The sequence below is a fragment of the Netta rufina genome, assembly GCF_964035555.1.
Source record: "Netta rufina genome assembly, chromosome: 4".
NCBI classification, from domain to species: Eukaryota; Metazoa; Chordata; class Aves; order Anseriformes; family Anatidae; genus Netta; species Netta rufina.
In genome coordinates, this window is record NC_140127.1 from 61,513,939 (window position 1) to 61,640,277 (window position 126,339).

The 126,339-nt window shown below is 40.3% G+C and overlaps 3 protein-coding genes across 3 annotated transcripts; all 3 read left to right on the forward strand.

The window, feature by feature from the left end:
- Positions 1–29,855: 29,855 nt before the first annotated feature.
- Positions 29,856–81,328, forward strand: PROM1 (prominin 1; the record flags this gene model as incomplete). The annotated part of the gene is made up of 26 exons (XM_084285720.1): positions 29,856–30,078; positions 44,989–45,047; positions 48,604–48,630; positions 50,237–50,442; positions 56,649–56,769; positions 59,185–59,248; positions 61,951–62,040; positions 63,377–63,594; positions 64,005–64,079; positions 65,241–65,304; positions 67,115–67,274; positions 68,306–68,458; positions 69,379–69,502; positions 69,932–70,035; positions 70,457–70,541; positions 71,174–71,320; positions 71,576–71,647; positions 75,336–75,428; positions 76,158–76,175; positions 76,602–76,655; positions 77,748–77,828; positions 77,907–77,975; positions 78,507–78,599; positions 80,060–80,175; positions 80,864–80,887; positions 81,256–81,328. 26 exons carry the CDS (start codon positions 29,856–29,858, stop codon positions 81,326–81,328), a joined length of 2,613 nt encoding a protein of 870 aa, XP_084141846.1.
- Positions 81,329–87,359: 6,031 nt separating this feature from the next.
- FGFBP2 (fibroblast growth factor binding protein 2) lies at positions 87,360–87,986 on the forward strand (the record flags this gene model as incomplete). The annotated part of the gene is made up of 1 exon (XM_084285780.1): positions 87,360–87,986. One exon carries the CDS (start codon positions 87,360–87,362, stop codon positions 87,984–87,986), a length of 627 nt encoding a protein of 208 aa, XP_084141906.1.
- A 20,790-nt stretch (positions 87,987–108,776) lies between these two features.
- On the forward strand, positions 108,777–109,528 carry FGFBP1 (fibroblast growth factor binding protein 1; the record flags this gene model as incomplete). The annotated part of the gene is made up of 1 exon (XM_084285760.1): positions 108,777–109,528. Exon 1 carries the CDS (start codon positions 108,812–108,814, stop codon positions 109,526–109,528), a length of 717 nt encoding a protein of 238 aa, XP_084141886.1. The 5' UTR covers positions 108,777–108,811.
- Between the last annotated feature and the right edge of the window lie 16,811 nt (positions 109,529–126,339).

Genomic DNA, 126,339 nt, shown 5'->3' on the forward strand with positions numbered 1-126,339 from the left:
TCCAGCTGGTGCCTTCTCATGGGGCCGAGTTGAGCCAGAGGATTTCATCAGCCAGCTTTTGGTTACTGAATCCTGGGATGGGATTTACTTCATGAAAACAGACAGCGTGCTGCTTTGGACCTAGGAGAATCTGAATGCACTGCAAGATCTATGTACTTTTTATGGAACTGCTTAAGTTGTTCCCAAACTTGGGCTTGCAGTGTTGTGTAGTGATGCCAAAATGTAAAATCCTGTGTTAGAGCTGCTTCAGGGTATTTTTTTTCCCTACCATCTCTTTGTACTTTGTTAAGTTTGCTTTGAATTCCAGTCCTTTATCCCTTCCTTTAGTTTTTCTGGCACCAGCATACTACTACTGGTTAAAAATACTGAATGGCAATAGGCCATGACCAGACTTCCTGAGAATCTTACTTTTGTTGTGGTAAAAGAGCATCAAAAACCTCATGAAAGTCAACGTGTGTGGCATGTGCTGCTTCTTACCCTACGGTGTATTGCACTGTTGAAGGGAAATGCACTGATTTGAAATGATTTGACAAATTTATGGTTTTCCAGTCACCGTGTTACTTTTCAAGTACTAGAAAGAACAAAACCTAATCTGATTACTTGCCTAGAAAAATTCTGGATGACTGTAGTTGGTTTGATCTATCGTTTCCTTTCTCCCTGCTCAAAAGATTGCTCTTCTAAATCCCAGTGCCTAATGACTCTGTTAGCTGCTTCTTGGGGGGATTTTTGTTTGTTTCCGTGCCCAGGATTGGATCTAAGATGAATGAAAACATCTCATACTGATGTGGCAGGATCCCTATGAGTCCCCATGAAACTGCTGGTATGTTTGGAAGAATGGCTGGTGTGTACTGCGGTGTTTAGCCTGCTTGATGTTCCCACAAAGAGGGTCAATATGAATCTGGTAAGAATCTCTCATGATTCATTGTGCAAAGTTGTACCATGTGGAAAGAAATTAGATAAACCCCTGAAGTGTCTTGTGGTGTCCCGATGTCCAGTGATGAGATATGAGAAAGCAAATTCCTGTCAAAATCAGCAGGGCAAGGTCATGTCCCGTAGTGACCTTCAACATGGGATGAGGGTGGCAACTGCTTCTCTGTCCCCATCCTTCACCTGCTTGGAGGCCTTCTTTGCCTCAGTCTTTAGCGGCAATACTGGTTGTTCTCTGGATACTCAGTACCCTGAGCTGGTGGAAGGGGATGGGGAGCAGGATGTGGCCCTCATTATCCATGAAGAACTGGTTGGTGACCTGCTACGGCACTTAGATGTGCACAAGTCGATGGGGCCGGATGGGATCCACCCAAGGGTACTGAGGGAACTGGCAGAGGAGCTGGCCAAGCCACTGTCCATCATTTATCAACAGTCCTGGCTATCAGGGGAGGTTCCAATCGACTGGCGGCTAGCAAACGTGACGCCCATCTACAAGAAGGGCCGGAGGGCAGACCCGGGAAACTACAGGCCTGTCAGTTTGACCTCAGTGCCAGGAAAGCTCATGGAGCAGATCCTCCTGAGAGTCATCATGCAGCACTTGCAGGGGAAGCAGGCGATCAGGCCCAGTCAGCATGGCTTTATGAAAGGCAGGTCATGCCTGACGAACCTGATCTCCTTCTATGACAGAGTGACGCGCTGGGTGGATGAGGGAAAGGCTGTGGATGTGGTCTACCTTGACTTCAGCAAGGCTTTTGACACCGTCTCCCACAGCATTCTCCTCAAGAAACTGGCTGCTCTTGGCTTGGACTGGCGCACGCTTCGCTGGGTTAGAAACTGGCTGGATAGCCAGGCCCAAAGAGTCGTGGTGAATGGAGCCAAGTCCAGTTGGAGGCCAGTCACTAGTGGCGTCCCCCAGGGCTCGGTGCTGGGGCCGGTCCTCTTTAATATCTTCATCGATGATCTGGACGAGGGCATCGAGTGCACCCTCAGTAAGTTCGCAGATGACACCAAGTTAGGTGCGTGTGTCGATCTGCTCGAGGGTAGGAAAGCTCTGCAGGAGGATCTGGATAGGCTGCACCGATGGGCTGAGGTCAACTGCATGAAGTTCAACAAGGCCAAGTGCCGGGTCCTGCACCTGGGGCGCAATAACCCCAAGCAGAGCTACAGGCTGGGAGAGGAATGGTTGGAGAGCTGCCACGCAGAGAAGGACCTGGGAGTGATGGTGGATAGTCGGCTGAATATGAGCCAGCAGTGCGCTCAGGTGGCCAAGAAGGCCAACGGCATCCTGGCTTGTATCAGGAACAGCGTGACCAGCAGGGCTAGGGAGGTGATCGTCCCCCTGTACTCAGCTCTGGTGAGGCCGCACCTCGAGTACTGCATTCAGTTTTGGGCCCCTCGCTACAAGAAGGACATCGAGGTGCTTGAGCGGGTGCAGAGAAGGGCGACGAAGCTGGTGAGGGGCCTGGAGAACAAGTCCTACGAGGAGCTGCTGAGGGAGCTGGGCTTGTTCAGCCTGGAGAAGAGGAGGCTCAGGGGTGACCTTATCGCTCTTTTTAGGTACCTCAAGGGAGGCTGTAGCGAGGTGGGGGTTGGTCTGTTCTCCCACGTGCCTGGTGACAGGACGAGGGGGAATGGGCTTAAGTTGAGCCAGGGGAGTTTTAGGTTAGATGTTAGGAAGAACTTCTTCACTGAAAGGGTTGTTAGACATTGGAACAGGCTGCCCAGGGAAGTGGTGGAGTCACCATCCCTGGAAGTCTTCAAAAGACGTTTAGATGTAGAGCTTAGGGATATGGTTTAGTGGAGGGCTGTTAGCGTTAGGTTGGAGGTTGGACTCGATGACCTTGAGGTCTCTTCCAACCTAGAAATTCTGTGATTCTGTGAGACAGGGAGCAGCACACAGCTGAGGCAGTATATGTGGATATCTTCCTCCTTAACACCAACACCGTCCACCTTTGACGCTTGGGTGCCCAAAGGATAACCCCATCTCCTGGGTAGGAGCCCTTCTGTCACACGGAGATGAAATTCACTGATTTCTTCTGTTTTTCCTAGTAGTGGTGACTCTGAAACTTAGTTTTCAGGTGAGTCACTTGTCATTTCCTGGACCTCACTTGAGTAAAACCTCACTTGCCACTAGGATATTGGATCATCAGTTTAAAATATCTTTTATTCGATGGCTACATGTTAAGAACAAAAGTAGAGGAAGCCTGCAACATGCTAATTTCCTTTTTGCCTAACCCTAGAAGATAAGGAGCACGGTGAATCACTTTCTTCATAGCAACATTTTAGTGGAATTGACAAAAATAACAATTTTAGTGGAAGGCTGGTATTGCCTGTTCTTGATCATCTTGACTGTTGTAATTTTTCTGCGTCTTTGAAGTGTTGTCCCCCAAAGTGAAGGCAGTTCTCCTAATGAGGCTTCACTGGTAACAAAAACAACTGAATAATTATTTCCCTTCCATGCGATGCTCCTATTAATGTACCTTATGGTTGACAAAGCAAATCTTTCATTTAGTTGTCTTTGTCAGCGTGAACTTTGGACACTTCCCATGTAGTGGCATGGCCAACTGCACTGTGTCTGGGCTAGACTTTAAAAGGATTTAAATTCTAATGGATTTTATTTAAGCTGTTGAATACTCTTAGGAAATAGATCTCTTTCATAGTCTGTAGAGGTTGTCACTTTTTTTTACTGAGGTGCTAATAGCCATAAATATCACTTAATGGTTTTTGCTTTGGGACCCTGAGGCTTTGATTATAGATAATCAAAAGTCACTTTTTTCAAGACCTGCAGCAGGCAAATTAAGATTCAATATCAGCTCCACTTACAAAGTCACTATCTTGATATGAAATCCTAGATGTAGTGCTGTGAAGGAGAGATGAAAGGCACAACCTATGCTTGATTTCCATTGCACTTCAATAATCTTTACATTTGCACTTCCAGTGAGATTTCAAAGATTTGGATGTTATACTTTTGGATGAATATTGAAATAAAATACTTCAGGCAAGGAGTTAAGTCTCTGAGCCTCTGCTCTCAGTGGAATATGAGCAGACCACAAAGAATCAGAAACATATTTCACCCTGACAGGTTTCCTGTGCAACGAATGTATTGTATGTGGTGCTAACTTAGTGTAAAGAACCCACTTTTGTCAATAACATCTAATGAAAAAATAATAAAGTTGAATAATTTCTTTAAAATAAATAAATAAAAAACACTAAAACAACACACACCAAAAAAACCCAGCACATTTCTAAGGCAAATCATAGCAATTTCCAGGGCACTGCAATCCACAAGAATCTTTAAAATGATGTGGGACAGCTCCTCAGTTCTAGCTGACTTTTTCTAATTAAAACAAATTCAATTAGTAATTCCTAGGTTGTAAGTTGAAAGCACCGATATAACTTGCCCTTCAATGCAGTAGCATTTAAAGATACCTTTAATCTGAAGTAATTAATTAGGAAATATACTGTAGTTCCCCCTAGGCAATTTCCCTAGCAAACAACCAGCACTACTTAAAAGCTTGTCTGCCTGAAAGTGATACGCATATTAAAACATACCCCAAAATCTATAATAGCTTTCACTCAAGCCTTTCTGCTTTCTGAAATGTGCAATAAATCCCTGTACAAATACAATACTATGCTTTCACATTTCAGCCAATAATCTTGAAAATAATAAATCTCAATTAAGCTTCACAGCAGCACTTTTTCCCGCAGTGGGACACAGAAGACTGTTTCCGCTTAAGAAATTCTTGAAACGAAGTACAGAGAATGTAGCTCACTGACCCAAAATCTGCCTTGGAGTAAGGAACAAGGCCAAGAAGACCAATACAGCTGGGCCTTCCTTCAGGAAAGCACGTCCCTGCTTTTTTGGCTTGGGGTAAGGAAGCAATTTGCTTTACTGTCATCATGTTTGACTTCATCAGGGGAATGTGCAAGCATGGCTCAAGCCCAGGCTTTGGTATTAGCCACCCTTCAGCCCATCTCCCGTGCCCAGAATCTCTGAGCAGGTTCCAGCCCTCTCTGAAGCACCATGATCAATACACACCATGAGACTCAAAAACTAACAAATTCGGGCTTCCATTTTCTTTTCCTGGATCTCCAAGACGTGATTTTATTATTTTTTTTTAATTTTTGGAAGCTTTTGTCTGTAACCTCAAGAGGTGTAGGTTTATTCTTTGAATTAAATACATAAATTGTAGATTTTCATGCAATTAGAAGAGTCCAGGAGTTCACGCCTTAGGAAATTGAGTACATGCAAGTGTTGTGAGACTGGCAGGGCTGTGGTGAAAAAATAAGGCTTGCCACTTTAACCAAATGTTTTCTCCCAGGGTGAAATCCTCCTCTATTGCAGAGAACCCACAGAAGTAGTTTCGCATAGTATTACCATGTAATTATATCAGCTTATTAAAAGCAATCGTAGCAAGAACTGAAAAACTCCTAATTCCCATCTCTGTCATGAGCACACTAGTGAGTGTTGCCCCAGCTATGCATGCAGCTTCGTTCTGAGACAGCAATTAGAACAGAGCCTTTTATGATAAGGTTAGCTGACATTTGCTTGCAGAACAATTTTTTTTGACTGAAAAGTTGTCACAAGTTGAGTTTACAGCTCTATACAGCTCTCTGCAGCTAATCATAATCTGATAATACAATGAACACTTTTCTAAAATGGCTTTTATTTTGCAGTTCTGCATTTCTCTGTCCCTATATGCCTGGGCTTTGTTGGTGAGCATTGACTGGCCAGTGCAGCATTTCTATGCATCAGCTTCTGTTGCCACGAGATGATGGGGCATTTAGGTGGGGTACTTTTAAGTCCTATTCTTTCAGGATGATTCTGGCACAATATCCTTTATTTAGCACTGCTTTCTAAGATGCATTAATATTTTATTCTTCTTTATATTTTAATTAAAGCATACTCTTTCCTTCTGTAATGTATATCCAGGAATTCTTAAATCTAAGTCTTTTCCCTTGAAGATTGTCTTACTCTTTCCTCACCTTATGATTTCTACATCATCCTTGAATGATACAGTTAGGGGTAAGAAAGCAGATCTGCTCCAGATCTTATGTACCACTGCACCAAATTTAGCATATAGAAGTGATGTAATGTTTAGTAACATTGCTTGAGATGAATGTTGTTTCTCAAATATTCCTCCAAGCGAGCAAACTGAACATTTCATTAATTTCAGACAGCTTTATTAGGACACACTCTTAAGAGAGTATGAAAGCAGAGCAGTGCTCATCCCCATGGTTTTGTTTAAGATAATGCAATGTCAAGCCCTGGAATAGCAAAGGCCATTGCGAAAAGTTCATGTGGGAATTATTTAGCAGCTTTATGGGTTTCACTCTGGATTGTTGCACAATTCAGCCAAGACAGTGAAGAATCAGAAAGGTCTTCCCAAGTGTTATAACTACAGGAGAAAAAAACAACAGCTGTGGTACTGAGCATTGATCATTAGAGAAAAGTACAGCGCCTGAGCATACCAAGCAGCAGCAGCATTTCAGAAGACCCCGTTTCCACTGCCAGTAGTGAAGGGATGGGGATAAATGTGAATTAGTGCCCAGGCATGGTTCTCAAGAACTTCTTGTTTCCAGTTGCTCAGGACTGTTTTTTTTTTTTTTTTTCCAGAACACCTGGCGTTGATATTAATAATCTCTCACTCTTTGATCTTCTCATTTTTTTACTGCTGGTTTTTCTCTGACACAATTACTGCAAGTTGTTTGTGCCTTTTTACGGCCACCATATGTTGGAAACCTGAACTCTGCAGGGAGAATCAGCCGGCACTGCACAAGCTGTTGCAGTGCTAGAATGAAGCTGCTGGAATTCTGCCAGGGGAGATTGCTTTGGACCCAGCCTTCTGGATTTGTCTGTGTTCGTTTCTCAGGCCCTGTAATATTCCTGATAGCTCTAATGCTCAGGGAAGACACTTGCACACACGCAAGCAAGAGGTAGCTCACGTAATCCCCACAGATTTTCAATGACAGAAATATGGAGCTGGGATTTGACTACTCATGAAGGACTCCAGGGAGAAATCTTCCAGGTTTATATGGTATCCTATCCAGTTGTTTTTTGATGTCCAGCTCAAAATACAAAACACTACTGTTGCCAGAAAAAGTTCTGAGAGTTACTTCTGGCAGGATTTTCTCTGAGGTTTCTATTTTTAAAATAGGTAAGTGCTGATGAATAAAGGTAGCCCAATGTGGCTGTCCAATAGTGATGCAGGCATCATGCCATTTAATTATCTTTGCTTAGAGATGTCATTATTTCCTTTTTTGGCTATTAGCATGAGTAAGCTTGAGGGGTCTGGCACCACTGTATAAAAGGATGTGTAAAACAGCTGTATAAAAATAAAATGTTGCCTTGATTTTGAGAGCATCAAGGACAGTGTTTGCCCTAAACTGTGACTTGGAGAAAACAGAACAGGTATACCCATCTCTTGATTAAAATGAAATTCAGATAGTCCCTTGGAAAGGGATTTAGATGGATCCACAGGGATACTAAGCCCACAAAATAGAATATAGTAGAATATGGAAGGCCAGCTAACCCACAAAGGCATGTTCACAACTCAATACAGATATATCACCTCTAATATCATTACACCCAGACAGACCCTGAGCTCAGGGAAATAATTGATCACTTATGCTCCAGTTTGCCTTTCTGAAGGAAAATGAGACAGAAGAGGAGGACAGATTGTGGAAGGTCTTGGGAAAATAAACCTGACCCTTCACCATAAAGGTATGTAAAACTGTATCCATCTTTGAACAGAATAGAGACAAGCCATGGAATATAAAAACTTACCTGAAGATTTCCTCTCTTTTGGAAAGCCAATACTTGGTAGAAGGAAGAAAAGAAGACATATGAATAATCAGAAGAGAGTATATGGCATGTGGCCCTAAATAAAGTAGTACTTGGCTGTCCGAAGAGACACTAAGAAGTCCTTTGTGGATTCACAGAATCACAGAATCGTCTAGGTTGGAAGAGACCTCCAAGATCAGCTAGTCCAACCTCTAACCTAACACTAAGAAGTCCTCCACTAAACCATATCACTAAGCTCTACATCTAAACGTCCTTTAAAGACCTCCAGGGATGGTGACTCCACCACTTCCCTGGGCAGCCCATTCCAATGCCTCACAACCCTTTCGTTAAAGAAGTTCTTCCTAATATCCAACCTAAACCTCCCTGGTGCAACTTTAGCCCGTTCCCCTTGTCCTGTCACCAGACACATGGTAGAATAGACCAATCCCCACCTCGCTACAGCCTCCTTTAAAGTACCAATGGACAGACCTCTAGAGTAGGCCAAATGTGGGCTTCTTCCAATGTACTGGGTCTGGCTGCCCAGCATGGTAAAACCACCACATCCGAACGAAGAGTTGCTGCTGATTTCCTAGTTACAGCTGCAGCGTAGCAGAAAGGGAAGACGGCTTGCTGACAGTGACAAGCTATCTTTTCCAGAGGCAAAGCTGTTCAAACCTGTAATTTCTGTTATGATCAAATGGATATAGATGGAAATAGGTGGATGAGTTATTAGTAGCTCCCATAGGCCTGAGGCTCTGTGCCAAGCATCTTTGCTGTAGGAGGACAAGAGGCAGGCTTATGCCACAAGTCCATGCTGTCTTCCAGAATGGATTCACAGAAGTAGAAGCTCTTTCTGATGAGTAAATGGCATAAGAAAGGCATTATTCACCCTTTATAGGTAACCGAGGGATGTTGAGTGGAGAGGGCACATATGACATGGACTACCATGTTGAATGGATGCTTCACACGAGTGCAAATAAAACTCAAATCTCTCCACTGAGCCACAGAAGATAGACACACAGGATGAGATGACTCATAGCCCATTTATTTATTTATTTATTTATTTATGGCATAGTGTAACTGTGCACCTCAAAAATACCAAGAGATTGCTCCAGGTTGATCAAAAAGATTTCTGTTTCAGTGCAACAGGAAACTAAAATAACTCATTTTTTGTGTGTGTGTGTGTGCCTTCAGGGTGCATCTTGCTCGAAAACACAGAAAGGAGTATGTCACCTTCCCCTTTAAGCTGGTTAGACTGGACTGTGAACACCATGAACACTGAAAGCAAGACTCTTGCAGCAGGTAGACCAAGGATGGACATTTTTTTCTTCATGTTCTGCAGCATCGTCATTTTCCTGGGAAAGACGAAATTCTTCCTGCAGGGGAAGAATTCTTGTGGAATTGCATGGGTGACATTTATCCATTTTTTTCTTTTAAACATTGTTATTTCTGTGAATTTAAGCTGCTTTGCGCTGTGAATTGGATCTGTTTTGAAACCCAGAGACTAGGTTTTGTATGAATATCAGTTATGGAACCTGAAACTTTAAACCTTATCAGCAAAACTCAAATCCCATTAGTATTGCATTCTGCAGAAAATATTCAAATGAATTATATATATTTTCAGGGCAAAGAAGGAATATACTAGTAAATGAAAAAAAGAAAAAGGGGGGTGGGGGGGAGGGAATGTTATGTAGGAAAGTATGGCCAGAAGTGTGTCTCTGAGGCTTGGGAAGTTACGCATAATGAATAGGCAAGTGTACTGTTGAATTTGGATATTTTTTTGTAGCTGGATGACGGAAATTGCACAGAAGTGATGTGTAAATAATGCACATATACTTAGTAACTCTGACCCATTGCTTCTGAAACAGAGGAAAACGTACCAGAAAGTGCCTGACAACAGCTCTCAAAACAGGTCTCTAAGCCACATGAGCACATACAGGTCCCAGAAGCCATTAAAAAGTCAGGCTGGCAATGTGGGAATTTTATTTTGATGATTCCTTCTCCCTTCCTGCCCTCATTCATCATGAGAGTTTTTCTGTGGCTGTATGGGTGGGGGCTTCCAGTGCTTGATGTTTGAACACTGACCTCCGGTTGCTAGAAGGTAAATTCATATAAAATGTGTGCCCTCTTTGTGTACTGCTGAAAACATGGTCTAATTTGTTCATAAAATCTCAGAGATGGACATGTGCTGCAGAGGAATCTAAAAGAACAGCTGGCTCCAGCTAGACTCTGCAGACTGCAAATACTAATTAATGTTTTTCTAAAGGCTATATCTCATACTGCAATTCACCCCAGGACTAGGAAAAAAAAAAAAAAAGAAAAAGAAAAAAAGAAAAAAAAAAGATATTCACAGCAAGAGAGCGAGCATTTTAAGTATTTGTATGCTACTGAAATCTCCACTCAAAAGCAGCACAAATTTACCCTGATTTCTTCATCTTCATACTTGTAAATGGCTTTGCAGTAGCTCACAATGTTTGTATTTATCACAAAACGATTGAAAATACAGGAGGCATTAGGCAGGTAGTTTTCTCTGTATCGCTGTCCTTCTACTACCTTTCTACTGTGCTAACTGCAGTGGTCTGGCTGATGGAGGAAGCCTCAGATAACCCTTGCCCAGCAGGAGCACGAAGAGCTGGTCCTTCTCAAAACAGAGCCACACAGCTGGGAATCTTCCTGCAGCCCCCACTCCTTCAATGTTTCGGTAAGTGAAAGGAATCAAGTCTTGCAAATTCCAGAGAAAATAACTCCTTTGAATACTCTTCCAGTTGGAGAGGGCCAGAAAGCCCCATTCACCCTGCCTTTGAGCTCCACGGTTAGCTTGGGGTGCTTATTTGTAGGCTTGTGCCTTCCTTTGGCTGACACCAGTGTTCAGGTCTCTGTTTGAGCCTGTGCCATCACGTCTTCTGCCACCACAAATAAAATAACACTGTGGCTTTGGTAGCCTCCCCTTAGGTTTTTTACTGCCTCACTGGCAAAGGCTGGCCCTCTCTTAACTCCCTCCCAGATTTGCTGTTTGTTGAGAGAGCCTCAACAGACTTTCTCTAACTGCACGTTGGTAAGACCTACAGAAGATACAGAAGATGCAGAAGTGCAGAAGCCCTGTCCCTTTCTGGAAAGCTGTCTAAGAGTTGATGAAGGGGTTAAATCTTTCAGCAAGCATCTTGAGTGGAAGTGATACATGTTTGGAGGTGATGAACATTTTGCTCTGGATGTGGAAAGCTAGCTCTCGTCCAGTGCCTTGCCTTCAGAATGGATAAACAAGTTGTCAAATGCAACTTGAGTGGTGAAAAAGACTGCGTGGATGACAGAATGAGGATAAATGCATCTAATAAGAAATCTTGTTATATATGGGTGCATAGACTGCATGTCTCATAAACAATAGCATAATTTATAACTATTTTTAAGATTATTTTTTTGTTGCACCAATTGTGCTCAAATGAGAACTCAACAGACAGTGTGGAAACCTCTCCCTCCTCTGTTAGTGTATTAGTACGTGGGCAAAACAGGCAGTTGCTAAAGATGGAAGCCTGGGAGGGACAGCAAAAACCCTACAAGAGTCATGGACTGCAAGAGTGGGAATCGCTGTCATTAGGAAGGGTTTCAGCTGCACCGGGGGGGGGGGGGGGGGGGGGGGGAGCAGCCCCAGCAGCAGCAGCAGCTCTGCCCCATCTTTCGGTGGGAGCTGGTGGTGCCAGCTCTCCCCAGCTTTATCTGAGCGATGTTCACAGCTGGGGAGCAAACATTCAGTTTTGGCTACTCTGTTAAGAAGACCTGCCTTGTTCTCATCCCATCTCGACCCACGTGAAGTTGGATCCCTGTGCCTTTGTAACCGCGATGCTCTGATCCCAGCTGAGCTTCTCTTCTGGTGTGGCAGGGGGAGTAGCTGGAAGCCTGAAATGGTGGCTAATCCCTATTTCTAGGCTTCTGCCCTCCTGTTGATGGCAATGGTAGCTGTGCAGTGCCCTGCTGCAAGCAGGCTCTCTGTCAATCAGAACAACAAGGAAAAAAAGCTGGATGATGCTGATGCTGTAATTTCATTTCTAATGGGTATTCTACTATCTGAAACAAAAGCTTAGGACTGCCAGAGGACTCCTACATGATTATGTCTCATGACTAATACAGTATTCAAGAGCGACTCTTCCTTTGCAAGCCGGTCTCACAGTGTATTTACCTAAGCCATTCTCTTTTGGGGGTAACTAGATTTAGTCATGCATGCTCGAGTCATAGTCTGGTGTTACTTAATTTAGTACAGGCCATTAAATATTTTTACTGCTGTATTAGGGTCAGGACAGGAGAACTAATCAAGCGAGATTCAGCGAGGCTTTATCCGTCATACAAAGTACACAGGCTAATCTTCCACAGGGAAACTTGCATCCCACCACACGTGACTGGCACAGAAACACACAGGGATCAAATTATCCGTGTATGTACACAGATATTTCCTTGATAATATGGTGAGACTAGCGTGAATGTGTGCCAGGGTAATGTTAAACATAAAGCAGTCTTTGTGCAGAAGCAAATACTTTCAAGGTGAGACTAGAGGCGTTCAAGGTGATGGCCAGGGCAGAGGCACAAAGTCTCCAGCCTGGCCTGATCTGGAGATGCTTTGCTGCTGCAGATAGCCGTGGATGCATTGCAGCGTGGCTACCTTAGTGCAGGGTATGTTTGTCAGGGTTTCAAAGCGCCGGGTTTATTAATGTACTAACAGACAATTACACTGGTGGAAATATCTGTGCTGCACAGAGGCCCGAAGTAAAAAGGCACATGTGGCACAATCATTTTAGAAATCTTAATCTATTTAGCCTCTTTAGTATTCATCTTGTTAAACATGTACAGCACTAAATAAATTGGTGCAACTTAAATATTTATCAGATGTCTCCCTGTGTGTTTAAACAGCAAGCAGGCAACCAGGCAGAAACATCAACTTTTCTTCCCCCCGTCCCTCCAGGATCATCTACATCCCTTCTTCCCTCCTCAAAGGCTCAGCAGCGCAGTCACTGCGGGTAGGGGCAGGGTCTGCCAGCCACTTCCCTGCCACCAGGCTGCTCCCGCTGGTCCAGGATGCTGGAGCAGAGCCTGGGACCCCCATCAGGGACACAACCCACACCCCTGGATGCAGGGTCAGCTCTCACTTCGGCTGTTTCACGCTGTTACCCAGCTCTGGTCGCAGCCCCGAGCAGGCATTTTGGCACATTTTTACTTGGAACAAGTTCTGTTTACCTCCGAGACTCCAAATCTTGCTGGAGCTTCAAGCTGTTGTATTATTATAACCTTTTGCTGCAAATAAGCTTTAAAAAAAGCCAAAACCACTTTTGCATCGTTGCCAGGAATTTCAAAAGGGAAAAAGTCAAGAGTTTTAATATGCACTGCAGAAACATAGCAACAGCCATTTACACAGACTCATCCCACATCCCGTTCCTGCTGGTGACCATGGCACGTTTTAATGGTCCCAAAGCTTGTGCCAGGTACACACGGAGCAGTGTAATTAGAATTCGCTTCCAGCCGTGTTTCACGCCGTGCTGGTGCCATCCGAACAGAAACATGCTCCCTGCTGCCGAGAACCGGGAGAGGAAATGGAAACAAAGGGACCTGACAAGAGGACAGCACGCTGCAGATCCAGGTTGGGACACCACGAGTGTCAATCCTACAATGACTCTGCTGGACTTGGTGACTTTAGCTTTCTGAACTGCCTGCTTCAGCTAGCCTAAGTGATGAGAGGGCCAGAAACACAGGCATTTCTCTAGCAGAAGTGATGATACACAAGCATTTCTATTTTGCACTTCAATAGCATCTTCTCCCCAAGGAGCCATGTGCTTCGCAAACATCTTCGTTTCCCTTTTGCAGACCAAAAAATAAATAAATGAAGAGAGATTACAATAACTTTGTATGATATGCATTCCAAGTTGGTGACAAAATCAACCCCAAACCCCCAACACTCTGACTCCTAAGTCACTAAAGAGCACACTAAGAAGCATTGTAAGTGTGGTTTGTGGAGTCCTCAGGTTGTTCCCCTCAGGAGGGGTGTCCTCAGCTGGCCACACGTTTGCACAAGTGAGCTACATGTTTACTGGACACCCTAGAGTTGGAGGGAGGTCAGGAGAGATAAATGAGAACCAGACTTTTAGGGTAATTCTGAAGGAACTGGGTTTTGATCCAGAAAGCAGAAGAGCAGGAGAAGGACATGGGAACATGTTCCAGCACACGTTCTAGTATTTCAGCATGATAAAAACAATGACAACCAATTATTCTCCATGTCCGCTGGGGGTAGGATGAGAAGAACAGAACCCAATTTGCAGAAAAGAATTTTTAGGTTAGATATTAGGAAAACTTTCTAATTATGAGCATCATTAAGCATTGGACCAGGCTGCTTGAGGGACTCATGCATCTGCCCTCACGGGAGGTGCAGGGCTGAAGGTTGGACAAGTGCCTCACAGTGCTCTGGGCATGCTTACTTTGCAGGGGCAGATGGAGCTGTGGACCCTTCCTTCTCTGTTTCTGTGACGATGTATTTCTGAAATGTAATATTCCTGACACTGCTAACTGTCTTAACTTGTAGCAGCTTCTAGGGAGAAAAAGAGAGGCAAAAAATTTTCTCCAACTGGTTAAGCAACTCGATATAAGACTGATATAAAAGTGCTCCAGATAAATGTTGGTGGGTTTTTTGTTCTCTTTTTTTTTGGTCACAGATGAGTTCAGAATGACTTCATAGCACGATCAAAGCACTGCTAAATCTGGACTAAACCTTTTCCAGCCCACTGAGAAGAAATGACGTTCTGCAGATTTGAAATACAGCAACTGAGGCAGCCTGGATACAAAGGTTAGCCTAGACAGATTAATATGAGCTTGTATAAATCTCTTAATGCTATTCCAAATGCTAATAGTGACTGACATTATAGGGTTTCCTGGAACTGATTTAGACAGATGAGAACTGTTTGCAATAAAAAAACCCCACACTGTTTATCTAATAAGAAGAGCAAAAATTCCTTCATTACCAGGCAATTTAACCAATTATGATCTCATTTAATAGACAAGTCATTTTTAAATACAGCATACAAGTCTGATTTCCCAAGACGTTTCACTGCACTGTACAGGGCTTTTCAAACAGGGCTCCACTCCAGAGGCACTGCAGAAATATATGCTAACAAAACTCTGTGATAAAGGCAAGTTTTATTGTACCCTCTTTGTAAACTGGTTAACCGAAGTGAAGCAAGTGAAGGCTTTTTCTCAAGGGTAGGGAGAAGGAGGCAGATAGGTCATAGGAGAGGCTTTAGCCTTGTTTCAAGCCTTGCGACAGACAGCTCCTGGTTAAGCAGTAAGTGAAACTCAGCTTTTCAGCACATAGGTTTTCCACGAAGATGAATTTGAAGCTTTTCAGCCCTGGACACACTCCTCCTTTTTATTTCTTTTTAGAGAAATAACAAATGTGAGACCATTGTGAATCTGGCAAAGGCATAACTCGAGTTTTGAGAGCCTGGGGAAGCTGAGCCATTTCACGGAGAGGAATTGTAGCTCCCAAACATCACAGCAGTCCCTGGTAGCAGTGCAAATCCTGCTTCGGCAGCAAAGAATGTTGTAGAAGAGTTTGTCCCTCTCTAAAATTGGTGAGAAAATGTATACTTAAAATCTGTAAGCATCCAGTTATAAAAACTCCTCCATCACAGAGGAACTTCAGTTTTAAAAAAGAAACTTGTCTTTTGGTTTTGATTGAGAAGCCAACATATTCAATCTACTGTCTTTTAGATGTTGCAAAGTGGCTGCAGAAAATACATAGGGAGGTGGTTATATTATAAACTATCTTCTGCTGGAAATTGAAGTGGAATGATTTTTCAAGTGTACGTGGTATGCTGTGTCAGCAGGTACAAACTAGTATCATGTGATGTCCAGCAGAATTCAGATTAGGCTGACAGCTACACAGCATATCTCCCTTGGTTGGGTGTGATGTAAAGCACATTCTCATCCCATGGCAGGTTTCTGTTTTGTAGTCTTTCTGAGATTTTTTTTTTTATAGTCTTTTGTAGTCTTTCTGGGAATTTTCACAGATTTCACATAGGCAGGAAATATTTTTCATGTGATTTCTCTGTTCTTGGTTTGGCAACTGTTAGGTACAATTACCAAGCACACCTTTTCACGGTGTTTTTCTTGGTTTTGCTCAGTGTATTGAGATACTCTGCAAGCTACTTGAATTATACAATTATAAAACCAGCCTGCAATGTGCATGTTTGGTAATATGAAACAGCTGCTAAAGAAAGCTCAAAATACGTCTGATGTGCACTTTATAATTGCCTGCTTGCACTTCATCAACCCTCAGAAAGCTCATATAGAATATATAAACTAATAAGTCTTACTAGAGTGCATTGTGGCTTACTTTTTACAGACTGATTACTTCTTCAACTGAAATATGATTTGGGGAGTTCTTTCTTTTCCTTACTACAAATAGCAGAGGGTAACCACTACAAATCTACAAAAGCAAATATTTAAGCCTGTACAGAGGCAAAGGCTGTGCATGGTGCAACGGGAAGTGAAATCTGGTAGCCTTGAGAAACTTTTCCTTAAATGTAGTGAAAAATTCTATAATTTGGACATGCAAAGTTAGATACAACAAAGCAACATAAAGTCAGCTTATGGGAATTATCTGCCTGGCAGGTAGATGGCCTTGATCATCCTGCAAGGCCTTTCTATGATAGGCAGGGTGAAATGCAGAGTTAAATGAGTGAGAGGAGTGGGAAAGAGTGTTTGCAACCCCAGCTCAGTCTATTAGCCCTCCAACTCTTCAAATGTCATAACTCAATGTTCAGGGAATTAAAGAACAGAAAGACTGCCATAACATGAGTCGGGTTCAGATTTATGGAAAAAGTATTAGAGTAATAAACAGCAGCTACCAGATTTCTCGAAAGACATTTTCCACCTCAGCCGCAGTGTAGGCTTGGTAGGCTTTACATGTTGAAGAGAATACTGCTACTTTCTAGCTGGAATCCGCCCTGTTGACAAAGCTCCCTCGCTCCTTCCTTTGTATCTCATGTCCACAGTAGACCACTGCCTCTTCCAAGCATGGAATCTCCTTTTCTACAGTGGATGCTTGCACCATATTTGATGGCAGCGAGAGCCAACAATATCCAAACACAGGCACCCATTTAATTAAGTGGCTAGGCAATACCAGTGCCATTGGGTATTAAGATATATTCTGTAATGTGTTTCTGTCTAATACTTAATTCACCAAAGGACAGAAAAACATCAAAGTTCTGCTCTGCAAAATGTCTTTGAGAATCTTGCTGCTCTATCATAACAGCTTTAATTTGCTCATAGGAAAGACTAAAATAATTTCATAAAGGTTGAGAGGCACCAAGAAGATCTGAACCAAGATGTGAAGGGTAGACTTTAAGACAAGCATCACCACTGAATGGTACCACACCTCTGGTATTACTCAGTACTATGTTGTTCATCACTATTATGAGGCTGTTCAAGAGTAAGAACAAAACTGGAGGCTGATCCTAGACAACTGAGATGATGGCTAAAATTTTGTTTGTTAGTAATGAGAATAAAAGGCCATTCTGACAGTTCTTATTCCAACAAAGTTCTACTGTTGGCTGAAACTGAGGTACCTCTCTCCAGAAGTCTTCCATGTCTGATGAGCTTGATGTTGAAAACAGTATGAGAGTTCTCACGACTTCCCATACGCATGCAAAGTGATCAGAACAGCTGCCTCTGACTTAAAAAAATAATAATAAATAAATACAAACTATGAATCAAGGAGCTCATGAAATTACACTTGCTTATTCCTTTTTTCACCAGATAGTGCAAACCATAGAATGCATGACTTGCTGCAGTCCTTTTTATGAAAGCAGGTGATGACTAAGTACCATGATGAAAGTTTGGCGTTGTTTCTCTCAGACTGTGTGCAATGTCCCTCTTTTCTGTGCCTGCATGGGCTTCCATCCCCAGGGCAAAGGGTGCAGCCTGCAGGACGTGCTCAAGCAAACGATGTCCTGCCTGGCACCGGAGGCTTCACTGTCCCTTGGACTGTGCCAGTCTGGGGACGATGTGTGAACTAATACACACACAGCCAGAGACTGGAAACCTGAGCAGAGAGCAAACAGCATGACAGTGATCTCAAGCACAGAGGGAGGGAAGCTGTAGCCTGCATCAGGGCAGATCCAAGAGGCACACCATGGCACCTGGAGCACAAGGCTGATGCTTGCTGTGCTGTCTGCACCAATACAGCTATGTGCTGCCTCTTGCTCAGGTTAGATTTTAAGACCACAATTCAGCTTTTGGGCAGCAAACCTCAGGTGTCCTCCAATGCTATAAATGTTTCCTGTCCCCAAATGTTTTATGTTGCCATGAAATACCTCTAATATGGAAAATCATTTGACATTCTGACTGGCATAAAGGCAAAGGAGCAGAGTTAAAGGTCAGCTTCTCCTTTTTGTGTGTCTTGCTTGCTTGACCAGTGGGAATGCTTTTCCTTTTCTTGGTCTCTCATACTTTAATCAGCAGGGAAGTTGAATACAGGAAATAGTGAATTAACGAGAATGTTAGTTAAAAATTCCCATCTTCTCCACAAAATTCTGAAAGCACCTTCCTTAATAAAAATAAAAATACAGAATCTTTCACATTATAGTGGAGAAAATGGCATTTATGCTCGGAGCAAGTTGTAATCCAGGCTGCAATCTTCTTTTGCTCAGCCCAAATCAGGATTTTTGTGCCAACCCTGAGAAGACTGAGGAGGGAGCTGTGAGGTGGCAAAGAGAAGAAGCTGCACATCTGTTTTGCATGATAACAGCTTGTGGATAGTAGGCTGCCTTCCCAACCACTCAGTGGAAAATGGGGCCTCGGGATGGGGAGGGACAGAAATGCTGCTTCTTTTCAGTGTGCAATTTAACATGAGAGAGGGAGGAAGAAGCTCACCACCTAGACCAGAAGCCTGGACGAGATAAATTGTTCCCCAGTCCATACAAAACCTAATGATCAGATACCCAACATGCCTCTGTAAAGGACGTATAAAACTCAGGCCTCTTATTAATAAATTTTCAGCTGAGATAGTCTGTGTAAGATAAATGTCTCACATAGTTCATCTGAGGAGACTTGCACTAGTTGTAAAGTTAATAATAGAAACTAGAGCGAAGGGGCCTTGTCAGGTTAATCCTGTGATGTGTGTTGTTTATGCTCTCCCTGCAAGATGTTGTAGGTGGTGGTGTCATCCTCCCTGAAAACATAATGAATCGGTGCCTCCCTTTCTTGTACTTTCTTTCGGTACAGATATTCCATACTGATATTAAAAATAACCTTCTCCCAATCTTCTTTACTTATGTCAGGCAGAATTTACTCCAGAGCAGACAGACAAAAGAAGGTCACTGCAGCAGCTAAGCTCATAAGGTAGGATTACGTTTTGTGGGAAGCACGGGATACCCATCCCGCTTGAGGGACTTCTGTTTATCACAGGGTCACACACAGAGATGAAAACTGATCTTCTCATTCCTGACAACTGTCTACTGAGATCAATGACTTTGCTTCTGTGCTAGCTTTCATGAGTGCACTTGGTTTGGCTGATTAATTATTTCTGTAGTGGTTTGCTCTTGCTGACACACAGTTACTCTCTTAGATGAACAGCTTGTCTACAGCGTATATTGCAGCCTCTCTTGCCTCTCGGACTGCGTGGGTCCTAGCTCTCCTGGCCGCATCCTCCCTCAGACTGCTGGTTACATGCAGCTCCTGCAATGAGAGGTCCTGCGAGCTGCGATCCCAGCCCTCTGTGTCACCAGGGGAGGACAACGTGCTGGAGGAAGAACCCAGATATGCTGTAGCAGTTGACCATTTCTCCCCAGTCTTCTGCCAGACAACACCAGAACCAAGCCATGCTCCTTTTGTTCCAGGGCCAAAAGGAGATGTGCCTTCTTCATTTTAATTTCAAGCATTCCTGACATACTAATTTATCAGAATGCCACGCGTCAAAGCTTGCAAGCAAAAATAAAACATGGAGATGATGGCAAGACAGGCTGGGAGGAGCTCATAAAAGAAGCGACAAGCTCAGAGCACATGCATCATGTAATCCCTGTCATTTCCTATCTTCGTTTAGCTCTGAAACCTGATGGAGCAACTAGTGGAGATTTCCCTCAAATGAAGAGAAATGAATGCAATTTTTAGGTTGCTTGACGAGTTGTCATGCAGATCTACCACAGTTTGAGAGGGGGCACAGCAGAGTGTAATGGCAAGACGTGTAGCTGACAAAGCATCGACTCTGAAGGCATCGTAAAGTGATATACAGCGGGATAAATCTTCCCTTCGGATGAAGGCGAGCCTCACTGAGATAATATCATAAACTGTCATGAATCAAAGGTCTACGATGAAATGTCATGCTATTTTCTAAATCTGAGAATGAATGTGGATAAGACCGTCCGTTTCCTTTTTTTACTTTCCCTCAGGAGCAAGAAATTAAGCAAATACATGGCAGGCTATAGCACACACCAATTGTGCTCTGTTTCCCACCATTTTCAAGGATCCTAATCCTTCTTTCAAGATTTCTGCGGTTGATGACTAATAGAGTAATGTATTTGTCCTCTGACATTTCCCTGCCTTCTGTCACCCCAGTCCCCTGTTTTCCCAGCGTCGGCAGAGTCCGGACTGCAAACTCACACAGACTGTAATCCTTTAAGCCTCACATCCCGCAGGAGAATTAAGGACAGGGAGGGATGCAACTGGGGATGTCAGAAAGGGAGATACAAGGGGGACAGGGAGATGAGCAGGAGGAGGGAGAGGGAGATGTGGGCAGCTGTGAAGTGCTGCCAGGGCAGCATCAGAGAATTGTGAGGGTTGGCAGAAGATGAAGGGCTAAGCCAGAAATGAAGGGAGCCATGGCATCGGGCAGCAGGAGGGAGGGCAGAGCTGGGCAGAAAGCATGGTGGGGAGGACAGGGAAGGACTTGGAGGTTATAACCCACGGAAAGCCAGGCAAGGTGGTGAGTGGGATAGGTAGACTGGTTTCATCTGGGGATGTTGGCAGAATTCACTCCCAGGCAGGCTCTTGGCAAAGGGCATAAATCACTTTTCTCCACAGTGCCAGTGCAGGGAAGGTGCACTGCTTCTCTCCCCACATCCACACACACATTTCCCTCTGAACAAGCACTCAGGGAACAGCCTTATATTGTGACTAAACACAATATTGTGACTAAACACAATATTGTGCCCTTTTTAACCTCAATCTTTTTCTTCTGGGGAGCAGAGAAGGTCGGGATTCTGATTTTAGCTCTCTTCAGGCACTACTCTACGTAGCACAACCCCAACTAATGAAAAAGGTTATTTATCTAATAGACCTTTAATCACGAGCTCTACTTAAAAATCAATTACATGATACAGCTTATAGTTAAGCTCTAAATCTGGTGTATCTTCCTGTTATCTGAGGATTTTCCTCTGAGATAACAGAGATGATTGATATGCAGCCAGATTTTCAAATGCTCAGCACCAGCAAGTACAGGGCAGGTCTTCTTTCACACAGCTGTTCCTGTTTTGGATGTGTATAAGCAGGTTTTTAACGGCCTTAGCACCTACTGTGCTGTGGTTTGACAGACTTCCTCACCAATGTCAGCAATTAGGGCTTTGGCCGTCCTGGGAATTTGAGCACGGTTCTGAATGCTGAGATCATTTTAAAGTTTTGGCCATGAAGAATCATCCTAGAGGGCAGCCTGATGATTTTTAGTCCCATTGCACTGAGACACAAAGGACCACAGGAAAAAAAAAATAAATTATGCAGTCCCTGGAAAACAAGTATTCTTGACGGTTTTTGAACCTGCTAACACTGTGTACAGTTTTTACATGTTCCACTTCTCTAATGTGACGGCGTTACAGCGTGCATGCAAATCTTATAAAAGCAAGTAGTTCGCAGTGCCCCCAGCCAAATGTCAAGCAGGTAAATGTGCAGCCAACCAAGTGGTTCCCACTGTGATTTGGATGGCAGGGAGCAAAGGCAAGGACCACACACTGGTGCAGTATTTCCCGCTTTACAGTTGTCCACCTCTCCCTGACACGCAGTTAGCACGGAAGGAACATCAAGGAAAGGTCAGCAGCTGCTCAGAGCACTTTCAGGCCAGACGTACACTTGGGTTTGCCAGCAACACAATGGGAGGCAGCTGAAGAGGTCACGCTTTGATGTACCATCGCACAGTGATGAGCTCAGGCATGTTAACCAGGTGCTATTCAGAAAACACATTTCCAGTACCTAATACGATATAAATTATCACTTCCAGAGACCTGAGACAAACTCATTGTCTCAGTCTGGATACCAATACTACAAAGAAACTCAGATTATAAAAGACCTGGAAAGCTTTAGGTCTCTTATATCAACAGCCCTAACCACAAAAAAGTGGGACAGCTAGTACAAACAGATAATGCTCATCAGGAAATTGGTGTTGGCTTAGTCTGCTGAAGAAATGCCTCCATCAACAGAGTTAGTCTTGATTTAGCTTAGTTTGAAATCTTCTGTGAAAGCCAGCATCTTTTTCCTGTAACTCTAGCTGCATGTCCTTGTCTATGCAAACTACAGCCATTTCTCACTTACAAATCCTGTGGTAGCTACCATTAACCTGGAGTGAACCTTTTACTCATATTAATTAGTAATCCAAAAGAAAACCTTAATATCTTTGCCTTTTACTACCATTAACCTGTGGTAAACCTAGTACTTGTATTAATTAGTAATCCAAAAATAAATCTTAGTGTCCTTGGCTCCAGAAGGTCTTGATATCCTCACCTTTCATTCCATGGTCTTCTCTTCCACATTGTCTTCAAGTCCTGCATACTCTTCCACTCTTGCTGATATTTACTGTCATAGCTATATGCCTTCTTTCTGCAATTTTAAATCAGTCAAGTGGCAACGAGTCTTGGCTTTTCTGTTCTAACACTGTACAAGAGCAAGGAATCAAATCCACCAGCTCATCAGATTAATAGTTTGGGTGCACACGGCTCATTATTGGGAAGGAATATTCTCTTGTATTTAGAACAATTTTCATCTAGAGTTTAAAAAAGGAGCTGTACTTCTGGATTTGAAGACAAACTGGCTAATTTAACACACTTGTCCTTTTGTCAAGATGTTCCGTGTCTTTCCAAAACTACACCATTTCCACTCTTTGACACGCTGCTTGGGGTGTATATGAAGACTACAGGAAGACCTGAGCCAAGAGTCTGTTGCTGAGCTTTGTGCTGTTCTGTCCCCTTTGGGGTTGTACCGCTATGTATCCTCCTGCTGAACAAATCCAGAATTTGCCCTGGTCTGAACAGTTGTGTGTTCTGCACACAGCCAACGTGGCAACTTGTTCTCTGATGGGCAGTGCTGGCAAATGTCCCGAGTTGAGCTGTAGGTAAAAATCAACAATGTTGAATAGGACTCCTAGGGAAATTGTTCAAGAGTTGGCCAAACTTGCCTTAGCAAGACAGACTCCTGCCACAGCAGAAACCTCCTTTTCTTTCTACCTGCCAGTGCATAAAGCCAAATGGGAGAATAACTGCCTTCTCCTTCAGCGTTTTAAGTCTCTCCAAGGAGCCCGTATGATCCTGGACCTCCAGTCCAGCTGCTTGCTTTGCCTCAATTCATGATGGAGAGCCTAGTAAGAGACGTGGGAATCGTTTTCATATCTTACAATCTGAAAGGGTTGTGAGGCATTGGAACAGGCTGCCCAGGGAAGTGGTTGAGTCACCATCCCTGGAGGTCCTTAAAAGACGTTTAGATGTAGAGCTTAGGGATATGGTTTAGTGAAGGACTTGTTAATGCTAGGTCAGAGGCTGGACTCGGTGATCTTGGAGGTCTCTTCCAACCTAGATGGCTCTGTGATTTGATATTGCAATGGGGAGGGCAGCACTGAAACATCCAGGCTGCAAATAAAATCACAGAGGACAAATGAGGAAAGTGTGTGTGTTACTGTAGGAAAAGAGCTTCTTGTTACTTGTAGAAGAGCTTCTTGTCTTACCAATAAATCGCTGGGCTGAGAAACGAAGTCACTTAGGAACATGGCCACGGTCCCAAAAGACACGATAACCTTGTCAGGAAATAAGGGCATCCCCGGGAGGGGTGAACCGAGACGCTCTTACAGCAGCTAACGAGGGAAGTAACCTTAAGGGATGGAATTGATAGGAAGCGCAAAACAGCCTGAACTCCAAAAAAAAAAAGGGGGGGGGGGGGGGGGATCCTAAGAGACATCGCTGCAGAGCCCGGGCAGCAGCAACAGGTCTGGGGGCCGGCCAGACCCCCGGGGTGCCCTCGGCGGCGGCACGGCGAAGCCCCCTCCGCCTCCCCCCGGCTCTCCCCTGGGGGCCAAGCCCCTCACGCTCCTCCTCTTCCTCCTCTTCCTCCCCTCTCCTCCCGCAGCCCGCCGGGGTGGTCCCGCAGCCCCGGCGCGGGGCAGAGCCCGCCCCCGCCATCCATGGGCGGCACCGGCACCGCCGCCACCACCTCAGGAAGGCGGAGCCGCGCCGTGCCCCGGTCGCCTCCATCTCCCCGGCCCCGCTCCGCCCGGTGAGTGCCCGGCGAGCCTGAGGAGGGGGCTCCGGGCAGCGCTGTCCCCCCCCACCCCCAGGGGCAGGTGGGGCGAGGCAGGGGTCCCCCGGTGCGGGTCGCTGCCCTTCCCTGCTAGGGGACGGAGAGCGGCGGGCAGGGAGAGCCCCTTGCCCCGGGAGGGCGGTGGGGACCGTGGGGGGGGGGCTGCGCTCATGGAGAGGCTGCGGGGGGCTCCGCGGCGGGGAGGCTCGGCGGGGAAATGGTGGCTGCGAGCGGGCGGAGGGGCTCGCCCGTCCCCGCCGCCGGCTCTGGGGGTCGGCTTGGGGAAGGGGGGAGCGCTGCGGTGAGGGCCTGGGCCTGCCGGGGCTGCCCTTTGGGTTACAGGGGCTGCGCCCCCTCCTCCCCGTACCCCGGCAGCGGGGGAGCCGCCGGAGCGGGCGGCGGAGCGCGAGGTGCCCGCGGTGCGGGGCGGTTGCGGCTCCCGGGGCTGAGCGGCGGGGCGGGGAGGAGGGCACTGCGGTGAGAAGCCGTGGGGAGGGCCGGGGGGAAACTTGGGCTCGAGCATAAGCTGGGGCTGCGGTGCGAGCGTGGTGCTGGTAGGGCGCGAGGTGAGCCCTCGGTGGTCTTTATAGGGCGCGAAGTGAGCCCTCGATGGTCTTTATAGGGCGCGAAGTGAGCCCTCGATGGTCTTTATAGGGCGCGAGGTGAGCCCTCGGTGGTCTTTATAGGGCGAGAGGTGAGCCCTCGGTGGTCTTTATAGGGCGCGTACTGAGCCCTCGGTGGTCCCAGGGGGGCAGACTGAGCCCTCGGTGGTCTCTATAGGGCACAGACTGAGCCCTCGTTCACTTCAGCTCTGCCGAAGAGCTGCCTCTCTGGGATGGCTGCGTGGTGTTTCAGCATCTCCTACGAGATGCCGGGGAGCGCTCGCACACGGGAACGCTTGAGGAATGCTAGTGCAAATGCACCACTGGAAACCACGCTGTGTGTTTTTGATGGTGTTCGGTCCATGCAAACAACGCACGTGTAGGCGGTCGGCTAAAAATCAGAGCTGCAGATCTTCTGGGGGAGATAACTCGCTTGGGATTTTATTTTTATGCATCTCTTTCTGTTGTCTGTAAACCTCTGTGGCTTGTAAAAGTGGCGGGGTGTGGGATTTGGCTTTTAATTAATTAATTAATTTTGATGTGTATTTATTTCAGACTATGAAGTAGGTAGCTGCTCAAAGCCAATCTGGGTCCCGAATGTCCTTTTCTTTCTGACCTGAACACTTTTTGTTTTGAGCATCCCACAATCATGTTGGATGCCTCCTGAGGTGTAGATTTTGTTTGGTTTTTATTGGTGCTGCCGGACTCTGTTCTGCAGCCTCTGGTGTTTACTAAGCTTGTTTGCTTTTTACTCTTCCTATGGCAACAGGTTGTAATCCTTGGAAGGCTTTGGAGAGATTTTGTAACAGAAAACTGCACCATTTTACCTTGACAGCAGCCAGCTTGGCTTGCTGTGTTATGCCTTGTTTGTGTGTTGTTGTTTGTTTTTTTTTTTTTAATACACACCTTGGGGTCGAAGGCCAGCTGTAGCTACCTGCTGTGTGACTGCCTTACTTCAGGTCTTCTGGTGGCTGCTTTCACAGGAACCCTGAAGGGGATTATGGACATGGCTTTCCAAATGACTAATGAAATGTAAGAAATACAGCCTTGGGGTGGGCTTCCTGCAGACAACTCCTGCTTCCACTGTCCCAGCCCGGGTCAGTGCCAGGAGGCTCCCACGTTGAGTTTCAGCAATCGAGCCTCTGCTTGATTGAGTTTCACTTCGCAGAGTTAATCGTAGTTCGCATCACTGCACTGCAGCGTTGTATGTGCATGGGTTGCAATGTTAAATAGGAGGAGGCCGGTGCCGTTGAAACAAAGAGCTGGACATCTTGCTGCTTCCCAGTTCAGTTCCTTGGAGTTGATGGATCGCTGAGGCACATAGTGAACTTCTGCATCTCTTGGTTCGTCTCCTCTTCACATCTTAGACTTGCACTGGCATTGCGGAAGCTTTATTGGTTTTGCAAAATACTGCTTTTTTTTTTTTTTAATACCAAGCAAGATATATTGGAGATGTGATAATACTGCAGCGTCCTTGGTAAAGCAGTGATGGTGTCGTCCACAGGTAGTGCTTTAAAAAAGCAGGAATTAAGTTTAGGGACTTGTGCGTGGAGAATGCTTAAGTGACAGCTGCAGAATAAAAAGCAACAGCTCCAGTCTTCTAAAGATGGATGCTTGCAAACCACGCAGAAAATAAATGAAAGTTTTCATTGCTATGTATCCTAAGTAGTTAGCAGGTATATATGTGTATATATTCTATAGTCAAAACTAATGAAATGAACATGAAATGAACGCCTTGTTCATTTCACACACCTTGACAGTTCAGTAATGGAAACACTTGAAAGGTTGACACAGCTTCTTGTCACTCGCTGTTTACTTGAACTTGGGGAGCTGGGCAGGCGTTACTACAGCTCAGTCTGCAGTGATGTCTCGCTGTTCTGGAGGAAATGAGATGGCCACATGCTGCAAGGAAGATTACCATAAGCTGCTATCCACTTCTCTTCATACATTTCTGGCTTGTGTGTATGTCATGCTTGCAGTTCTCACAAATGCAAACTTCATGGACTGATTTTCATTTTCTATGCTGTTTGTCTAGCATATTTAACTACTAAGATGCTCCCAGCTAAGCTATGTGTTTGTTTCAGATCTCAAGATGAGGATACCTGCTGGGAGGTTTTTATACCTGACTTATTTTTAGGTAGGTTGAATACCTGAATGCTCACAGGTATTCTGAGTTATAGGTTTAATAGTGTTTCTGCAACTTTCTGTTCATTATTAATGTAACCTTTACGTAGTTTAGAGAAGACTTGGTGTCAGCCTAGAGAAATTGTTCAATAAGACTGTCTGTACCAAGTGTATTGTGATTTATTTGCCAATAAAGGGAGAAAGCCTGGTAAGAATTCTGCAGATTCTTCCTTACAAGACACCTTCTTGATTTCTGAAGAATCTTGAACTTTATGAAGGCTTAACTGAAAATTATGTAGAATTGGAGATTTCTGTGGTGTGTTTGTGGTAGGAAGGTGGCTGTCTGTCTCCGTTCAGCAGGATATTGTTTGTCTCTGCAGTACAGGTAGTGTCCTTGCAAGTTTAGTGGTGTCCTTGTCTTAAACCTGCCAGGATTCTGTATCAGCTAATGTCTGACTTTACACTTCTGCCAGGCATGGTGATGATATTCCTGAATGGGAAGGGCATTTTGACAGTGCTTTGTTTGACAACTATTTGTACAGTTAGGTCCGATTTAAATTGTTATTAAAAATATAATAATCATATTTTAAGTTAAAGGAAGTTGTATATAGTTTTTCTTCTACCACTATTTCTCTGGTATAACAGAAGACACTACAGAAAATGTGCAGTCTTCTAGCTTTGCCTTAAGACATCAGTTATGTTAGGTCAACTTCCCTTCCAATTTTACCTTTTGTATACACATCTAACAAACGTTTCCGTGTGGTGTCTTCTGTACAGTTTTGTATCGTTTTCCTTGACTTTTGCGGTCAAGGCTCAGTTACTTTGTGTGAGCTTCAGGCTTGCTGGGATATTGGAGTGGTTCTTTAGGAATTTCCAGAACGCTCAACTTGGCTCAGAAAGCATCCAAATTCTTAGGAAAAACAAGTTGAGCTTTATCTTATTAAGCTTGTACAACTGCCACTGATCTGTCATTAAGAGGAAAATCTTTTGCACTTAGTTCTGGTCGTTTCTGCTGAAAAATGTATTCTAGGCTGAAAAAGTCTAATAACAAGAAAAGATTAAAGGAAGAAAAATAATATGTTGGAGCTGGTTATTTCTTTCATTATTATTTAACTTAACATTCTCTTTCTGATAAGAAATCCTCATGGTTTAATGACTAAGTTTTTACATTTCTGTGTTCATATACATATGGTTGCTAACATCGGCTTTTTCAATAAGGTTTGGTAACTCTGATATTCATAGGATTATTAGTGTTTTTCTTGGTTTTCACTAGCCATAGGGGGAAAAAATAGCTGTGAGGTTTTGTTTTTAGCTAGACTGGGCTTCAGGGAAACGAAACTGTCTCTCAGTCTTCGATCCGGCCTTGCATTCCTGAGGCCCTTATCTTTGCTGATGCTGCTCTATCTTGTGCATGCAGGACAGAGCAGAGAACGAATCCTCCACATTGTTCGTTCTAGCAAGTCGTTACAGTTTTTGGAAAGGCAGCTTTTGTTGTTACAGAGACTGTAAGGTGTGGGAGGGACCAAATCTCACCTTGCTACCAACTTGTGGAAGTGTTTCTGTCTTCAGACCCTTTGACCTGGGAGCACCTCGCAAGTGAGGATGTTGGCATGAGTTTGGGCTGGCTGAGGCCAAAGGTGTTTGCATTGCTTTGCCATCGTTTCTGCAAGTGAGTGATCTGAACAACATTTCCATCGGGCAGCGCTGCTGGAACTGGCAGCAGAGGCTTGTTGAGCAGAGGCAGCTTGTGCTGGGGGCTCCCCGGTTTGAAGTAGGGATCTTGTCAGGGGCAGTGTGTCCCCAGGCGTCCCCACTGGTGGCGTTCTGGTCCAGATGTTTTGTTGGAAACCTGAGGGGTTCCTGTTTACTTTTCTTAAGAAGCACTTGATGAAACTGCTGTGATTTTGCCGATTCAACAACATTCTTAAAGATGCGTAAGCAGCCAAAGTCACCTTAGTGCACTCAGCTTTAGCAAGCAATTAATAACAACTGTTGACTGCTCGAGCTCCTAAGGAGAACCTTTCAGTGTTTTGAGTTAAGAGAAAGTAACGGCTGACACACACAGTTATCTTCTGGGAGGGTGATGGATTTTATTGTATTTTTAAATTATTTTTTTTACCCGTTTTCAGTGATGAAAAGTTATGGTTAAAAGAATGGGGGCTTAAACTGAGATAGTCTCTGGCTTTAGTTGTGAAACAGGTGTCACAGAGATGCCCTCTTCTAGGTCGTGCATGGGGAGGAAAATGGGAGTCCTACAAACTGAAAAGTTACAGATTAAAGAACCCAAAGGATATAGCCAATAATTGCCATCAACTGGAGTAACAGCAGATGGTGGTTAATCACACATTGCAGTTACTGTCGCATGGCATACTGTGTTTAGTCAGAGCTACAATTCGTATGTTTGTACCTTTAATTGTGTTTGTTTCTCTTGGAGCTGTCCCAACGCTCTGCTTTGTTTTTGAAAACTCATTGACCTGGAACTATGCATAATTGTACTTATCCCTCTTTCAAGTACAGTGTGTGCAGTAGACCATTTGATTCACAAACTTCAGTCCTTTTTTTTTTTTTTTTTTTTCCTCTTTTCTGTCCTACCAAGCTTGGTTTTACACCCGATGATATGTTCAACTTATGCAGAAAATTGCAGGTATCTTGCACTTTCTTATTTGTGTGTTCACACCTTAACAAGCTGTTTTGTGTTTTTTTTCCAGAGATGGTGCGCTGAGTCATTTCCATGAGAGGCTTCTATACCACTCCAGGACAAGAAGACATTAAAGAATAAAAGGTGTGAGGACACCAGCATTTTACTGCCTAGAAAGCTAACCCCCGAGTGAATGTACTGAAGATTTCTAGGTTTGGTGGGACAAATACCTCTACCTCAAATTTTATGAATACTGCTAGCCATGGCTGTGGAACTCTGTCTGCTGCTGCTGCTGTTGTTTTGTGGAAGTACTGTTTCAGAGGTGCAGCCTATATACAAACCGCCTCCCGGGACTTTGGATTTTGGATTTGTACCTGCCAAGACGTATGATACAGGTGCATACCACGAACCTGGGCCAATAGGAATTTTGTTTAAAATAGTCCACGCTTTCCTGTATTTAGTGCAGCCCAATCCTTTTCCTCAAGGTAAGTCGATAAACTTGGTAATTTTATGTTCAGATTTGTTACCGATACCAAGACCATAATTTGGAAGCATGTGATAGCAAGGGCTTGATTAGTAGCATATGATGTGACCTGGGAATGTGTACAGTTCCTTATAAAACAACACGTTTTTCTGCTGTGCATAGTTGGAGGCTATTAATGAAAATGAAATGTTAATGAAATTTCACAGTACTTTTCTCTCATATCTCAAAGCTGTCATTTATGTATTTGAGCCTATTTTTCCTGACTGTTTTTTTACTTATTTATGCTCAGAAGCATGGGGTGGGAGTAAAGCATAACTTGTTTTCTGTTTAATATGAAATTCTTAAAAGGCAGGTCTCTGGGATTTTCATACTGTGGCAAGCTTTATTTATTTATTTATTTATTTATTTAGCACAGTATTATTGATGTAGCCTAGGAAGGATCATAGAAACTTAGCAACTTGAAATAAACTTCATTTGTTTCCATATTTGCATCAACAGTCAACTTTCATATAAGGGCAGTTCCTTTACACAGGCATGCAATTTCTTGTTCCTTTGTGAGCCGAAGTGAAAACTGGAACTGCATTTATGTTCCCAGCACCCGTTCCTTTCTTACTAAATTGTCTCTTCTGAAGGGAATGTTGGGATATCAGAAGAGTGTGTGCTTATCGAGGTTGCATTGCTTGAAACGTGCTTTTGGGATCTGTGTGTTTGTGGATTTTATAGTTGCAGTAATGTAAATTTTCAGCATGCTTTTTGTTTCATTTAGCTGTTAAAAGAAAATGCTAATGTGTTTGTATAATACTGGCTTTTAAAATTATACTGAGGTGAAATTTTAATAACCTAAGAATGGCTTTGGCTTGTTACTGATTCCTTTTGGTGTTTTAGCTGTAACTGTGTATAAAAGAAGCTTAAATTACTTTCTAGTGTATAAAATTATGTTAAGATTTTAAATTACTAAAGGATTTAAAAGCAACTTCATTGGTTAAAGACCTGTATGATGCTCGTCAACTATTATTTGCTGGTATTTTTGCCATTTCTTCGATAGCTATGGAAGAAGTCAAATGAACTTGAATGAATTGCTTGTGTTTAGACAAACTCCTGGAGTCCCAGATGTTAACCCAAAGAGTGAAAGCCTGGTCTGCTCCCTGCAAAACTTGTCTTCTGGGCAGGTCTTACACGAGGTGCAGCGAGGCCAGTTGCATGCGGCTGATGGGGTGTCACCTTCTGGAGGAGCTGTTTCCAGGTGCCTCTGCTTTTGTGGCCTCTTTCCTTCCATTCAATATGCAGACGAACTGTTTGCCTCCCCGTGAGACCCCATACGCTAGGGTTGGTGTCTGCATTCAGCTCTCTGAAAAAGGCCTCTGTGGGGTCTGAAGGCCTGCTTGAATATTTTGCTGTCTCTTGATTATGGAAACTTGAAGTCAGTGAGATATTTATGGTGTCTTTATAGTAATGGGAATTTGATCTATAGTCTTGTGTGTCAGATTTAATATTATGTGGCGTAAAAATATAAATAATTGAGTATGCGGTTTGCTATCAAGATTACAGTCACATGGGACTGCTTGTGATAAGTTCTGCATCACGTAAGTAGGTGTTTGTGAAATCCAGCATTAAAGAGAAGGGAGGCATCCGAAAGTAAATCACTTCTGCTTTCCTTGTAAGTTTTGAGCGTCTCGCACATCTCATTCCTGCTGGTGTCCTGGCAGACTCTCTTAACCACAGCAGTTATTTTTAGAAGTTTGGCTTTCAGTGTTTTCCTTAGGTGAAGTCCTTTTCCCATGCCCCTGCACACCTCGCTGCAAAATGCAGATTTGGCGGATCATGTCAGTTTGAGTCATACCATTTAATTGGTTAATCCCTTTAATCTCTTTTGCCATATGCTGTTCTATTTTCACGTTCATGTATTAATGGTGTAGTCACATACTTGAAATGTTGGATTTTTTCAACTGCCAACTTGAAATAGAGTTAGTTCTGATTCAGAGATGAAAATAAACATAATCACAAGTGTGCACAGAAAGCCTTTTCAATGCTTCTAATTCCAAATGTTGTTATCCCACTTGGTCTGGTGCTTCAGAAGAGTTAGTTCCAGGTTGATGCCCCAGAATATTGCATGTGACTAAGATAGAGGAGGAACGTGATTCATAGGCAGGACTCTGCATCGCTCACTTCTAACTTTGATCTTAGTAGTCTTATATATTTTCCCTAGTACTTGGAAGTACTTAATGTTTGGTTTTCCAATCTACTCTTAGTACGCTTAGCTAGGAGGAAAAAGAAAAAAGTGACAGGTTTGTCTAACTGCATGTAGATATTCCTGCCTTTGCAAGTCATTTTTGTGCTTGCAGTAGCACTCTGATGTTACAGTATAACATCTACAGTCCTTCAGTACCAAGTAAGCCTTTAGGAAAAAAAACTAGCATGAGCTTTATAGCTTGTGGTTAAAGCAAAACATGAAGTACATGAGAGTCTCTGGGAAAAATTGTTCTTAAGTTGTTCATTTGCCTGCTATTAAGTCTTAAAAATTATTTAAATGTTCTTATTAGTTACTTTAAATAGAGCAATCACTTTCAAATTTTAAAACAAAATAGTTGATTTTTTTGTATTTGTTAATTAAATCTGAGTAATTATTTGATAAACAGCTTCTAATTAAGCATGTTGCTCATGCCATGAGGTTTGCAGACATACAGCTTAATCTAAGTTCAGATTTAATGGGTAAGTTATTAATAGGATTAAACGTAGGGCCTGAGTAAAGCACACTAACAGAGCCTGGGCGAGGAACTGGAGCTCTTTTGGTTTGTTTCAGATGCTGGATCTTTAAGAACAGTGCTGTGCTCCTTGGGTATGGCAGGAAACGAGTTTAAAAAATGAACAAGGATATCTGCCTGCAATGCTTCAGTGCCTGTGAATGGATTCTGCTTTCAACTCCATCAGTCAAATACTTTGGCTCTCGCTGGATGATGTGCTGGTGTAAATGGGAGTCACTTACTCTGCAGCATAAGCTGTTAAGAAGGGAGGCAGCCTCCTCTATGAGTTGCTGATACACTGGAGTGGAAGGGACTGTTTGGTAACTGGGTTGCTACGTGATGCTCATACAGGAGGTCTCTTCAGCCTCGCTGTGCCTTGCTTTCTCTGTTTCTGTTGTTGAAGACGGTGCAGGATAGAGCATCGTTATTCTTTACTGTTAACAGCATCGCTCACAGTACATAGATAATAGGAAAACTGCAGGTTGCTTGCATCACCCAGCTAGGAGGACATCTACACAAACAAGCCTCTGTCCTACTTAGAATCTGTTGCACAGCGAAGCATTAAGTTATTAGCAGAGTTAAGTTGACTGATGGTTGTGACGTGGTGCGTGTCATCTGTTGGGCTGGAGACCTTCAGGTGGGAACTTAGCGTGGAAAGGGCATGGGTCTGGCTGCTCTGAATATCTTAGCGTGGCTTTGTCTTTGTTCCCCTGGAAACTGGTTGTTAGTTGCCGTTAAGACGATTTTAATCCGAGATTCCACTTGCCAGCAGGACGTGCACAACAAATCTTCACTTTCACAGCTTGTGTCCTGTAACTAAAGCGTGAAGAGTTCACAAAAGAAACAAGCTGGGAATAAAGTTCCTTCTCTTTTTAGATGAAATAAGGCAAAAACTTAAAGGCATGTTTACCTTGTTGTATTGTATCTGAGCGTATTGCTGGACTCTTGTGCCACTTGCTTTAAATTACAACTGCTTTGTTCCAGCTTCTGCTTTTTAGTCTGGATTGCTCTGTTCCTGCTGAAGTGGGAGGAAAGCTTTCATGTAAACCTGAGTGCATCTACTTCCTGGGCAAAGCATACCATTAAGTGTGCTGTTTATCTGTGGGGAAGAAGAACAGCAAGCTGTGTTGAGACCTGGACTACATCCCTCAATTCTTTCTGTCTGCAGAGTCTCACCTGTTGAGCAGTTTGAGGATCTGACTGAAGAGCAGCGCTGGTCTGTTTTAGTGCGAGTCCTGGCTCCGACCCCCGTTGTTCTTCCCTTTTCCTCGCCTGGTCAGTCTTTTAAAGCAGCTGCAAATCAAGTTTAGCAAGTTAGTCTTGTGTTCCTTATCTCTGAAACTGGTATCCCACACGAGTGTATTCAGCAAGTGTAATATATTTGACGTTAAAAAAAAACACACACAATTTTATGTGAAAATAAACTGTGTCTAGCTAGTGTAGCTGTAATAGAAAAATCATAAGTAAAACCCTCTTGGAGGTAGGTTGGATGAACACTGAGGATATTGTGGGGATTTTAATACATCAGATGTGTTAGAGTTGAGGTTCTAAAGCAAACCATCAAAAGGCTTTATCACCCCCCACAGATAAAACTCAAAATTTTTATTTTTCGTATAAAATAAACTTTTTTTTTTTTTGCAAAGAAGTTTACTTCTTGCTTGTCCAGTTCCACTTTGCTTTTGTGTCCTGTTACTAATAAGTCTTCCACAGTTCCTGTATGAAAAAAAGCATCTGTGCAAAGGAGAAAGGATAAACCATCTGTGGTTTTCCAATTAGTATCTGAACAGAACAGGTTTAGGAAGCCTTTCCTTTTTTGGCAGTTTCAGTTTAATAGTAGACTAAATATGATACTTGACACTAACACCCTTGCCTCATCTGCACAAGCATCTCAGCACTGCCTGCATGAGATGCACGCGTGTCTGGGTGTTGCAGCACTGGAGCTAAACACAGCCGTGCATGGCTAGTGATGTCCTTCTGGTTTGAGGTCTGAGACTCTGGAGGTGCTGGCCATGTCCAAGAACTGCATTCAGGCTCTGGCTTATGTGCAGATGCTGCAGCTCATCAGCATAGTATGGTGCTCAGGTTTCCAAAACAATTACAACCTTTTGTAAAAATGTAAAACCTTTTTCCAGTTGTGCAAAATTGTTCTCAGTATTATTTCAGACGCAGAACCATGCTGATGTGATGTACTGCTTTTCTGAGCTACTGTTTGACAGCTACCCCCTGTGCTCCTGGGTTGGTTTTCTTAACACTTGCCTCCTGGAGCTGGACTGGGAGCACAGATGCAATTGCTGGTGCAGGAGGCAAGCAGGAAAGAGAGCAAGACCTGCCTTAGAGTAAGGTAGCTGTTAAATTGGCTAAGCTGGGTTGTGAAATGACAGCTTCAGTGAGATGTAGTCACTGCCTTCACCACGTCCTGGTACTGTTCTTCTTAGTGCTGTGGCTAGAAGTGTGACACAAATTTAAGGTGGTAGCCAAAGCGTGTTTATCAAAAATGCAGGTTTCGGTGGTAGGGGCTGTATACAGCAAGTAGCAGTGGTAGTGGTTTGGGTAGAACTGGAATAAGTGGGGGGATTTACAGAGCGCCTTTATTTAGTCTTGTGGGGTATACGTTGAAAGAGATGCCTTGTGTCTAAGGTTAGAAATACTGTGGAATACTGAACAGCAGGAAGATACAAGATAAATTAGCATCTTCTTTTCTCTGCCCACTCACATACGCTTAAGGAAAGAGCGTTTAAAAGATCGTTGCTCATTTCATGCTGGGAAGTCAAGAGATGCTCCACTTGATGATACACATATGTAAACAAGGAATAATACTGAAATACTTTCTGAGAAGGAAAAAAAAAAAAGCATACTTAAAGTATGCTTTTTATGTTAGGAGCATAGTTCTTTTTTTCCACAAACTACTCCAAAACTGTAGACTACCTAACAGATTGCTTGTGTAAAGGATGTTTTGTGGATGGGGAGGAGAGAGGTTCTGGGGAGGCTTAAACAGATCATCTGCTGGGAGCCACCATAGAAAAATGTGGTTGCAGACACTAACAGTTCTTTTAGACACAGGTAGTAGGTAGACAATATGCAAGTCAGTTTTAACCACTGTAGCACCTATGATTAGTGCAAGATTTTCAGATTTACGAACACCTGGAATCCTTTCTCCACAGTATCCTGAGTGTTTTCCCTGATCTGATTTAATGCTACATGCCAGCTGTGCCTGGGACAAATCCATGCTTCTACAGTAATTGAAAAATGACAATTCAGCTTCACAATTTAGAATCATGCAATGGTTTGGGTTGGAAGGGACCTTAAAGATCATCCAATCCCAATGTTCCTGCCATGGGCAGGGATACTTCCCACTAGACCGGGTTGCTCAAAGCCCCATCTAGCCCGGCCTTATAACTTCAATAATATTAAGACAGAAGTGAGAAATTAATGAAAATGAACCCTGAGTGGAGCTTGAGGGAGTTGCGTTATTTTCCATGGGGAGGCTGCTCAGAAGTGGCCGATGAAGCAGCGATCCCTGCAGCAGTGCAAGGGCTGAGGGCTGAGTGCAGCCCGATCCAGTGGCTGTGGCTGCAAGGAGGGGAGGAGTGCAAGGTACAGGATGGTATCATCATAGGCACTCACTTTGCCATTTGCTTATCATTCTAGGTAAAAATGAAGTGGTGTGTTTTCTTATTTGTTTGCTTGTTTTTGGAAAAAGGTACCATCTCCTAAAAATGCATGTATTGAGACAGGCAGTACTACTGTGTGCAGTGTGTACGAGCAGGTAGCACTATTTCTGTTGAATGTAGTGTGGAGTCTATGCACCAGCAATTACAGTAAAACACTGAATTAAACTCTTTAAATTCTCTGTGCATTCATTTTTTCTTTGCATCTCTAAAAGGTTGGCCAACCATGTAGTATTTCATGGCAAAGAGGTAAGCATGTTGAGCATCAGCCCAAGTTTTCCCTTTCAGAGGCCAGTGTGCAGTTGCAGTCTGAGAACGCACCACATGAAGAGAGGAGTAGTTTGTGTCCCTCCCTCTGGTAACAAACTTGTAGTCAGGAAATCTGAAACACTGAAGTATGAAACCTTGTTTGAGACTTCCAGAGCATACCTGCCAACATCTCATATGGTGAGAATCCGGACGGAATAGGTTTTGGGTCAGCCGATTCTCTGGTAACGTGTATCATGTGTGAACCTCCTTGAAAGTTTTCCTTGATTGCAGACATCAGGTGGGTTTTCAGGCCATTCAGCCAAGACTCCATGTTTTTCCTGGCCCCACAGTGGCACTTACTCTGTTGCCCATCCTGCCCCTCCATTTTATTTGTATAAGCTTTTCTATCAACAAAGTGTTGAACCTCATTCTCTCTTCTAACTTGCAGTTTGTGAAATGTATAGGGAGAGAGGAGGTCATAGAATCATAAAGGTTGGAAAAGACCTCCAAGAACATCTGGTCCAACCATCCCTCTACTGAACTTACTGGAGTAATGTTCTCAAAAGCCTGTGAGGAGTCTTAATTCCTTCGTCATCTTTATAAAGCAATTTGAAGTAATGTGAGATACTGTATGGATGCTGCCTGCTGTTGGAAGAGCAGGCATTTGACTTTGCTTTCCTTTGTTATGGGCCTTCATAATTACACAACATTAGCCTAGCCCTTTCATTTTTTTTCTTCTCTGACAATTTGCTTAGATTGTCTTTTCCAGGGCAACAAACTCTTCTTATCAGTCACCAAAAAAAAAACAAACAAACAACAATATCCAAATCCTGCTTTGCTTTTTTTTTTTTTAATATGCAGATATATTTCTTCTCATCTAAAAAGAGTTAATTTTAATTGCTTTGGGTGTTTAACGCAGCTGAAGAATGCTCAGGTACAAAAGATGAAAGCTGACACCTGTATTTGTACAAAGCTGAAGCCTTTCTTCAAAGTAGCAACTTTGATTTTTTTTGAGTGAAGGGGTGATCTCTTATAGTGTTTTGAACCATTGTGTGTGCCACCATTATCAAACGTGTGGAAGACTCTGGTCCTTGCAGAAATGGAAAAACAAAGACAGGAAATGCTGAGAAATCACAGTAAAGCTGCAGAAAGCCACTTACTGAGGTAAGTAAAAGCTGGTACCAGCAGGGTGCCAGCGTGTCACTCCCAATTATCTGCACTCATATTTCCAACAATTCAGGTTACGCAATACAGAGACAGGATTTTCTGTGCTTCCATCAGTTTGTGGGAACTTCTGAGAGAAGTGAAGAGTAGGAAAACCACAATTGTTCTATAATGAAGGTATTTACTATTTTGATAAAAATTACAAGTCCAATATGTTACACAACTCTTGAACTATCAAGAAATTGCTCTGCAGTATGCTCAAACAGACAAGCATATACAGTGTACCAAGTTAAATCTTTTCCTGTAATCTGTTGTAAATCCTTGCCAGATGGTGGCCTAGAGAGAACTTTAGGTAGCTACTACAAACAAAATTAATGGCAAAAAATAGCTGCAGTGGCACAAACAATGCTCTACAGAAGTTTCATTGTGTTCAGAAAATGAGACGATGCACTTTCTGTGCAGATACTTCTTCAAAGCTTTATACTTGACTTTCTGTCTGCATGATATATGCAAATTTATTGCAAACTCCTAAGCAGAGATTTTTCTAAAGGCTTCTCTCTTTTTGTTCTTTTTCCAAAACTTCAGCAAGAACAGAACTTTCTTTGTAGCAAAGAACTGCTAAAAAGTCCCTGCAAAGGTTATTTTCAAAGGAGAAATTTTTCATTTTAGAGATGTAGTATAACAGTCAATACTGTGGCTGTGGCTTTTTTTATATATATATATATACATATACATATATATATATATATATTAACTTTAAATTTATTTTCTGGCCAGGCTCTTTAACATCGTCCGCATATGTTCGTGAAAAGCACTGAAAAAAAAAAAGGGGGGGGTGGTCGTGGTAAATTCAGCCTGGGGTAGCTGTAAGGTCTGAGAACGTTTTTGTGGAAGACAAAATTACTTGGTTGGTCTTCCTGAGTAATAACAACCTTGAGGAAGCTAAATTTATAGAACTCCTGTCGTTTCATCCATGCTTTGAGGAAATTAGGGAACTTTTTCTGTGAATGAATGAAATTCATACTGTCACTTATCTAATCCACTACTGTGTAATTTCTTCCATATAACAATTGTTTTCTGTCAGTAGGGTGTAAAGAGAGTCCCGGATATTTCACATCCTTGTTGTTGCAGGATGCGTGCTTGGCAGCTGTTGGCTGCCCTGCAGTTCCACATCTCCAGCAATTGCACTGCACCTGGTCCTACCTGCGCTCTGATTAAAACTCACCCAGATTAGACCACTCCTACAGTTTTGATGCTGCTCACAGCTGTTCATCCGTCTCTTCAGCCATTTCATATTGCAGCCTGACCCCTCTCACATCACCCCTCACTGTATAAGCTAAGCCTCATTTCTAGGCATTCTGTTCTTTCAGCCATGATTACTTACTACATGCACTTACTACATATTTGCTTTCTGTCTCATTTTGTGCATTGCTGGATTTTGATACATATTCAGAGTAGTCCAGGATAAGCTGGGAATGTAGCATCTTTCTCTTGCTTTTGATCACCATGCAATTAAAGTGAGGGAATGAGAATGGGAGATAATGGTGTTGGTGAGAGGAAGCAGCATACTGAAGGCAGAAGAGGGTGAAAAGTCAAACTTGCATTGCAGATGAAATGAGAAATTAAAATAATTAGGCAATTTAGTATGTATTTCTTGGGGAAAGATCTCCTCACCTCCGCAACTTCCTATCTCATATAAAGAGTGAGTTTTCTTGCCCTGCAGAAAGAGGAAAGGTGTCATGGGGTGAGGAATATGGCAGGACACTGTGCATCAATATGCATGTTGGGTTCTCCTGCTGTCACCATTTCTGAACTCCCACCTAGCCCTGCAGTGGAGCCAGAGCCGCGTGATCGTTGTAGGACTGAAATTGTAGAATCACAGAATATCCTGAGTTGGAAAGGATCCACAAGGATCATCGAGTCCAAGTCCTGGCTCTGCACAGGACCACACAAAAATCAGACCATGTCTCTGAGAGCGTCTGACTTGTCTGAGTGCTCAGGTCAAAGCAAGTATGTTAAAATGTCAGTAAGCTTGCGATAAAACTTGCTATAAAACACCCAAGAGATTTTTATCTCATATAACATTCCAGACATTATCAAGCTTTTCTGGTTTTCTTGGACTTGCAAGGGTTGTTTTTTATTCTGTGTCATAATTAGAGAGAGGGAAAAAAAAAAAGCTTGAAGCTATTTTAATTCATTAATTTCAGACTAATTATTGCTATTTTTTCATGACAGTAAATGGGATCAAACTGACCCATATTCAGAAACACGCTGAACTGTGCAGTGAATCCATAGTCCACTGACTCTTATCTGTTAGAGATGAAGGGGAGTGGGATGAAATATTGTGATATGAGTTAGAATGAGGTGGCATGAAAGCAGTTATTAACTTATCATGTGGATTATCTATATAATTCTCCCCTATTGTTCTGAAGATCTCCATTCAGCATGAGTTGAATGCTTCAGTCATGGTACTTACTGGTTTGCTTGAAGTCTTTTTCAGAATAGAAGCCTAATATGTTATATTATGCTTAAAAGGATAAATTAATTTCTGGCATAATTTGATTAATGCAGGAGTTGCACTATAACCGAACTGGCTCAGTGGAATTGTTTGAGTGAAGATCAAGCACAGTGTTCCCAAAGGTTTTACTCCAGCTGTTTTCTTGTCACCTAGATTTGAAAAGCTTTCTTGGCAGAAGCCTTTATAACTAATTTATGTTGGTACTTAATAGCCAGAGAGCTTATTTTTAAATCTGTGTTATTTTTGCTTTTGTTTTCTGTCAAGTAGTTCTAAGAAGCAGGCCTAGTGGTAACCTCATTTTCTTGTCTGAGAAATACAGTATTGGGCCTATGTGCACGATCCTCATGCAGTGCAGGAGGTGGGGACTGTTTCTTCATGACAAATTACATTGGTAAATGAATAGTTCATCTGGCTAGTTAGATTTAACCAGGGCAGATAGCATTTCGCATGTGAGATGAGAGCAGGAAGGAGACAGTGCAACGCAGTAATGTAATTAGCCGTGTAAATGAGCCTCACAAGGTAAATCTCTTTAACCCCAGTGATGAAATGTGTTCTGTGCTAAAGCTTCAGATTACTGGTCCTGTGAAACAATGTGTGCAGCTGGTCAAGCCAAAATTTCAGAAGTAATCCAGTTAATTTGAAAATAGAGGACACTGCTCTTTCTCACACCTGCTTAGCGCTTTTATGTCTGAAACAGAAATCACATTCAAGGTGTCAGATCAACTGTGAGGTACTCTGCTGATGACACAGAATAGCATCATGTGGAGTAACCTTAGTTCCGTTTTAAATAAAAACATACTTGAATGCTAGAGATGAGACTAGCTAGGCTAGAAAAAAGGCACTTCATAAAAGCAAACGTAAATTGTGTAGCTGAGTGAATTAAACGTATGCTGAGGTGTTTCTGCACTGTGCTACAGTGAGCTACATAGCCATATGTGAAAACTTGGTGCTTCTGGTGCACACTTTACACGGGGGCACAGGGTGATCCCCCACTTAACCTTTAAGCACTGCTGTAGTAAATGTGCATGCAACTTGAGAGGGAAATTCTTGGTCCTGAAAAACTCTGAGGCATGTTTGTGCCTACAGATGTGGAGGTGGGTAACTGAAGGTAATTTTACATTTGGTTTTAGCCAGTAGTATTTTTTTTATGGGAATACTTATATGACTTCCACATTTCATTTGAAATGAATTAACTGGGAATACGTCTAACAGTTGATACCGAGGGCTATTGAAATAGTAAATTCATTGTAAAGAATGGTCAACCGTTGTGTGCTGCCTGGTGAGAAAAACACCCTGAAGCTTCAAATTACTTCTGGAAAAAAAAATCTTTACCAAGTAATATAAGTAGTAAATCTTTATTCAGCAGGGAAAACTCACATTCTGAAATTGAGTTAAAAAACGGGCTGTGTAATAGTAGTCATCGTGGTGTGTATGACATGAAACCCGTTATTTCTCTCACTATTTAATACCTAATGAAATCCATGTGGGAACTTCGTGTACCTGTTTTCAGGCATTCTTGTTTACTATAAACCTAAAGGTGCTTTAGTTTCTGATTAAAAGGTTTTAGAGCCTCCAAATTTTATAAACACACGAAGTGCCATTTCCTGCACCAGTTTGTCATGGTGTATTCCAGTTCTGTCATTTTTTTTGACTGTCAGGATATAAAATATGGAAAGGGTATAAATAACAGCTGTGAATCAGGAATACGTTGAGCAAATTAAGTGTATCACAGGTAATGAGAGGGGTTTGGGATATATATTTATGTATTTATTTTATATGTTGGGTACTGTCCTTGAAGATGATCAAGCCCTGACTAAGTATAGCCCTGAGCAACCTGTGGTAGGTGCCCCAGCTCTGAGCTGGGGTTTGGGCTGGGTGATCTCCATCCTCAACTGCTCTGTGGTTCTGTTCAGTAGTTTTATGTATACACACACGCACATACAGATGTCCATAAATGTATGTATCTGCGTAAAACTTTATGTAAAACATCTTATTTTCATTTATGACAGGGAACAAACACATTCAAGTAGAAGAACTGATTAAAAACTCACTTTTTATTCAACAGGACAGGCTACTGCTTCTTAAATTGTAGCTTGTACTGATTCACAATAGGAAATGTATCAAAGGAAGCCTTTGTCAATAATAAAAACCATCTTCCTTACATGCCTCCTGGCAGTGCTGTCACCCCTCTGTTAAATAATTTATGATAAAAAGTTGGCATTATTGTAGGATAATTTTAGAACAGCTTGGATGAGAAGGGACCTCTGGAGGTGTCTGGGTCCAACCCTTTCCCACTGCAAGGGCGGCTCCAAGGCAGAAGCAGGCTGGCAGTCGGGGCTGTGGAGCAGAGGCCAGGAGGGTGATGCTGCAGCATCCCTGGGCAATCAGCCCCCATCTTTGTCCTGCAGGCAGTCTGTAGCAGTTCGTGTGGCTAAGGGGTGCAGAAGCTGGGCCTTCCTCTTGCTTCCCATCGCACTGTGACTTGAGTTGGGAGAAACTTCTCTTTAGTGACTGTTCTGCAGTGGGGTGTTTCATGGTGTTAAATGGTTGAATATGTATATAAACAAAAGGGTTATTTTAGCCCTTTTCTTCTGCTTGCTAAATCTAGCTGCAGAGAAAATTCATTGTATTACATATTTCATGCACCAAACCTTTCTTAAATTTACTTGCTTGGAAGGTATATAGATTTAAACAAATATAGATTTAAACTAAGAAGAAATGTTGCCTTTGCTGCAGAAGAAAAAACTTGCCTAACACAACCAGTGTGAGTTATCTTTTGGGGATTTGTGCAGTGCTGCCTCATTTGGCTGTGTATACCTCCTGAAACTCCCCGAGAAACCCGCGTGCTGTCAGGGATGCTGTGAGCATCTCTGCCCAGGGAGGCCTCTGCCAGCCCCAAGGTGAGGGAGATCTCAGAGCAGCAGCTGTGGATCAGGTGTGTGCTGCCCACAGAGCAGTATGTGCCCTTTTCTCCAGCAGTCTCCCGACTCTCAAGGTGTTTAGTAGCTGTGCTTGAACATTTTACGAGGATTATAACTCCTCTCTTCTTCCTGGGCTGCTGTTTTATTTATGTTTTGGTTTTACTTATATTATTGTGGGATTCAGCCTAATCTTCTAGTTTATGTCTAGTCTTTCCAAAATGAGGTTGTCTTTGGTATAGAGGGTCCTTGATCTACTGCTAGTGCTCCTTCTTTCAGATATACCTCCCATCTGTGGATGATTTGCGACTTGGTGCTCCTCTGATACATTTTCAGGCTTTTATTTTAAATTTTTAATTTGCAGTCTTGGTGGCAACAGCTTCCTTGCAGGGAATGCTTTCCTTGGTACATTGAAAACAGCAGGCGTTGCTCTGCTGCTGTGTTTTCTTTTCCCTTTGAAAGGGTTTTCTGGGAGGAACTTCTCAGGATCTCTTGAACTCGCAGACCATTGAGTACTTGTTCTCTCTGCAGGGTGCTGGGGAGCAAGGGCTGTGGAAACTGTTCTCTTGGGGGTTCTTTTTGTGAGACATGCAGAACTGGAGAGTAGTGAACAGCATCTGAATGTTTCATGAGTGCTACAGAAAATTCTGAGGGGCCTTGGATTTATGTTTTAGAGGTGAATGGTTATTTCTGAATCTATAGGTCCTTTACTGACCCACAGAATAAGAGGCTGTATGAAGGCTTTTCTCAAGCAGGTTCAGCTCCATGTGGGGCGACTAGTGATAGGACCATAAAGCCCAGCTCTTTATGAACATGGCGGCAGAGAACTCCTTCCTAATGTGCTTCGTCTTCATCAGAGGAACCAGAAGTTCAGTCCATCATTTCTCCCACACATCTGAGTGCAGCTGTTTGTGTGTGGCCTAGTGTGGACCTACATTTCTAACGTTGGGTGGAGCTGTTGATGTTAAATTCCTACCTCATTTCCTTGAGTGGCTGCTGTATCCTGTCTATGTTGTGAATAAGTTAGATATGAGTGTTTGAGATGCAGTTGTGCTTGGAGTACCCTGGTGTGCGTTGGGCTTTCTGATTTCTTTTGGCTGCGTTGTGTACTCTCATGCAAGATCTGTTGGTCCAGGGACCCCCCAAAATATGAAAGAATAGAAATCGGGATAAAGTGGGCAAGATAAGGAGCTTCTTCCTTGTGCTGTTCTGTGAAGAAGCATTATCATGCTTGTTTTGCATATAATGTATGTAATTCTGTGTTTCTATGTATCTATATATATGTGTATGCCGTAAACATGAAGCAAAGCTGAAGCCCAGAATTTTGTCCAAGTAATTGATAAGTTTGTGCTTAACTTTTAATAATGTTGCTAAGGTACAGAGGGTGACCTCAGAAAAATCTTCACTGCATTTCAGTGGGATTTAATTGATAGATAACCTGGTTTTCTTCCTGTGATCTCCTAAAATGCACAGATGATTAAAAATGTTGGTACCAGGCAAGTTTATGGAAACATTTATGTGCTTGCTTATCCTGTTGATGTCTATTCTTAATTGCATCTTGTCTGCCTTAGAGTAGAAGTCATGCCATCCTCCTTCCCCCTTTTTTGTAATTTATGTTTTTTAAAACTCTGGAATATTCTTGCTTATTTTCAGATCTCATCAGAAAAGTAGCACAGCAGAAGTTTGGGAATACACAGGGCGATTATCAAAAGGTAAACTGTCTATGTGTATCTACATAAAATAATGGTGAATTCAGTTTTATTTCTAAAATATTAAGTGGTATTTTAAAGCTAGAACAACAGGATGCAAGAGTGAAATTTGAGAATAACAAGACTGACTGTTTCTTATATAATGTGGGAGCAAAACTTTTCAAAATGTCACAAAGGAAATTTCATAAGTCAGTGTAAAAATACTACACATAATTAGGGCTCCCTTATAAGTTCCAGCTGTAATGTGATTGTGCTGCTTATTGTGCAAAGATTGAAACCCCTTTGTATTGAAGAATGTGTTTTTTATTTAAAAATGCTTAAGAGAAAGCTATTACTGCTCAGTTTTCATGTTAGTTTCAGCTATTGTCCTCAGAAAGTTTCCACAGTCTACTGATAAATTATATTATAGTTTATGTGGTATGGTAATCACATCAAGTATATTCTCCATTCTCTCTTTAGGTTTGTGGTTTTCTTGTAACAGCTGAAATCCTTAGGATATCTGGTAGCAAGAGGAGGTAGAACGTAACTTGGATTTGATTTTAGGCTGGTCTCAAGGACAGCAACCCATCTTTGAAGCAGCATCACTGGTTGAGTTCCTGCAGTAGGAATCTTAACTGGGACCACGCAATGAACAAGTCACTTTGTGTGACCCATTTACTTAAAGGATCGTGTGCCTGTCAGGTAGATGAGTGTAGAACTTGGCACAAAGGCACTAAGCTATTGCCTTGAATCAGGTGAGCTGAATGATCTTGGGATTTGAGTCATAGAATCATTAAGGTTGGAAAAGACCTTCAAGATCATCTGCTCCAACCATCACCCTACTACCAGTATCACCCACTAAACCATGTCCCTAAGCACCAGGTCCAACCTTTCCTTAAACACCCCCAGAGATGGTGATGCCACCACCTCCCTGGGCAACCTGTTCCAATGCCTGACTGCTCTTTCTGAGAAGAAATGTCTCCTCATTTCCAACCAGAACCTCCCCTGGCACAATTTGAGGCCATTCCCTCTGGTCCTATAACTAGTTATATTTGGGAAGAGGCTGACCCCCAGCTCCCCACACCTTCCTTTCAGGTAGTTGGAGAGAGCAATAAGGTCTCCCCTGAGCCTCCTCTTCTCCAGACTAAACAACTCCAGTTCCCTCAGCCGCTCCTCATAGGACTTGCGTTCAAGGCCCTTCACCAACTTCGTAGCCCTTCTCTAGACATGGTCCAGGGCCTCAATGTTCTTCTTGTATTGAGGGACACAAAACTGAACGCAGAAGAAAAACTTGAAGTGGGAAGACCTTGTGCTTCCACGTCTTTATGACAGCGAGCCTATTACTCCAGTGGTTTGATATACTCTGCATGACATCTGAGTGTATGGGTGTTGTTCTTGTAGTACATCAAGCAACTCTAGCCAATTCCACGGGCTTGTTTGGTGGGGCTTTGTGTAGTGGTGCAACACAGATGGTGCTTGCACTCCTTGCGAGGAGCATAAGGTGGACTTGGTTGGCAGAGTCTTTGGACAAAACATTAGACCATGGGTGGTTATACATGAGCGTCAGTGTAGTGTTAAGTAACTGCTGTGTAAGTTGTGAGAAATTTGAGCCTAATAACAGCTGGAGTTCTCTGGTGAAAGCAGTTGGTAAAATGGTGTGATTATAGGGTGACAAACACAATATCAGATGTGCTTATGAACTAAAACAGATTTAGGCCATTAAATGTAGGTCCTAATTCTGACCTGAAACTTTGAAACAAATTTGAGAAGTTAAATCAGGGTAAATAGAGAGTCCCTCAGGAGACAGAAGCATCAGAGAGAGGTAGCTGTGAAGAGGTACGCATGGCTGTGGATATGTACCTCTGGATGAGCTTCCAATAGGGATAGGGAAACGTGAACATCACTGAAGGGTGTAAGTAATAACAAATACTGCCTCTGGTTTTTGTTGCTGAAATTCAGGAAGAATGAACTCAGACTAGGATGGGCTCATCCTTATTAGGATGATCTGGGAAACACATAGGTCTTCAGAGGAGACTGGAAGAGTTTGCTTAGCTTAGGAGACGCACTGATAAGAGATATCTTTACTCCTTATAAATATATATGAAGAGAAAACTGCTATTTGGGCAAAAGATGGTGTTATCACAGAAGCAGAGGCACAGAAACAGGCCATGTATAAATGCATGTTAGAAGAAGACTCGCCAGTGCACCAAGCAGTAGCAAGAACAGCTTCTGCCATTTATCCATTTATCCTGTTAAATTTCTGCTGTCATTCCTCCCGATCTCTTTTTTTTTTTTTTTTTTTTTTTATGTCAAGCTATTTGTAGAATGTGTTAGTGACCCAGGAGGCCCTTCCCAGTTCTGTGCCGTGTGTTCCCGTGTTCCCAGCTGGATTCTTACCGCGGATGCCTTACCATCCCCTGGCAGGGACACGGATCTGCCAGGATAACCTAGCAGCTGAGCACAGCTGCTGTGTGCTCACACAGAGCCAGCACGCTGCTGCTGCGATGGCTTCAGTTCTTCTGGGAGGTGTTCTTGCTTAAAAGGTTCAAAATCCTACTCAGTACCATATTTTTAAGGGACTATAAGCACTTGTTTTCCTCCCATTACAAATAAGATACCAAATACAATTTTCAGTGTTTTAAACACATCGTACAGCAGAGGTTTCATAAAGATGTGTGTGATGCTGATAAAAAATTTCCCCAAAACTTGAGAACATTTCTGATTCTCACATGGCAGCCTTTGGGTTGAGGGGTCTTGCTGTTTTAGCTAGTCCACTTTTCTATTCTGCTGATGACAAAAGGGATAGCATTAACAGGTGTGAGCTTGGCATGTGGAGATGAATAGGAAAAATACAAGAACTACAATTTTCATTGTGAAAACAAAGGGGAAATCAGGTTTGTCGGAAATTCCTGTCCTTGAATATTTAGCTTTCAGGGTTTTTTTGAAATATGGATGAGAAGTGAATTAGGGATCTGTTAAATACATTTCCCTAGTCCTTCCCGAATGCCTGTTCTTCTTTACTTCTGCGTAATTTAAAATAAACGTCTCTGTAATTAGTTGAAAGCAAGGGTGAATTTTCTGTGTAATCTGTTAGGGTCCCAAAACCACTACTGAAACTGCTGCTCTCCTGCCAAAATAAAATCAGCACTGAAAAGAAAATGTTAGTCAGGAATATCATAGATCAGTTATGGCAGGTGGAATTTCTGAAGAAATCATTAAACCACAAAGTAGCGCAATCCCTGGCCTACTCTTCCATGAGATTTGTTGGGAATTACAGGAAACAGATGTTTGGTACGGAAATAACCAGTCTGTGTTGCTCTGAGATGTGTTGGACAAAACCTAGATTCCTTTGTTTACTTGCAAAGGAAACCAGAAATGATCTGCCTCTATATTTTATTGTAAATTCTTTTCTGTGGTTATTTAATGGTGCTTCTATACATTATTTTACCTCGGTAGCTTTTTATTATTGTTTCTGTGTTGTTAATTGTTTTGATCGTGGTTAATTATTCATTACTCAATTTGTTTTTGTGCATGCTGCCTGTGTATTATACACACTCTCCATTTGTTTTGACTTCCACAGCCAGAAAATGTTGTCCTGACTCTCCAGGTAATGTGTTATCTGGTAGATGTGCAGCTTTCACAAAAAACTAACAATGTCAATACGCACTACTCCTATTAAAACATCCGTAGCTGTTTTTTGTCTTGTTTTAAGTATTTTTTTCCATCTAACATATTTTAAAATGTACATTGTAGAATAATCTCTGAAGTGTTCAGCTAATTACAAAAGAGAATGAGAATGTTTTTGTGGGTTAGTTTATAATTCTTTCCAAACAAAAGCCAAATTCTTCTTCCAAGCATCTAGTTTGTACTCATCAGAAGGGATTTCAGCAGTTAACTGGCAGTTATTAATAATGACGATTAAAAAAACAAAAACAAAACCAAAAAAAAGAACAACAACACAAAAACTAGATTTCATCCTAGAATTGGTAATTAGGTCAGAAATTTGCAACTCTGCTAATGGTAATGGTCGCTGTATTTGGATCAGTTGGTAATTAGGGACTGTGAGGAAGGGCATCAGTAAAGCTGGAAGTGGAGCATGATAGATAGCTTGTGAGAAATTGCAACTTCTTTTGCAGGACAATATGCAGCCCCACTTTTATCCTTCTACTGCCAACCTGCCCCAGTGCTGGCAGATCTGTAAAACAAGAGGATTCAAAGTACTGGTGTGCTAATCAGTTTTCCTAAAATTGCAGAAAATAAGAGAAGAGAGATTTATTAGGCAAGAGAAACAACTGGAGCATGTTCACACCACACTGCCTAGCTCTGCACAGGGACACCTGCCTGCCCGCTCGGGGTCTGGGCATGTTGGTTTGTATCTGCAGCAGAGCTCTCAGCTTGCAGCGCTCACAGCTTGCCCCCTGGAACCCACATCACCCTGCATGCTGCTGTGCCAGGGCTGCCTGGCCCAGCTTCACAGACCTCAAGCGCTTGCACTGCTTCCAGCGTGAAAGCTAGTTAGGGTATTGCATTGCACGCTTCCCTTTCATTCCTTCCAGGCTTTGAAAGCACCCTTTTAGTTGCTGCTGTTTAGCTGCTTGGCACCAGAATAAATGTCTTTACCTGAGAGAGCCTAAAATCCACTCCTTTATGGTTTTCAGTCCCTAAGCAATTTTTTCTTCTACAGTTTGCAGAAAGCTCTGCTACTGCGATCTGTCACCCAGTGCAGTACTTCCCTTTGCTGTTCATATGAATCTTTCCACTCGTAACTGATTAAAAAAGAGAACAAAGTGCCCTCCCTCCCCCAAACGAAGTGTTGATCTAGGCAGTCTTGCTGACATCTATGGAGGCTTCTTGGAAACAGATGTGAGAAACATTAGAGTTGTAGTCCAGGAAAGCAAATGTGTTTGTTTTTAACCTATTTCAGTGGAATCAATTTGCATTCATTTCATGTGAGCATATTTCTCCCTTCAAATTCATTCCTGTAGCTTACCTCCTTAATACTCTAGTTAACCAAGTGTTAGCTGTTGGTGTCTGCAATGTCATGTATCCTTTTGTTGGAAAAGCTGTCGATGATTGACAAAAACACCAGGTCCATAACCTCAGTAACTCAGTAGATGGTTTAGCCTTTAGTTTACTTTTTATTAATTTGCTCTGTATTGATTGCAGTTACTGTGTGATACCTGCTATTACCACTATTTTTGTCTGAATTACAGGCCATCTACTATGAAATCGGTTTTATAGTCTCCGCAGCCTTGGGATTGCTATTTATTTTGTTACTGCCTCTTGTGGGACTTTGCTTCTGTATGTGTCGTTGCTGTGACAACTGTGGTGGGGAAATGCATCAAAGACAGAAGAAAAATGCTGACTGTCAGAGGAGCTGTTTTGCAACATTTCTTTTTGTTGCTTCTTTAATAATAAGGCAAGTGGAATAGCACAATGCGAAGCTTGGTATAGCACTAATTTTGCAGTGTCATATGACATTATAATGTTACTGTGTTAGCCTACAGGTGCAGAAGTAATTTCATTAGATTAAATAACGTTACTGCTTATTAAAGAAAATGTGACTGCATTATAAAAGTGCTGCTGCCATTGATATCCTCAGGTCATTATGTATTCACTTGAGAGGAATGTAGATATGAAATGTTAAAAAAACAAACAAAAAAAAGCTTGAATTTGACAAACGAGGCTTTTGCCAGTCTCCAGGTGGCAATAGCAGAATGTTACCTTGAACTCCTGAACAGCAGATCCTGTGTCCTATGTCCAATTGCCATCCCATAAAGACCCTAAGGTACATCCTACAGTTTTTTTCTTGGTCATGGTGAGAAAAAGTGGTGAGAAAAGCTACTGTGACCTTTCTTAGTATTTGTTGACCTCTAGGTTGTTTTATAAGTTCAGATTAACGGGTTTTCTTTTGGGCACTGATTGAGTTGTTTAAGCCATGCGTGTACTCGCTGTAAAACGCCCAAGTTTAGAGACATTTTAATCCTATTAACCTTAGGAGCTGATAATGGGTGATGAGGGGCTGCAGTCCAGACTTTTCCCTGTAGATGCTTTCAAAATATGTTGTTTGCTTTTTTTTTTTTTTCTAATTTTCATTCAGCTTCTTCATTTTTTTTCACCTGCTCTTTTTTTTTTGTGATTTTATCTGAAAAAAAATGAAGTCTTTGTTTTGTACTTTGTGGCTGTTTAGTCAGGTGGGGCATAACCTGTCACTTCACTGTAACCTTGACTTCTTTTTCATTTTACTGCTGTCTGTTATGCTGAATTAAGGCCTTCCTCATGCTCGAATGTAGACCTGGCTGATATCAAGTATTGGATCATTCTCTTTTCTCCCGGGCATCACTAAAATCCATGACACTTACGTATTCTGAAAACCAGAAAGCCAAATGGTAGGTAGCAGGTGAAGCAGGAGATAAATACAACCTTGCCATGATGACAGGAGGAGAGTTCTTCTTAGTGCAGTGGTGCTTCAAAGAAAATGTTATGAGTTACCTACCAGCATGCTGGAGCTGCAGGGATGTCTTTGTGTCATGTCTCGGGACACTGTGTTCTGGTTATGATGCCTGAGGGCTGCTGCCTGTCAACTGAATCTCCCCGTCAGTCTCTCCAACATTTGCTGCCAGTTATTCCTGTTAAGCACACCCAGGATGGCAACTGCATCTCCCCATGTCACGAATGGGTGATTGGTGATCCCCAGTAACACGCTTTCCAGGACTAGGGAAGCTGCTCCTTTAACTCATCCTTGTTTATTTTTCTTCTGTATCAGACATCAGGAGTGTGAGATGCCTACCCTAAGGGAGGGCTTGGCCTGAGCTCTGCTTGCAGGTTTCCACAGGCAGAGATAATCCCATACGACTCCCCAGCTAAGTCTCTAATGCTGTGAGTGCTGCGCAAGGCAAGACAGGCTTTACACAGGTAATATCAATGACTCCAGCCCGGCTGAGGCAGGTCTAGCCCTCAGATTTCCACTACACACATGCACAAAGCAGGAGGCTGATGCCCTTCCTAGATCTTCTTTAGCAAGGGAAGAGAAGATGCCATGCCTGGATCTATTTAAAACCATGTCAGCTTCCTTGCCATTGTTCTGAAAGACAAAAGGACTTGTTGGTAGCCGTTCCCTCCCCACCCTCTCCACGTGGATGTATTTTCTACTTTTCCCCCAAGTTGCAGTTTCAGCTTAGTTGGAAGATTTACCTGTTTTTCCCAAAGCCACACATCTCAAGAGCTGTGCCATGGCTTCATGCATAAGCTGTGACATTAATATAAAAGAGTTCAGTCCTGTGCAAGTCAAATGCTTATGGCTACTTGCAGACATAGCCAAAGGAACAAGAGCTTAAATAATCTCCACTGTTACTGCTACATCAAGCTGTGCCATGAAATCACTAAGATGTGTCCTCTCGTTCGAATATGAAGTTCATGCAGCATTGGAGGTCTCCCTTTGAAATATTTCTCCCAGAGATGTGTTTAGGAAGGCAGCCATCCCTTGTGGTGCTCTGAAACCACACCTCCGCCAGTGGAGCTCTGCTTTAAAGGACCCACGGTGGAATGAACACGTGGATGCTGGAGGGAAAGAGAGGGCTTTCTAGGGCATGGGCTTGTTCAGGATGTACTGCCCAAATGTATTGGCTGCATCTTCCTCTCCATTCCCTCTCTCTTGCAGTGCCAGCCATGCTGGGATTCTCTCATTCAAAGGATCAATGCACAGAAGAACAATAGGAAGCAGGAGCCATTTTTCTTTTTTCTTTTTCTTTTTTTTTTCTTCTTTTTTTCCTCTTTATTTTTTCAGTCTTTGGTCTGAAAGACAGATCCAAACTGTCTTTCCTTAGCTGGTGAGGTCAGGTCAAATGCACAGTAGGAGAGTATGAGTAGGGGAAAGATGCTGAACACTGAGCTCTCGATAGTTGGTGTATTTACAGGCAACAACTCCTGAATACTGGAAACATGAAGAAGTCTTTTTTATGAGTCAGCATGCAAGTTCATACTGCCCTGTGCATGCTGTTAATGTAGATATTTAGGAGATTTCAGCTAGTAGATTTTATTCATGAGGAACATTATTTCTTCTCACTTTTCCACTGACAGTGCTCTGGTTATTACGATAAGGTTTTAAGACTACTGAGAAGTTGTGCAAAGGAAGGGCAAAGATGCCAGCTCTCTTTTAAAATAAAGCAAACAAAAAGCTGGCATTGCTTTCTGAAGGCAAGGTGTACTTCTTGAAGTGGGGTTTCTTCAAGGAACAGAGGCAAGTCAGAAGTCATGATTATGTATACAGTTGTTTATCTTGAAGTAAATAAACTTACATGTGTCATTCTCCAGTAGAGGCATTCTACATTTGAAATACCTCTTTCGGTAGTTTGAGTCAGAAATACGTGCTATGCTTTTTGGTAATTTGGTTTTCATGTATGGATATTGTCATACAAAGTAGGATTCTGTTGCACAGAAATTAGGAACAGGTTTGCTATTTAATTTTATTTCCTAGTAGTCAGCAAGCTTAGGCAAACACATTTTCTGAGGGAAAGAATGTAATTCCATTAATTCCTCTACCTCATAAAGACAAGGTATTGGTACCAATACCAAATGTGTCAGTCCCAGATGGTGGTTTGGCTACTAGATGGTCCCTTTTCTGTCCTTCCAAGAGAGGTGGTGGTGGCGTAAGTTCGTTTTGAAGTCATGGATGCTGTCACATCTGATGTGCTAGGGGAAGCTAAGTCCAAAGGAATGGAGGTGGTATTTGGTACCTTGACAAGTACCTTTTTCGGGCTGTATTGAAGGTCTCTGGGATTGGTCATGCACATTGCTCATAACCCAGAAATCAACGTTAATCGACAGAATTGGGGAGCAGGTTGGTACAGAAATCTCTCCCCATTATTTCCTTGTATTCAGTTTTAGTAGTGAGGAAGGTGGCACTTACCCAAGATGTAAATCAATCCAGTGTTTCTGTTCTGTGACTTGAAAGTTTTTTTAGGAGCCACAGCTAAAGAAAAAGCTTGGTTCCCCCCAACAACTGGGTTAGTAACTTATGTCCCCTGGTGACACCTGACAAGAGGCTGATCACGGAAGGTCTGACTCCCAAGGAGCCTGCTCAAACAATTCTCTAATCTGCTGTAGGAAAGGCATGTCCGCTTTATTGCTTCTTTATGCCTTTCTCCTTATAGCTGCTTATTGAATGTTGACTCAAGGTTCAGTTATAGCACAGATAGATTTTTCCTCTCCCGTGTTGGGTATTTGTTTAGTTACAGTTGTTTAGTTATTTAAAGCATCTCCCCCGTCTGGTGTCCTCCCACTCCTTCTATGTAGGAGACTGAAGAGAAAAATGATTGTGCTCAAATCTCACAAAGTACTGTTTTGTTAGCTTGAAATTGACCTTTCTGGTCTGTGAGCATAACAGTGAAAAGGCATAAAAACGCTGCCTGGCCGAAGAACAAAGATGACATTATAAACCCGGACCGCAGAGCGATACACAAATGTTTACTTTTCCTGATAGCTTCAGGTCGTTTTTCTTCAGATCTGGGGGAGAGGAAAAATAAAGGGGAAAACCATCTTTGACTATCTTTCTAGAACGTTTTTGAGACAATTGCCATCCCTGGAGAATGAAGAGAAATGATAAATGGTGTGTGTCCGCACTGCAGAGCGCTTGCTGCTGTTTCTTCTGCTTACGCTGCAAGTTGCTCGGTTTCACGGCATTTTACGCTTCCTAAATTCGCTTTCCACGGGTGGTAACTAAAGGCTGCTGGAGTGTTTGGCCCTGTTGGAAATGTAACGGTGCCACTTGCTGTTAGTTAAGTAGTCAGGTGAATGTCGGTGGCCCTTGGTTAGTGACTTCTTCTCGGAGGAGAGCTGATAGCCAGCTTTAAGGACAGAGCTGTGAAACTGGGCTCTCCCTTTATGTCAGACTCTGTCAGCCTGTTCTGAATTTTTCTTGTGGATCTTGAGAGAAACATCAGCGAAGGAATTCTAACAGGCAGAAGCTGTCTTGCCTGCGCGTAGCCTTGCCATCTCTTCTTGCATCACGCTCTGAAACCTGAATTTGCCTTCTGAGCATTTGTCAGTGCAGCAAAAGGTCTTGCACTTGAGAGCGGCCTTGCTGGGAGAACAAGCCTCTACCTTGCCAGGGAAAGCTAAAAGAGGAAAAGCAAGATAAAGTTTTGGGTTTGGATCTAGGATAAAATGAGGAGATGAGCCTCATCAGCGTGTTTGATCCTGTCTTGCCAGGATTTATGCATCACGTTGTTTTAGGTACTCATTTTCTCTCCACCATCCCCTTCTCATTTGAGTGCCTATGTTATGGCTTCCTTTGAACGTAAGTTGTTTGGATGAAGAACTGTTCTTACTTATTCTTAACTTTGCCCATTAGGGAGCTTAGTATGGATTTTCTATAAGACCTATTTAAAAATACTAGGTCTTATTGATGCCAGCACATGAAGTTTGTCGGTTTGTGAGGAGTACAGTGCCATTGGTGTTAGTGCCTTCTGTCACTGGGATGTCCATCATGTGTTTTTCTCATGATCCTGCCTCTCTAATCGCTAGGATTGAGCTGTCACACTGCAGTGCAAGCTAAGAGACTGAACAAACATGCTGTCCAGAAAAGCCTGTGATGCAGCAGTGCTGCCCCTCTGGGGATGTGCCATGCCTGCGCTGAGGGGTTCTGTGCTGTCCACCAGTTAAAGCCCACACCAAGTTAGTGCTAAAGCCATCGAGTGGGTTTGTATTCAGCCTGTAACCACTGCACTCCTACCTCAGGCTGCTGTATTCATCTTCTGCTGCCTGTGACTGCAGAAGATGCCTTTCCAACTGGCAGGATAGCTGTTGTGGATATGAGACGTTTAAAACCAAAATTCATCCTTCTGTTTATTTTACACATAAACTAGACTAAACCCCTAAGTATTATGTATGCTAAGAAAGCTTTTGGAGCCTCTCATGGGATTTTTAATTGCCTTTTTACTTAATGTTTGTGCAAATCTATTGTGTTATGGTTAGGATTTTACAGTGGGAATGATCAAATAGGAAATAATTAGCAGCAGTGCTAATTATTTATATATATATAGCAGCTTGCTTTCCACCTTTTGTTTTATCATCAGGAAATGTTTATATATATATTTAGAGTTAATAGGGTCTATTCATGTCCTTTTAAAAGATGTATGTAATTATGTAAATAAATAGGGCCATTAGGAGTAAAAATTGCTGAAGTTTCCAAATGTAAAATATTCTTTTTCGTAGCTATTTTATGAACATTTGCTTGTAGCCATGTCAGCATTAATGGTACTTGTGGAAGTGCAACATTTATAAGTCTCATACAATTTACCTAGGCTATGCACGCTTTCGCAGTTTCTGACAGTATCAATGCAAATGGTAAGTGGCTATAAATTAAAAACTTCTTGAGACTTTGGGTTAACATTGCTTTACCCTTTCTATATTTGAGTTAGTAGTACCATATCTGCCCTTAAGGCTAATTCCTCTGCTCCACTGAGTGGTGGATGTGAGAACTTTATAGCAAGAAAAAGATGATGTAAACATAGGGAGGAGACCATTATTTTGATTATATTTTCTTTTCCTGTATATTTATTCTGTTTTAAAATGTCATAATGGGCATTCACAGTAATAAATATCTGTTAACTGTGTTTTTTGTAGCATTGGAGTACTTTGTGCATATGCCGCCAACCAACACTTAACTAGTCAAGTCCGAGGAGCAAAGAAACTGGTTAACAGTAATTTTAAAGATCTGAAAGTTTTCCTAAACGACACTCCAGCGGTAAAGAATTTTTTTCTTTATGGGAAATGAGGGTGGGAGGGAAGAAGTATAATTATTGTTTCTTTCTGTTGGGTATAAATTACACCTGCAGTGTGGTGTCTGTTCTTTGTGTGTCAGTCTCACGGAGTAAATTATGTGAGGTAAGAAGTTTTCACGTAACTGTTAATGTTTGGGAGCAAACATTCTGTGAGCAATTTTTGAGCTGGACTGCTGGAGGCTATTAGAGTGATGCTTGTTCAGTGAACCTCTTTTCCTCTCCCTGAACTAGTGTAGACTGCTAGCAGGTGAAATCCTTGACAAAATGTGATTTTAAAAGCAACACACATTAATAAAAAAAAAATGTATTACATGAAAGCTTGGATTCTGTGTTGTTTCCTGTTTGCTTGTCTTTTGGGCATGTGTGCTCTGGGAATGAACTGTGGTAACTTTATTCCAGAATTATTTTTGACTGTTTTTTTTCTTTAAACCAATGTGGTACTGTGCCGTATTGAAAAGTTTATCTCTTTTCTGCTGTCAAGCTTCCCTTGACATTGCAAAAGCAGTAGCTTTTTGCACTAAAAGAATAAAATAAATGCTTAGACTTGTAAACTTCCCCCTATACAAATTTCAATTCTTTATGTTTTGGGAGGAAAAATGTCCTACAGCTGTAGTATCTTGCCTTTATTTAATTTACTAGTAAATCCATTTTTCTTCTATGTGGCTGTTAAAGTTGAAATAGCTGGTATTCACACTGTGGGTGTGGGAGCATCCCAATTACAGTAATTCTGGGCTTCCATACCCCACAAACTGCTTCTCTGCTGGCAGGACTACATGAGAACAGGAGACATCTGAGGAGTGACATTTAAATTTTTCCGTATCTGGAGTTGTTCTGTATACAATTATTAATTTGTGCATAGTGGTGTGACAGGAGGGTGATGCAGGTATATGGTAGGAAGCAGAGGTCACATCTCATATCTCTCTTGAGACAGAGGGCCTTTCGTGAGCCTGGAGGTGCCAAAAGAAGGTTTGCACTCAAAGATGTAACCCAGCTGCTTCAGAACCCACTGGTCTCTTCACAGAGTGATTAGTGCCCATGACACTGTGAGCGTAGACAATCTTGTTACATAGAAGAAGCTATCTTAATAGAGAAAAAAATAGACACTAGTTTAAAAGTTAATAAAAAACACCTGAATTACTGAATTTAAATGTCAGGACTTGAACATTCATGCCAGGAGTTTGTCAAAGTCTCAGATATGTAGCAGGTTTTTAGTTAATATGTGGGATTACTAATTTTTCTTTCTTAGACTTGATAGCACTTAATTATGTAATCATCAGATATATCTCAAAAGTCATTTTGACAGAGAAGGTACAATGGTATCATGTATAGGTAAGTACACGTAAGAATTTCGTGAGGAAAAGAGAAGGACTGCAGTTTGCTGAAAAGATTGTGGAATTCAATTCATTGGCTATAGAACTCTGAAATCCTAACTGATGTCCTTGCCTCATGATTAGGAGGTGTATAACATAAGAGGATTTGAAAAATGAAGTCACGTGTAAAGAGTTCTTGCCTGAAAGATTAGCAGACAGCATGAGTACTGAGTGATACCGCTGGTAGTTACACTGAATCACATTTTGTCTGTGACATTGCTGGAGATGGTGTAAAACTTGTAGACCTCCAAAATTTTAGTTCTCGAGTTAGCTTAGGAAAGCAGCCCAGCCTAATGCTGTCCCACTTAAAAAACTAAAGCCTTCTCGCTATGATTTTTTTTTCTCCTTTGGTGAAAAAAAAGCCTGTGTGATACTTTGTTGTTTAATTACATGCACTGCTGTATGATGTGTGGGTTGTTTTGTGGGTGGTGTTTTGTTTGTGTCTTTTTTTTTTCTTTACTCCACTGAAAGCTTGAGACTGGGCCAAATCCATTTGTGGATAATGAAAAACATTTGCATTAAGGCAGAATGACCAGCTCCTTTCTGTAAGAGAAGCTCTGAGAAGCTGCCCAGGTAAAAGCCAGTCAGGACTGTGAATTTTCTTCAAAGCTACCATCCCATCAATTTGTTGCATGTCTCTCATTTCCAGAGAAATTTTCTCTTTCACTAGAAAAATCAAGTAAGAGAGGTGAAGACATGCACAAACTTACCGTGCCTGCCTGACTTGAAACCTTCATATGGCCACCGTTCCTGGTACTTAACACTTTTAAGCTGAATATTTTTCCCCAGAGATGTTCCAGTTGCGTAGACTTCCTGATTAACTGCATCTTTTTTATGTGCACTTCTGCTAAGCAGGGTTTTAAAATATTTAGTTAACTGAAAACAGAGCTCTAGGATTTGGGAGGTTTGCACAAATATTTGGATTGTTTCAGTGTGGCAATTTCTGACTCATTTGAAAACATTACTTTTTTTTCCAATTACTTTGTTTTCCATATTATCTTTTTTCAGCAAATTGACTACTTGGTGAGCCAGTACAACACAACCAAGGATAAAGCACTCTCTGACCTAAATAGTAAGTACTTTTGATTTAAAGGGAGTTAGTGATGTGTATTTAAAGCCTTCGATAAGATAATGTAAACAGTTCATAATGCAAAGTGAAATTTTCGTTGTAAGAATATAGTTTGCAAACATAATTACTGTTCTTAATCGTAAATGAGGCTAAAACCTAAGATTCTTTTCATATAAATTGTCTTGGAACTGCTGTAATGCACATTATTTTCTGAAATAATTCTTTTGTTAAATCACTTATACAGTAAGTCAGACTAAGATTTTATTTTCCTTTTTATAGTTCAGTAACCACTAATACCTAATGCTTTTTTAGAGTATTATTCCTCGGTTTTTCACTGTGGAGCCAAATGTGAAAGAGGAGAGCTGCTAGCTGTTGCCACAGTTACAATGACTGATAGATCTCTGCATTTGTTTGTTTTTGTTGTTATGCTTTGTCCTCTACTCAGCTAGAAGTTGAGATATGCGTTTATCTTCTTCCCAAAGCTGCTTAGTGTATTTGGCATTTCAGGATGAGCACTTGAAGAGCGAGAGATAAAACTTGACATACAACTGCTTCACCTTCTCCTTCAGTGCAGTCATGATACACAGCATCACCTTTTTATATGCCTCAATAAACAGAAACAACCAAACCTCTGATGTTTTTTAGAACTTAAGCATCACTTTTCAAAAACAATGATAATAGTTATATGATATATGATAATAGGGTGATCATATTCAGTACAGATTAGAATTCAGTACATATTGTTGGCATGTGTTAATAAACATGGCAACTTGGGTACAGGTCTGCGTTTCAGACTGAAATGCAATACTAAAATACCAAAACTAATTTGAAACAGGACTGCTGGAAGCAAATGTATTGATTTATCATTCCTAGAATCTATCCTTCAGTGTAGGTTTAAAGTCCATTTTAAAAATAGTTTTCAATGCAGGCAGCTTGGCATACCTTCAGGTCAAAGCGTCTCTGCTGTGAAAGGCTACTAAAGCATGGTAGCCGAAGTGGCAGTTGCACATCTCCCTAACTAACTCTAGCCAAGAACACTCTAGTCTAAAAAGCTGTGTGACATGTTTAAGTCTTTAAAAATAATAATAATAATTTAAAAATAAATTGACATCTGCACTTCAAATACTAGCTTGTAGCTTCCCGGGCACTGCAAACTGAAAATTCCAATTAAATATTTATTTACTCTCAATGCCTGTTTAATGCGTTAGTTAACAGGAACATAGCTGGTTCTGTGATAAGAGTGCTCATCAATAAATAAAGATAGCTTTTATTTTCTTGTATAGTACTGGGATACCAGAATTAAGTGTGTGATACCTGGGGACAAAAGGGTTTCATTCAAAGGGAATCAACAGCAGCATAAACCTCGAGAGAAATGTAGATGAGTTCAGTTTGCCCACCCTAAGGAAATGCTGAAAAGTCTTTTCTGCTCGATAAAAAGCTCATCCCAAGCTAGAAATGACAGTCTTGACAGTAATGGATGCTTCTGTACCACTCACTATTCCCATCTCATCGAGAGCAAAAGCCAAAAAAGCTGTTTACTGTAACCTGAAAATGGAGAAGACCCAGCAGCCACCTACAGGATATGTTGTGTTAAGATGCTTCACCAATCTCTGCTCTTGCACTTGTCTGTCTTCCACACACACCCATTCTCATTTCTGCTGAACTAAGATTCATTGGTGTTTGTGGGCAGTGAGGCAGGAGGGTTTGGAGGGTGGGGATAGTGCTGGGTGAGCTTGAAGCTGGTGCCATGAGCACCAGAGCTGAATGCAGCATGTGAGGAGCAGTGACTGGCAGACGTGCATAACACGCTTAAGGGATTTCAGCAGAGGTGTTTGGCAGGTCCAGGCTTTGGGTGACCTTGACGCATGAGGAACGAGTAAGGAAAAGAATCTGTTTACTTCTTTCTCTTGCACTACAAAACCGTAGCTTGTAGTGAATGAGTATGCCACAAAATTCCTTTCCAGATGTGAGACTGTGTTAAGGTAGCTTGTGGAAAAAGTCTGTTTCCAAAAAAAGTAGTAAATGTAATGAAATACAGATTCTCTAGTCTATTGGAATATTCATGGAATCATTCAAGTTGGAAAAGACCCCCAGGTCATCTAGTCCAACCTAGTACTGACAAGTCCACCACTAAACCATGCAACTAAGTTCTACATCTACACATTTCTTGAAGACCTCCAGGGATGGTGAGCACTTCCCTGGGCAGCCTGTTCCAATGCTGCACAACCCTTTCAGTAAAGAAATTTCTCCTAAAATCCATTCTAAACCTCTCCTCACACAACTGGAGCCCGTTTCCACTTCATCTTACCACTTGGTACTCGAGAGAAAAGCCCGATCCCCACCTTGATACAACCTCCTTTAAGGTAATTGTAAAGTATAATGAAGTCTCCCTCGAGCCTTCTTTTCTCCAAGCTGAACAACCCCAGCTCCCTCAGCCACACTTCATAAGACTTGTATGGGTCTTTATGTATATGGTCAAGTGCTACTGAATATTTTCCACTGTATTTTGATGTAATGCTGTCCTTTATAAGCCTATAGCTAGCTAAAGGACAGTTGAGTTTTTGTGTGATCCTTCTGTCACTGAATTTTGACTGTCAGGCCTTCGAGAAATTTTAATACTTTATCCTTTGTTCAGTCTGATAGCACCTGTGAGGTAGTTTAAACTGAACTAGTATGTAACGTTTTTTCATCTCTCCGTGCCACAGATGTTGGACCTTTGCTTGGTAGCAGAGTTCAAGAACAGCTGGGGAAAGAAGTGCGTCCCGCACTTGATGCAGCTTTGACAATGGCAGGAGGTAAAGATGTGCATATTCTTGTATTAATGTTCAGTTGCCATGGCAAGACAGGCGTCATCTTTCTAGTTCACAGCATGGGATGGCTTTATGCAGTACTATGATTCTACTTACCATTTTTCTACATGTCATGTTGCTTTTAGACTGAGGATATCTGATGTTCTAAGATTTATAAATGTATTTAAAAAGTAAATCAGGTGCCATTGTTGATACCTAGTTTCAGCAGTCACTGAAGACAGATGAAATCTGTATTCCCTATTCAGGTGGTTGTCCCTTTCCATTGATTTTAAGGGAGACTAGGAGAACTGTGCTCTAAGATCTCTCTGTAGGTCTTTGCAGGTTAGCCTTTGACAGGTCAGTGAATGAACAAACGTTGGCCTCATCACTGCCAAGCCTACTATGAGAGTGCCAACAGTTTCTTGATCGTACCTCTAAGTTTAGCATTGCTTGTGCTTAGTTCTGTCTCCTTTAAAGAAAATACTTTTTTTTTTCCCCTATTTAAGGTTTTATTTTTTTTTCAAGAATCAGGCACACTACAGAGAGCAAAGTGAAAGGCATCCTTAAACTTGAGTCACTTTGTGTTTGTTTTTTTTTTTAACTCATAAATTCTTTATTGAGTTCTTTCTCATTCATTCGTCACCATTTTCCTTTTTTGCTTTATTTCTCTTATTTGTCTTGAAGTCAAAGTGGAAAGGGCTATCAAAGGTAAAAAAAAAAAAAAAAAAAAAAAAAAAAGATTGTGTTGTGTGAAATGTGCTTTATTTTTGTACACTTGTGCATTTTTAGTTGTATCTTTGTGGTTTTTGTCTTAAAACACCTGTTTAGTGTTCTTTTTGTTTTGTGTGGTTGGGACAAAATCTGAAAGCATACAGTGTTAACATGGGTTAATGCTTGGCCATTACAACATGATCTCTTTTCCTTTCCTCTTGCAGCTACATAATTTCTTGAGTTGGATTACAACCGCCATGTTGAAAACACTGTCATGTGGATATGGGCTTTCTTTTGATTTCTAATAACCAAGCATTAAAGTTCTTTATCAAAATCCTCTGGTTTAGAAAAATGAGGGAAAGAGGAGAAAAGAGTAATCTGAGAAGTGGGTAGAGTCTCAATAAAAGTAGCTTGAGCTCATTAATTTGTTTGTAGGAAAATGTAAGTGATTCATTTTTATCTGCAAGAAATATGTATTCTGTGCTAGAGGGTTCTTCTGGGAGGGATGGAAAGGTTATTTAAATCAGTATTTTTAAGAAGCTCGTAGTGCTTATACGTTCATGTATACTTTCTCTACCTGTATCTAGTTTCTAACTTAAGATTTTTTAAAAACTGTATCTCATCCTTGCAGCAATCAGAGAAACGAAGGAGGCACTGGAAAATGTGAGCGTCTCTGTTGAGGTTTTGCAGGAAGGCACCGAGAGACTTCATGCAAATTTGACAGATGTTAAAATGCACCTGAGCAACACCCTCAATGATTCTGCATGCTCTGCAGCACAGGCTGCCTCAACTTGCAATATCATCAGGAATTCATTAAATCAGCTGAACATTAATGCCAATTTTAGTGGGGTAAGAGAATATTTTTCAGACTTGCAGAGTGATTGCCTTGAATAAGCCCACTAATATCTCTGCAAATTGATGGTTCAGTGTGCTGTCACTTGTGAGATACGTGAACTTCACTTATTCTGTGTTTCTGGGTAATTCCAGTTACTGTTTTCATCTTCTCTGAAGAAGAGAATAAAATGTGTATCAAGCAGCTACGTTAAAGTGCTGCTATGGGCTGCAAAATAATCTGTTCTTCCTGAAAATGCTCAAGTTAAACTTTACTTTTGTACAACAAAGGTTTCAGGGGTGTGCTAGAAAGATTCTGTTATAAATGGGCTTTCTAGTTTCTTTACCCTCACTGCTATATTTGAAATATTAGTAAAGTAGCAAGACTACTACTTTGATGTGACTGAAGAATGCTTTTTGTTTCCTAGTTGCCGGGAGTGAGCTCACAGCTAGCCAAGGTCAACGATGTCCTTAAAATAGACCTTTCTAGTCTGGTTCAGAAGGTATGTTTCCTGACAAGCTTGTTAGTGCTTAATAAATAAACCGGGATACTTACAAATCACCTGTTTTCCCTTGGCTTTCTCAAGCAGAATTCTCTTGTTCCCACCTTATCTTGCCTCATGGTAGATACCTCTCATTATTCCATTGTTTGACCAAGATTTAATATTTAAATATATGACTGTGGTGCTTTACATCCCCAGGATACTACACTTCAAAATTGTTATGCTAATTGTCTGCTTGAAAGAAGAGCCCTTAAAAAGCAAAAAGGCAGAAATGTGGATCTGGTTGCAGACTTTATATTTTTAGTTTACATTAAAAAAATAAAACTCCTAATTGGTCTCCTAATTGGATGTATTGGAATCCCAGCTATCTTGAAATATATATTTTTTAATTTTTTATGTGTGTATTTGATCTTAAGTCTGGTGCAACAGATCTAAGGCAATTACTATTGGTATTTTTGCAAGTCTACAAAATACTGTGACTTCCACCTATCCTTTCACCTATCAGAAATAGCATAGTTTGAGCAGTTTATAAACTAGCAATTTGAAAACATTTGTGAGTAACAGAAGGGCACTTTCTTGAACCAAAGGCTACGTGTTGGAGGCCTAGACCCCTGCAAGCTGCTGAATTAAGCAGGCCTGCAGGAAAAGGCTTCAGGTGTCCACTGCAGTGGCTTCTCCTTTCTGTCCAGCTGAGCTACTGAGCTTGGTCCCCACAGCTTTTTTTTTTTTTTATCTTTTCTCTCCCCTTCTCACTGAGGAAAATGGATTACAGAGATAGATGGATTTCATTGTTTGTAAAACACGTTTCATGTTAGGAAGGTATAGACTTGCAGGGAGAAGGTATTTCATGTGCATTCTCAGTTCTGCATGAATTAGATCTGACAGGCAAAAGTACTATAAAATTCGATATGATTGTGACAAATGCATGTGTATATAAATTAAGATAATTTATAAGGAATATGATGGAGTCCAAACCAAATCTGGAGTGCACCTGACTTCATAATTTGCTTTAATGTGCAGTAATAAAATATATTTTTTCATAGTATTACCACATACATTTTAACCATGTATAAACTTTCAATCCTTGTATAAAAGGAAAAAAATTGCAAGTAATTTGACAATGAGAAACATAATTATAATTTTTCCAATTTTTATTCTTAGGGCTATGCAGCATTTAATGATACTCCAGACTTAGTGGTGAATCAAACTAAGAACATCTTATCAGGTGAGGACAATGGAAACTGTCTTTTCACTTTAGCTGTTTAATGCTGATGTTTTTACATCAATTACTGATCATTTGTTTTCTTTTTGATGATGTATTTCCCGGGCTAAAGATCATTAAAAATGAAATGCAAAATTTAACTTTTTTTAAGATTTGGTGCCACAAATAGCATAAAGAGCAAGTATGTCTGAATGAAGACCCAAAATAAAATCTAAAAATAGTCCATATGGTGTTTTATGGAGGGGTTCTATTTGTTGGGCTTTTTACTCCTCAAATAATGAGAAATCATGAGGTCCCAACTGGAAACTTATGCTTTACCTTTGCTTGGTTGCAAGCCTAATTTTGCTTGACTAATATGTCTATGCTATATTCAGGAATGTGATGCTTTTTTAAAAACAAACAAACAAACAAATGAACAAAAAAACCCTGATCCTACCTGCTGTTTTACTAAAATGTAGCAAATGACAAAGGGGAGGTAAAAGATGTGCCTTAATTTAAATGCCTGTCTTAACTACTTTGTTATTCTGACTTTAAATTGTGGATTTTGACAGTACCTGGACACTTGACACTGACTGAAATGTAGTATATAATGTATGTATACTAATCTGTTTTAATTTTTGTTCTTGCATTGTGGACCTGTTCTGCATAAATATACAGCTGTTCCTTGTAAGTTTTTCATTCTGTTTTTTTTTTTCTTTTTGGCAACATGAAACACAGTATGTATACAAGCATAGTATACTGTGTGAACTTGCCGAAAATGAGCCTGTTTTCTAAGAGTGTGATGTGATGCTTTTCATTAGGAAACCTAATGCAGATTTGTTCATTTACCATAACTGCTGATATCCATAAACACGGACAGGTCATCTTAATGTATCCATTTATTAAACCTGTACTTTTTTGTTTTTATAACAAATGAATTTGAGTTACAGAACAAACAAAAACAATACTTCTACTACAGAAATTTCATGTTAGTTTGTAAATTTTTCTAAAAAAGAACATTTTGGTACCTGGTTGAGCTTAATTGGAAGAGTAAACATCAAAACACAGATCTTGTCCAGTTGTCAGAGAAAGATGAGGGTGCTGCCTACTACCAAGTCGCAACCTATAGTTGTACGTCTTGATGTTTTCAGCATGTTCCAAGTTCAAAGAAAGGGGAAGAATAGACAGAAACTGCATTTTACAAATAAAGAATAATAAGTCAATGAATCGTCTCTGTGTATCTAAATAATGTGTATCTAAATTGTGAGCACAAGATTTGTTCATAATTTGAGAAAAAAATTGGCTTAACTGATCATTATCTCGAATGTAGCTAACTAATTGGAATGAATTTAAGTAATCTTTTTTAATAAGACTGAAGGTAACTATTATAGATTATCAATATAGGCAGTCTAATTTCTTTCACAGTGTTGTATTCCCAAGGGATGAAGTTTAAATAGATTTTGATCTTCTCCTTCATAAACCTAGTGGCTAATTGTCTCACTCAGTGTTACCACTAGCAATATTGCATGAAAAGCAAGATTTAAGCTGGCTAGATAAGTGGCACATTCATTGTAACAAAAGGAAAGAAAACTCTGCTCGACATCTACATCTTTCATCATTAAACTGAATGCTAAAAATAAAGTGTGTGTTTAAAATGCCATTGCGTTACTTTGAAGCTAAATGCTTTTGTTGCTTGCTTGTCTTTTCTTCACGCTTGTCTTCATGGCTTGCCTTGTTACATGTGCAAAAAGGCTTAATAGCATTTTATAATGCATAGATGGAATGTAAATTTATTCTACTAATCTGTAATAATGTAACACGTTTATTCTTTTAGATATCAAAAATGTGCTGGAATCCATTGGTTCGAATATCAGCAGCTTCACAAAAACTCTCCCTGTTCAGAAGATCCTAGCAGATCTGACAATATATCTTACACAGAGTGAAGCATATGTTCAAGATTACTTCCCATTAGTGGAGCAATACGATTTCTACAGGTATGAATATGTTATATAGGAAATAAGGCAGGAGTGAAGTCCTACCTACTGTTAATTCTGTGTAATATTTTAATGTTCTGTAAGCCCTGTTCAAAATCACAGCTAACCAAGCAGGGTGCTGTTCCTGTACGGAGCAAGTGGTGGTTTCTACACTGCAGGCCTTCAAATCTTTTCCAGAAAGGGTAGATGTCAGAAGATGTAATGCATAAGGAAAACAGTTTACCCCCAACGCTGTGGTGACTTCTTTATTTGGGGCTTCTTTTTGTTGAGTTGCAGGTAAGTTGTGAGAGCATAGGGACACAGGGGCCCTGGAGCCAATGCCTTTTTATTGCAGGCCTTTGCAATGCGGAGTAGTAATAGCAGAGATTTTGCTTCACACCTGGTAAATCTTTGTGCACTTACGCCTGTTCCTACTGATGTAATACTTGTCCTTGCGAATGCATGGGTCAATTACACTTTGAGAAAATGTATTCTTTCTATTACTTATTCTTTCTAATTGAGACCTATCTGACTTCTGTAATTGAATAGTAATCTCATTTTGCAGCACAAAGCTTTTTATTTCATACTGTTTACTTTGTCTAGTTTTTATTGCAGTCCTCCAGCTCATCAAGTTCTCTCTACATTTTGAAAATTCAATTGAGCCATTCAGTTCAAAAATGCAGTTGCTTCTTGAGCAAATTGCTTTTTGGCTCAGTGGAGTTTGGAGTTTGATTCGTTGTTTGCTCCACGTGGAGTCCTTAAAGCTTCAGTATGGGCCACCTGCAATAGCTGGACCTTGGAATACTGTAATGTAATGTTTGTTTATTCCCCAACCCTTCCGTAGCAGCTGTCTGTAATCCAATAGTGATTGGGTTCTGGTTCAAAATACATGCTGGTGTAGAAAAAAACATTTTTTTCATTTTTTAGCTGACATTTGTTGCTCAGCCAGAATCACAAATGCACTGTTAAGAATATAGCATGGCCTGAAGTGTTCTGCAGGTCTCTAATACATTGTTTGCACGCTAACCAAGCACTTTGGCTTTATTCCTTAGGTGGCTGGGTTGTCTCATTCTCTGCTGCATGGTGGTCTTGATTGTGGTTTTCTACTATCTTGGATTGCTATGTGGAACTTGTGGTTATGATAAACATGCTTCTCCAACAACCAGGGGCTGCATTTCCAACACTGGAGGAAACTTTCTTATGGCGTAAGTTTCACTTATTTGTGAAAAACAATATGCAAACAGATACCTGTAGGTGGTTTTTGGTTTTGTTTTTAATTGATTTTGAAGAACATATGTATGAAGAGAATTTTTGTTACAAATTTAATGTGCTGAAAAAAAAAAGAGCATAAATATTTACTTAACATACTTCCACAGAGGCACTTAGGTTTTGGATTGTGCTTTCGTTGAGGATTATAGCTGAAGGTAAAAGCTCTGAATCTACTCTTGTAAAATGTGTGTTGTAGTTATTGTATCAGTGTAAACCTATTTGGAAACTTCAGAATATGAGAACTGGGTCAAATAATTGGAAGGGTAAATTGAATTCGTAGGCCTTTTTTATTATTATTATTATTATTATTATTATTATTATTATTATTATTATTATTAAATATATTTACATATTGCTCAAAAGAAAAAAGATGTACAAGGAGGCAAGAAACACATGACTTTCTCAGACCAGGTTTTCTCAGCTTTGGGGATGCTGTTTGAAGTTCCCAGTGGGGGTTTAATATAATTTCTGTTGTATGCAGGAGAAAATTGCATCTGTAATCTGTCTAAAACTTTTTTGAGAATACAAAACTGGAGATTTGAATTTATAAAAGAATGTTGTGTGCTTTTGTGGCTTCTAACTCTTAAAGGAGTTTGCATGCCAACTGTAAATGTGTCTCCCCGCTTTAGCTGAACTTTATCTGTAAAAACTGAAAACTTTACAGAACCTGAACATTTAAGAGATTTCAGACTGCAAGAACATTGCTGTAAAATTGAAGTATTTTGGCCATCTACTAGGTCATCATTTCGCCATCTACTATCTCTGCAAATGCTATAGCTGCTAGTTGTTGCTTTCACTGTTACCCAAAGTATGTATATTTTCTTCTTGAAAACTTAACCTAATATTTCTTTTTCAGTGGCGTCGGATTCAGTTTTCTTTTCTCCTGGGTGCTGATGATTGTAGTGGTGCTCACTTTTGTCACAGGTGGAAATGTAGAAAAACTGGTCTGTGAGCCCTTTGAAGATAAAACTTTATTCAAGGTGAAGTTATTCAAATTCAAGTTATTAAACAATGAATAGAATCCCTGTGAGTCTTAATGGTCTTGTCAGTTATTCATGACTTATTATTTCTTATGGGACACCTCAGGTGAGTTTGGATCTGTTTTTACTTTCCATTTGCACATTGAATAGAGACATTGATCCTTTCTTAGTTTAATTGGCTTTGCAGTGTAAATACTGCATGCCTGTCTTCCTTTGGAGATAATTTTTTCTGCAGTTCAGCATTTCTTGGGGACATGGAGCTTTAATATTCACTTTCTACACCAGAGAGGTTGAATCTACTGCTCTGCTTGTTTTTCCATCAGTGCGTGATAAGCTTAGATGTGGGTATGTGTCAAAAGATCACACATGAATATATTCATGAATTGAAAACATGGGCTTATGGTAACATTGCTGAATTTTGTCTCCTAGGTTTTGGATACTCCCTACTTACTAAATCAGCAATGGAAAAACTATCTTTCTGGCATGCTCTTTAAAAATCCAAATATTAATTTGACTTTTGAAAAAGTGTACAGGTATGCAAAGTTATGGTCAAGATTGAATTCCATTTATACATAGTTTTTGTGTTATCTTCCAGGCTTCATATTTCAAGCATACACAGAAATCTCACATATTCATGAAGACAACATTGATTTTCTGGCAAATCACTAGTAAAAATGATTTTCTTATATCAGTGAGTTACTAGGGATAGTTTTAACATAATATGGCAGAACGCTAGCAATTGAGCTCTTTGCAAAGCTTATCTTAATTCTGTGATTCTGTGATCTTTGAGACCATGAGAAGTCATTACTTACATAGGTGAAGCTTCAAAGAATGTAGCCAGAACTTTTTTAAAAGGCTGATTTTCCTAATATATGAAAACATCATTAATCATTCTCTTAATGCTTTGTCTCCAAGGTGGTTTTCAGGCTGATGAATGTATTTTTATTTTTACAGTGATTGCAAGGAAAACAAAGGAATTTATACTTCCCTTCACCTAGAGCATCTGTTCAACATCAATGAATTTCTGAATATCAGTATGGTAAGTAAAGAAAGTATGAGTGGGTTCGTGAATATTTTTGAAGGCTGGTACATTTTGCGAGGAGGCACAAGCTGTCCAAACTAATTTGAAAGAAAGAAATATATTTGCAAATAAGATGTTCTTTATCAGTCTTAATCAAAAACCTTGGAAGGTTTTGTGATGTGCTTTTTTATGGGTGCAGATGGTAATGTTTTTAATTTTGAAACTTGCATAGAAGGTCTAGCATTTACCAAAGGCTGCTTATGGTGTATAATGAGGGTCTTGTTCTTTATATAAATGCCTTTCGTGCTCTGTTTTCTTCCGATTCTAATCAGAATGATGTTGATCTTGTATACAATGTGCTATGCTCCTAAGAATGTTTCCAATTTTGGAGGTAAAAAGAGAGGGATAAAATCATAGATAAAATCCTTTCAGTTAAGCTGTAATAACACACAACTGTACTGTCACTGTACGACTGTACTAATGTTTTGGTTACCTGTAATCCTGACCTGCGTTACTGCAACCCTTCGTATGCTTCTTCACAGAAGTGATGAGCCACTGAAAGGAAGATGTTGTTATGTGAGGGGAGGGGTATGGAAGACTCTGCCCTGGATGCAGACTACTTTTGTGTTCTAATTTGTTTCTATTCTCAGTATACAGAAGATGTAGCACTTCGAATCGAACATATTCAGATAAATCTCAGCAAAATCATTCTGCTGGATGAAATAGGGAAGGAGAATCTTCTGAATTTCAGCTCTTCAGGAATAGATGGGATAAACTTTGGAGCATATTTAACAGAGGTGAGACTGTAGTAACCTAGGGGCACCACTGGAACAGCTTAAAATGAAATGTTTCTTCAGCAATGGGAAAACTAGAGGAAAAATCTGCTTTTGTGGGGAAGGGAAAGTGGAGCAAAAATACTTCAGAAGTTAAGCACTTCAGTAAACATTTGAAGAAATAAAGGATGGACAGAGTAGGTGGTGTGATTAATTGCAGTCTGTTTGTGCAATAACAACGTACTCTTTTCATTCTTAACTGTTCATATCTTGTTTTAGATCAATAAAAGTGTAACCAAGGTTGATCTGTTGTCATTTGCTAATGACTTAGAAGCAAGAGCAGACCAGCTGGTAAGTTTAATTTATCAATATAATAATAAATAAAATTTGGCATTTTAATATTATATAAGTATGTATAGCCAAATATTTAGACTTTCTGTTGGAAATTTCTTGTACTTCAGACATATAGAAGGTGCATTGTCGCATAAGGAAAAACTAAAAAACAAACAAACAAACAAACAATGTTGTATGTGAGCTATGTTTTAGAGAGTGCTCAATCTTGATTTTTACATGTTAGCAGTTTTACAGCCTCTGCTTTGGAAGCATACTTTGTTAAACTGCAGATTAAGAAATCAGAGTGCCTGCTAACTCCATTGTAGTGTTTCCTCTGACGCTGTCTACGTTTTAGGGTCCTAGTTAGAAGAAAAGTTGCTTGGATCATGATGGATTTCAGTGGGTTTTCTTTCACTTAGTGCTCAGAAGATTTTGCAATTAGCAATGAAATGAATACTGAGGCAGCTCATAAGGCCTCTGTTAGGAGCTGGGGCTCCACTGAGGGGGAAGAATGCACAAAAGAGATCCTATCTGCTCTGTAGGGCTTGTTCAATGTAGACACACTGACACTGCTCAAAGGCTAGAACTACAACAAATGAATGAATCTGCAGAATGACACAGCTGTGTTAACACCTAAACTAACTAAATATTCAAGTGATACGTTTGGATGTATGTCAAGGTCACTTTCTATTTAATTTCAAAGTGGGAGACAGTTTGGACACTAGATTGCTTTGCAGTCGCATAAGACAAATTGCTGCATTGTGGCATGGGAGAGAGTTATGCTGCACATGTACTACAGTCGTTTGTATCACAAAAAGACACAGCAGCAGAGTGAGACCATGCTGGTTGGAATTTATCAAATTTTCATCCTTCCTCCAGGAAGAGGGCAGCACTGGTAGAAGTGGCTGGTATGTTTAATCCAGCTTTTTGCAAAAATTGATCACACCTGTTCCTTTTTTTTGTTTGTTTTTAAATGCCAGACCTGTAGTCACATGGGGGTTAGTCTGCCCATGTTTTTTTTTTTTTTTTTTTTTGTATGGTGTCTATCATCCTCTTTAAGCACAGTGGGTGAGTCATACTTTGTCTGTTTGCTCATTTAGGTTGTCTGCTGACTTGGACAGACACCAATAGCTTTGGCCACACTTCACTTCCATTTCCAATTTTTTCTCTACCATTTTGAAGGTTGTACAGATGGAGAGTTTTTGTTTTGGGGGCTGTTTTCTAAGTGAAAGCTGAGGTTCTTCAACATGTTATATCTTAATAGAATTGCCTCTGAGATTTCTCTTTAAAGGTACATTTTACATAGCTCCATAAAAGAAAATCTATTGTGCAGGTAGATTTTTTTTTTTTTTTTTTTTTTTTTTTGTAGCAGAATCTAAAGGAAGCATTGGAAGTGCAAATAGATCAGGCTGAGTAATTTCTTCATATAAAAGACAAAGAAAAATACAATATTAAATGTGTTCTCTCTCAGAGTGTATGTAAGTGAGTGTGTTCTTGCTATTTGGTGTAATCTATAAAGTGACTAAACAAAAAAACAACACAATACAACATATTAGATTGTTACAAAATGGATGGTGGTTTCCAAGGGTATTTTATAATTCTACTTTATTAATGTGATAGCTCTTACAGCTTACAGGAACAATCAATTAAAGAATACATTAAAAACTTTTGGAATTAATTAACTTTGAGTGTATAGATTGCATTTTCTGGCACCTTGCACAAAATTAAATGTACATTTTAACACTGGAAAAAGCAAACAGTAAAAAAAAAATTGTATCAAACCAAGGGGTCATGCTATGAAGAAAGGAGCAATATTGCCCACAGATATTATTAGGTAAGTGGATCCAGCTTGTCAGCACAAAGTGTACTGAAGCTGCTCTGTAGCCTTACGGACAGTATCGAGCACCCTTATCTCTCGGAACAGAAAACATGAAATGACTGCTCACACGAGCACTTCTCAGGAAATGAACGCATGTCTGAGCATCACAGCCTGCTGGCCATACAGCTAAAAATGATGGTCTTTTGCTGTTTGGCTTTACAATAGGTATATTTCTTAGTATTTAGCCATTATACCTGTAAACTGGGTAAAGGGGGCGAGGGTTTGTTTCCTTCTCATTTGGAAAGAGGATCACAAGACAGAGCAGCATCCCTGGCAGACTGCTATCGAAAGAATAGGCAAAGCTGGAAAAAGCTGCAGGGGGGCCTTAGAAAAACGTTGCAGAAGTATGTACCCCAAAGATAAAACTGGCTTTAAAAAGGCATAAGTCTAACTAGGAAAACGTTTTGCTACTTTTCACCAGGCTGGTTCTCTCAGATTGGATGGCAGCAGTGGAGAAGAACAAGTACTGTGAGAGATGCATTGCCATTCTCAATTACAGTGCTGCCTTGGGATTTATTCTCTTTTCCAGTGTAGACGCTGCTGTAATAGGCATTGCAGAAAAAGTAATTTCCACTGTACAGAAGCAGAGAAGCAAAATTCATACAGCCATTTGCATTGTCATTTGTTCCTTCTGGTGTTTGACTAGCATGTCTTTTCATGAAATAATCTAATTTTGACAAAAAGTAAATTTTCCACAAAATGAAATGATAGCTCTTCCTATTCTCTATTTGCCAGTACAGTAAAGAGTATCAGCAGAAGTTTTTCTCAGTAGAAAGCTGCACTGTTAGGGTACCCCAGATGAAACATCTTGAAACCCCTTTTCCTGAGTGAGGGCTCATCTCTACACAAGCCAGGGCCTGCATTTAGGGTAGCTCTTCTTGCAAATCCAGCAGTTTTTGAGTCCTTAAAACTGTGTCCTATGGAAATGGGCCTGTAGTTACCTGCTGTAGGTACCTAAGTTCCCCAAGGGCTGCGGTCTCAAAATGGGAAGTGGTGTTGGGGTACCAGTGGATTGTATGATGTGAAAACAGAGAAATCTGATTTCCTTTGAGAAAACAGGTTTAGGTCTATGTTTTGTCTTGGACTAAAATTCTTCTACTTCTGAAATTGAGTTAAATGTGTATTCAGGGAGCCAGTTGTTTTTGCCACCAAGAGGTGGCAAAAATGAAGAAAGAAGTGGATGAAATGATTTAATTCTCCTAAATACATTTAATTTTGATGGCGTTTTGCAACAAGTGTGAGCTCCAGGTGGGTATCCAGGCTTTAAAATCAGGGCACAAGCTCATCTTTTGACTGAAAAGTGGAAGCCACTAAAAGGAAAAATAGCCCTCACAGAGTCATTTCCAACTGAAAGGGTTGAGACTTCACTGCCCTTCAGAAAGCAGATGACTAGTGGCTATGTCCATGCCGCACACAGCAAAAGTATTTGAGCATCTGTGAATGAGAAATGCTCGTTCCAGAGGAGGGCACCCCTGCACCAGGGACGGGCCGGAGGAGAGGAGAGTAGCAAGGGGTGTGCTTCCTCTTCTGTATTTAAACTAACTTAGTGGGCTCTGTGAAAATTTTCTATTAAATCTGATGATAATGTTACAGCCAGACAAGCAGTTTAATATATATATGTTTTGGTTTCTGAGGTTTGAATTATTAATATGGTGATTTTTTTTTCCCTTTGTGTTGAGGATTTCCATTTGCCATAGCCTGTTGTTAGCATTAGCAGCCATGCAGTTTATAATGTGTAACTTTCATTGTGGTTCACTTTTTTTTTTTTGCTTTTATTTGAAAGCTTTGGGAGTATTAAACAATACTGAATAATTTCATTTTTTGCAGCCAAAAGGAGCACTGGAAAATGCCTTAAAAGGACATGCAAACAATATTCGGATGATTCATAACCAGCAAGTTGTTCCACTAGAGCAAGCTATGGTAAAATATTAAAGCAATATTAAAACATATATGTAAAAAAAAATGGTTCTCTGAATCTTGAATGCAATTTAGAAAGCTGAACTTGCTAGTATATAAGCACAAGTTGCATTTGTATTGTCACTGAAGATTAAACTGGTTAAAGTCTGTATTTAATAAACATTTCTCATACGTGGGATACTACTACTTTATAATACTGCCTTTAAAATACTGCCTAAGATCATGGCCCCATTTTTTCCCTATTTATATTTTTTGGTTATATATGGATAAAAGAGGAAACAGGGAAGAACTTTCCAAAATTCTAATCCTAAATCACCCGTTTTCTTTTTTCCTTACCATTTGTCTTCAGTAATAAAAGTAGTTTTGACTTTCACGCATTTCATGAAGTTAACAAGCACTTAACAGTGCTGGAATTGAAGCTCTGACAGTCGTAGTTAGAGCCAAAGGAAAATATTTTCTCTTGATGCTGTTGAAGATGTGAAAAGGCTCCTTCTGAATGTTTTTTTTCCAGACACTGATTTGTATCAAGCTGTGAATTTCATACGTGCTAGCTGTTGTTTTTTCCTCTACATAACTTGAAGACTTTTATTTTATCTTAGCATCAGATAAAGTATTTCTGCCCCTGTCAAAGCCCTCCTAAAAAAGCACTAGGCCTCTGATTCTATGCTGTTCTTTCTAATTAACTCCTAATTATTCTCATCTCTTTTTCCTTTTACAAAACTGACTGTCAAGAAATATGTTAAAGCTAGGGTAAGTGCTTCTTCCCTTCTGACACTGCACAATATACAAATACTGTATATTTGTATATACAATAATACCACAAAATACAAAGCTGTACTCTGGACACCCAGTTCCAAATTCAGCTGTTCTCTCTTTCTTCCCCCAAATAAATCCTTCCTAGTTTATTGTTACTAATTTGAGTTAATTTGAAGTCTTCAAGTACACAGCTTTTAACGACTTAGTGCTGTAACTGAATCACCAACATGAATGGTTAATAACACAATATATTTATTAGTTTTAAGTTAATATAACTGCTGTTACTGTATAAAATGTGGTACGTTATATTGCAAACAAAATAATCTGTACAAAATTGAAGCACACATACAGTGTTGCAACAAGTAGGCTCTTACCTCTAGTGATGACTTATCTTTTTTTTTTTCCGCTCTTTTGTACTAGAGCACTTTAAATCAGAGCATTAGGCTTCTGAAGAGGACATCATCTGAACTTATGGTAAGTTTTTTTTTCTGGCAACAGGAGCATTTTACTGTGTATTAAATCCATTTACCCCATATACAGGACATATTTTCAATACAGGTTTGACTATTTCTGGTTGTTCTGTTATTAGGAAGAGATTGTAGTGCAGTGAGGTAGTAAAAAGCTTTTAGATATCTCTGCACAGCTTCTTCTATGTTGCCATTCCCTTCCTTTTAGAGGAGGGGGAGAGAAGGAAAGAATCTTTTTTTTTAAATATGAATGACAAACTTAATTATCACGTGATAAAATAGACTAGAGTAAAGTTCCGTGTATGGTGCTAATAATGCTAGTAAAAATGTAGCCTTTTTATTTTCTAGAATCCTTGAAAGCTAAACTTGGAGATGGGGAACAACCAAGAAAGAAAACCCAAAAATACAATTGAGACAAGAGCTTTGTGATTCACATTCTTAACCAGCTCTTGTCCAATGTCCAGCTCCCACTGGGCCCCATCTCTTTGGCATTGTAGTCATTACCCTTCTGCTTCTGCAGCATCAGCCAAACACTGGGAGCCTGTGACTGTGTAGAAGCTTCTCCAGGGTGTCCAGTTCCCCATTCAAATAGCAGCTAGTGCCTGCACCATAGTGAGACCAGCTGCCTTTGGGCTCTGCAGGTGTGAGGAGGATAAGCAACAAGATGGTTACTTTTGTCAGCAAAGTTTTCTATCGCTTCCAGCCTGCCTTTGGCTCTGGTACCTTTTTTTTTTTTTTTTTGTGATTTTGACCACTATCGTAGGACCCAAAGATTGGATTTCTCAAGAGATGAAAGTATCTCTACTCTTAAGACAACAAGAACAGAAGAGAAAGGTGGTCTAGTATATAAACTAACTACGTAGGTTCCAGGAAAAGTTGCCGTTCGTACCTACTGCTACTTTTCTCTTTTAGTAGTTAAAGGTTTTTGTCAGATGGTCATGATCCTTAGGCAGAGTGTAATTGCATATTTTGTCAGGTGTTCACAAGACGATGTTATGGATGTATCAAGAGAATAATTTATCATATATAGTGGCTGCAGAAGAACTGTAACAGCTTGAAAGGGATTTATTTATATTAAACACCTTCTCTTCCCCTCCAGGTTAAGGTGAAAAACGTCATTAGCGCTGTTAATGCTGCCCAGCTTCTCATAAACAACAATGCTTCTCTAGTTATTGTCCAGGTAAGTTTTATCTGATTTAATTACATTTGTTTAACCTATCATGGAGATAGAGGTTCACTTACTTTTGTCTGTTTTTAGGAAACAAAAAAGTACATGGACACCATAGTTGGCTACTTCGAGCAATACATTGATTGGGTGAAGGAGTCGGTAAGGTGCATTTGCTTTATTGAGAGAAGCTGCTTTTAAAAACGTAAAGGAGCTAAATAGTAGTAATAGAAAAGTTACGTTGATTGTACGTTTTGTAATTTCAATTTGTAAGATATTTGTGCTCAATGGGAAGGAGAAAACTTGTCTTCTCAAAATAATTTTGTATGAAGTAGAATTGAAAGGATGAGTAGTACTGATTGGAATAAAATACCAATTTAGTACAGTTTGTTTTTTTGTCCAGGGCTAGCCTGAAAACTACCATTTGTGCTAAAATTGTACTGAGACTGCTTAGTTCAAAATTATATCATTAGCATCTTGTTTTGTTCTTCTTTCTGTAGCTTAAGTCATTGAGAAATTGAGTTGATGTTTTAAAGATTTAAGTTCAATTGATAGCATATCCCATTGGAATTTATTGTGAATTTGGAAAGGGAGAGAGAGAACAATTTAGTAAACAGTAGCTGTAAGCAAGTTTTGAGGTTCTCATTTTTAATCTGTTAGATAACTCAAACTGTTTTCTTTAATGTCTTTCAGATTGCCATGGAGGTAGCAGCATGCAAGCCTATTGCCAATGTGATAGATACAGCAGTAGATATATTTTTATGCAGCTATGTAACTGATTCTGTGGTAAGAAATCTTATCTGTTTCTCAAAATTAGGGCATCAAGTGAGAAATTCTTTGAACATAACTCTGCATTCAGTTATTCTGGCTAGACTATTCAGAAGTGTGACAGTAAAGGATCGCATCCAAAGTTATTCAAGGACCTGGATCAACCAGTGCTGGACTTGTTTTCAGTTTTCATTAAACTTCGGCTTCTGTTAGCAAGAATCCTGTAAAATAAATCCTGTAAAATCAACTTTTCTTAGCAAATATTTTTCAAAGTTGTATTGTGAAATAAATACACTACTACTAATTTGGAATCTAAGTTTTGGAAAGGATGGTTTTCAGCTTGCATGATTCAGAACCTCCTTGAAATAGAAAAAACATAAAAATCTGAAGTTTCTAAGAGTAACCACTTCTAACTTAAGGTGGAGGGAGAGATAAAGAAATATTGAGGAAAAACTTTCTCAAGTATCTTTTCGGGAATCTAGAATTTACCTGAATGAGGTAAATGGATTTTTTTATCACTTCACTTGTAGCAGACTGAATCATTCTTGTACATTGGAGACTGAGCATGACTTGCATCAGTATGCAAGGGCAGTGTTGGCCCTTTTGTCTTGCAAAAGAGCTTGGAGATGGGGCAGCATATATTAAAAATAAAATAAGCAACCACATGCATGGAAATGACCTGAAACATCTAGCTATTATTTGTATCACAATTTGAGCTGGGTAACAGTCACACTAACAGTAAATGTATGTAACCAGTCAAAGACACTCTGACCTTGATAATGCCATAAAATTTTCTAACCTACCAGAACCATGTTGTACATGTGGATCATCTCATAAATTACAGAGCTTCTGAGTTTTGAGTAGCAACTAAGCATCCAGCGGTAGATGAATCGTGTTTTTTTTGATGATAGAACCTATCTGAGTCACATACAAGTCAGAATGCCTCCAGGCGATACAAACCAAATTTGAAAAACCATCATTCTAACATCTGATGATAACTCAGCTCATCTGTGCGATAATACAATTAGTTATGCAAGCAGGTTGCAGCTAACAAGTTAAAAAGCACATTGAGAAAGTGCTGGAAACTCAGATTTTTGCAAGAACCTCAGATACTAATTTAAAATAGCGAGAAAAGTGAAAAAATGACACTAGTAAATGCTGAGAGACAAAATCACTTTCTAGCCCAAGGCTGACTAAGTTGAAATAACTAAAGACATTATGCATGTGTGAATTTGAGAATTTGAGCATCTCTGGACAGTCTTGTGTTTGGTTACATCTGTAAGATAGTGGTGTCTTTAGAAAGAACACTTTAGAAGTGTTCTTTACTTTAGTGACTGTGGAGGTTGCTTAGCTTGTCCTGTTCCATGCTAGTATAAGGAGCTTCAGTGCACAGACCACTGACAGTAGTTTCTAATGAGTTCTTTTAGTAACTGTGCTGTGATCTTTTTTTTTTTCCTCTGGATTTTGTTTCTTTTCAGAATACCTTCTGGTTTGGTTTGGGAGGCTCTTCAGTATTTTTAATTCCTGCCATAATTTTTGCTGTAAAACTCTCCAAATACTATCGTAGAATGGATACAGAGGATGTGTATGACGAGTAAGTATATACTCCTAGTCAAACTAAAGGGCAGATGGGTTTAAATGTTTTTTTCTGGTGTCTCACATGAAGGTGCTATAATCTTTAAATCTTCTGTGCTGTCAGATGAGCAATGCATGTTCTTGAGAAATACTGCAGGTTTGGGTTGGTGCCTGCAAAGTGCTTCGTGCAGGTAGACTTTGGTGAATTTAAATTGCCATGATTGTAGATATTTCTAGCTCTGGCTTCAAGAGATGACTTCAGAATGAGGTCTTCAGAGCTTCATGTGCAGCCTTTATATAAATATCTTCCAATGTGCAACCGATTAAGCTTTGCTAAGTTATCTGTTTAGGTGAACTGTGCTTTTTAATCTCCTTGAATTAACTATTTGCTTCCTTACTGTCTTAGTTATTCCTAACCAGTCTTTCCTTTTTCAATTGCAGTTCCTCTGTCTCAGGGACTTGGCATTTTACTTTATGATAACTGTTCTTACTTATTTTCCCATCAGTTTTGGTTTTACTATTTTCTTTCCTGCTCTTCGTTTTACTCATTCTTCAGTTGGCCTGTGCACTGCATTTCTCAAATTTCACACTGATAATTCTTCATCACACATTCAGAAATCAGTAGAGCAGAAACAGGCATGTACAGCTAAAGTTAATCACTTATTTTACTGTCTGGTTAATGACTCCTCCTTTTTTATGTTTTTTAGTGTCGAAACTATACCCATGAAAAAGTAAGACATTTTTGCTGGTATTTGGTAAAATTATTTTATTCAGGTGGGAGGGTTTATATTTTTAATATAACTTGTTACTTCAACAGAGGTAACACGTTTTGTTTCACCAGACTTTATATTAGAGTATCCAACTCAACTGGAATATCTTAATAAATAGTTTATGGAGAATATTAAAATATAAAAAATGTAAAGTTATACTTATTCCATAGCTCCTAATTGTTACAAAGGAAAAGTTATCTTCTACTGTACAGAAACAGTTTATCTTTGCATATAAGACCATCATCCATGTACATGTCTTGGAAGCCATACTGTACATAGTGCATCTTGTAGTTAACATGGTCTTTTTTGGTGTATTTATTTTATTACAGTACGGAAAATGGTAATAATGGTTATCATAAAGAGCATTTATATGGTATACACAATCCTGTTATTACAAGGTAAACCAAGTCTGAAACTGCATGCCTTCATGTCCTTGCTTAATCTACTCTATTAATCACCTATCCAGTTTCCTGCACGTTTTAAAGTGAATCACTTAATAATTTATGTTTCTTGCATGATTATTCATTATAAAAAATGCTGTATGATTTATATTTCTTAAATTTTCATTACATAACAATTAATATTGTAATAATCTCCAGCAACGTAACAAAGGAATTGCCTACATTTGGACATAAAATCCAGATAATTAGGTATTTATCTAGCACAATGGGTTGCCCTAAATAATTGGTAAACATTAAAATATTTTGATGGCAGGTGAAAGTGATAGGGTGGAATGCATTCTTGCTCCTTTTTTTTTTTTTTGTCTGTAATGAGCGTATCTTTTTATATATTATCTAGGACTGAAGCAGGTGCAACTTTACAAACTGATTAATTTGTGTGTGTTCTTCCTGTGCAATGCATGAAACACAAAAGCCAAATTTTATAAAATCAGCTTTTTCTTCTGATCATCCTGAATTCTAATGAGGAGCTGTAGAGACTCTGCAAATAAGCATAGCATTTAATTGCTCATTTGCTCTGTCACCAGAGTAAGTGTGCTTATATTACATTTTTTTAGATGATGCAGTGAAGAGCTTTTGCTGTGCAAAAGGCAGATGATCCAGGATATGCAGAAAACATGAAGAGATTAAATGGGTGTTTCCGCATGGGTAGAGTTAGTGTAACATCACAAAACAAGAAATTTAAGTTAGATTTAAAAGGCAGGAGACTTGTGTTCTTTTCTGTCTCCAACTCTTGTGCTGTAAGACCTTAGCTAGTTGTGAGACTTTCAGTTTTTTATAGATAACATAGGGTGTCCCTCAACTTTAATAGTATATTTTGCAAGATACGAGTTGCTTAAGGAAGGCTGTAATCTGTAATTAAAGTACATAGCTCCCTGTGCCTTAATTTACAACTTTATGAATGAAAAAATACAGGTCGAGAGCTGGCAGACGAATAAGATAGCATTGTTCTTTCAATGATGATTAAACACCAAGAAAATGGAAAGTTTGCAAATCTTGCCAGATTTTATGGCTGCATCAGCTGCATGTTACTGTTTGTTAGAAGTGTATTTTACAGTCCTTATTAGTGACCAAATCTGGATTCTGCATTTCCTTCTAAAGTAAGTATTTATATATAACAGTGTTTTCAGTGATCTGATCAGGATTGTCATTGTCTGTGCTGCAGTTTAAAGATTCCCTAAATAAATCTAGAAGGTATCTAATTCAAAACTAATCTCCACTGGCACATCTAAGAACTGTTTCAGGACTTTTGATATTTTACATAAGAGGAAACTAACAATTGCTCAGGCCTTAGGAGTCCCTTTCTGATCTTTGAATCTTTAATATGAATGTTAATAATCTTGAAGTTTAGAGCATGTTTTTCGTGATATTTCAGGAATTGATTAATAGTTAATACAGTGTTCCTGAATAAGCTAAAAATTAACATAAAATAATCTTTTAAAGCCACTAGTTCAATTCTGACTTCCTTTTTCTAAATTTTAATAGTTACTCAGAATTGCCTTCTGTAAGATGGCATAAGAATTCTGTTTGAAGCAATACTTTCTTCTGAAAAGTTAACTGAAATCATTTAAAAAACTGCTGATTATGTTAGATACATGCATTGGGTTCCTTAGTCCAGGATTCTCGTATGAGTAGGGTCTTATTCTTCATTTTTATTTGAGCAAGCTCTTTATTTTTAAATGATCCTTGCTTTTCCTGCAAGGATTTTAGACACTTTGGGAGATCTGACTGTGAATAGGTCTCTGTACACCTGCACTTTTGCATAGTTTTCTTTGTCCTTGGAAACCAGCTGAGTTGTTTTGCTAAAAAGAGATGCAAATCTCTCTCTTTATAAATACGAGATATGTAAATACAAGTAGGAGATCCATGAGGTGTGTTTACATTTATATAGATACCTCACATAGAGGTGATATACATGTTAAAGCAAGTGTTAAAGATATAAATAACCTCAAATGCAGACACCACTTTGGGAGAATAAAATTGGAGGCTGGATTAGGCTCTTCAAAGAAGATTGGTGTTGAATTGGTAACCCAAACATTTCTTTCTGTCCTAAAACAAAGGTAAGAGGAGAGGTTGGTGGAGTAAACGAGAAAACTATTTTCTCTTTCTTGAAAAGTTCTTCATTAAATAAGTGGAAGTTTGAGAAAGATTTGGTACCAAATGAGCCTTATAGCTAGACAATCTGTTTCTGTTCTGTCTGTGGACAAAAGAAAGTTACGATTCTGATTTGTGTTGCTTGTTTGTTTGCTTTTTTTTTTTTTTTTTATAGCTCTGTGGAACAGTGGTAACAGATACTGGAAACTTTAAGGGGTAAGCAATAAGCTTTTAAAGTCAATTCCAGACCTACTTTCCTATTTTTAAGACTATTCTGCTTTCAGTAATGTGAATGTTGTAAGATTTAAAAATAATTTTAAAAACTTATTGAACCATATTTGTGTTCCTATGAAAATCTATGCCTTTGTTCTGGTTAAATTACGTTAGAATTGTGTCTTCATCAAGTTTTCCTGACTTGTTTTTGTAATTATTTCCAGGCTACAGAAATGAGGCTCAAGATTCTTCTATGGGACTGTATCGTTACTCTACCAAGCGTATTGGCATTTACATTCATCTTCAAAATACTGAGCCACTTGTTTTATGTGACCCGCACTGTAAATCACAAATGTACTATTGAATGTTATGCCATAAACTACTGTACAGGATCTTTTGTGACCAGGGCACTGCCTCTCAAATACCACTGTTCAAGGCTTGAATTAAAACGGTTTTTTGGTTTTTACTTTTTTACACTGGGCTTTCTATCTTACATCACAGGATATAAATTAATTAGATTAACTGACTTTGCTTAGTCCTTTGACGATTGGTCAAGTTCTTATTTTAAATTGTTGAGATGCGTTAAATACAGTACATACACGTTTACATAAAAATACATTTTGTATACAGAGACTTTTGTATATATGTTTTTCTTAAAACTTATGAGTGTTTAGTTAAGATTTTAATATTGTATAATACATTTCACAAATGAATTTACCAGCATGATCAGTGTTGCTATTTGGTGCTCTTGAATGAACAATTTGGACTAAATTTTAATTGTAATGGGATGCACAGTGTCTCTTTGTGTCTCTGAAAGTTCAGTTGCATTTTTTTCTTCCTTTTTTTTTTTTTTTCTAATTATGATTTAATTTATAGTGGTTTTTTACAGCATAGACCTAAAAGGGAGACTTCTGTTTTGAAACTGTGTTTGGGTGGGAGGGTTGGGAGTATGTGTAATGCTTAATACAGCAAAAAGCTAAGCTTTCTAGAGTTCAGTAGTACCCAAAAAGAGCATGAAAGATGTCAATGTTGGTGATTTTCAGAATGCTTTACATTCTCTGACTCCCTTTTCCCCATTCACACCCACTTCTGTAACATCCTTAACAGTATCACTGTTAAGCTGTGCCTCTTTGAGGGGCAGTGATACTATTTTTGTTAAATAATTTCAAAATAGGATTTCCAATATTGAAATTCAGACACGTTCAGCAACTGGAGTTAGAATTTCTATTCTGGCATTATTGCTTTGAATTTTGGCATACGGTTGTGTTGCTGAATTAGTTAACAGCAGAATTAATCAAAAGAGCCACAAGTATTTATTGTACTAGTGTAAAACATTACAAAGTGTGAAATAATTGGGCATATTGATCTCAAATAGTGTCTCTTTGCATATCAGTATTCTTAACTGTTTCCAGTGAAGTTCACTAGCTTGAAATAGGGATAATCCTGAAAATCATTCAAATAATTTAAAGAAATGTTGGAAAGTCATACCAGTCTTTAATCTGGAATAACCTTATTTTTTTCATTTTTAGGTCATAAATGGAGACATTTCTAATTGACAGTATGTAGCATAATGTGTATATGTAATGTTCAGAACTGTAGATTTTTAAAAGCTTCTATTTTTAATTTGAGAAAATGTTGCCAGTTCACTTAAATAAAAAAGAACTTGCTTAACTAACTGATGTTTGATTCTCAATTGTTTTGCTACGCAGACCTGTCTCAGATTTGCAGTTAAAATCTTACAAAAATGAGTTATTTTTTACCCTGACTAAAAACTTATCCTATATCTTACTTTTATTGATGACTTTGGCTTATGTAAGATAAAAGACCAAGAACTAGAGCAGGAAGGACTGAAAGAATATTGACTCTGTGTGAGAGAGCTTCTGAATTCCACAAAGGGTGTGATTTATGCAGAGATGTAGGATTTGAGCTAATGAGTTGTGGGGAACACCTACATATCCTGCAAATGCTCAAGTTGTTAGTGCTTATCTTTGTTTCTGTTGTGCTGATAGCAGAATTAATTATTTTCTAGGCCTTCAGTTCCCACAGTTCACTGCTGGCAATCTAGCCCGACCTATAAAAGGACAAGTGTTTTCCAGTGATATTACAGACCATGAGCTATTTCATCTGAAGCATAGGCAGGCAGGACATAAAAGTTGGATGGGAATGGGACAAACGGTTTGCAGTTAACATATTAACTGCAGTACTTAAGTACACCAGAGCTCTTGAGTCCAAGCTTCAATATTTCTCCTTGTCCTTGTAGGCTGATTTGTCATCATGATTGCACCTGAGAACTTTTCAGAACTAGAGATCTGAAACTGGTATAAAGTATTTTTTAAGTAATTTTGAACTCCATCAATTATTAGTGAGAACAAGAGACAAATGTCTTTAGTTTCCAGGAATTCTCAGTGCTATTGTGCATAAGAAAGTGTAAACAATGCATTTATTTGTTCAGTTATCAAGAGGTCTTTGAGTGCTTCCAGTACCACTTCGAAATCCTTGGAATGAAGTGAGAGATAGGCAACAAGATTCTTCTGGCTGGCTGGGTGTCAGGTGAGAAGAAAGGGTCTTATGAGCCAGAAAAGTCCTGGGTCGTGCAGCAGCACAAGAGGGGGGTTCCTTGTGACCAACTGAACACCAAGGGACTTACCACGACTTTCCATAGCTCTGCTGCTTTTAGCTACTGCAGAAACTGTTAGTACAGAACTGCACAAAAATATTTATATTCTCTTGTATTTGCTTTATGACCTACCTATGTCTCATTTATTATAAACAGGGAAATATTAAAAATAAATAAATAAATAAAGGGGAGGGAGTGTGGAAGTAAAATCTGATAAAGCACAAATATGTGTTAAAGCACAAATAAGTAAATTTGACATCTCCTAGGGTGTATTCCCTGGTGCTGAGAGCTGTGATAAGCTAGTTCTTGTTCTGTTGGCTGAAAATAACCCAAGGATTAACAGTAATTATAAAATTTCCAAACATCTGCCTTATGTTTAGGCCTACATTATTTTGCTAAAGCCTTATTCCCTATATATTTTTAAATCGTGCAAGTATTTAAATATTGCAAGTCTAAAAATCTTTCATGACTTAAAGATTGTGCAGTTGATTCTTCCCTGTGTCCACAGTGTATGTCAAGTGCTGACAAAATGAAGTACTAAAATTGCATCCTTACTGTGCAAATCCACAGAAAAGCCACTGCACAAATCAGCTTTTATTAGCAGGACATGTTTATAATCATCCAGACGTATCTGCATAGATAGTTTTGGCACTTTTATCTTTTTTACTTCAACATGGCTTTACAAGTCCAGGCATGAAGATAGCTCTAAAACAGCTGAAGAATGGAAAATACCTGTTAAAAATCAAATATGACATGTTCATCCTGGACAGGAATGTGCTTCTCGGTTATACAACTATCGTTCTGTATTTAACTGCGTTTACAAGATTTGTCTTGTTACCTTCTTGGGAGTTCACAGGTTATTTGACACTCCCTTGGGCTATAAATTATGGGCACATGCCTACTGAAGGGTGATTTATTATTTAAATAAAAAAAATTTACATCCTACATCTAGCTGGAAAGAGGCTTCTTTGTGCACTGAGCCTTTAAATTGTGAGCAGCCAGGTACTTACAACTTCCACTTTCTTGGATCATTTTGCTCAAGGATCTCGCCATGAAGAGCGTTGCCCTTCTTTTCCTAGTAGTGATCTGTGGCGTGGCAGGATGGGGACAGAAACTGAAGCCAAAGAAGAGAAGCAATGGTGAAGAAATCAATTTTCGGACTAAAACCAAAGACGTCTGCACCATGAGCATGAGTGGGGATGAGGAGATGAAACTAAGAATTGAATGCAAAAGCCAAGGCAAGTCCTACTGGTGTGAATACACTGGCAAGCCATCAGTCTGTCGTCCTTTCCGAAACAATCCCAAACTCTACTGGAATCAGATTGCCGTGGAACTTAGAAAGCTCCCTCATGCTTGCGAATCCACACAAGTGTTGAAGGCCACCATGTGCCAAAAGGCTCCTGCAGATGCTCTCATGAAGCAAATAGCTGCTGGTATGGAGCCGGAAGACCTAGCAAATCAGGACAAGTCAGTCCAGAAAACTTCAGCCTCTGTGAGGGGAGCAGGGAAAAGCTCTGTTAAGAAAATAGGGAAGCCTGCAATACTACCTCTTATAAAACCAACCCAACATGGTCAAGGGTCTGAAAATGAAACTGAAGCAATGAAACTGGCACGGGAACATTGCTGGGAATCCCTGCATGGTTTCTGCTCCTACATTATTGGCATCTTTAGAGGTTAAGGATTTGCTTCAGGTAAAACTCTGTCTTGAAGCACAGGAGAGCATACCGAAATGTAATCCTATTGTAGTTCTGTTTATCTTTGTTTTAATCCTGGGGATCTCTCAAGGGGGTGGACAAGGAGGCTTTAGGGTCACTAACTAAAATCTGAAATAGGAAAGTCAGTTGTATTATAACTTCTGAGTGTCTGGAGAGCCTAAACTCCCATTGATATCCAATAGGTCAGGACTCCCTCGCAGCCTCATATGAGGTGCTTAGTACATACTGAGATGGTGGTTATATCTGTTGATAAATAGTGAACATCGCTTGTATTTTTCCTGTTAGAATGTGTGTCTGAATCCTATGGTTTAACTGTTTGAATTGGGCTTGTTCCTCCCTTCTGTCCTTCCTTCCATCTTGGGCTTTTTTTTTTTTTTTGGGATGTAAGCCAGCAAAATGTGATAAATAACAAACACATTAGACCCATATAAAAAGTGCAATTTAGAGAATTGTATTTAGACTGTGACAGGATAAACCATGTTCATCAAAACTGCTAGTTGATATTTAACCATTTACATTTTAAAAGTAGTTCATAAACAACTTGTAGATATAATATCTATAGATATTATAGGTATTATTCTATTCATATTAGATATGTAGATATGAAACCAAACTGTCTTGGTTTCCACATCTGTTTCTGTAGCCATGCTAGGTGATCCCACACAGGCTAGTCTGGTAAGTCTCAGGTTATTAGCCAGGATATGAAGTGGCAAAGCCCTCACAGAAGTAATTGGTTTTATACCTACTTACGTTTCACCTCAGGTAGCCTGCCAGGAGCTGGCATCTAAACCTGAAAACTGTTGACAGAAATGGGAATATATGCAGCGTGAGCCACTCTAAGTGCTTAGTCTGCTAATGATCTTGGTTGTACTTAATGCAGCAAAGTGACTAATTTTTTTTTCTTTTTGTTTTGCAGAGCAAAAAATTTTCTGCTGAAGAAGGGTCCCTGCTGTAGTTTAAGAATTTAGACTTAAGAATTTGATGTAAAAATGAGTAATCTCTATAAATGTTGTAGCTGTTTTCTCTGTCTACCCCCAAAATTGAGCTTTTTAATATCCCTGAAAGCTGCATGAAACTGGAGTGACCTGTACTTGAAATACTATGATAAGCTAACTCGTGTGTACTGCATTTATGTAACCAAGGTTCCACTCATGATGATCTTGAGCAGGTTTTTGTGTGTGTTCCGCTGCTTGGCTTTGTTAGAAGTGAAAGCTGTACATGATGCTACAGTTAAGGCAAACAATAAAGATAAGAATTTTGAAAACATGTTTGCTGTGCTTTCTTACAATATTGAATAAATGGTGCTACTTGTGTAAAGTCATGATGATACCTGTTTCTGAAGAGATTGTTGGTAGAATATGTAAGAAATTACAGAGCTGAGTCATTTTTCCACTGTTAACATGTTTTCATGAATATTAATATTTTCAATGTTATTACATTTATGTTACAATGATAAGTTTCAGCCAGCAGGAAAAAAAAAGAAAAAAAAAAAAAGAATGAAGAAACAGAAGACCATGGTAAAAGTACACTTCTGAACATAGCAGTTTAGAGGTGTTAATCTCGTGTCTGTAGAATTCTGTATTGTCAGGATCTGTTGGTAGTAATATTAACACTTAGGTTCAGTAAGTATTCTGAAAGGTAACTCATGTCTATACACTTACGAAATTATATCTCACTCAACACAAATCTCATCAAAACAGTAAAGTGAGACCTAATAGCCTATTGTTGAATTTACAAAGCATTATACTCTGACTATTTTTTAACTTCTGTTCCTAAGCGAGCTTCTCAGCAAGGATACAACCAGAAAAACTTGGTACTACAGGGTACTCTATATTGCTGTTCAACAATTAATGCAATGCAAAGTTATGCTTAAGTACTTATCCAGCTTCACTCACAGATTTGCAATTCTTGCCTGAAAATCCATAATTCCAGAGCTTGCCTACTCAGTCACTGAACTTTTTGCCTTGTACCAAGTACATAAATAACATTTCTGTCCCCAAGACTCTTAAAATATTATATGGAAAGGAAAAGCAAGTAATAATTTTTTGCTACTCAGTAAAATAGTGCAGGACTAGTGCAGGAGGTTGTACATGCAAGGCAGAAATACAGCTTGAATTCTGGTAAAATGCAAGCTCAAGTGTATATTTCTGTCGCCCATAAATCTAATATGGTTAATCTTCATTTTGTATTTTCAATTATCCTTTATAGGCTCTTGTATTGTGAGGAAAAAATGTAGCAGTACATCTATTCATTATTTCTGTCATAGAAATTAATTGTTTAATTTGCAAACTGTTACAGTGCTTCAAAGTGATTGATACTTGGGAACTATTTGGAAGTCTTAAGTGGAGAGTGGGGGTTTTCTTAAGATGTTGCTTTTAAATATCTTAAAATTTGTTTTTGTGATACAAAGTCCACCCAACAGACTGAAAGTTTTGCGATAGTGTCCATTACAACAATAAATGACCTCAAAGATGAGATGATGTCTTTCACTGAGAGGCATGTAAGGGAAAGGGAACCAGTGCCACCATCCTGACAGCAGGAGAGAAGATGAGGTTTCAGCAGTTCATTGAAAGAAAACTCTCCCCCTGTGCCCTCTTCTATCTATGTGCATTGAACACAGAAGGCAACAGAGCAGAGTTATCTGACACTTTATATAACTCCTGATGATACAGTCTAAAAAACATGGCCATCATTAATTTTGTTTAGTAGAGGATGAAAGTCACGTATACATGCTAGTGCACAATTTCCTTGGGAACTCATATCTCATTTCAGTAGAGTAGAGCTTGGCTGCATGGGGATCCATGCTTGGCATTGTATTGTCTGGAATAGCTTCTTGAAGCTTCACTGTTGAAACTGTAGGAACTAGAAATCAAAGATCTGTGCAACAAAGGCACCTCTCATCAGATGCTTTCTGTAAATTATCCAGGATCAAAAATACATAGTTAAGCATGAAGATTTTGCTACCAAGGTGATGTGTGGTTTGGATTACATTTAATTGGGCAATGCTATGCACCCTCAGCAAGTCAGTTAACTATAATTATAGTACTTTCAGTAGATACAAAAATGGGATGTTAACTGAAATACCCCTCCTTAGTCTAACAACTCTGTGATTGTATTGGCTACATTGCCACTTAACTGTGTTTAACATTATAAATGTACAGTCATGACATTTCAGTTTACCGTTTTGGTATGAAAGTGCTATTCATTAATGAAAGAATGAATTGAGAAGCGTTTGTGGTGAGTTCAGGGCAATTTTCTATTACCTTGTGAATGAATGAAACCTGCTGTTTCATTCATTGCAGGTTTAACCTGTTACTCCCCGTATATGTAAGTACCAAAGGAAATTGCTCAACTGGAGGTGCAATTCGTCTTTAATTTCTTGAGAGAGGACATCACACTAAAATGTTTGTCTGGATTCCTGCAGCCAGGAAGACCCTTGAAATCCAGGCCTACTTCTGCAGCTGCTAATGCAATGTGAGGCCGTGTGGTGCACCTGCCTCAGGATCCTCTCATTTAGGCTTCTGTAGAAACTTCATGAATACTCCCTGCTTGAACAAGGTAAGCCTCCAGAAAAGCAAAGCAAGATGCATTCAGAAAATTTGTATGTAAAAGGATGTGTATTTAGCACATACGATTAAGATTGAAGAGAGACATTGATAAACTGGAGTGAGTCTAATGGAGATCCACCATGATGGTTAGGGCTGAAGCACACTCCTGTGAGGAGAGGCTGAGGGAATGGGGCTGGTTTAGCCTGGGGAAGAGAAGGCTTTTAGGGCGACCCAATAGCTGCCTTCCAATACCTGTGAGGCAGCTATAAAAATATGGAACTAGGCTCTTTGACTTGTGTGATAGGAGACAAAGAGATAGTCATAAATTGATACAGGTGAGGTTCTGACCTGGCATGAGGAAAAACATTCATTGTGAGAAAGGGAGCAGGTTTCCCAGAGAGGCTGTGCAACCTCTCTCCTTGGAGTTCTTCAAGACCAATTGGACAAAGTCTAAGCAACATCGTCTGAATTCACCATGACCCTGCTTTGAACAGGAGGCTGGACTTCAAACCTCTTGTGGTGTATGTTTTTATTTAGCTTGATTTTGACCCCAGAGAAAATCACCAAGGGATTCAGGTATTAAGGAATACCAAACATCCAATCTGTTTGACTTAAAATCAAGTATCTGAAACTAAGGAGATGCTCATTTGCGGTGTATGGGTCATTTGTGCTGAAGTAGACCAAACCACACCTCAATAATGTTGTTCCTCAGTCTGCCTGTAGATTATCTTAACTATGCAGTAGTGCACTCTGGTGTTTTCTGAGAGAATTGTTTTGTTTGCTTTGGTCATTCTTGTGTCGTTTGTAGTCGTATGTTTTGCATTGTTGATTTTTCAGTGTCTTGGTTGATATGGCATGGATTTTAGGGAACAAGATATTCCACAAGAATAAGAAGATAAAGGAAATACTAAAAATTTCCCAGAAATGCCTGTTGCCATTTCTGCTTCTTTAGGAACTTAATGGCTACTGATCTCATTGTTGTTGTTTCTCCTGCTGTGTTACTTCTAGTCTCTCCTTTTTTGCTCTGAAGATGAGTCAGATGCAGTATGAGAGATTTCATTTGGCTGCTTCTGCCTTTACAAACAAGAAGATTGCTCTCATCAGACTTCGCAGATCATTTTACAGTGACAAAAAGTCTGTGATATGCGTATAAAAACAAGAATAAAAAAATAAATCAGAAGAGCTGCAGTCAGTTTGATGACAAGACATTATCTCATGAACATATATCCAACATCCTGAGGATTTATTTATTTAGTTTTCACATCTTGTGTACAAAGTTGACTCCATAAATACTTGGCAGGAGGCCAGTGACTGAATTTTCAGGATAGCTCCACTGCAGTACTTCCAAGAGCAAGAAAAAAATGAAGCCGATGCCTGAGCTACAGCGGAAGTTCAGGTTTCCCTCCCTGCTTCCCTCTCCTCAACCATGTTATAAAAGTGTTTGCACAGCCAGCTACTTGCCATGGGTGTCTGTGCTGCGGTATGCTTCCAGTGCCTGCAGGCTTACAATGATTGTAGTCAGGAGAGAAAACAGAGGCGTCCTGTTAGGTCTGCTGGCTGCTGAGCTGAAGGAACTGCATTACTCTGTCACTGCTGCTGCCACCCCTAAAAATTAATGTGCAAATTGTGAAATTTGTTACCCCCTTTATTTGTCTTACTGGCCTACGTGGTGTGAGGAGGCCCTCTCCAGAAACGTGGTGGTAATAAAATTAGGAATTCACCTAGGACCTGAAGTGGGCTGGAAACTTCCCGCTGAAGGAAATGGTTAGCAAAACCCAGGCTCAGTCTTGCAGACTGCTCTGTCGAAACAGCCCAGCAGTGGGGCAGGAGAGCAGCCGACCACCCTTTTCTCTCGCCCTGCTCTTAGAGCAGATGCAGACCACACGGGTGCCGTCAGTGAGGTACTGAGCTGATCCCCTGTCTTGTGTATCCCAGAAACTTAATGTGAGAATCCCAATATTAGTGTTTGCAGGCTCGAAATGTTATTTGATGCCCATACAATTGTGCAGGAGGCTTGGTCAGTGTTGGAAGATCACAGGAGGGAAGCACAAAGTAGGGTTTCCATACGTATGTGAAGGAAGCATTACCTAAGACCAAAACTGCTCTCAGACACAAGAGAAGCTGGAGCTCAGGTGTTGAACAGCACCCATTCTTGTGTGGGCAAGAAGTGGCATGGCCTCCATGAGGGTCATCTCCTGACTGAACCCTCCATGGCGCGGGTCTGAGGCCTCTGTGGTGCTGTGGGGCCATGTTGCCAATTTGTGGGGTTGAGGGCTAGGCTGGGGCTCTGGGGTCCCAAGCACCAGTGAGAACGATGGTTTGCCTGCTGATGAAGCCATTTGGGCTGTTCTGCAGGGTCTGGCTGGGAGCAGTGGTGCTTGGGGCAGGTCTGGCTCGTGGGACCCTGCCAGGGGCTGGAGGCCAGAGCAGATGTGCTGATGAACTTGGGTTGTGAGTTGAGTGGTGGTTTACCCTGAGGGTATGTGCCTGAGCAGGCTGTGGAGATGTGGTATGTCAGGACAAGGTCTCTATCTTCCCCTGAGCCTGCCTCAAGCTCCCCTATGCCCCATGACCCATCCTGCACTGCTTTCCCTCTTCAGAAAGATGTCTCAAGACCAGCCATTGAAACCCCTCTGTAGAAATCCATACCACATCTGCTGTGCTGGTAAGCTACACCAGGGCGGCAAGTGATGTTTTTTACAATAAGATAAGAGGTAAGAGCCATTCATGAGTACTGACAATGAACATCATCTGTAGCCATCTGCTTTCCCCTGCCTTCTTGGGCCTGAAATCTTTTAAATAGTCAGAATCAATTCAATAGCTTTGGGTTTTGCTTTATACTAATCACATGATCTTTATTCAGAGTGAGCCAGCAACAGAAAGAAATCAAAAACACTGTTTTCCTTCAGTGGAGATAACTTTTTATATAGCACTTATTTTACCTCAGCAGCAGCAGTGTCCTTTGGCAGGACACACTTCATCTGAATTACAATAAACCAATCACAGTGATTTGATGCAGTGGGCAAACTCATTTTTCTTCCTCGCTATTAATGATTTTTTTTTTTTTTTTTTTTTTGTAGAGGATTGCAATGTTAATGTTTCTGGCTCAGGGAAAACCCAGGATCCAAAATGGAAGATCACCTTATATCCTTATCATCAGACACATTATTCTTCTGCATATATAATTGTCCTTCTTAAACATCCACATACTTGGTTGAACTCAGATAGCAAAGAGCAGAGTTCAACTACTTTACAGTTTCCACAGGATTTCAATAACCAGAGAAAATATACTGTCAAGGACTAGAAACCTGTGTAGAAGTGTGCTTTGAGTATCTGTGAGAAGAAAGGCACACTGTAAACATCTCAGAGAAAGAAATCCATCGGAAAAGGAAATTCTCAGGTAATTAATTTTCTGTCATCATCGTTCCTGTGTTTTCCCCTGTATTGTCTGAAGTTATTCAAAACTAAAATAATTGTGGCTATTTAAAGAGACATATAACAATATAATTACTAGGGTGCTATCTACAACTCTCTATAAGCATATCACTTATTGGCCTGTAGACCTGGGAAGGGAAACAACACAGCAGGATACTGAATTCAACAAGAAGTTAGTTTCTCAGTTGTATAAATTGTTTAAAATTGTAATGCATTTTATTTCTGCATTGCCTGCTATTCATATATTTCAGGATATTAAAAAAAAAAAAAAATACAAAATTAACTTCCTTACATCTCTCTGACGTAGACAAGTATTATTATCCACCTTTACAAGGTTAGGAAACACAGAGACATATAAGGGGGCCTCTGAGAGCCGGCATTTAGACAGAAGCTAGTATATTAAATAGTACTGCATGTGTATTTAAGCAAAAATGAAAATTTAACACATTTTTGTAATTCTGCTAGCTGGGTGTACATAGGAAAATAAAGTCAATCCGTCACAGGCCCCAGCTTCAGAACTTGAACGTGTTCTCAAGCAGAGCCACCCTTTACCTGTATGTGTGTGCCTGTGTCAGTATTCAACAAATAAATTAATACACACACACGTTTTTGCTGGATAAAGTTGGCCATAGATAGAGTGAGCTCTTAACTTCTATGTGGATAGGATAGATGCTGTCTGGTGGCAGATAGGGCCCTGGGTGATGCCAACGTGAAGCATCAGGTCTGTTCGTTCCCAGAGTCCTGAGAGTTTATGAGGGAGCTGAAAGCGATCTGTGTTGGCGAAGGGGACAGGCTGATAGGAGAGGCCAGCAAAGCACAGCTGAGTCCTGGTGCTTTGTGAAGATCCTGAGGGGGTGCGAAGAGGGATGGAAAATGAACAGTGCAAGCCCAATACGTCTATACCCTCCCTCAGCTCCACCAACAGCAAAAGCAACATAGTCAGTCTGCTAATTTTGCACCTGAGTTAGCTCTTAAAGCAACTAGGATCACAGCAGTGCCTAAAGCCTCTTCTCATTGCACAGTGGCAGTTTTGCCACTATGTTTGGCCTGGATCAAGTTTTTGCCAGTGGAACCTTTGGAAGAACCATAAACAATCTAATTCTGATCTGTAGTTAAGACAGGGAACAGATTTCCTCATTTCAACATATCGGTCTTTGACCTGGACCTTCTGAGGCATTAGGTGTCAGGCATTGGCAAGCTGGGGAGATTGTCAAACTGAGATAGAAGGGCAAGTCTTCTATCAGGTATCCCTCTGCAGTTCTCCCCTGGAAAAGTTATTTCTGATTGTCTCCTTAATACACTTCCACTGCTTTCAAAGATACCTTGCTGCTGTTCTGTGGGAACACTCTGGAAATGAATAAGCTTTCACAGTTTTACTGTTTTTGTAATCAATAGGCTAAGTGTATTAGATAATATAATCAAATTCTGCACCACAGGCTCCTTCTCTTTCTCAGGTCTTGCTGCTTATAATTGTATCTGCATGCATATCTGTTTGTCTGCATCTCATTAATTCTTCCAGCTGTAAAACAGTCATGCTGCTAAGTACAGATTAATATATACAGTGTGCCCAGTGAATTCAGACTGGCCGATGTGTGCCAGCACAGTTTAATGTAAATCTCCCATCTGAATGCAGCAGTGTTTCTCTGGTGTGGTTATGTTTATATTTAATTAAAACCATTACTCCTTTAGCTTAATGCTGGAGTGAAAGAAGCCTGTCTGATGCACCCTATCTCACTCCCTACCATACTGATGGAGCAACCATAGAGCCCTTTTGTTCAATAGACCATAGTTATGGAGAATGTTTCAGTGAGCATCTTACCCTGCTTTGGGGCAGCTTTGGGTTTTTAATGGTGCTGAAATGTGGAAGGACTAGGGTTTCTTTGCTGAGCTCAGCTGTACCTCAGAAGGCTATAAAATTCTGTTCTCAGAAGGAATTGGCTAGCTCCGTTTGTTTTAAAATCTGTGGTCAAAACATGGCCACAGTTAACAGCATGAATCCTAACACCTACCTATTCTGAGGACTAGCTTAAAGAAAAAAATTTGCAAAAGCACCAGGAAAGACACTTTTACCATCAGTAGTGGAAGTGAGTTCAGACCATCAGACATTAATAAGGTGGCTTTCAGGCCAAATCTAGCAGTATCTGAAGTCTGTCTTCTTTCTATATTTTATTCTATTTTCTACTGAGCCTCAAACATTCAGTCAAAATTGTTAAAAGATAACCTTTTCTGAGTTACAGGCACGTGCCAGATGTTCTTGTGAGGAATGAGAGATATCTGGAGTCTCTTTGAGAACACTGCTGGTTTCCAGTTCAGCTGTGAGAATGGACAGGGGACAAACAGTTTCTCTTCATGTTGCACTTGTTCCTCCTGAAAAGATGAGAGGATGGTGTCATAAATAATTGTTTTAAATATTGCATGAAATAATATCGGACTCAGTATATGAAAGCTGTGGATAGGCAGTATGGGAAGCAGTTATATGAAGACTGTTCTCTACTAGATACAGCCGTCAGCCCTCTTCCCACGCAGGTTAGTTAACTAGGATAACGATCCTCTTCACCAACACAGAGGAGAAAATCACCAAATTCCCTGACAGCATGAGGTAAAATGTAGATGTGAGATTCCCATGCAGCTACACAAGAACAAATAGAATTAAGCATGGGTAAAAAGTTAATTCCAGTATTTCATATGACAACAGGGGGGAAAAGGGTAGTTTTAATGTTAATTGGAATTGTAACACTATAATTGTAACACCACGGCATTAGCTTTGGTATTCTGATGTCCTGTCATCTGTTTTCAGAAAATGGTTTGACTTCAGTCTGGCTAAAAGTGTTAAATTTCTCTTTAAAATGTCCTAAATATTTAGAATACTGCTAATCCTTTGCAAAACCAATTAATAATAATAATAAAGTATTAATAATACCTAGTATTTAGGATTATTCATTTCTTGTTTGTAAATGATCTCCACATGGAGGAGCTGTAGAGTTAAAAATGATCCAAGAAAAACAAGCTTTTCAAGAACAGCATCATCAGAGATGTCATATCTTCTCTCAGTTAACTGAGCAAGCCCTAAATCTATCAAAAATGCTGAGGGATGTGTCCTTTTAGCTTTTGCTATCCATACAGGTTACACTAGACCTTGGAAAAATGGGTAAAAAATAAATAAATAAATTATTTGTTGTTAGCCTCTATTTGCTATATATCCAAACATCCTGATCTCAGTACGAAGAAACAGAAAGATTTAAAAGAAGACTTGTCCATTCCCTTTTTCCCTTATATATGCTTTCAGAGAGATGTGTTTGTGGAGGCATTGCTTGTGTTAGCCCAAGAACACTTTCTCCACATAGCTAAAATAATTTCTTCAAATACAGTAATCTAAATCAAAAAAGGAATTGTCACAACTGCAACTGTGACTGTATCTTATCACTGTCCCTGCTGATGTAACTGTGGTGGTTTAGAGGCATGGAGCCAGGGCACTATCAGCATGACTTTACCATCATATTTTTAGTCAGGAGAAGTTCTGCACTTGGAGTGAACTCTCTGTCAATTCCTTTCCAGCTGATATCCACTGAAATCAAAAATTTTGTTATGTATTTGCAGGATTGAAGTCTCTGTGGTGGACGGAGACCCAGCCAGGAGCTAAGCACCTACTGCTACCAGCCTACTTTCCTTACCGCAGTGGGATGGGGAGAGAAATGAAAGAGCAAAAGCAAGAAAAACTTGAGGGGCAAGATAAGCACAATGTAATGAAGGAAAGAGGAAAAGAAAACCACCAAGTAATGCAAAGACAGTCACTCTCTACCCCTCAGAAGCAGGCTGATGCCCAGACGCTTTCCAAGCAGTAGCTACGCTGGAAAGAGCCCTCTCCAGTTTTATGGCATAGGATGGCATTTAAATGGTATGGAATATTTAAATGGTATGGAATATGGGTCAGTTGGGGTCAGCTGTCCTGGCCGTGTCCTCTCCTGATGTCTTGTGCACCACCAGCCTCCTCGTGGTTGGGGGCAGAATGAGAAACAGCTAAACCTTAACGCTGTGCAAGCACTGCTCACTAGTAGCTAAAACTGGTGTGTTATCAGCCTTGCTGTGGTCACAGATCTAAAGCACAGCACCACATGGGCTGCTACAAAAAAATGACTTCCATCCCAGACAGACCCAGCACCGTTTCATACACCTCAAAGTCCCTGGTTTCCATTCCTGCTTTCCTATTCACAGAACAATTTCCTAGTTCCTGATTTCTGTTTCCCCACTATATTTAAAAGATGTACTTGAAATAAATGCTTATTCCTTATCAAGTGCTAGAAATGTCTTATTGTACTTGGAACCAGTGCTAAAGACCACAAAATTGCCAGGCACTGATAAGCACATAGGAGTTTATGCAATATATTTTCTCAGTTAGGGTAAGTTCATCTATTCTTCTCACTCCACACACAAATAAATACACCCTTTATTTGAACAAATATATAAATAAAATTACTAATATTAATGGACTACAATGAAAGGGAGAAAACTATTCAATGTTATTGTATATTGTATATAATATTGTATATTATATATATGTTTGTGTGTATGCACAAATATACAAATTTACGGATACAACTTACTTTATTCACAGACCAGCTTAAAGCTTTATGGAAGGGATCTAGAGAGCAGCCAAAGCCTGGAGCTATCCCTGATAGCAAAAATACACTATTGAAAGCCCAGCTGTTCTGACCAGGGCTGTGATAGAGAAAAACTGAGAAGGAAGTCCAAATCACTTTGATTTCTTGAAGTCAGTGCTAGAAAAGATAATTGCTCCAGCTTGCTTGAAAACAAACAAACAAAACCCCACTGTTGATTGTATCAGTTCAGATCACAGATGGTTTATAGAAGCCTAAGGACAACCTTGAAAAAGTGGTCAGCAGCTAGGAAAGACTTCTTTCTAATGTACCATGTCCTGGCGTGGACACACTCTAACTCCATTCACGTTCATTCTGTATCATGCTGCAAGCATGCCGAGGTGCAGGTGAATTTCACTGCTGATCTGGTCAATACTTGAAATGTTCCAAACCACACCGTAGCCCTCACCTGATCTTGGCTCACGTCATCTGTGCAGGATCGATTAACAGCTTTGCTGCCTGTAAAAAAGTAATTCAGTAGAGACTGCTGTGTGTACCAGAGAAAAAAACTAAAACAAGTGCTTAATTCAAATGTCAAGGACTAAGAAAAAATCTTACTTTTACGAGTGGGTGGATTACAACTAGAAGAGGTTGAATGTCATTTCTTACCCTTGTCTTCCTTTAGCAACACCACCAGCATTGCCATTGCCTTAGTGCAAAGGCTTTTTTTGGCCATTCAGTTGGATAATATTTTCCTGCAATGCTTTAAAGAGAGATCAGGATTCATGACAGCTGAAAGATTTTTTTTGGTTGTTGGAATGTTAAATTCAGTGCTTATGGTAAAGAGAACTGCTCGTAAAACAGTCCCTTGTGTCCCAGTCAGACCTGTGTGATGATTTCATCTGAGCCCAGTTCTTTCTTCTTGTTGACGTGCTTGGCTCACCATTACCCTGGGTAGACTCCCATCTGCTGGCAGACAGTAATTTACAATGGCATCTTTTTATTATTTTACTCATTTTATGGTTCTTAAGAGAATAATCCTTTGTCTGATTGTATCTCTGAAGCTGTTTTGGTCAGACAGACAGGCTCTTGCATTGCTCTAAGCTATAAAAATCTTACTAGACAAAAGTTCACATGGCAAGCAGTCAATAGTTGTTTTCCCTGGCTGCCAAGACAACTTGAGTGTGCCCTGAATATGGTGAATCAGTGCTAACAAATCAAGCAGCCAGCTCACTCAAATAAAACCACAGAGAATTGTATGATTGCGCTTGGAGAATCCTTAGCCATGATTGAGATAATGGAAGTGTTAACTTCCATTAAAGCCAAAATTAAACAAAAATATGTAAAATTCAGTGTTTGAGGTTAAGTTCTTTCTGACTTCAGAAAAATCAGTATGAAGAACACATTTCTATATAGTATCACTCCATTTTAAATGATTTTTTTTTTTTTTTAATCAAGTATAGCCTTAGTATTCTATGAAAGCTAAATTTAAAGAAGAGGAAAAACTTTTTTTTTTTTTTTCTTTTGTAGTAAAGGACATTTAAATTCTGTGATTATGTCAGAATAAGAGAGAGTAGCCTAAGAACTCCAGGATTTGTATCAATCTAATCCTATCTCTTCTTTGGTGACCCTGTAGCATTATCAGAAGCAGGGATCAAAATTTTAGGACCTGCTTATTTCGGGATATGTTTTTCACTAACCTTTGTATAGTAGCAATTATCTTTATTAAAGAGTATTTAACAAATGTGTAGATGAGAGTAGTTAGCTAGTAATTGCAATTATTTATAAATATTGGTTTGTCTTTGAATTGTCTCAAAGGAAAACTTTCTTGAAGTTCAGTTCAACATACATTTATAGTAAAATAATGGAGAGCAGGCACCTCAGCTTTTACTATCCTTTTTTGAATTTGGGCAGCCTCCTCCTGACAAAACTAAAAATATCTGTCAACTCCATTTGGCAGCAAACTATTCCATCCTATGTGTGCATGTGGTCCTCAGAATTTTCCTCCATGTTATCTGATGAAATTTCCTCAACATCTGTGAAGCACATTCCTAACAGCCATGCTCCATCCTTGGCATCCTTGGCTCAAATTCATCAAAACCATTTATATTTTTTCAAACAGCCACCCTAGCCTAAGAGATAAAGCAATTCTCTGTGGATCTGAAAACAAACTCACCCTTCTCTCACTGTGCATGAGTTCATGTGAACACTCAGTGAGTAGTCGGTGACCAGCACTGGTGGCCAGGGGTGAGCTGGGAGCCCATGGGGGCCAGGCTGAAGAGAAACAGCACCTTGGCAGTAATGAATTTCAGGATACTTTAATCAAAATCTTGCCAAGATGACGCAGCAAATAAACAGAGACTAACCCTGTTTAAAATGGTAGTGGGAACCTTTGTGTGAATGTATGCTGTGCTGTTTTGCTATAAAAGAACTTTGCCTTTTAGTGTTGCAAGGTGCTCTGCTTTTATTGTCTTATAATTATTATACAACTCTCATACAGTTTCTGCTGTTCTCTCAGTAACTTAAAGCTAACATTTGTTTGAATCAGCTAGTTTTTGTTTATTCATCATTTGGGTTTTATGATATCAGTTTTCACCAGGATGTTCCTCTTCCGATTAAGATTTTAGTTTGAGCCAGTTTGTGAAATAATTGGGCACTGTTGCACCAAAGAGTGAATCTAAGCCTTTTTATATAGTTATTTTACTAATAGGAATTTAACTCTAGGTGAGAAGTGGATGAAAATTATTGTTAGCTGATGAGTTTGCTTCTGCTTCCTTTCAAATAGTTACGCCTCCATGTAAAATAGTGAGCAGATCTCAAAGCACTGAAGCTGTCAATGTGTTTGTGATGAAATAGTATCTTCCAGAGGTGTGCCAATAAGCTGTGGATTATTCCGACCTGTTGGGCATGGACGGTGAAATGCAAAAAAGCTGTCATTGATGCCACTGCCTGTGTGACAACTTTCTTGCTGCTATGTAAGAGAGCTTCAGTGTTTAGGGCTGCTGTTTTCCTGTCTTTTGTAGATACTACATTCACAGAATGAAAAAGGAAGTAAAGTTATACCTGAATTTTTTCAGCTGGGAATGGAAGTGAGGAGCCAGAGAGCAACCCACCATCATGCTGAACGGGATATTGCACTTGGAGGTATGGGTATGATTGTCACATTTGTTAACATACTGAGTCTTTCAGCAGATATTTTCAGCAATATGATGTACCCCTACAGGCTGTGAATGATGAAATGTCATTAATAAACTGTGCAGGAATAGACTAGTCTGTTTTAATTATAGTAAGAAGTGCATGTTCATAACTTGTGTGCCTATACACTGAAACTCTCTGATTTACATGTATTGATGGTGTTCCTTTACTCAAAGGGAAAACCTTGAATGCTAGTCACATAAAAAGATAAAATTAAAAATAAGTAATAAAATATAATAGTAATAATAATAAAACCACTGAAAGTAACTGCAGCTTACCATCATCCACATGGTCAGGTTGGTAATTTTTAAAAGAACTCTAGCCTGTAGAGTGCTTAATGTCATTCTTTCTTCAGGTCATGCACAAAATATATACTCACTTCTAGTCTATATTTAAAAGCGTGAAGTGAGGTTTGTAATACACATGCCTGATCCCGTCCTTTTAACAAAGTTTGCAACGTACTGCAGGGAACTGCTGCGGGGCACATTGTGCCAGGTGACACAGTTTTCAAGGAAGCCTGTGCGCTAAAAGGAAAGTTGTGACAAAGGGATTGATCCTTCAGATGTCCCTTGAGCACCATTGAAATAAATTATTCCTTTTATATCCTTGGAACATTACCTGGTGCTGTGAGTCACTCTCCATCACCAGAATTGCTTCAATGCTGCCGAACCATACTCACAAACATTAATTTGAAGTGTAAGCAACTGTTCCCTTGCTGAATCTATTTTAATTCATTCTGTCTGAGCATTTGCATGGAGAACAAAATCCTAGTGCCCACAAGTGTGACTGGCAAATAGCTAATATTCTGTATCAGGTAGATGCGATACATCTAAATATAGCTAATAATTATAGCTGTATTTTCACATGGTCAAGGAAATTCATCAACTATTTACTGTTTGTAAGCAACCTTTTATTCTTTGGGGAAAAGTGTCTCTATATGAGCAGGAGCCTCACAATGGTACACAGATGACACCACAAGCAAATTGCACTTTGCAATTAATGCACCAGCACAAATAACAAATGGTTTAAACAATAACAATTTCTTATGTAAGACCTGTATTTATTTGTGGATAATATATCAGCAATGTTAGGACTAAATAGAAAATACTGTGCGTCTTCCAAGCCTATGAATCACAATCAAGAATATGGATAAAACCTCTTTGCTTGAACAGCAGAAAGACACCAGCTAGATTTAATCCTATCAGTTCTAATGAAAATAAAATGCTGATTAACTACCCTGATTCTCAGTCAAAAAGGCAGCAGGGATACAAGTGGTTGAAGATTCTTCAATATAAAACTCACATTGGGATTTCAGCATCCACAATTGTAGTTTTCAGTTACTGCTTTTATTTCCTACTACTGCCAAATGTTTTATGTGCCCGTCTTTTGATTTTAATAAGTAAACAGGTACCCATAAATCTGACCTTGGCAAATCAGCTGTTCAGATTTGCCATATGTTGCATGGATCGAGCAGTTTTCCAGTTATTAGTCTGCACTGTTTGTTCCATGGCAGAACTGTGCTTGCAGCTTACAAGCAAACAGCATTTCAGCTCAGCAGAGGGCAAGATAAAGACATACTTTAAAATGTGCATGGATGAAAGAAAAAAATACTTTCATTGAAAATCATGCTGCAAACAAGTTTTTTAGCATTTTTTTTTATTGTTGTTGCTGTTGACAGTTAGGTGCTGATTAAGCATAATTAATTAGGAAATGAAAATCCTACTTTAATTTTGTGTACTTTCTTTTCCTGATGAAAGCCGAGGAAATCAAATATTCTGATCACCTGAAAGTGGTGATGAGGCAGCTCCCAGCAGGATAACTGGGGTGAAATGTGAGTAGATACTACATGGTCAGGTAAGTTAAAGCAGCCATAAAACACCAGTCCATGCCTAATTTAAAAAGTAAAGAGCAATATTCTGGGGACATATCAATGAAACTGGAGGGTATCCAGGCCAGCCTCCACAGAATGAGGCTACATTTCATGCACCACAATAAATAAATTTTCTTTTACTGGGATTTTGAAATCATCTAAGCAGGTTAGGCAAGAAGTCCATCTGTCCAGGACAGATCATCTCGAAGATGTAATCACCCATATCAACAAGCACTTGGCTGCAAAACTCTCTAAAGACATTTCCCCATGCTGGAGGAGCAAACGTGTCCAGAATGCCATGACCTCAGGGAGGGAATATTAAAGCAGCAGAAAGGCAAATGTGCCTCTGCCCAGCCTTTTCTCTCCCCATCTTCCCCATTATTTATGAAGCAGGAAGATATGTACCATCAACAATGGGGCAGCTAACAATGACCGACAATTTGGCTAGGCAAAAACTGTCAAAATAGGCAGTTTTCAAAGTGACGAGTGGTGGAAGGCTCCAGTATTTTCAATACATTGTGATTAGTTTCTCCAGTAAACAATATTTTATGAATATCAGAAAAAAATGATAATGATATTGTAACATCATGTACAAGATTAAGCATCATATTTCCTTTCCAGGTAAGGAACATCTGGTGGACAGGCGTTTCCTGATAGACATCTCAGAGAAAGCCTGTGGCAGAGCCAGAGCAGGAAAGCATAATTCCTCATTTTAACAGTGCCTGAGCTTCCTTACATACTTCTTTGTAACACTCCTCTCCTCTGTCTATAGAAGTTGTTTAGCCAAAGTAGATTCAGACAACTATTTTAGATACATCCTAATTATACCATTGCTCTTAAGGACGAAGGTAGGCAATACCTTTGGAAGAAACAGAAAGAACATCTCCAGTATTGATTACATTTCACATTGTTTTCCAGGTTCTCATGAAGGGAGAGAGAGAAATGAAGGAAGGAGAGGCTGGAGGCAGAGATTAGAAACAAAGAAACTAGAAAGAAGTTAAAAACTGAGGCCATATCTGTCATGTCAGATCATTCAAAGAAATGGATTTGCTGATAAGGGCGTAGAGATTGCAGGCTTCAAAGGTTAATGCTTTATTGGTTTGTTTTGTGGTTTATTTTTGGTGATATGCCCAAACCAGCTCCTGAATCTGTCACCCAAAAATCAATTTGTACTGTGCTTACATAAGGCAATGGAGCATGATAAAGACATACCTGAATTCATGCCAGAACCTGAGGTAGTGTATGTAGCCACTTTGGCTTGATGCTGTCCCTTGAGTAGTTAGCCCTGGTTTGGGCACTTGGCCACACTAATGCAGCTGCACTGTTTGATGATCCAAGCTAAAGCCTGCAGACACTACTGTGCATGCTGTGTGGTGTCAGTTTGGGACTCCTGAGCAGGATAGTCCCACCCTGTCTTCTCTCCTACATTATCTTTGTTCTCTGATTCCCATCCAATCTGGCTTGCTGTCAAATATCTTCTGATCTCTGAGTCACCCCTGCCCCCATTCATTAGCCCTTGGCAGTGCTAATCACAAATCTTCCACATTTAGTGGACTTTGCAAATAGTTTCATACCACCTCATGCCAGTCAAAGGAGCACACAGCAGGTCCAGTGCCTCAACTTGATGAGAAGCACCCCAGGGAGCTGAACATATACAGAAGGCTCAGCAGATAGTTGTGGCACACAGGTCAGACCCTTAGTATTTCAAGTACATGAATCCTCTTCCCCACTTCTCTGTCACTCACACATTGCAGAGCTACCCATTTTCTTCCTTTTTTGGCTTCTGATTTTTTTTTTTTTTTTTCCAGAATATGAACCGTCTCCTCATTGCCAGACCAGCTCAGACAACGCCATCCCTATAGCTTAGTCCCTTTGTCTCATTCTATTTGTACCCTACGGGAGAGCTGAAGAGTAAGACCTGCTTATCTTACACCAGTTTCTACTTTCACCTCTTCTGGCATCCCACCTTTTAGTCTTGGAACTATTTCCACAGCATACATAACAAATGTCAATGCTTGCTACTCTATCCATTCTTTAAGGGAAGCCAATTCCCAGTTCTGAATGCATATTTATACGGATTTGTATATTTGCCTAATATTCGCTTTTTCACTGTCATATTCATTTTCAAATTAATATATTAGACATGATCCAATAATGAAATTTCATTGATAACCTAATTCTTTGCATACAGAAATGCTGGCAGAGAGAGAAGCATGTGGATCAGTGCTGTGCAATTGGTCCCAGCTCTCAGACCCCATAACAGTCACTGAGGGAGTTTCAATCAGTTTCTGAACTTCATGCTAATGATCATCTTGCTATGATGAATGCTGTACTTAATGGAGAATAGTTACTTATTTTAAAACATTCCCCAATACTTTGTGTGTCTGTGACAGTAGGTAATGAAATGTTCTAAAAACAACTTTGAAGTGCTTTGTGGAATGATTTTCATTTTGCAAAGACTCACCAAACACTGCTACCCAAATTCTGCTAAGCACAGTGGAAGTGCAACTCATTGAGGGTGTTGCAGGATACATCTCTCAATGCCTGGGAAAAGCTTTTTTAGAGAAGCTCATGATCTAATAAAGTTCTTATCGTTGTGCATGAAAAGGGAAGGACTTGGCTAAAGTAACATCTAATTTACGCAAACACACCTTGTCACCCCACCATAGCTGATTTTTGTGTGTGCTGAGAATGAGAACTGGCATTTTTCCAAGGAGGTGTGTCAGAGGTAAACGAACAAGGCACTGAAGTATCCTATTGTGTTGTAATAGTCTTGCTGGAGACCTGAAGGTGTGTCTCTGCCTTTATAAATACCACACTGCTTTTACAAGTAGCTCCAATCCTTCTGAGAGGGACAGGTTGCATCTTGAGTTATATTTGGCTAGCTCCACATCCTGTGCAAGGTATGTCTTTTAGTTATCTTGCTTTTGCTCTGTTCCACTTACAACAGAAAGTTATTGTCATGTCAGTATTTATATTAATCTTATTAGCTGCCATATTTCCGATAGAACTGTAAATACCACATTTCATGCAATGAAAATCTCTGCATGTATAATAAGGCATGAACCAAGTCAGGTAGGAACTATGCAAAAATGGGAGCTGCTTCTATACTGCTGCCTATGTGTTCTAGATTAATACACATATGTAACTAAAGGTATTTGCAGAGAGTTGAATGTTGAAATAGGTTCCTTCTAACATGCCTGCACATGGATTTCTGCTTTCTAACATGATTACAGAAATGTCTGTGATGGAAACATCTGAACAGTACATTTGGGGATCCAATCCACTAAATGTGGCATTTAAACCCTCTACTATTATGGTATGCTCTGCCAGAGCTTTGATCCTGACAGCTGCTTTATACAGAGAAACACCTACAGAAATAAATATACTCTGTGCCCAGTAGCTTTAGACACAGCCAAGTATACTGCAGGTGCTTTCAAAAGTAAAAAGTAGTTCTGTTTGTTTAACAGTCAAGGCAGTAAAGAATGCAGCTGAAGTTGCTTCTTGGGTGTATGAAAAAGCTACTTTTTTCTTTTTCAATAAAAAACTTAAATGCTGGCATAACTAGTGAATTAAGTCAATTTGAAGGACGCCTAGGAAATAATTATGCTCAACTTAAAACACATGGTTTCCTTTCTATTTGGCACATTTTTGAAGAAAAGCCAAAGGTTGAAGTCAAAATCGTTTATGTGACATTCACAACATAGGAGATCATGGGCACAAGAACTGCTTTATACGGTATAACATAAGATCTGAGACTGACAAGTCCCCTGGTCAAATTTGTTCTGTGACTGCAGGAGGGACTTTAGGGAACCTCAGTCACTGGGTAGGGGCATGTCCTGGGAAAGAGTCTCTTCTGTTCCACACTGTTTAGGTAATTACGAAATTGGATCAGAAGGACATACCCCATAGCCAGCTATGTTTCTCAAAAAATATATATAATTGTTATAGAAACCAAGTATCAAGCACACAAAGGGCAGAGGATCTTGCCAGTAACATCATTTTCATAGGTATCAAGGAGCAGTGCAATAGCACGTCTGAAATACTGCATGCATTTGACATACGGAGTCCAGTATAAAGTGAAAATATTTTAATACTTGTATGCTTTTCTGTTTTGAAAGCAGATAACAGGCAAAACAGAAACCATGAGAATCAAAAACTTTGGACTTCTTTGTGTGTTGATTCTGGTCTCCCAGATGCTACTAACCACCTGTGAAAGACAGAAGGAAAGAAAAAAGGGAAGACAAAGCATAGAAAACGGTGGAAAAAAACAGACTGAATCAAACCAAGAGAAAGAAAAAGGGCGGAAGCCAAAAGGAGGAAAAGCATCTCCTAAAGGCAAATTTAAAACCAAAGAAAATGCTGAGTGCACCTGGGCAGTGACCAGCATGGATGCTGCTACCATACGAGTCGAGTGCACGAGCAGTGACAGCAAGTTCTGGTGTGAGTTCTCTGGAGACCCTTCCACCTGTCCACACTACACAGCAAACCAGAAATCCTACTGGAAGCAAGTCTTCCGATCCTTAAAGAAGCAGAAGCAGATCTGTCAGGACCCCAGAAGCATCCTCAAATCCAAAGTGTGCAGGAAAGGCCCACAAAGTGCTCACCTCATACTGACACGCTCAAGCCTCCTCGCATCAGTGGGTCCTGCAAAAGGGGATGCAACCCACCACAAAAAAGAAGTGGCACAGGTCCCAGTTGCTGCCTCTGAGCCTGGAAAACAGCTAGAGCACAGCTCCCAAGACTGTGTCGAAGACGTCGATTACATTGATCAGAAGAAGGTGGCTGAGGAATACTGTCCAGAGAGTCTGCTTTCCTTCTGCAACTTTTTTATAACAATGGTGCAAGACAAAAAATGCTGAGGACATGTTTGTAAAGCCCTGTGTCATGAAATTCTTATCTCAACTAAGCGACTGCAAACTCATCCACATCTTACACTTATGTAATATAGTGTATATAGGAAAAAAAGTCACACAGCTGTATATTTATATATTTTTCTGATTTTGTTTTTACACAGCAGACTACACTTGGCATAGTTGAAGATGTATAGACTTTATTTGAACACACATTTCTACACAAGTGTTACCAATAGATGTTACGTACTCTGCACAGAGGTGTCTCAATAGTCTCTTTGCCCCTTTTTGAGCTGTGCTAGCCAAAGGGCTGAATTCAGTGCTATGCACTTCTTGGTTATGTACTATACTTTTAACCTAAAAATTATTAAGTAAAATAAACTTCAAAATGTATTCAAAATATTCTCTCTCTCTCTGTATTTAACTAGATTTTTCTATAAATGCTAAGCTTTTATCAAAGACTGACCATTCACAGGATCTAGGCAGTCTCGCCTATGAAGCAGTTTTAACAAAACTGCAGAGTTGCAGAATTCAGCTTTCTCAGCCAGAGCATGCAACATTTTGATCTGAGGGAAATACATCATCAGCAGGTTTTCATCAATGTGATAATGATGGGCAGCAAGATTTCCAGATTTTCATTATTTTACAAAGCTTCAGCTTTCCAATTTCATCAAGGGATGTCAGAAAACTTTGCAAACTTCAATCCTCTCATTTCTCCTGTAGTATGAAGCACATTTTACTCTTTTTAGTGTAGGTAAACTGAGACATAGAGACAAAATGGCTTGTCCAAGTTTGTATGCATGCCCAGGACTGGACTCCTTCCTCAAGCAGCTAAAACACTTATGCTCAGCGCTGCCTGTACTTTCTTTTGAAGTTCCATTGTCTGTTCTCTTTATGTACAGACAACACCAATAAATACTTTTCCTTGTGTTAGACTTCATCTGTATTAAAAAATAATAATAATCCAACCTCTGAAAGTAAGAACAGAGATTTTAGAAAATAATGATGATCCTTGGTAATATTTGAAACTTCAGCTGGAAGAAGTGTAATATGCAAGTTTTTATATGTTTAATATGCCTCGCTTTTCCAGTGGCACTGGTCTAGGAAGGATAATCTGCCACAGTGATCCACCTGAAGAAACGTGAGCTTTCATGAAATACGATTTCCCTGATCATTGCTAGCAAATCAAAATAGTATTTCTGTCTCTTGAGAAAATATAGCCTCTTCCCTTCTGTAATTACCTCACTGCTGCCTCCTGGGTTGACCTCAACCTTTAAAGAACATTTGTAAGATGGGTAGTTATGAGTAACTTTTTGTTTAAATCAAAATGTCTGGGGAGGACATTTTAATGTTACTCAGACTTGTTGCTGCAGTAATAGAGGCCCAGGCTGTTATTTAGCATCAGTTAGTTTTTTCTTTGCAATGAAAAATTAACTTAGCAAAAATATTTAAATTCAGATGGGAGGATTCCTCAATAGGAGAGTAAAGGAAAGTGCTACTAAACACACAGCTTTTCATTTTTAGCTTGCTGGTAGGGACTCTGCCTTCTCACATAGGGTTGAAATGATTTTGGTGGGATCAGGAAGAAGGCATGGTACTGGCTTTGGCATTAGCCAGTGTTTTAAAGAGGACTTCTGGTTTTCTGGAGGCTCATGTAAGTATGTCATATTATATTAATTTACATTTTTTTTTTTTTGCTAGTTAAGATACAGCTAGTGGCAAACTAATCTCTGTGACTAATGTCTCAAATGTAGGATGCTGCTGTTAGTCAGGCAAACTGTAGTCTCAGAAGCGTTCAACAGATCCCTCTTACTGGATTTCCAGCTCCTGCATGCCCTATGGATACAGTGGGTGTTACCAGTGTAAGCTCTGTCAGACTGATGCCCACAGCAAAGCCAAATTCCAGTAAAGGGGCATTAGCACTAACTCCTGAGCAGGCTGGAAGACACAGCCAACCTGGTACTGAGAAGGGCAGAAACACAGCTATCGGTTTCTTATTAATGTAGATCTGTAGGCAAGAGGTTTCAGCTTCTAGAGACCTTGTGTTTTGGCCTACACCACTTTGCATTGGGAGAATGCTGAGATAAGAAGGTCAGAAGATGCAGAGGAAGGATGAGCACACCTATGGCTCAAGCAATCATATGCTGTAGCAATTAATTATGAACATCTAACCTGATCTCCAGACTCCTATATATTAGTCCCAGATCAAAACCAGAGTACTAGACAAGGCCAGATTAAAAGGCTTAATTGTTCCAGACATTTTGGAAAATGCTGAATCCCAGCTGCCATTAGCTGCTGGAGTACTAATGTGAGTAGTTGGTTGCCTGATGTGTGATCCGCCCCTCTGCACTGCCAGGAGGCACTGCTCTCCTCTCTGTGGCTGCTGGCAGCCACACACAAGGAGCCAGTGACATATCCCAGAGCAAATTCCAACTGGGGATTCCAGAGCTGTGAGTTGCATCGCTGCGTGCAGGACTGTCAGCACCCAGAGCTATCTGTGGGACCTGCACTTTCTTTGTCAGGGATGTATTACATTTCTTCATCTGTGTCCTTTTTTTTTTTTTTTTTTTTTTTTTTTTTTTCCAGGACTGACTTTTATCTTCATACACGTCTCTTTCCAAGAGGAAAATGCCCAATCTTAGTATTTCCAGGATACATTTCAGCTGCGATGTATGGGGATGTTCCAGCATCCTACAAGGACAGTGTGGAGCACCAGGGAAGAGTTCACCATGTGAGAGTGAACATATCAAAACTGTCTCAATCAAAGGACTGGATTTTTAGAATTCCTTGTACATGTAGGTTGTTCATTAGAAGGGCACGTCTAAGAAACTTCAGGGAGTTTCCCTGTTTTTGCAGCGTAGAATGCTAATACATTTGGTAATCCCTTTAGATTACGGATCATTTTTAGGTGGACACAAGCACTACATACTCCTACAGACTCTCAAACTCTCACCAAATTTCAGAGAAGCTAAAAACTGTTAAATGAAGAAGAGAGAAAATTTTCAAAGTTAAATATTTTTCTGAAGTTAGTTGTCACTCAGTGACTCTTATCTAGAAGATTTTATTCTCTGTATTCACTAGGAAGTGGAGAAGTATTTTTAGTGTCTAACAAACAGCTCTGGCAATGTACTGTAACTTAAGAATCTGTAAAATTTTGGCTCCTTTAATTTTATTATTATCATTTTTTTATTCTTCTATTATTTTCTGTAGTACGGCTTCCACTCACTTTCACACATAATTTCATCCTAATGAGTTTCCGTTTCTTTTGCAACCTCCTTTATTCGTTTACCACGTTGGCAGCAGTACAGATTGCACATCTAATCTCTCGTGTTGCATGACTGCTTGTAGGAGAACAGAGCCCAGTGACTCAACCTTCTTGCTTCCAAGAGGGCCCTGCCCTCCTCTTTCCCCGAGGGCGCCAATGAGTACCCACCACCTGATATCACCTCACCTGAATTTGGCCAACCGTTGCAGAGGCTGAATGTTCAGACATGACACATTTTACACGGCTGTGCTCAAGCCATGTAGACATAGTTGAACCTAGATAAAAAATTCCACTCCCTTTTCCACCTTTACCTTATTTTTTTTTTTCTGATGCTGCCCTGAGCAAGGCAGCTCAATACTTGTTGGTAGCTGCTGCACCTCAGCCATGCCTGTGCCTGGATTTTGTTCCATTTCCATATAATATATTGTGTGTTCCTCTAGGCTACCTCCAAGAGTGACACCAATTTTTTAGCACACTGGGGCTCAATCAAATGGGAAAACCCAGCTTTGAGGCCATTCCAGCCCAATCTCATCACTAGGGCAGTGGTACCCTCTCATTCCTTGCTGGAGCACACATGGCTTCTTGCCCACTAGCACCACAGATGATCAAACAAATCCTACAGATCTCAAGACCACCCTAGGTACTCCTGTGTTTTAATGTCTTTGAGTTTCTTTCTGCTCCCTCCCTTGAAACAGCAGGGGAACTTTGAACTGAACTTGCAGTCATCACATCCCTTCAAAGAACTAGAGAGAAGTCAGAGTACAAGAAGCCTGGCAGGGTTCAGACACTAAACACAGAGCAGAAGTCAGAGTACAAGAACCCTGGCAGGGTTTCAGTTATTAGACTGTGGACACATGGTGGTTTTAAAAGGACACTTTAGTCCGTCTTCTGAAGTTTCTTACTGGTTCCCCTTGAAATAGCTGTTTTAAGACAAAGTGATAAGGAAGAAGTGGAAAAACCATGAGGACTTCCCACCAGGCTGCAGCCACCTGGCTGCCTGAGTCACTGATCATACCTGGCACCATGTAGAAACGATAAACTTAATTAACCTGAGGCTCCCTGGGACCATGGAAGTCTGACACTGATTTCCAGGCAACAAACATACACATCAAAGGGATTTGGTTATATAATGAGAGGCTGCAACATGTCCAAAACTGCCTGTGAGCATGCACATATAAGCACTTGGTGGTGCTTCGTGTATGCCAGGGGAGGGGAGCACTGCTCCAGTCAGCCAGTGTTTGATGTTAAAATGGATCTTAAAATCCAGGAATTACAGTGTTATCTGTAACAGTAATGTATTCTCTATATCCGTAATATGTGCACTAATTATATGTACTAAGTGTGCTCAGATAACAGGATATTTTTTAAATAACATGAGCTACCTCTGCATGTGTTGCCTAAAGGTGATGTGGTTTCCAGAGTCACTCCAGAGGTGGTGTGATTCCCTGGAAAGCCTTGGACTGCTTTTTACTCCACAGTGGCTGAATCCCAACAGATACATGTGCTGTGGCAGCTCTGTTCCTATTCCTTGTTCTGAAGAGCCCTATAAAGGACAACTGCAGTTCTCTGCAGTACAAGCTTCCCGCAATGTTGTGCCTTGTCTCGTACGTCTCTGGGCATGAGCATGGGCTTTGTTCTGTACGTGTGGCAGCCTACAGACCTCAGTGTCCTACAGGGAGGACTCCAGCTAAGCGTTGATCTCAGAGATTCTGCAATCCTCACGTACATTTGCAAGCACAGACGTGAGCTAAAGAGGCCAGTTTGTGGGCAGAGAAAAGCTGGGGCATTAGGGGATATTGGTTTGTGTATGACTTCAGATTGTCTCAGAAACAATCCTTGAGCTCACTAGGGGTTGCGTGTGTTGCTGCAGACAGGGTGTTTGGGTTAAAAGAACCCCATTTGTGTTAACAATCAGACTGCTGGCTGTACGGGGGTGTCTGAGCTCCCAGGTCACTGTCACTATAAGAGGGAAGATGTTAGTTGACAGTGTCCTGGCCAGAGTCCAGCTAGGTAACTCCACTCTGCTGTCCAAACCCTTCTTAGAGTTTCAATCCAGTGCAGCTTTGGCAATATGCAGTGAGAGACTCTGGGCCATGGAACTGGAGCAGTATTAATAGAAATGGCATGTGGAAACTTGATGTGGTTTTTCAAAGTAAAAAGAAAAAAATATGTGTACAAAAGAAATGCTAAGAAATGATCACATGAGATTCTGGAGGAGTGGTGCTTAGTAATGAATAAAGTTATAATTCATCGGAAAAAAAATATGGTAATTTATGTCTATTTTGATTTCAGCATACTACTGTATTTTATTCACAGTATAGCGGACAGTCATTAAAAAAAAATAATAAATAAAATCCCACAAATAAAAGAAAGAAAAAAAAAGAGAAGACATATTTTAGACAGTAATTTTATCATCAGAAGTAAACCAAAATGTTGTCATGGTTTTAAAAACAATTCTTAGACTTTGAACATGTAGTTTTTCCTTATCCAGCTGGAGTATGTTTCCAAGAAAAGCTGGCAAAGTTTAGCTGAATGCCACTGCTATCAAATGTAATATTTCTTTCTTGACTTTATGAGCCTACCCCATATCGTCATTCAAGTAGCAACTAGTTTTACAGGCTTTTGTGGGAATGAAAGAACCAAAGAAGACCTGTCATATACCAGGATCACTCCAGAAGAATATCACATGAATTCATGTCTCTTTCTTCTCTAAGAAGAACACGTGAAATATGCCAGGAATATATGGAAAAAGAAAAATTGTATTACAGCAAGTTTAGTTAGGGTTGGTGAGTCATCACAAGCTCCTGAACTTCAATAGCTTTTTGAGCCTTTCTCCCTAAAAACTGTAGACAATCAATTTTCCTAACTTTTTGGTACCTATTATTGCAGTACTGAGGTTAACTTAATGCCTCAATTTAGGTTTTTAGTAGTAGATGTTGATACAGGATCATGCTTGCATGGCTCTTCTGAATTTGCCCCTTGCTTGCACCTGTAGCTTAGTTCTGGCAAGGGTATAGCTGACATTTCCAGTACTTAGTATACTGTCTTCAGTCTTTGGAAGCAGCATGAGATTTACTTAGAGATGAAAAGTGACTCACCTTCCTATGGAGCACCAGTCTTCACATAACCCTTCCTATCTCTAGCCAAATGAGTGTTGAATTTGGCTTCTCCTTTGCATTTGAAAACATTCTACTGTTATTCCATGAGGCTCCCTGTGTTTTACTTTTTGTTCACTCATTTACATAAAAACACTGCTTTTGGGGATATGTGTCAGTATTAATGGAGCTCCTCTGGGCTTATGTAACTACTTCCTAGAAGTAAATTTGGCTAATAACGTGTCATTAGGGTTAATTTTATTCTTTGAAATAGCTACTGTAATTTATTACTGACCAGTAAGTCAGAGGTGCCCAAATAAATAACTGTTTTCAAATAGAAGTAATCAAACAACTGAAAACAAGACCAAAGGAGAAAGTAACAAAGGTCCAAGTGAAGACTGTCAATAGCTCTCTCTTAGAGTCATATCTTTTAGATTTCTTCATGAATGTAAGACACAGGAGCTACATGAGCTCAGCAAACACGCCGGGCAGTATGACCTGATGGGTAAGGAAGTTCTTCAGTTCCCCAAAACGTGCAGCTCTGGTCTCTTCATGGCTGTGAGCAGCATACTGAACTGTATGTCCAGGCAATAAATCTTTCACTTTGACAATGGGATATAAAATGATGATGGTGTTGGATCATGCTTTTCTCCTTATGTTTGACTGAAATATCTGATTTGAAAAGATTGATAGTTTTTGCAGTACATAATATTGACTTCCTAATGTTTGCTTGTTAGCTATTTACATGACAAAAGTTGTTCTCAGGTTTTTCATCAAGGGAGCTTGTGGAATTAATTCAGAGTAGTATTTGTATAGTTGCTAGATTTGTTCTGCTCAGATAAATACCAAGCTGTTACTTTTTTTTTTTTTTTTTTTTTTTTTTTTTTTTTTCTGGCAGTAGATATGACAGGAAATTTTAGAGAATGTTACAGGTTATGAATTCAAACAGCAAGATGAGAGGAGAAAGACAAAATGAGTGTTGCTGTGGGTACAATAGAAGCTTCCCTTCTGCTCAAGTTTGGATAATTGGAACAATCTGGGGGATTTTTAGGGAAAAAAGGTACACTCGGTAGAATTGACCAATATCCCCCTTTTACGTCTCTTGATTATGAAACTACAACTTCTGAATCTGCCATGTATGACAGGATTAGATTTGCCTCTTAGAAGATGTTACACAAAAATCAGCAGCATTTCATACATCTGCAGAATGCTAGCCAGGTGCTGTAATTAAACCATTTTCTGCACTACTGCCATCAGTCAAAGTCAGCAGAAAGCAAAAGAAACAACAAAATATCAAAGACTTTCATCTATGCAGAGAGAAATTCACCTCTGTGCAGGCAAACAACAAAAGGCCCAGCTCAATGAACCCACCTTGACACCTTCAAAACGATTCAAAACTTCTTTTGTCTGGGTATTTTGCAGCTTTCTGTTCTGTGGATAGTTTAAGTCTGAAGCACGGAAATACCCACAACCAAGTCAGGTAGATGAGAACTCAAACTCTGTCTAGACATGAAAATTCATGACATTCAATAATCAATGAAAAAAAATAAATGTACTAAGTTGTACAAGCAAAAGAAATGACAGACATTTATTTCCTGCTGGCAATCTTTGACTTTTTCAAGTGCAGGAGTCGAGATGCATATACATATGTGTGTGTATGCGGGAGTGCATGTGCGTGTAGACAGATTCAGAGGGAAAAAACATGCAATTTAAGTATTTATGGTGTCATGCTTCTTGTAAAAATGAAATGCCAGAACTTGTTTACTCAGAAGACAGATTTTTCTGGTTCTAATAGCTGCAGGGTTCAGAAAGTAGACTTCATGTCTTTGGGGAACAGAGGGCAGAGCCAATCAACGAATGGCTACCTTCATATTACCGAGATTATTTCTGTTTTCCAAATAGGAGAACAGAGTCAGAAGACTGAAATAACTTCCCTAAGATCATTTATCAACAGAGCGTATCTGTAGGTTGAATCTGTTCTTATTCTGAGGGCATTCAATTTTCTGGACTTACATTAAGTGTTAACTTGGCTCCAGAATTTACTGTTTGAGTGTTCATTTCTTCGGGTCACAATGGAATGGCACTTGGGAACATCATGAAGCCAATTGTCCAGGAGCAATCAATTTCACTGCAGCTTCTGATTTGCCTGTCTGAATGTACCAGTGCTCTCCTTGTAAAGCCCTCAAGACTTCCACCAGCACCTAAACCACCTACACTATCTGAGTTCAAAATGTCAACAGTTGTATTGACCTTGCAGTTCCTCCAGAAGCTAGAAGTGCTTATGTGGGTGTATGGCTGCACATAAGCAATATGAACAACCATAGAGTGGGAATCCAAACAGATCTAGATTCTGGAAGAACTCAGACCTAATGCAGAGTCAGTCTATAAAAGTAATCCAACAGCCTTATTAAAATTATCAGTCTAGCGGGCCATCCACTCTATTACTTAAATCAACCAAATAGCTTTAATTTATAAGCAAAAGAAATCAGCTTAAAATTCTTGGCAACTTAAAGTCATAATGCAGATTATATAACCAGGCAAGTGAACAGAAATGTATGAAAAAAAGGCAATTTAAGATTGTATGAACATGTAAACCATATAAATCATGTAAAATAGTTGTGCACCTAAAATTCCAAGCATATTTAATCTGGGTGGTATTGCGACTGGGATGTGCAGTTATCAGGGAGTGCTATTCCCACTCTTGGGCTGGTTGCTTGTGGTCTTTGTTGATGACAGGAAGTTCTTAAAAGTGTCATTTCCTTGCAGCCCAGAACTCACACTGATCGTTGGCAGTGAGCAATAGTCTCATCCAGTGACTCCTATTATGTCACAATATTCTTCCTCATTTATCTACAGAAATAAACAGACTTCAGTGTTTGCAGCAACATGTGAAATGTTTGTTTTCTATAGGCATGTTCCCACTAGTTTAAATGTTCTCGTTTCTGCAACCAGCAGGTAGTCATGTCCAATTGCAAGCTGCTGATCACAGTCACCTCAGATTACATCTACCAATTACAGGCGTGCAGGAGGCTACAACATACCTCCTGTATGCTAGAAATGCCTTTGGGACTAGACAACCTTGTGGTCCTGTTTTCTCTTCTGTATTTGGGATGATAGCCATGGGAACAATGGAAAGACACATTTAAAAAAAAAAAAAAAAAAAAAAAAAAAAAAGGTTCTGAAACTAAGAGAATGTGAACTTGGCTTAGACCAATAGTTTTTGCATACATCTATGTATTTCCAAATATGCATCTTGTCCTTAGAATTCAACCAGTAGGGTCTAAAACTTGAACTCTGAATGTTATAAGAAAAGATATTTTTTATAGACTCTGCGAGTCTTTGGATTTGGCCCATCAGTTGATGAGTTGAAGGTAGGTGAATTATGCTTCAGAGCTCTGATGGGGGAAGTGCAAGCGCTCCTTGTCATTTTGTTACCTGGCACTAAATCACCGAAGACATACTGCTGTTGCATAGGAAACCATGAATAATGGGCACAATCCGAGCAGTGCATTATAGTGCAGACCATTCAGGGGCCTCAGAGGCTCCAGGCTACAGCATTAAAAGAAATCTCCTTTTAATATCATTGTGGAAAAACAATTACCAGTGTTCCTCTTATTCCAAGTTGATTTATTGTATGTTGCATACACATCTGTCTGGCATTGAGCAGCACATACGAACAACGCTTTTCTTTACTCTTTCCAGAAACCAGGTTGCTCCCACTGAGATGCTAGCCACCGTTTGAGTGAAGTCTGCTTGATGAAGGCATCATTGCTGGTGAGCTGCCAGGTAGGGAAAAGGGTTTGAAAAATACTCTTTTTCACCCACAAGGAAACTCATGGGCCTTCTTTGTGGTCAGCACCTCACAATCTATGAACAATGGATGTAGCAGATGAAGCAAGCTGGCAATTCAGGTCACCATTATGTGCATTTTTAAAATGCACATGCATTGACTTCATTTTTCTGCACGATTCAAAAAGTTTCATGCCTTCTACAGCCACATATAAATCACTCCAGTCCATATGTTGCAATAAATAACTATTGTCCTTGTCATTCCTGTTGCTTTAGACTTCTAGGTGACACTGACAGCTGAGCAGGTCTGCACTATCCATCCCGCCTTAGAGACAAAACAACATGCTCCATGAAGGCTCTCATAGATGGAGGCATGGTCTTTTTGACAATACCTGTAGGTGAACCTTCCCGGTGGCTCCTACTATAGGGAAGACTTGAGTTAAGCTTAAATGCTGCCTGAATAGGCCCACAGTTAGCACAGTGGTGTACAAATAATTAATTCAAACCCCAAAATTGGAAAAAGCAAAGAGCAGTGATAATATAAGTTCAACCAGTGGTACCCACTGCTAGATATTTTGTTTAATGGCCATCCATATGGAGAGATGAATCAAACATAGAATGATAAAATTCAAACAGCCATGTCTGAGATGATCCATCCATATGGAGAGATGGATCAAACATAAAAAGACAGAATTCAAACAGCCATGTCTGAGATTTCAGTTTAGTCAAAAGCCTACAGTTATTCATTATTTATTCAATATATATCATCTGGTAATTAAGAAAGATGAAATGCCTCAGGATACATTAGGGACGTGTTTGACTGCATGTAACATACTACCAAAATCTTTGTAGTGCTTAATGGCAAGCAACAGAAATAGAGTCCCCTGACAAGGAAAGCTATTGGCATTTTGGATCAGCAATTGTAAGGCCTGGGACAGGAATTACATGCAAAACAAAGAGCAAACTGCTCCAGCACGGATCCCCCACAGGTGGCAGCTCCCCCCAGACCCCTGCTCCTGCATGGGCTCCTGTCCACGGGCTGCAGCTCTGGCCCGGGGCCTGCTCCTGTGGGGGCTCTCCATGGGCTGCAGCCTCCTCCAGGCCACATCCACCTGCTCCACTGCTGCAGCGTGGAGATCTGCTCCATGTGGGACCCATGGGCTGCAGGGGGACAGCCTGCTCCACCAGGGGCCTCTCCACAGGCCACAGGGGAACAGCTGCTGCGTTCCTGGAGCACCTCCTGCTGTCCTGCTGCGCTGACCTTGTGGCCTGCAGGGATGGTTTGCACTCCTCACTCTTCCAGCTGCTGTATCGCAGCAGTTTTCCTTTTCTGAAATACTGAGGCACAAACAACATCACTTTTTGGCTCTGCTCTGGGCAGCAGTGGGTCCCTTTGGAGCTGGCTGAAACTGACCTTTATCTAACATAGGGCAGCTGCTGGACTCTTCTCACAGAAGCCACTCCTGCAGCCTCCGCTACCAAAACCTTGCTACATAAACCCAATACATAATTGTATCTAAAATAATAATTGCATTTATAATAATAATGTGGAAAAGCAATATGCATGGCCTTGCCTGAACTTCATCTTTTTCCATCAAGAAGTGTTGTCCTGGACTTCTCTGAGAACTTCATGCATTTACTTAGGATTCTGGACATCCAGTAGTTTGTACAGAGCAGGAAGAAAACAGCACACATATAGTACGTTAATAGATTCTGGACATATTGACCTCATTTCACATGCTGCCTGCATCCAGAGGCAAGTGTAATAGCCCTGTTAAAGGAAATGGAGCACTTAAAAGTCTGCAGCAGCTTTATGATACTGTGACACAAATGCTAATCTTATCCATGCTACTTGCAACACATGCATTTGATGTATGCTATAGTCTAAGTTGACGTAGGTCACACATGGAGTTTGTTATTTCTGTGCTATTTCCACTAAGACTTACTCAAAACATAAAAAATAGCCCCTTGACTTACAAGCAGCACGTTGTCCACAGAACCTGCTGATGGTGATTCTGTCTATAGTAAATTAAAATGTTAAAGCTGAGGCTGACAGGTCAAATATCCAATGTTACTCACATGTCATTATAACTGCCAGAAAGTTACAAGTAGTACTGGCCAGTAAAAGATCTTTTACCTGAGACTATCTCATGAATTTTATAGGCAAGAGCATCCCAAGAAGACCTGTTTACTACAGTGGACAGCTGGTTCTGTTTCTGTTGGTAGCAAGAGCTTGTAACTTTGCAGAGACCTGTTTTGAGTCAGTATATCCATGGCAGAGAAAACTAATTACAATAATATAAGATCTTTAGACCTTTAGTATGCTACTCTGTCACCCTATTTAATAATGCATGCACATTGCCAATAAATCTGAAATGTTTCCTTCAAGCACTGAATTTGGGTTTAAATTCCCTGCATCTGCCAGTATGCTAAGCATCTCAGAAATGTGTCTCTTTGAAGGGCATTGAGGGGTGCTGAATGGAAAAGTAGTCAGAGAGGCTGGCTAATCCCACTCTATTCTCCAGAAGCTTCCCTAGTGCACTTATGGACACAGTGTCAATGGTGAAACCTTCTTTTCTCCAGGCATTGACCTCTACTAAGGCTTTCTTGGGGACAACCAAAAATACTAACAATTACACCAAGAAGAAAAAGTCACAATGCACGTCTCTTCACTCCTCTTCCAGGTTTTTATTTCTAGGTCTCTGATGATGGATCTCCTATCCGGCCCTCGGTTGACGTTTTCCTGCAGTAGTTCCTCTTTTCCCTTCCTCAGGTCTGAGATGCTCAAGCGGGGCTAGGCAATGGCTGATGCCCTTCTCCTCTGAGTACTCTTCCACTGCCAGAACTGCTCCTTGGAATGGTGTCCAACATGAATCCTAGAATGCCACGGACCACTGTCACTACATGAAGAGTGCCACTCCATCCACACGTGTAGGAGCTGTGCTGCTTCCTATTTGGTCAGGAACAACCCAATGCACCAGTACATACTGAAGGCCACCCAGCTGGAAAACAGCTTGTCAGAAAAGGACCTTAGGTCCTGGTGGACATCACATTGAACTAATGTTCCCTTGCCACAAAGAAGGCTAATGGTATCCTGGGCTGCATTAGGCCAAGCATTACCAGCAGGTTGAGGGAGGTGATCCTGCTCCTCTACTCAGCACTGGTGAGGCCATACTTGGAGTGCTGGGTCCAGTTCTGGGCTCCCAGAACAAGAGGGACATGAAGCTGCTGGAGAAAGTACAATGAATTGCCATGAAGATGGTGATGGGACTGGAGCACTTCTCCTATGAGGAAAGGCTGAGAGAGCTGGGGCTATTCAGCATGGAGAAGATGAGGCTCAGGGGGATCTCATTAAAGTCATTAAATACCTGCAGGGAGGGTGCAAAGAAGATGGAGTCAGCCTCTTTCCAGTTGTGCCCAGTTCCAGGACAAGAGGCAATGGGCACAAACTGGAACACAAGAGGTTTCTCCTGAACACCAGGCAGCACTCCTGTGCTGTGCAGGTGATAGAGCCCCAGCACAGGTTGTCCAGAGGCTGTGGGGTCTCCTCCTTGGAGATCTTCAAAAGCCCCCTGGATGTGCTTCTGGGCTGCCTGCTCTGGGGGCCCTGCTGGAGCAGGGGTTGGATGCCCAGAGGTCCCTTCCCTCCTGAGCCATTCTGTGAGTCTGTGAAAGGCTGGGTTCTGTCCCAGTAATCATTAACTGAAATATTCCTGTCAATACTAAAAGGAGTTTTAACTGAATTCAGGTAATGATGGTAACAAGATTCTTACCTCTGGCTAGAAATATTCTGCAATGGACTCTATTCTGGATGTATTTACCACTAAGTTCCTAGGAACTCACGGGACAACCCAGGCATTTTCTACTTTCACTGTCATTGGTATTTAGTACAACTCACACACTGCTGAAAATAGTACTGGAGGAGATATATAAATAATTTCCTACCCATTTTTAATTTACTACATCAAGCTTTATCATGCCAAGGCTCAGCCAAAGTAACCTTGCCTGAGCTAATTGAACATAATGTCAGTGAACAGAGTGGCAATTTTAGAAATGCAGAATAGAATATTTCTGCTGGGGAGCTGTATAATTTTTGACATTTAAATTAGAAAGCAATTACTTTTGCACTGACGTAATTTGTCGTGCTGTACATTCCCAGATCAAAATCAGTCGTCTTCCAATAAATTATTGCTATTTCATTTACTTTCAGATAATATTGTGAGACTGTGAGCACAAGCAATGCAAACCAAAAAGACAGCAGATCTTAAGTGATTTTTCTCATCTTCTTTGAAGTGTTGATTATCTTTTTTTTTGGCTTCAGTGTTCAGTTATATTCCACAGCCCATGTGCTTGTGCCTTCCATCTCATTAATGTATGAGTATCTCTGTTTTCCTGGGGGACTGAGTAGAAACTAGACATAAACAGGAAAGGAGAATAGAATTATGGTCATATGGCACATATGTGGCATTGGGGCAGGGCTGGGGAGTTAAAGAGGACTCTATAGCATCAGCAGGTCTACAACTAGGTTTCCTTGACTTTGTGTGCTTCAGTTTAGTACTTACATTAGGAGACATCTCAGACGTTGTTAAGGATGTCTTTAACTTGCCAGGATTGTTGTTATTCTCTTGGTGTAATGAGATAGTGATATGTTGATGCTGGTGAGGTCTTTTTGGTTTTCAGAAAAGCTAATGAATACCTTTTGATACACATAATCTGTATTGCAAGTATATTGCTGTGTAGAAATGCTCTTTCTCAAAAAGTTTGGAGTGATAAAATGACTGGATTAGAAAAGAAAAATCAACTTGCTCTAGTTCTGTTAAGCTAGAATGTTTGGACTAATAATTAACCAAGGTAGTACGGTAAGAATGTGTTTGGTATGAGATTGAAAAAAGTCTTGTCTACCCTAATGTGTTAACTGATGTTGTGTCATGAAAGAATGTGTAAAACAGATGAAATCAAAGGCACACTTGAAAGAGAGGCTGCCTTTCCTGTAGCCTTTCCTGAGTATTTTGACCACAGAGTCCCCCCACTTCTGCTGGGGCATATTAGAGTAACAACTGATTTTGTTTTCAGTAGTAAAGAATCTGCCTCTCAACTTTGCTCCAATCAACCTGTGACTTTCTGTCATCATTTTGCTATGACTCATTAGCAATAAACCCAGCAAAAGGAAGGACTGAATTTCAATCTAGCTATGTCAATCCAGCCCAATAATCAGCATGCCACAGGGGATATAAGATGATGTCTCTTTGCACTGTGAGAAGAATAACAAAGAATGTGAGAGGGTGAAGTAAAAAGTCACTAATTCTAACAAACATATCATGTTTAAAAAGTTTGATCTCTTTAATTCACCAGAAAAGAGTGAGAAGTGTCTGGATGGAGAATTCCTTTCACCAGGAGAAGCTACCATTCCCCAGAACACTAATTCCCCAGAGTCTTCAACACAGAATACAAAAAGAAGTTGTTGGAACATGAATATTGGCAAAGTTTAGATTAATTTTCAATAATGAGGCTGAGTAACAAGCTACCATGGGAAGAGTAGGTACTTCATTGACTGACGTTATCAGCAAGCACGAGGCTACTGGCCTTCCTGGAAAGGATGCATCGGCCTAGTGCGCAATTCCAGGGCAGAACAGAGGCACGATAGGATGAAACTAAAGAGCTGTAGCATTTGTAAGATCAGCCGAGAGACTATGATGACCATCGTGACTGTAAAATTTAAAAATATGATCTCATCATTCCTCCCATTCAGGCAGGAAATCTCAAATCTGGAGGTTAAATTGTTTGCCCCATGCCAAACAATTCCCTAATAGGCGTAGAAATGAATCACTATCTGCACGGTGCATTCGATACAGCTCAGAGGAAAAGGCAGTTCATTAATGAAAAAAGGATCGTCATTCCCAGAACTTGGTTAAACTTATCAAGACATTTGTTATTCTTTTATTTCTTCATGTATGAAATGTCTGTTATTACTCATGAAAATTATGAGCCTCTGACAAGAAATTGTGGAAACTGGCACTGTTTTCCTGGTTCCTGTTTTTAGCAATATTTTAGTGCAGGAACTGTTACCCATATTGGTGTTTTGTTTATTTCTGTAGTCTGTGTTTGCCTAAACCACTTCTCAGTCTTTTCACAGTTTGCCTGCCGTACACCAAGCGCACAGCCACACACTGATGCTACTGAATGTCTGTCCTCAGGGGAAGCAAGGCTGATCCTTCTGGTCACCTGCCTTTGTATGCAGCACATTATAGCACAAAAATATGGCTCTATACAAAGCATCATGATGAATAAATATTTTAACTATCCCAGTAATTGTTAGCCAATTATACACTCACTATTATAGACTCACTATTGTTTTTACCTTGTCACCCATCTTTGTGTTCTACATGCAAAGTGATTTTGTTGGGTTAGCCAGTGCATCACTGCTTTCAAACTACTTAATAGGAAAGATCAGTCCGTTAGCACATTTAATTGCCATCTTAAGCCTGTGATATTGTTATTAAGAGTTTCTGAGATGCAGCCTCTTCTCATTATCTTCCTGGCAGGCTTTCCCAACTGAAGGCTGATCTCACTTTTCTGCTCCTGCTATGGGACTCTTTTAGGTAAGAAAATGCTTTTGAGTATCAGGGAGTCTTCCCAGGCACATGCATGAAGGGCAGCCCAGGTCAGTGGAG